The 124,489-nt window shown below is 45.9% G+C and overlaps 2 protein-coding genes and 1 pseudogene across 3 annotated transcripts; 2 read left to right on the top strand and 1 right to left on the bottom strand.

Moving 5' to 3' along the window:
- Positions 1–21,890: 21,890 nt before the first annotated feature.
- LOC143961523 (alpha-2,8-sialyltransferase 8E-like) lies at positions 21,891–66,744 on the top strand. Of its 2 annotated transcripts, XM_077470817.1 has the most exons (7): positions 21,892–22,101; positions 32,016–32,096; positions 36,749–36,835; positions 49,711–49,852; positions 51,201–51,310; positions 51,421–51,507; positions 64,778–66,744. In XM_077470817.1, the coding sequence occupies exons 1-7, from the start codon at positions 21,974–21,976 to the stop codon at positions 65,235–65,237; spliced, it is 1,095 nt and encodes a 364-aa protein (XP_077326943.1). In that variant the 5' UTR covers positions 21,892–21,973; the 3' UTR covers positions 65,238–66,744. The 2 variants fall into 2 exon arrangements, with proteins under 2 accessions (XP_077326944.1, XP_077326943.1); XM_077470818.1 differs by lacking the exon at positions 36,749–36,835 and having other exon boundaries at positions 21,891–22,101.
- A 6,782-nt stretch (positions 66,745–73,526) lies between these two features.
- Positions 73,527–84,322, top strand: LOC143961522 (olfactory receptor 10A2-like; annotated as a pseudogene).
- A 6,398-nt stretch (positions 84,323–90,720) lies between these two features.
- On the bottom strand, positions 90,721–93,453 carry LOC143964091 (uncharacterized). The gene is made up of 2 exons (XM_077473799.1): positions 91,645–93,453; positions 90,721–91,365 (listed from the first exon to the last, which is right to left on the bottom strand). Exons 1-2 carry the CDS (start codon positions 92,104–92,106, stop codon positions 90,841–90,843), a joined length of 987 nt encoding a protein of 328 aa, XP_077329925.1. The 5' UTR covers positions 92,107–93,453; the 3' UTR covers positions 90,721–90,840.
- Between the last annotated feature and the right edge of the window lie 31,036 nt (positions 93,454–124,489).

Genomic DNA, 124,489 nt, shown 5'->3' with positions numbered 1-124,489 from the left:
CCGTCCCCTTGCCATGTGATCAGCTGTCAGCCAATAACAGCTGATCACATGATGTAAACAAAAGCTCGGTAATCGTTTTTTTTCTCCTCACGCTGACAGCGCGAGGAGAAAAAAAAGCCGATCACCAGCTTATCTGCAAGGGACATTGTTCCTGAAGAGGAAGAAGCAGTTATGCCTCATCTGTGCCCACCAGTTCCCCCTGCCAATGTCACCTGCTATTGACACCTGCCAGTGCCCACAGTGCCCACCAGTGCCACCTATCAATGCCCACAAGTGCAACCTATCAATGCCCACCAGTGGTGTCAATCAGTGCCACCTAGCAGTGCTGCCTATCAGTGTAACTGAGCAGTGCCCATTATTGCCACCCATCATTGTCCATCACTGCCACCCATCAGTGGCCATCACTGCCACCTATTGGTGCCCATCAGTACCTCCTCATCAGCGTACATCAATTAAGGAGAAAAATTCCCCGTTTGCAAAATTTTATAACAAAATATAAAATAAAAAAATCTAAAACTTTTATTTTACCAAATCTGTCCTTTTAATTTTTTTTAACAAAAAAAAAATTGCAGAGGTGATCAGATACCACCAAAAGAAAGCTCTATTTGTGGGGAAAAAAATTACAACAATTTCATTTGGGTACAGTGTAGCATGACCACACAATTCAAAGTGCATCAGCGCTGAAAGCTGAAAATTGGTCTGGACAGGAGGGGGGTTTAAGTGCCCAGTAAGCAAGTGGTTAAAGGGCGTAAAAAAAAAAGAAAAAAAAGGAAAAGATGTTTAAATATGTATGGGCAATGTGCATCAGCACAAAAATGTATTTTTCTTTTGATAGAGCATTTTACATGGTGATTTACAGGCAGGAGATTGTGGGAATAGGGGGCAGAGCATTGTCACCCCCATAACACAAAGTAGTGGTTGGGTGTACATAGTGGCTGCTGGTGTTCCCCCCGATCAAACCCCCCCGTTGTTCAGCCAATCAGCGAACATCCCACCCCCCATCGCTCGCCCATTCGCCCAATCAGCTCACACTTACCCCATTCAGGTAGCGGCTTCCCCCTGTGTCTCCTCCTCAGTGGCTAACCCCCCCCCCCCCTGCTTTCGCTTCTCCTCTCCTACCTCCCCCACTTCCTGAATGGCTGGGCTGAGAAGCAGGAAGACAATAGCAGATAATAATGGGGGAAGGGGCTGGTAAATATGTCATTTAACAGCCCCTTCATTTTCAGAATGAACACAGTGAGTGATCGGTACTGATCACTCCTGTGTCCATTCATAACTGAAACCTAGTAAACTGTGTTTGTGAAGGAGCAGGAAGCTGCTCAGCACAGAGCACTTCTCATACTTTCACTGTCCAGTACAGCTAAGGCTGCAGAGAATGGGAGTCAGAAATCTTTGCCCTCAGTCCCTTTCTATGTCTCAAAAGTAAGATTTCAGGGCTCCTAAAAATTAAAAAAAATTAAAAAAATTAAATAAAAAGCTGATACCGTCCACTGCTCTTCTAACATTGGGCAAGTTTTAATACATTTTAAAATGTTTGTTTACATGAATTTATAACAGTGTGTGTCTGTATGTAAACGTTGGGGTGCACACCCGAATGTAAAAGGCTGCACAATCCTATGGGTATGACCACCATAGCTCCCAACTTTCTGAGATGGGAATGAGGGACACCTATTTGCAAAAGTGTGTAGGCATAGGACACACACCCTGCTACACCCCCTTAAAAGAGAATTGTACAAAAAAAGGATTGGTTAAACACACGCTTTTTTTTTTTTTTAAGGAAAAGGATATCCCCTATGATGGGGTTTTTGGGCAGCAATATGTCTATAATATAGTAGAAAACATATATATATATGCGAGTAGAATTTAAACTACTAAAACACAAAAAATAGGGCAAATTTGTTATTTCATAATATTTATTGAATAAAAAAGAGGATTTAAATGACTAACATGATAGTCAAGAGTTGAACTCCACTTGGCAATAAAAACATATATTGGATGCACATATATATACAACATTGATTATGTCACATAAACACTGTACACCTGAATATACAATGAAGAAATGACCCAGACGCATTTCGACCCTCACAGGGGTCTTCTTCAGAGGATTTGTCTATTATGGAAAAAAAAGGACAACTATGAATAGATATATGAAAAATGAAATTGTTCATCATAATATACTAAGAGCAATTTGCTGTAAGCAATATATACATCTATCATCACAATGTTGTATAATTACCAATTAGTGTGCATCACACGCCATAAAAATATGGTCCACAGTGGGGATCCTCATTCAGAAACACATGTAGCCCAAGACATTCCTCTCCTGCCCTGCACAGATGTACCAAAGATCACACACTAGGCCTTTGTCACTGTAGCCCACCCGAAGGGGGGGGGAGGGAGAAAGGGAGTCCAGCAGTGTGGCTTACGAGAGATCACATGTATAAATCCACCTCCAGTGTAACTCACGGAGGGGGATACAGGTATCGATAGGCAGACGCTAGATGGGATGCACCTGCAACAGGACAGGACATAAAACAATAAAATCTCCCTGGCGTTCCGGAAGTGCCATTACCGGAAGTGACTGAATGACTGCAGTTCCGTCGCACAGGCGTGAAGTCAGCACGTCACGCGCACCCGTGAAAATCGCGTCTGCACGCTATTGTGCCGCGTCCGTAGCTGTTCCGGAATGCCGCCGGCCGGGCAACGTATCCCAGGAAAGCGGGCGGTACCTACCCGTCTAGACCCCGGGAGCCTAGGGGAGGGGCCCGCGCGCGCTCTGACCCATCCCCTCGTCCGGCCGGGAAGCCACACCGCTGCAATCCACCCTATAAAACCAGCGACAACAGAGGTCAAGGCTCCATCTAGAGGCAGGGAAAGAGAAGACATGTATGGTCGCCACATGTGTCGAATTACATATAAGTTATATAAGAAAATTCACCCAACAGTGTCAATATTGATTAATATAGACATATATATATACAAACTGCAACAATTATGCATATATTAAAAAAGTGGCAAAAAAGTTAGCGAATAAGGTTTTACAAAGACAAATAATTGGCGATAATTCAATTGACAATAAGTCTATTAGAGATCGTATATCTAGTATCGAAAAACAGGAAGTGAAATCTTAATCCAAGTAGATCAATCTGAATTAGGAGTTTAAAATTAAAGGGGATCACGGTGAGACAATCTAAATAAAAATGAATAAATAAACTTTTACTGTGTCCTTCCTGAGATAAATCCCTTGAGAAAAGGGGCAAATGAGATAGCTTTGTTCAAACCAGGATATGTAGTAGCGTTTAATTAAAAAATCCATCTTTGTTCGTGTTGGAGAAGGATCTTATTCCAATCTCCTCCACGGTTGGAAATATGTACACGATCCAATATGGCAAAAAATACCTTGGGCATCCTATAATTGTGTATAGTGACTACATGTCGTCCTAGAGGGAGATAGTCATTCCCAATCTCCATACTGTAGATGTGTTTCGCTATTCTTGTATGAAATTCTAATTTCGTTTTCCCCGCGTAGAACGCGCCGCATTCGCACTCCATGAAGTATACGACCCCCCTCGTTTGACAGTTAGCAAAATGTGCAGGGCGAAATGTTCTACCGTTGGGTAAGCGAAAAAACTTTTCTCGTCTGATGTATCTACAGGAGGAACAGTGACCACACGGGAAGGATCCAAAAACTGAGCAATGTCTAGCTCGTTTAGTCTCATCCTGATATTCGCTTTGAACTAATTTGTCATGTAGAGAGGTAGCTCGTCCATAGGTGATTGAAGGATGTGCTGAGATAAAATTTCCAATTTTCTGGTCATCCTTTAGGATTGACCAGTGTTTCTGAATAATGTTGCGGATATTAGCATGTTGTTTGGAGACTCGAAGGATGATCCTGGTTGTTTGAGAGCCAGAACCTACCTTTGCCTCCTTTGAAAGCAACAGATTGTGGCGGGATTGTATTACCATCTTATTGTATGCTTTCCGCAAACAGGATCGGCTATATCCACGCGCTAAGAGTCTCTTTTGTAATTTGGCCGCCTATTCACAAAAGAGGACATCATTGGAACAATTTCTGCGTAACCGCAGGTATTGTCCATAGGGAATAGAACATTTTAGGTTTGTTGGATGAAAGTTGTCCGCATGTAAGACAGTGTTACCTGCAGTATTTTTTCGATGAAAGGTAGTAAAGATTTGATTGGCAGAGGAACGTCCAATTAGTACGTCCAAAAATGTAATTTGGAAAAAGTCATAAATCATGGTGAATTTTAAATTATGGTCATTCACATTGATATGTGACAGAAATTTTAATAGTTGGTCCTCCGTCCCCTCCCACACGACGAGGACGTCGTCGATGTAACGCCGCCATAAAGAAATATGGCATGTAAACTCGAGGAGGCCCTCGTCGTGTAGGAGAGACTTCTCCCACTCCCCCAGATACAGATTGGCGTAGGCCGGGGCACAGCATGTGCCCATGGCCACGCCCTGTATCTGGAGGTAGTGGGAGTTATTGAATGTAAAACAGTTATGGTGTAAGATAAACTCCAGACCCTGGGCGATAAAATCGCTCAATGCCTGGCCGTATTGGTTACTCTGTTGGAGTATATTTCGTATGGTTACAATTCCCTTAGTGTGTGGTATCGAACTGTAGAGAGCCTCTACGTCAATTGCCACCAATGTAATTTGACACATGTGGCGACCATACATGTCTTCTCTTTCTCTGCCTCTAGATGGCGCCTTGACCTCTGTTGTCGCTGGTTTTATAGGGTGGATTGCAGCGGTGTTGCTTCCCGGCCGGACGAGGGGATGGGTCAGAGTGCGCGTGGGCCCCTCCCCTAGGCTCCCGGGGTCTAGACGGGTAGGTACCGCCCACTTCCCTGGGATACGTCGCCCGGCCGGCGGCATTCCGGAACAGCTCTGGACGCAGCACGATAGCGCGCAGCCACGATTTTCACGGGTGCGCGTGACGTGCTGAAGTCATGCCTGTGCGACGGAACTGCAGTCATTCAGTCACTTCCGGTAATGGCACTTCCGGAACGCCGGGGAGACCACATGTGGTCAGCCATCTTTGGTGGCCATGCGGGTCGATTTGGCGGACGGCGGACTGGGTGGGGCTCATCCGCGATAGCGGAAACAGGACACAGCTGGGGTAGGTTTGGCCACATACTATATTTACTTGATCCTGAGGGTAGGTATTCTATCCGTCCCTATTGAGGAGACTATTACTTGCCGATGTTTTATTGCATACCTGGGTAAGTCACTCTCTAGATCTTATCAGGCACTCTGGTCTCTTCATCTTTTGAGCATTACGGTCACTATTGCCCTTATCTTTATTTACAGACTCGGGTCTCCTGTACCGTATTGAGTTATATAAGGGTGTGGGGTGAGCATATTCTGGACCTATTAGGCTGGGACCAGATAGTCTCTCCTCTTTTTGCACTGTGGTCATCCTGATCTATTCCTCAAAGAATTTTCCATCAGATGATATACACTTAGGTAAATTTATATACTTTTCTCTTCTTGTGCACGTCACATCACATCCATATTTGGATGTCCCTCTCTGTTCATCATATCACTTCTTTCACTCATGGCACCACCCTCGGTTTTTCACTTCTCTTTAGTATTATTCACTAATAACAGTGGTGGTTACACTGCTTATTGAGCACACTGTTTATTCTCCATTCATGTATTACCTATCAGCTTTAGTCTCATTAGCTACTTTTCTGGTATGCCACCTTACGTTCCCTTGCTTATTAGCAGTAAGGGACCTTCTCCAATATTTTTGGAGTTGATAACTACCTAATCAGCTTGTTTTATGTCCTGTCCTGTTGCAGGTGCGTCCCATCTAGCCTCTGCCTATCGATACCTGTATCCCCCTCTGTGAGTTACACTGGAGGTGGATTTATACATGTGATCTCTCGTAAGCCACACTGCTGGACTCCCTTTCTCCCTCCCCCCCCCCCTTTCGGGTGGGCTACAGCGACAAGGGCCAAGTGTGTGATCTTCGGTGCATCTATGCAGGGCAGGAGAGGAATGTCTTGGGCTACATGTGTTTCTGAATGAGGATCCCAACTGTGGACCATATTTTTATGGCGTGTGATGCACACTAATTGGTAATTATACAACATTGTGATGATAGATGTATATATTGCTTACAGCAAATTGCTCTTAGTATATTATGACGAACAATTTCATTTTTCATATATCTATTCATAGTTGTCCTTTTTTTCCATAATAGACAAATCCTCTGAAGAAGACCCCTGTGAGGGTCGAAACGCGTCTGGGTCATTTCTTCATTGTATATTCAGGTGTACAGTGTTTATGTGACATAATCAATGTTGTCTATATATGTGCATCCAATATATGTTTTTATTGCCAAGTGGAGTTCAACTCTTGACTATCATGTTAGTCATTTAAATCCTCTTTTTTATTCAATAAATATTATGAAATAACAAATTTGCCCTATTTTTTGTGTTTTAGTAGTTTAAATTCTACTCGCATATATATATATATATATATATATATATATATATATATATATATATATATATATATATATATATATATATATATATATATATATATATATATATATGTTTTCTACTATATTATAGACATATTACTGCCCAAAAAACCCCATCATAGGGGATATCCTTTTCCTTTTTTGCAACTAGGGGTGAACAGCACTCTCCAAACCTTTGGTGCTGTGTTAGGCCTCATGCACACGAGACGCAGTTAAACGCGCGTTCAGATGCAGTTGGACAGTTTTTTCAACTGCACCTGAACTCATTCAATGTTATCCTATGTGTCCATGCACACAGTCTCGTTTTTTTGCGTTTATATGCAGTTGCGTTTAATCTCGTTTTTCCAGAAGCAAAAAAATGCGTTCAGAGACAAAAATTTCTGCGTTTCAGACGCAAAACGGGTCTAAACGCGGCTAAACGCGGCTGAACGCGGCAACCGCGTTTAGCCGCGTTTGCGTTTATATGCGTTTTTAAAGGAACCCAATTTTTGGTACCTGAAAATTCTGAAATATGATTTAAACTCATAGAAAACAATAAAAAATGTTAGGAAAAAGTTGTAATTACTTTATATAATTCATAGAGTGTATTTACTTTGTGACACAATCCCATAATATCTCTAGTGTTTCCATTAGCTTGTACAATGAGGAATTCCTTCACTTCTTTGCCCCAAATACTCATCCAATTTCTAATCTAATCAGTGGCTCCACCTAGTCTGGCCAAGCCATAGCATTGTCATAGAAAAACTTAATGTCTAGTCAGCCCCCCTCCCCCACCATGTTTCCATGTAGAACACACATCCTTCATGAAACTGAAACTTTTTTCCACAAGCCACCCCCCTTCCCCCAAGCTAGGCTTGTCCACACCTTGGATTGCCATCTTTGAAGACACATCTCCTACACCTTGGATTGCCAGCTTTGAAGAAACATCTCCTAAAAAATGACTTCTGATGTGAGCCAAAACAACTTAATTGAAGTAATTCAAAACTATGTACAATTATGGGACAAATCCCATGAATTGTACCCTGACCGGATTGCTAAACAAAGGACATGGGAAAATGTGGCCAAAGACTTGACCCCAAACTGGGAAGACCTCTCCAGATCCCAGCAAGAAACTCGAGGTAAGTTCAATCTATATTTGGTCAAAATTTTGGGGTATGTTAATTTGTATTTTCAGTTTTTAAGTTGATTTTTAATCATTGCACAGTGGCATCATTTCAAAAAAGATGGAGATCTTTGGCCGACAGAGTAAAGAGAGATCTAAAAAAAAGAAAAAGAATCAAACCGCAGTGGAGCCCAATCCACCTACAAAACCCACCCCTTGACTGTCCAATTGTCTTTTTTGAGGGACAGTTTAATTTCAAGAGCGTAAGTAAACTTAAATTTATTTATCAATTTATATTATTTTGTAACATTAATTTTTTTTTTAAAAGTAAAATTTTTAAAATTTTAACTTGAGATCTAAATTCTTAATTTTTTTATTTTAATATATGTTATTTATATTTTTAATTTTTCTATTATAATTTTTTCAGTATATTTTTTGTACAATTTTCTCTATTTTTTGTGTTTAAAATAGATTCTAATACATTTATAATTTTTTTATTTTTTGAAGATTAATTTTAGACTGGATAATATAATATCCGTTAATATATTAAATGTAATTGTTAGATAATTGTGTTTAGTATGCATGTATGTATGTATTTATGTATGCATCTCAACCCACTGTCCCTCTCCATCACCCCCTCCTCTTCTCATATTCTATCTCACTCTGCCTCTCTCACTCCCTCCTCCATCTTTATTTCATTCAGTGCCTCTCCACCCCCCTCTCTCCCTCTGCTATTCTACTCCCTCTCCCCCCCTCTCACTCCCTCCTCCCTTAGTTGAGTCACTGCCTTTCCACCTCTCTCTCTCCCTCTGATCTTCTCACTCACTCACTCTAGTCCCCTCACCCTCCCCCTTCTTTCTTCATACACCTCTCCTCCTGGTCCTCCTTTCTCTCCATCTCCCATCCATTAACCTTTAAGTTATGTTAGGGGTTAGTGCTTAAGGGTGACAGTAAGGCAAGGGCATTGGTTATAGCTAAGGTCAAGGTTAAAGGGTTAGGGATTCTGATTCGGTCCGGTGGTTATGGAGTATGGGTAGTGCTGAGGGTTATCAAATAGGGATTAGTGTTAGCAGGTAGGATTTTAGTTACCAAATAGGGGTTACTGTTACCAAATCGGGGTTAGGGTTAGCAATTGTGGTTTAGGGTTAGGGTTATCAATTTCGGTTTAGGGTTAGCAATTAGGGTTAGGGTTAGTGTCAGCAATTAGGGTTTATGGTTACCAAATCGGGGTTAGGGTTATCAATTGGGGTTTAGGGTTAGGGTTAGCAATTGTGGTTTAGGGTTAGGGTTATCAATTTCGGTTTAGGGTTAGCAATTAGGGTTAGGGTTAGTGTCAGCAATTAGGGTTTATGGTTACCAAATCGGGGTTAGGGTTAGCAATTGGGGTTTAGGGTTGGGGTTATCAATTTCGGTTTAGGGTTAGCAATTAGGGTTAGGGTTAGTGTCAGCAATTAGGGTTTATGGTTACCAAATCGGGGTTAGGGTTAGCAATTGGGGTTTAGGGTTAGGGTTATCAATTTCGGTTTAGGGTTAGCAATTAGGGTTAGGGTTAGTGTCAGCAATTAGGGTTTATGGTTACCAAATCGGGGTTAGGGTTAGCAATTGGGGTTTAGGGTTAGGGTTATCAATTTCGGTTTAGGGTTAGCAATTAGGGTTAGGGTTAGTGTCAGCAATTAGGGTTTATGGTTACCAAATCGGGGTTAGGGTTAGCAATTGGGGTTTAGGGTTAGGGTTAGCAATTGTGGTTTAGGGTTAGGGTTATCAATTTCGGTTTAGGGTTAGCAATTAGGGTTAGGGTTAGTGTCAGCAATTAGGGTTTATGGTTACCAAATCGGGGTTAGGGTTAGCAATTGGGGTTTAGGGTTGGGGTTATCAATTTCGGTTTAGGGTTAGCAATTAGGGTTAGGGTTAGTGTCAGCAATTAGGGTTTATGGTTACCAAATCGGGGTTAGGGTTAGCAATTGGGGTTTAGGGTTAGGGTTATCAATTTCGGTTTAGGGTTAGCAATTAGGGTTAGGGTTAGTGTCAGCAATTAGGGTTTATGGTTACCAAATCGGGGTTAGGGTTAGCAATTGGGGTTTAGGGTTAGGGTTATCAATTTCGGTTTAGGGTTAGCAATTAGGGTTAGGGTTAGTGTCAGCAATTAGGGTTTATGGTTACCAAATCGGGGTTAGGGTTAGCAATTGGGGTTTAGGGTTAGGGTTAGCAATTGTGGTTTAGGATTAGGGTTCTCAATTTCGGTTTAGGGTTAGCAATTAGGGTTAGGGTTAGTGTCAGCAATTAGGGTTTATGGTTACCAAATTGGGGTTAGGGTTAGCAATTGGGGTTTAGGGTTAGGGTTAGCAATTGTGGTTTAGGATTAGGGTTCTCAATTTCGGTTTAGGGTTAGCAATTAGGGTTAGGGTTAGTGTCAGCAATTAGGGTTTATGGTTACCAAATCGGGGTTAGGGTTAGCAATTGGGGTTTAGGGTTGGGGTTATCAATTTCGGTTTAGGGTTAGCAATTAGGGTTAGGGTTAGTGTCAGCAATTAGGGTTTATGGTTACCAAATCGGGGTTAGGGTTAGCAATTGGGGTTTAGGGTTAGGGTTAGCAATTGTGGTTTAGGATTAGGGTTCTCAATTTCGGTTTAGGGTTAGCAATTAGGGTTAGGGTTAGTGTCAGCAATTAGGGTTTATGGTTACCAAATCGGGGTTAGGGTTAGCAATTGGGGTTACGGGTTAGGGTTAGCAATTGTGGTTTAGGATTAGGGTTCTCAATTTCGGTTTAGGGTTAGCAATTAGGGTTGGGGTTAGTGTCAGCAATTAGGGTTTATGGTTACCAAATCGGGGTTAGGGTTAGCAATTGGGGTTTAGGGTTGGGGTTATCAATTTCGGTTTAGGGTTAGCAATTAGGGTTAGGGTTAGTGTCAGCAATTAGGGTTTATGGTTACCAAATCGGGGTTAGGGTTAGCAATTGGGGTTTAGGGTTAGGGTTAGCAATTGTGGTTTAGGATTAGGGTTCTCAATTTCGGTTTAGGGTTAGCAATTAGGGTTAGGGTTAGTGTCAGCAATTAGGGTTTATGGTTACCAAATCGGGGGTTAGGGTTAGCAATTGGGGTTTAGGGTTGGGGTTATCAATTTCGGTTTAGGGTTAGCAATTAGGGTTAGGGTTAGTGTCAGCAATTAGGGTTTATGGTTACCAAATCGGGGTTAGGGTTAGCAATTGGGGTTTAGGGTTAGGGTTATCAATTTCGGTTTAGGGTTAGCAATTAGGGTTAGGGTTAGTGTCAGCAATTAGGGTTTATGGTTACCAAATCGGGGTTAGGGTTAGCAATTGGGGTTTAGGGTTAGGGTTATCAATTTCGGTTTAGGGTTAGCAATTAGGGTTAGGGTTAGTGTCAGCAATTAGGGTTTATGGTTACAGACTTGGGGTTAGGGTTAGCAATTAGGGATAGTTTTTGGTTTAATTTCGGGCTTAGGGTTTAGGGTTTGTATTGAGTAGTTGGGTTAGTGTTATGTCTACGTTTTTTTTTTTAAGTTGGTGGGTGGGGGTTTGGTGTTAGGGGATAGGCTTAGGGTTGTGAAAAATAAAATAATAACATTTTAAAATGTGCACATGTCTAACTGTACTTAAACCTTATTATTTAAAGGACAACATCCAACATTTCCGAGGATGAAGGCAGTGTCCATCAGGATATAGTAAATGAAATGGAGGATGTGCCAAGTGCATCACAAGCGAGTTTGTCTTTGGCTACAGTTCCAATCTCACGCGACCGTGAAACACCGGTTGCTTCTATACAGGTATAACACAACCTATGGTCTCTGATTTTTTATAGAAAAAGAATGTATCATCATTACTTTTGGTCATATAAGTGCAAGATGTATATGTCAATAACTGTATGTATTTTATTTTATTCAAGGGTGATCGCAGTCGATCTCCTGCAAGAAGCAGGCCAAGGGGGCGTCGGTCGCGTGAGATAGACCAGGAACCGACCAGGGTGGAAACCAACATTATTAATTTAGTAGAAGAGCTACGCCAGGAACGACATCGGAGCGATGTCTTCCTGGACCTAAATAATGGGCGCAGTATTTTTTGCCGTAGCCTATATGTAATTCTTGAACAATTGTCTGAAGACCGCGAGCGTCAATGCCGTGAAAACATTTATTGTTATATCGTGGCATGTCTAAATGCAGAAAGACAGTCGCGGCCCCCACCGCCACTGAACATTGTCCAAGGGGGGATGCAGAATACTCCTTTCATGGATATTCCAATCCAACGAGGTTCATCATATAGCCAGGGAGTTACAGGTAACGTCCTACACACACAGAGACCGCCAACACAATATGCTATGTCGTCAACAATCGGCACACCATTTATGCCACAGACAATGTCCCAGCTCCCACCCCTTCAGCCACGGATGGGTAATCCTTCCCCCATTGAGGAAAGTTCACAGGATAACTACGGGACATATCATAACTTATAATTTAATTATTACAATTTGTTTTTTTTCCTTTATTGATCATATTCTTAGTTAGCACTTTTCACACCCTTTTGCACTAAATTTTTTTGATATTTGCACTGTTTGAAAAAATGTTTGATTTTGAATAAATATTATACTGTTTGCACTTTTTGATTATAATGTATTTTATATTTTCTTTCAATTTTAGATTTTAAATTTTCTTTTAATAAAGAAATAATATTTGAAAATTATGAATTGGTGTCCATAAATATTAGATGTGTGGATAAGTTGAAATGTAATGAAATCTTTTATTTATATACATTTATATATATTTTTGGTGGCTCTATATTTAGAGAAGTGTTACATTATCACATCCTTTTTTTAATCTAAGACATTATAATCCCATAAGGTTTTACGAGATTACAGTATTCATGCCCATTCTCCATAATTGAAAGTGTTTATCGATGGTTATAATACAGTAACCTAGAAATTATATTAAAAAATAATTACCAAGTGAAACAAAGTAACATGCTTAAATTAAAAAATGTAAATATAATTAAAAATTGGGACAAAGAAAAAATCCTTTATTGAAACTGAATGAACCACAGTAGCATTTTTCAAAAATGTCAATAACTTTGAGCTAGCAATCAGACTAAATATGGGTATCCTGCCAGGGCACGCTACCAACAGGTGAAACAAAGTATTCTGCAAAATTGTTTCGAATGGTCATTGCTCTGGCTGTTGGGCGTAGGTCCATGTATTGAATGTTCTGATTGGTGTTGGGAGGGGCAGGATCTGTGGATATTCTATCATTTTCAATTACAAAGTTATGGAGAACACAGCATGCAAGTACTACTTGGATAGCGTTTTCAACATCTAACTGCATTGTACTTAGTAGTACCCGCCATTTTCCTGCACTTATCCCAAATGCACATTCCACAACGCGTCTTGCACGACTTAGTCTGTAATTGAAGATTTTTTCTTGATAACTATGTCCTTGTCCACTGTATGGTCTCATTATATTTTCTGAAAGCCCGAATGCCTCATCAGCCACAATGACAGCAGGTAGTATGGGCTCTGTAGTGTTGGGAAGAGGCCTCCAACCCGGAATTCCAAAGCAACCTTCATGTATGCGACGGCCCATGGACGATTCTCTAAAAATACGAGAATCCCCTTGACTGCCGTATGCTCCAACATCAACACATATAAATTTAGATTTGGCGTCAGCTAGTGCAAGCAACACAATTGAAAAATATTTCTTATAATTAAAGTACATAGAGCCCGACTTTGGTGGCTTTTTGACGCGTACATGTTTGCCGTCCAGTGCTCCAATACAATTTGGGAAGTTAGTTTTTTCCCAAAATTCATTAATTATGTTCTGCCACATACACTGTGTTGGAACTGGCATTACCTCTCTGTGTAGCACCTCCCAAAGTATAGTGCTGGTTTCTCGTACGACTTTGGAAATAGTGGAAACGCCCATTAAAAAATAATGATGTAGAGATGCATATGATTGACCGGTTGCCAGAAACCTAAATTTTAAAAAATAATAATTTATTAGATATAATGTCTTCATTAATAACAAGGATAAATATATATTTTTTCAATATAATAAAATGAATACTGTATATACGTGAATCAATGTTTTAAAGCACATTGTTTTGGAGCTGAATATGGCACCATAGGATTATACTGCAGTCATGCACTTTTCTGCATCAGAGAATCAATTTTTGCGACCCGAATTGGGGGCCCATATCTTGGGGCCACTTATTGCCAGGAACCCCAAATTCGGTATGCTGACACTGTGGACCTAGGACAACAACATATCCAAATTTGAGGATCCTCTCACTAAGTGGCCCCGAGATAGGGGGCCCTAAAGTAGGGTCTCAAAAATGTCATGCACTTTTCTGCATCAGAGAATGACATTTTGCGACCCGACTTTGGGGGCCCATATCTTGGGGCCACTTATTACCAGGAACCCCAAATTCGGTATGCTGACACTGTGGACCTAGGACAACAACATATCCAAATTTGAGGATCCTCTCACTAAGTGGCCCCGAGATAGGGGGCCCTAAAGTAGGGTCTCAAAAATGTCATGCACTTTTCTGCATCAGAGAATGACATTTTGCGACCCGACTTTGGGGGCCCATATCTTGGGGCCACTTATTACCAGGAACCCCAAATTCGGTATGCTGACACTGTGGACCTAGGACAACAACATATCCAAATTTGAGGATCCTCTCACTAAGTGGCCCCGAGATAGGGGGCCCTAAAGTAGGGTCTCAAAAATGTCATGCACTTTTCTGCATCAGAGAATGACATTTTGCGACCCGACTTTGGGGGCCCATATCTTGGGGCCACTTATTACCAGGAACCCCAAATTCGGTATGCTGACACTGTGGACCTAGGACAACAACATATCCGAATTTGAGGATCCTCTCACTAAGTGGCCCCGAGATAGGGGGCCCTAAAGTAGGGTCTCAAAAATGTCATGCACTTTTCTGCATCAGAGAATGACATTTTGCGACCCGACTTTGGGGGCCCATATCTTGGGGCCACTTATTGCCAGGAACCCCAAATTCGGTATGCTGACACTGTGGACCTAGGACAACAACATATCCAAATTTGAGGATCCTCTCACTAAGTGGCCCCGAGATAGGGGGCCCTAAAGTAGGGTCGCAAAAATGTCATGCACTTTTCTGCATCAGAGAATGACATTTTGCGACCCGACTTTGGGGGCCCATATCTTGGGGCCACTTATTGCCAGGAACCCCAAATTCGGTATGCTGACACTGTGGATCTAGGACAGCAACATATCCAAAGTCGGGTCGCAAAATGTCCTGCACTTTTCTGCATCAAAGATACATGGCCTCAAAGTCAACTGTGACCATCAGCGGCAATATAATTTGGTCATTAGGGTTAGGGTTAGGGTTATTGTTTATGATTTTTTGGTTGGATTAGGGTTGTTTAGGGTTAGGGTTTGTGTAAGGGATATGGTTAGCTGTTAGGGGTGGGGTTAGTGTTAGGGGTTAGGGTTAGTGTTAGGGGTTAGGTTAGGGTTAGTGTTAGTGTTATTGTTTAGGGTTAGGATGAATGGTTATTGTTAGGATTATGGATATTTTAATAAGGCATTAAAAAATATAATAATACCATATACTGCAGCAATAAATTTAAATATATTAATCAGTACATATTTGACGATGAAAATATATTAAAAAATTGGTCAAATAAATAGAAAAAAATTATAAAAAATCTAATTAACATACATTTGATTTTTAAAAAATCAATTTGAAAATAGAAAAAAAGAATAAAAACAGATTAAGATTAAAAAATAAATAATTAACTATTTTAAAATTGTTTTATATTAATATATTGTATGAAAACATGTTAAAAATTGGGAGAATTAAATTTTATAGATTTTAAATAATTGGATAATTTACTATAAATAGACATAATTTTTTTTTTAAAAGGACAGAGAAAGTTTTTAAAGTGTGCATCTATAGATAAATATATTTTTAAAATATATACACATACCTGATCGTTACCAACAGACGTTCCTCTGGTGACACACTGTTTCTCATATTGGTGTCCACGAATGTCAGACCAGGTCGTACTTTTTCTAAAAGCAGATCAAATGTGACAATGGTCATCCGGCTAAAATTAAAAAACTTGTCGGGGTAGGTACGCAGCTGAACATACATGTTTGTGAAATATCCAAGGGACATTCGCTGTCCCATCAACGGATGGGTCCAATATCGACGAGCTCTGACTCTGGACCTCTCACGAAATTTGCGACGACGTTGCTGTCTCATCAAGAGCAACATCAGGAGCATTTCCTGACATATATTCAATATGGGATCCATTTCAAAATATATACTACAGAAAGAGAGGCAAATGCAAGTGTACAACTGCTCTCTATGCTGCTGCTGCTCACTCTGATCAAAATAGCAGAAATAGTTAAAAAAACATGCTTTGAGAGCTTGGGGAGGGTCTACATGATGTTATCTTTATAAACGCGTTTAAACGCAAACGCGTCTAAACGCGTCTAAACGCGTCTAAACGCGGCATGCAAACGCGGCTAAACGCGCGTTTCTAAACGCGCGTTTCTGCAGAGGTTTCATCTGCGTCTCGTGTGCATGAGGCCTAAGACATTTCTTGTAGTTAATGACCAGGTTTGCACACATCTCATTAGGGATTTTGGTCTACTCTTCTTTACAGATCTTCTTTAAATCCTTAAGGTTTCTTGGCTGTCACTTGGCAACTCGAAGTTTTAGCTCCCTCCATACATTTTTCTATAGGATTAAGGTCTAGACCACTCCATGACCTTAATGTGCTTCTTCTTGAGCCACTCATTTGTTGTCTTGGTGGTATGTTTTGGGTCATTTTCATACTCAAAGACCCATCCAAGACCCATCTTCAGTGTTCTGGCTGAAGGAAGATTTTGGCTCATCCAAAATATTACAATGCATGGTCTCATCCATTGGCCCCAAAATGCAGCAAAGTCGGTTTGTACCTTTAGCAGAGAAACAGCCCCAAAGCATCATGTGTCCACCTCTGTTCTTAACTGTAGGGATGGTGTTCTTAGGGTCAAAGTCAGCATTTTTCTTCCTCCAAACATGGCAAGTTCCTCTCCTCAAGAAGGCACATGTACAGTCATGCAAATGAACATCTAAATGATTCAGAGAAGGGTTGGGAGAAAGTGCTGTGGTCAGATGAGACCACAATTGAGCTCTTTGGCATTAGCTTGACGTGTTTGGAGGAAGAAAAATGCTGACTATGACCCTAAGAACACCACCCCTACAGTCAAGTACGGAGGTGGAAACATGATGCTTTGGGGCTTTTTCTCTGCTAAAGGTACAGGCCGACTTTGCTGCATTGAGGGGCCAATGGATGGGGCCATGTACTGTAAAATCTAGGATGAGAACCTTCTTCCCTCAGCCAGAACACTGAAGATCGTGGATGGATCTTCCAGCATGACAATGACCCAAAACATACCACCGAGGCAACAAAGGAGTAGCTCAAAAAGGAGCACATTAAGGTCATGGAGTGGCCTAGTCAGTCTCCAGACCCTAATCCTATAGAAAATTTATGGAGGGAGCTGAAACTTCGAGGTACCAAGAGACAACCAAGAAACCTTAAGCTGACTCAAGCCCCCACATGTAGCACTGACCTCCGAAGGAGCTGCTGGTTTTATTGGGCTTACCGTTACCTCCGTGTTTTCTTCTCCGTCTAGGGATTCCCATGGTAGATGGCCCAAGGAATGTGGAAACTGACACTGAATCTCCTTTTGGGTTATTTATTTGTAACAGAAACAGAGTCTTTCAATAAAGGGTAGAGGGCTGGGAGTAAGTTCAGGTACTTAGGTTGCAAAAAATAAAGGAAGTCCTTATAGTAAATCTAGACAATAAAGACCGTCTCACAACTGGATTTTACAACCCCTGGATAGACCTCCTCTCACTAGGCCTAGAAGTTGGTAGGGTCTTTGACAAAGTCTCTGCCACAGACTTGTGATGTACACTTGAGCGTTACTGAGGGACGTAGATAAATTTAAAGAGCTATCATATGGTACCAGGTTCTCTCAGCCGATCCAGCAATACCATATGAGTGTGGATCCAGGTTGTGTCCTTCAACTAAGCCTCCAGGCTCCTTCAGAGAAGCCAGCCTTGCGCACAGCCTTCTCCTGAAGAGTCCTCCCCTAGGGTTCTTCAGTTGCTGGGCCTCTCCCTTCAGATGAGATTGCACCAGACCACCCTTGGATCAATAGACCCCAAAATCCACTCAGGCCTGTCCCTGCAGTTGCACTGTCTCGGGCCAGCCGGTCCCGAGACTCGGAATGCATGGTTCAGCACCCCACGCAAGGAGGGCCATGGGGCTGGGTCAGGAGGACCACCAGAACCGAACAGACAGAAAATCAAAGATGGAACCCTGAACCACGTGGCATTGGTACCTTAATTACCACTCCCAGAATGCACAGCAGGAGAACACTCCCACTGGGCTGATTCCGAGAGAACAGTGGCATTCAATACACCCAGCTAAACTGCTTTTCTACTCTTGTCGGCAGTATATACATCAAATACATCACATACATCCCATACATACATCACATACATCCCATACATCACATACATCCCATATATACATCACATACATCCCATACATCACATACATTGCATACATCAGATACATCCCATATATACATCACACACATCCCATACATCACATACATCACATACAAGCACTTGAGCTGGATGTGAGAGGTGGATCAGCAGGATGAGTGTGCCAGGACAGGTAGATGTGTCTCATTTCTGCTTCCTTTCACCACTCTGCATATCATGCATATTATAGATGAGAAGAGGGTACAATGGCGGAGCAGATGAGTAGGAGGGTACAGCGATAGGGAAAATGAGCAGGAAGGTTTCAGAGGTGGGACAAAAACAGGAGGGTACAGTGGTGGGACAAATGTACAGGGAGATAAAGTGGTGGAAGAGATGAGAAGGGGATTCAGCAGCAGAACATAAGAGCAGGGGGGTATAGTAAGGGGGCAGATGAGCAGGGGGTTCAGTGTTGGGTCAGATGAGAAGGGGGTTACAGTGGTGGGACAGATGAGCAGGGGGTTACCGTGGTGGGACAGATGAGCAGGGGGTTCAGTGTTGGGCCAGATGAAAAGGGGGTTTAGTGGTGGGACAGAAAATCAGGGGGGTAGAGCCGTGGAGCAGATATGAAAGGAGGTGTATTAGTGGGACAGATGAGCAGGAGGTTACAGAGGTGGGGCAGGAGAGTAGGGAGAATAGAGATGAGACAGATGTGCAGGAGGTAAATTGGTGGGGCAGATGAGCAAATGGGTTCAGTGTAAGGCCGCGTACACACGGGCGGACTGTTCGCCCAACTTTGTCCGCTGAACAGTGTTTGGGCGGACAGTCCGCTCGTGTGTGGGCTTTCAGCGGACAGTTTCAGCGGACAGTTTGACGGACAAGGTTTTTCGGAATTTCCGAAAAACTGTCCGCTGAAACCTTGTTTCAGCGAACAGTCCGCTCGTGTGTAGGCTTGTTCGTCAAACAAAGTTGCGCGCATGCTCAGAAAGGATTTTCACGCCGAAAGCTATAATGCAGTGTATAGGACGTCGTATTTTTCGTCCCGTCGTACGTGCCGTTCACGTCATTGCGCACGGTTTCAGCAAACTGTTCGTCCGTCGTGTGTGGCCATGTCCGTCCATGCTAAGTTTGAGCGGACTGTTTGCCGAAACTGTTTGACGGACAAAGTTGGGCGAACAGTCCCCGCGTGTGTACGCGGCCTTAGGACAGATGAGAAGGTGATTCAATAGTGAGACAGAAGAGTTTGGGGATACAGTGGTGGAGCAGATGTGCAGGGAGGTACCGTGGTGGGGCAGATGTGCAGATAAATTGGGGCTCATCTGATGTGTGAGGGTGCAGGATGTTAATTTCTCACTATTATTCTAGTAGTTTAAACCATTTACCTTATAAAAAATCCTTTTTCGCGATTGAGCGTGTGAAGTTGAAATTTTTTTGTAATAAAATCGTCCGTCTCAATTTCTTTGAAAACATTTTTCGGCACACTGTGCTCAAAAGGTTGCCTACCCCTACCCTAGACCCTTTGGCCTTCAGATAAATGAAACAGAGTAGATCTAGAAGTAACAATGTTACCTTGTGTCTCTCTGTTTCACGTCTGAACATTGATGACTTTTTTTTTACAGCTGCAGCTGCTGGATCTGTTGTAAGTACACAGCAATTCCCAGCTTCATTTTCAGAACCAGTGAGTGTTTGGCATTGGTATTTTAATTTTGTTTTTTAGCAATGGCTTTTTCATCAGAGCCCCCCTCCATGAAGACTGACCTTATATGGTGACAACAGGTGAATATGCTTGGGTAATGTGCACCAGTAAAGAAGCTTATAGCTTTCTTTTTCCTGGGTGACATCATTGACCAAATATTGACATGACCATATATGGTCAATGATGTAACTGGGATGCCATTTGTGAATGTCGGTATTAGACGGCTTTCACACTGCCGTGCCCATCGGCGGTAAAACGTCTGCATTTTTAGCAGTGTTTTACCGTCGGATTTGCAGCGCATTTCGGCCGCTAGAGGGGCGCTTTTACCCCCACTAGCGGCAGAGAAAGGGTCAAAACTGCCCGCAATATGCCGCAATAGCGGCGTTTTGCCGGGGGTATTGCAGTGCTGCCCCATTGATTTCAATGGGGAGCAGCGGCGGACGAGCAGTAAACACACCGCTCCTTCACCGCTCCAAAGAAGCTGCTGGCAGGACTTTTCCTGGCGTCCTGCCAGCGCACCGCTCCGGTGTGAAAGCCCTCGGGGGCATGTTATTTCATTAAGTTGTATTTTTTTTCACTTGTAGCATTAATGAAATCAATGCTTCCCACCAGATTTTTTTAAAAACATTTTGTGCTTTGAAAAGTCTCCCAAGGCAGAGCACAGCCACCCCCCCCTTAACCTCTCCTCCCCCCTTACCCAAATGCCTTTTGTTTGACAATACCCTGCCTATTGGGGTCTCCAATCTTTCTAAACAAGGGGTCAGACTTTAGGAGGGCTGAACTGTGGCCAGTGACAATAGAAAAATCTTACCATACCACCAATGGTGTCAGTGGCAGGAATCATGTGCCATTGTTGGTGTCAGTGGGAGGAAAAGTGCACCATTGCTGGTGTCAGTGGGAAGAAAAGTGCGCCATTGTTGGGGTCAGTGGGAGGAAGAGTGCCCCATTGTTGGTCTCAGTGGGAGGAAAAGTGCCCTATTGTTGGTCTCAGTGGGAGGAAAAGTGCCCCATTGTTGGTCTCAGTGGGAGGAAAAGTGCCCTATTGTTGGTCTCAGTGAGAGGAAAAATGCCCCATTGTTGGTCTCAGTGGGAGGAGAAGTGCCCCATTGTTGGTCTCAGTGGGAGTAAAAGTGCCCCATCGTTGGTGTCAGTGGGAGAAAAAGTGCCCCATTGTAGGTGTCAGTGGGAGGAAGAGTGCCCCATTGTTGGTGTCAGAGGGAGAAAAAGTGCCCCATTTTAGGTGTCATTCGGTCAGATTTGATCACCTCTGGGGTTTTTTATTTTCTACTAAACAAATAAAAAAAAGACCGACAATGGATAGGCACTGATAGGTGGCACAGATGGGCATGAATAGGCACTGATAGGTGGCACTTATGTACACTAATGGGTGGTATTGATGGGCATAACTAATTGGCAGGCATCCATTGTGGGCACTGATTGGCATCCATTGTGGTCACTGATTGCTATCCCTGGTGGCCATGGGTGGCATACCTGGTGGCGACTAGTGATGTTCATCCCTGGTGGAGTCCCTGGTGGTCCAGTGTGCATAGACCCCCCCCCCTTCAGAGGAGCAGCCGACCGGCTTTCCTCTACTCGCATCTAACAGACGCGAGTGAGGAAAAGCCGATCACTGGCTCTTCTTGTTTACACTGTGATTGGACACGGCTGATCACTTGGTAAAGAGTCTCCGTCAGAGAGTCTTTACCTAGATCGGTGTTGGGGTGTGACAGACTGACACCCCGCAATAACGATTATCGTGAGGCGTGCCCCCCGGGGGGCGCGCAGCTGCTTGTTAACCTGAAAGATGTCATATGATGTCCGGTCAGGATATCACAACCACTTTGCTATATGGCGGGTGGCAAGTGATTCAATAAACTAAACCCCGCCTCTTCCCATTTCTCCTCCAATCATTAATCCCCCACCTTTGCTCTATTTTGTTAACCCCTTGCTGTTCCCTTATCACCTCGTCATGCCGGGCCGTTTGCTAGTCCTTTTCGTTCCCTCGCTCCAGGCCTCTCTTTATCTATAGTAATAAAGACACACCTTTCCAGTGATGCTTCAACGTTCACTTCAACCTGCACACTCGCCAGTCTGCTCTGTTCTAATGTCTCATATCTTGAAATGAGGAAGCATTGGGTGGGCACCCTGATCTTGGCTACTGTGCTGGCATGTTACCTATTCTACAAGACTCTGCTGAGCCAGCCAGGACCTGGAAGTCTGCAGAACCTTTCAGGACCTGGACACTACCGGTAAGCTTCTGTAGTTATATTATCCTAGAGAAGCGTGTTGGGTTCCACAATGTGTACATGTGCATGGGGGGTAGAGAGAGGGCAGAGGAGCATAAGTCAGGGCCATGTCAAATGGGCAAACCCTGGGGAAAGGCCTTCACTTATAATGGGAATGTTCCCTCGCTGGCCCCCCGAACACTGTGCAGTTCCATTCGATAGCAAAGCAACATCTTCCAGGTTCAGCCAGTTGGGCATAGCTCCCAACTGTCCCTGATATGGAACAATGTCCCTCTGTCCCTCATTCCTCCTTATTTGTCCCTCATTTTGGTCTGATCCATATAGTTGTATATAAAATGCACTTTTTGTCTATCAAAAAAGTGTTTTCCAGCGCTAAACCTTTCATCTGATTTATAAACTGCTGCACTTGTAAACTCTAAAAGCCAGTTTAACCACTTAAGGACCGTCTCATGCCAATATACGTAGGCAGAATGGCACGGATGGGCACAATAACGTACCTGTACGTTGCCTTTGTAGCCGTGGGTCGCACACGCGCCGCCGGCAACGCACTCGCGACCCGGTCCTGAGCTCCGTGACCATGGCCGCGGGACCCGATCGCTGCCGGTGTCCCGCGATTGGGTCACAGAGCTGAAGAACGAGGAGCGGTAAGTGTAAACAAACTTCTCCCCGTGCTTTCTAGTGTGGCTGTCACTGATCATCTGTTCCCTGTCATAGGGATAGACGATCAGTGACATCAGACGTCAAGCCACGCCCCCCTACAGTTAAAAAAACACACACTTAACCCCTACACTGCCCCCTAGTGGTTAACCCCTTCACTGCCAGTGACATTTTTACAGTAATCAGTGCATTTTTAATCGCACTGATCGCTGTATAAATGCCAATGGTCCCAAAAATGTGTCAAAATTGTCCAATGTGTCCGCCATAATGTCGCAGTCACAATAAAAATCGCTGATCGCCGCCATTACTAGTAAAAAAAAAATATTAATAAAAATGCCATAAAACTATCCCCTATTTTGTAGATGCTATAACTTTTGCGTAAACCAATCACTTTTTGCGATTTTTTTAACCAAACTTATGTAGAAGAATACGTATCAGCCTAAACTGAGGAAAAAAATGTTTTTTTTAGATATTTTTGGGGGATATTTATTATAGCAAAAAGTAAAAAATATTGAGTTTTTTTTAAAAAATTGTCGCTCTATTTTTGTTTATAGCGCAAAAAATAAAAACCGCAGGGGCGATCAAATACCACCAAAAGAAAGCTCTATTTGTGTTAAAAAAGTATGCCAATTATGTTTGGGAGCCACGTCGCATGACTGCGCAATTGTCAGTTAAAGCGACGCAGTGCCAAATCGCAAAAATGGGCCTGGTACTTTAGCTTGAAAATGGTTCGGGGCTTAAGTGGTTAAAAGAATAGTAGTGATAAAAAAAAAGCACTTGTGGGTTTAACCAATCTTGTTTTTTTTGTGTGCAATTCTCCTTTAAGGGGGTGTGGCAAGAGGTGTGTCCTATGCCTGCATACTTTTGCTGATAGGTGTCCCTCATTCCCATCTCGAAAAGTTGGGAGGTATGCAGTTAGGCGGCAAATTTTGCATGGAGAGGTAAGTGGTCTCTTAGGGATCCTGTCACTGTTGAGTCTTTGCAAGTGACAGGATGACTTATGTGACATGGGCAATGCTGGGAAAAGGTAATCTGGCACCCATGGCAAAGAGGCCAAACTACACCCCCCACCCGTGGGAAGCAAAGGTGATGATGCCAGTCTGTGGAGGACTGCTTTGGAATCTGTATCAGTGGGATGCAAAAGGGGTGAGGGATCTGTGAGGCTGGGGTATAGGGTTTTGTGGGGTGCAATTAACTAAGGGGCCCTGTGTGACTCTTCAGTTTGTCCTCCAGACTTAGACCAGACTTAGGTAAGACTGCTTAGTTATCACCAAAGATGATTAGAAATGGGGCCCCCAGCTCTACCACAGCTGGGACCTCCTCAAAGAACACCAGCAAATTTCAGTAAAATTGCCCCCAGAGGGGCAGCATCCCTTGAGGCTCTGGAACTTCTCCAGCAGGACAAGAACAAGGGCTGACCCCAGACTCTTTATGTTCTCCCCATCCACCTACTGGGCATGCCTCCCCAGAGATTGTCTAAAACACACTAAATATTGAAGATGCCCATTTGCCTCTCTCAGCCCTCTATGTTCTTGAAGCCACCAGAATGTGGGGGGTGGGGCAATCAAAATGGCAGCCTGTACAAGCTAGAACCACCCAAAGGAATCAAATGCTGCTCCCGATTACAGAGGAGTGAAAAGAAGAACAACATTTATGTATAATCCTAGCAACTGACCCAGAAGGGAGCTACACTATATTACCAAAAGTATTGGGACACCTGCCTTTACACGCACATGAACTTTAATGACATCCCAGTCTTAGTCCGTAGGGTTCAATATTGAGTTGGCCCGCCCTTTGCAGCTGTAACAGCTTCAACTCTTCTGGGAAGGCTTTCCACAAAGTTTAGGAGTCTATGCAGTGGTGGACCAATCACTGTTGCAAAAGTCGCACTTGCGTCTGGGCCCTGCCGTTCCACCACTGTGGGGGGGGGTGTTGCCAGCCTCCCATTATCTTCATGACAGTTCGAAAAAACAGACGGATTTTTCCCATCCGTAGGACTAAACATTTAGGGGGCCGAGGCTGCAGTTGAGCGGAGTGTCACTCCCCCCTCCCAGCAATGGACAGGAGAGGAATGAGGCCTACAGCTGCCCAGTCTCCCTGTGCCCCCTGTGCCCACACTCCTATCCCAGCGTACGCCTGGGAGCCAGAGAGAGAGAGAGAGAGAGAGGAGAGATGTGCGCAGGAGATATGAAGAACAACAGTCACAGCTACACATTCCAAGCTGTGTGAATTTTGCTCATTTAGCACATTCCAAGCTGTGTGAATTTTGCTCATTTAGCACATTCCAAGCTGTGAGCGAGAGAAACACGGGTCCAGCAAAGATATCCCAACAGGTGCAAGTTCAGCTCCATTGCAGAAACACACGCTGACAAAACATAGAAACTCACTCGTGTCGCTGCTATTGGCACATACACTTTCTTTGAGCCCGGGTCATTTCTAGGTCTTCCCACTCCTGCAAAGTCAGACACTGTGGGGCTGATTTACTAAAACGGGAGAATGCAAAAACATGGTACATGGTAGCTAATCAGCGATATGGGTACTCCGTTTCTTTGACAATTGTGCGGTCGTGCGACATTGCACCCAAACAAAATTGACGTCCTTTTTTTCCCCACAAATAGAGCTTTCTTTTGGTGGTATTTGATCGCCTCTGCTGTTTTTATTTTTTGCGCTATAAACAACAAAAGAGCGTCAGTTTTAAAGAAAACACAATATTTTGTACTTATTGCTATGATAAATATCCCCAATTTTATTTTATTTTTTAAAAAGAACATTTTTTTCTCAGTTTAGGCCGATACGCATTCTTCGACATATTTTTGGTAAAAAAACTCTCAATAAGCGTATATTGATTGGTTTGCGCAAAAGTTATAGCGTCTACAAAATCGGGGATAAATTTATAGCATTTTTATTGTAGCAGCCATAACCATTTGTAGGGCGGGCTTGACTTATTGGGCTTACCGGTTACCTCCGCTTGGCTGGTTCTTCCACGTCTAGGGGTTCCCAGGGTTGATACCCAACAACTTGGACGCTGACACCAATAAACTCCTTTTGAAAGGTTTTATTTTGCAGGGGTAACATCCAACAACACAGTCTCGTTTAGGAACAGAGGGCAAGGGTGAAGAACTCAGGCACCTTGAACTGCAGACATAACAAAGTCTCTAGTACCACCCAGAGAGTAGCCACTCGCAGCTGGGCACTTCAAGGCTGAAGAGATCTCTAGCCAGAGATTATGGCAGTCAGCACTTCGATTCAGAACTTGTAAAATCTCTGACCTTGAACAAGTTGTAACTGAAAGTGAACAGGAACCTTTTTCCTCAATACTTTCTCTGTCTCCTTGAGAGTACTGGAAAAAGCGTGGATTTGTCAATCTCCTTCCCAACTCAGTGACCAGGCACTTCTCAGGATGCTACTTGTTGGCCCTCCTCCGAAGAGTCCTCCCCCGGTCACTTCCATGAGCTGCGGTGCCCATCCAAGCCTAGAGCACACCCAGACGCCTTGAATCCTCCCTCAGTTTCTGCGCCTCGGATCAGCCGGTTTTGAAACTCGGGAACAGACGGATCCCTACCCCAGACCAGGGCTGGACTGGAACAGAAATTTGGCCATGGACTTCATCCAGACCGGCCCACTTACATTTTGAGTGTCCCATCAGCACCCCCTTACATCAGAGTGTCCCATCAGCACCCCCTTACATCAGAGTGTCCCATCATCAGCCCTCTTACATCAGAGTGTCCCATCACCAGCCCCCTTACATCAGAGTGTCCCATCACCAGCCCCCTTACATCAGAGTGTCCCATGAGCAGCCCCCTTACATCAGAGTGTCCCATGAGCAGCCCCCTTACATCAGAGTGTCCCATCAGCAGCCCCCTTACATCAGAGTGTCCCATCACCAGCCCCCTTACATCAGAGTGTCCCATCAGCAGCCCCCTTATATCAGAGTGTCCCATCAGCAGCCCCCTTACATCAGAATGTCCCATCAGCACTCCCTTACATCAGAGTGTCCCATCAGCACTCCGTTACATCAGAGTGTCCCATCAGCACCCCCTTACATCAGAGTGTCCCATCAGCACCCCCTTACATCAGAGTGTCCCATCGGCACCCCCTTACAACAGAGTGGCCCATCAGCACCCCCATACAGAGTGTCCCTTCAGCACCCCCTTACATCAGAGTGTACCATCAGCACCCCCTTACATCAGAGTGTCCCATCAGCACCCCCTTACATCAGAGTGTCCCATCAGCACCCCCTTACAACAGAGTGGCCCATCAGCACCCCCATACAGAGTGTCCCTTCAGCACCCCCTTACATCAGAGTGTCCCATCAGCACCCCCTTACATCAGAGTGTCCCATCAGCACCCCTTACAACAGAGTGGCCCATCAGCACCCCCATACAGAGTGTCCCTTCAGCACCCCCTTACATCAGAGTGTACCATCAGCACCCCCTTACATCAGAGTGTACCATCAGCACCCCCTTACATCAGAGTGTCCCATCAGCAGCCCCCTTACATCAGAGTGGCCCACTGAGCCATCGGCCCACCGGGAAACTCCCGGTAGTCTCGATGGCCAGTACATGCCTGCCCTAGACCAGGCGGGTCTATTGGGGGTAACCAACAGAAACATGTTGCGGGGTGTCGAACACCCCGTGACCGGGACCCCTCGTGGGGCTACCCCAGTCCAGGAAACAAGACCAGACCACACGAGCCTCATGAACTCCTCCTGAACACGTGACTTCAACATCTTAAGTACCCTTCCCAGACTCCTCAGCGGGGCCTGGCGCACCCACTGATTGGCTCTGGGGAAGCTGATACCCAAAACGTCCAACCAGGCCTGGTTCTGGCTTGTCATGTGCTCCTCACCGTACACATGACCAGGCAAAACGCTAAGCCCTTGTACACGCGGTCGGAGATTCCGACAACCAAATTAGATTAATTCCGGAATAGGTCCGGAAGTGATGTTGCATACACACGGTCGGATTAAGTTGTCGGAAAATCTGATTGTACATAACGTTATGACGTTATTTCGTTACGACGGGACTACGTTCAGGCTAGTAGCCAATAGCTTTGGTCTAGGAATTTGATCTGAGCATGCGTGGCACTTTGTCCGTCGGAGTAGGCTACACATGATCGGAGTATGTCCAATCAGAGCATTTTGTTGGAAAATTTTACCGGCAAGTTGGAAAAGTTGGTCCGTCGGATATTCCGACTGAAACAGTCCGATGTAGACCACACACAGTCGGAATATCCGACAAAACAGTCCGATAGGACACATTCTGTCGGGAAACTCCGACCCTGTGTACAAGTGCTAATACAGCTCAGCCAGACTGATGTCAAAGTTAACCTACATAATTAACCCTCAGAACCCCATTACTGTTCTGAGGCAAAAAACTAAATTTACACATGAATGACACTTTGTCCAAAATGTCATCCGCTACATTATTATAATTTTATTTTTTTACTAGTAATGGCGGTGATCTGCGATTTTCATCGTGACTGCGACATTATGGCGGACACATCGGACAATTTTGACACATTTTTGGGACCATACAGCTATCAGTGCTATAAAAATGCATCGATTACTGTAAAAGTGTCACTGGCAGGGAAGGGGTTAACACTAGGGGGCAGTGAAGGGGTTAAATGTGTTCCCTGGGAGGTGATTCTAACTGAAGGGGGAGGGGACTGACCGGAGGAAGTGACAGATCCTAGTTCCTAGCTATTAGGAACACACAATCTGTCTCTCCTCTCAGAGCAGAACAGGGATTTGCGTGTTTACTTACACACCATGTTCTGTTGCTCGTGCTCGTGATCGCTTGTGGCTGGCGGTCATCGCGACCATCGGCCACGAGCATCGCCCGCCCGCTGCACAGCAGGGTGCGCACGCCTCCGATCCCAATCCCGCGAGCCCACGTACAGCTACTGCCGCAGTATAACGATGGCGGCTGGTCGGCAAGCGGTTAAATATACTATGGCTATTCCTCACCAGCCAACAGTATTCCCCATGCCCATCCCAGACCATACCTCTCTCCAGCCCTCTTGACCCTCATCTATTTCCCTAATGCCAGCACCAATCCTCCTCCTTTATTATCCCTATACAGACCAGGATCCCCTAGTTTCACTCCAGTTCTGCTCTACCCATCCATCCCTCATCTCCTACCCATTTACCCCTTTTTACCCAGGGGCTAAGGAAGAACCCCAAGCCGGAGCATCTTACTATTGCTGTTGCTTGTGTGGGAGGGATGTGCACTGCGCCAATCCCTGCTGAGCCTCCTCTCTGAGCCTCCTCTCTTATTCATCCCATTTCATTGATGCAGTATACATCCCACCCACACAAGCAGCAGCAATAGTAAGATGCTCCAACTTGGGGTTCTTCCTTAGCCCCTGGAAAGCACCGGAAAAGAGCCAGAAACTCTTGAGGAGATGACAGAGGGGGAGATGTCATTCCAGTTGTAGATTTAGAACAGTGACAGCCTGCCAGAATAGGTAGAATCTGTGAGAGCAGCTTCCCTGCAAAGCTCTGCTTGAAGACATCATATCTGTATTATAAATTACTGTCCCTTACTGTGCCCTGCTGCCCCTGTACTGTGTCCACTTACCTACCCCCTGTACTGTGCCCTCCTGTTCCCCCCTGTACTGCACTATTCTAACCACTGTACTGTGCCCTCCTGCCCCTCCCCATACTGTAACTTCCTGCCCCTCCCCCCGTACTGTGCCCTCCTGCTCCCCCCTGTACTGTACTATTCTAAGCACTGTACTGTGCCCTCCTGTCCCCAATACTGTACCTTCCTGCCCACCCCACCCTGTACTGTGCCCTCCTGCTCCCCCTGTACTGTACTATTGTAACCACTGTACTGTGCCCTCCTGCCACCCATACTGTACTTTCTTGCCCCCCCCCCGTACTGTGCCCTCCTGCTCCCCCCTGTACTGTACTATTCTAACCACTGTATTGTGCCCTCCTGCCACCCATACTGTACTTTCTTGCCCCCCGTACTGTGCCCTCCTGCTCCCCCCTGTACTGTACTATTCTAAGCACTGTACTGTGCCCTCCTGCCCCCCCCCCCCCCCGTAGTGTGCCTTCTTGCCCCCCATACTATGCCCTCCTGCTCCCCCCCTGTACTGTATTATTCTAAGCACTGTACTGCACCCTCCTGCCCTCCATACTGTACCTTCCTGCCCACCCCACCCTGTACTGTGCCCTCCTGCTCCCCCCTGTACTGTACTATTCTGACCACTGTATTGTGCCCTCCTCCTCCCATACTGTACCTTCCTGCCCCCGTAGTATGCCATCCGGCCCCCCATACTGTACCTTCCTGCCCGCCATACTGTGCCCTCCTGCTCCCCCCTGTACTGTACTAGTCTAAGCACTGTACTGCGCCCTTCTGCCCCCCATACTGTACCTTCCTGCCCACCCCACCCTGCACTGTGCCCTCCTGCTCCCCCCTGTACTGTACTATTCTAAGCACTGTACTGCGCCCTCCTGCCCCCATACTGTACCTTCCTGCCCACCCCACCCTGTACTGTGCCCTCCTGCTCCCCCCTGTACTGTACTATTCTGACCACTGTATTGTGCCCTCCTCCTCCCATACTGTACCTTCCTGCCCCCCCCCCCGTAGTAGGCCATCTGGCCCCCCATACTGTACCTCCCTGCCCGCCATACTGTTCCCTCCTGCTCCCCCCTGTACTGTACTGTACTATTCTAAGCACTGTACTGCACCCTCCTGCCCCCCATACTGTACCTTCCTGCCCACCCCACAATGTACTGTGCCCTTCTGTTCCCCCTGTACTGTACTATTCTGAGTACTGTATTGTGTCCTCCTCCCCCATACTGTACCTTCCTGCCCCCCCCATAGTATGCCATCCGGCCCCCCATACTGTACCTTCCTGCCCGCCATACTGTGCCCTCCTGCTCCCCCCTGTACTGTACTATTCTAAGCACTGTACTGTGCTCTCCTGCCCCCCATACTGTATCTTTCTGCCCACCCCACCCTGTACTGTGCCCTCCTGCGTCCCCCTGAACTATACTATTCTGACCACTGTATTGTGCCCTGCTCCCCCATACTGTACCTTCCTGCCCCCCCATAGTATGCCATACCTTCCTGCCCGCCATACTGTGCCCTCCTGCTCTCCCTTGTACTGTACTATTCTAAGGAAGGAAGAAAGGAGGAAGGAAGGAAGGTAAAAAGGAGGAAAGAAGGGGGAGGAAGGAAGGGAAAGAAAGGAAGGAAAAGAAAGAAAGGAAGGAAAAGAAAGAAAGGAAGGAAAGAAAGGAAAGAAAGGAAGGAAAAGGAAGGAAGGAAGGAAGGAAGGAAGGAAGGAAGGAAGGAAGGAAGGAAGGAAGGAAAGAAGGAAAGAAAGAAAGAAAGAAAGAAAGAAAGAAAGAAAGAAAGAAAGAAAGAAAGAAAGAAAGAAAGAAAGAAAGAAAGAAAGAAAGAAAGAAAGAAAGAAAGGAAGGAAGGAAGAGAAAGGAAGGAAGGAAGGAAGGAAAAGAAAGGAAAGAAGGAGGGAATGAGGGAAGAGAAAGGAAGGAAAATAAAGGAAGGAAGAAAGGAAAAAAGGTTGGTGAAAGGAATAAAAAGGAAGGGAGGTAGAGAAAGAAAGGTAAAGATAAGGATAAAGGGACAGAAAGGAAGGGAGGAAAGAAGAAAGGGAGGAAGAAAAGAAGTAAGGAAGGAGGGAAGGAAGGGACGAACAAGGGAAGGGAAGGAAAGAAAATGAAGGCAAAGGAAGGAAGTGAAAGGAAGGAAGGAAGGAGGGAAAGAAAGAAGGAAGGAAGGAAGGGAAAAGAAGGGGTAGAGGAAGCATACAAAGGTAAAGGGAAGGAAGGAAGCGGATGAAAGGAAGATAAAGAGGGAGAAAGGAAGGAAGGGAAACTAAGGAAGCGATAGTAAGGAAGGGAGGAAAAAAGGGAGGAAAAAGAGAAAGGGAAGAAAGTGGAATCAAGAAAGTAAGAAAGCAGTGTTAATCTTGATGTCAACTTTCGATTTAGTTTTAGTCAGTCTTTTTACTAAAATGCCATTTCACTAGTTTTAGTCATATTTTAGTCAACTAAAATCTCCAGAACCAGTGTTAATTTCATCACTGGAAATATTTTAGTTAATGAAATTAGCACTTGAAGGAAGGAAGGACTAGAAAGGAGGTAAAGGAAGAGAGGAAGGAAGGAAAGAAGAAAAAGGGAGGAAGGAATGGAGGAAGATAGGTAGGTAAAGATAAAGAAGAAGGAAGAGAAAGGAAGGAAGGAAAAACATAGTATTCTAATATCCAGTTGGTTTTCGCAGGTCAAGGAAAAAAGAAGCCACACGATCATCCGCTGAATGTTCACATCTACAAACCCTTATATTGCGTTCTACAATGAAAACGTGAGTTTTATGAATCTTCTGCTTGCCTTATTTTTCAGTATAAAGGGGTGAGAACGTTATGCAGTCTATTTTTAAAACACCTCCAGAATTCACGCAGCCCTCCCAAACTATCTCCGGATTATGTGTAATATATTTTTTCCTATACTCATCAGCCCCATCCAGTGGCCATAATGCTGAATTTTCTCAATTGAGGTGTTTCAGGAAAATACAGCATTATGACCACTAGATGGAACTTAAGATCATAGGAAATAAACATATTAGACACATTATGTGGATTATTCAGGACAACTGTGCAAATGTTGTGACATTCACACAGAGATTTTTTTTTTTTTATAGACTTCCAAGTTTTGCTAAAGAATATTTTTTATCAATATATGTTTATTATCATTATATATTATAAATTGTATCAATTCCACCTTTTACAAATACAATTATACTTAGTGCCATCTAGTGGCCAAATGCTGCATTTTTCATTTTAAATTAATGAAAAACATTTGACCAGTGTAGGAAATACCCTAATAACATTTGTGTTTTTTTTTTGCCCCAGTTGCAGAGAATGAACATGCATGTGTTTTTACTGGGAGAATGGCACTCACCGGCCACTTTATTAGGTACACCTGTTCAATTGCTTGGTAACACAAATTGCTAATCAGCCAATCGCATGGCAGCAATTCAGTGCATTCAGGCATCTAGAGATGGTGAAGACTACTTGCTAAAGTTGAAACCAAGCATCAGAATGGGGAAGAAAGAGGATTTAATTGTCTTTGAACGTGACATGGTTGTTGGTGCCAGACGGGCTGGTCTGAGTATTTCAAAAACTGCTGATCTACTGGGATTTTTTTCCGCACAACCGTCTCTCAGGTTTACAGAGACTGGTCCGAAAAAGACAAAATATCCAGTGAGCGGCATTTGTGTGGAGGAAAATGCCTCGTTGATGTCAGAGGTCAATGGGCAGACAATGGTTTTAGATGATAGAAAGGCAACAGTAACTCAAATAACCACTCGTTACAACCAAGGCAATACACATTGAACCTTGAAGCACATGAGCTGCAGCAGCAGAAGACCACACTGGGTCACACTCCTGTCAGCTAAGAACAGGAAACTCAGGCTATAAATCACACAGGCTCACCAAAATTGGACAATAGAAGATTGGAAAAACGTTGCCTGGTCTGATGAGTCTCGATTTCAGCTGCAACATTCAGATGGTCGGGTCAGAATTTGGTGTAAACATGAAAGCATGGATCCATCCTGCCTCGTATTAATGGTTCAGGCTGGTGGTGGTGGTGTAATGGTGTGGGGGATATTTTCTTGGCACTCTTTGGTCCCCTTAGTACCCATTGAGCATTGAGCAATGCCGCGGCCTACCTGAGTATTGTTGGTGACCATGAAAATCCCAGGATAATGTAACATGTCACAAAGCTCCAATCATCTCACCACTGGACAATGAGGTCACTGTCCTCCAATGGCCTCCACACTCACCAGATCTCATCCAATGTCCTCCACACTCACCAGATCTCAATCCAATAGAGCACCTTTGGGGTGTGATGGAACAGAAGATTGGCACCATGGATGTGCAGCCAACAAATTTGAAGCAACTGCATGACGCTATCATGTCACTACAGATCAAAATCTTTGAGGAATGTTTCCAACACCTTGTTGAATCTACACCACAAAGAATTAATGCAGTTCTGAAGGCAAAAGGGGGTCCAACCCCGTACTATCAAGGTGTACTTAACAGAGTGGCCGAACAGTGTATACCCCTATGCGTCTCCCTGCAAAAGTCTAGGTGTAAAATTCTCACTTGGTCTCTGAGACAAATGTATGTACTTCAATTCTTGAAAACTCTGGAAAGTCTAAAGGAGAACTTTACTCTTTTATATCCCCCCATAACCTTTTCGACACGTTTATGTATGAAAAACCACACTCACACCTCCTGCGATCCATCTGTGTTCTCCACCACTGCACAGGAGGAATTTTGAGTTGGCTAACCATTTGCAGGACCCTTGGCAGTGTTTACCAACCTCCCGCAGCATTTTTTACTGACAAAACATGGAAAATCTACTGGCAGACAGTGGCGGTTGGTGCTCCATTTTGGTGAAACTACCCAACAACCCCCGCGTTTGTTCAGTCAGTCCATCCATCAGTCAAACCCCCCGTTCAGTAAACCATATGCCCCACCCCCTCGTTGCTTGCCTATCCCTCCACCAGCCCCGGACTTACCCCATCTAGGTTGTGGGTCCTTCGGCCTCCCCTACATCTCCTCCCCCTCTAACGGCTTCCTCATCAACAGCCAATACTGTAATTTTTCCTCTTGGCCAATCAGGTCTTAAGTCCAGCTTACTCATAAAAAGGGGGGATATTTCTCCTCTCCTCTAAGTATGGTCAAAGATTTAGCCCAACTCAGAAGAAGAAAGAGAAAAGAAAAACAGCTACTATGGCTATGATGGAGACATATAGAGTAAGTCCAGCTTCCTGATTGGCCGAGAGGTGAAACAGAAAGACATTAGCCAATATTAATTTGTTATTGTCACAAAACTGGGTGGCCCATCCTTTTTTGAAGCTAACTAGAGCCTCAGGCTCTAATCACATGCTTCAAAAAAAAAAAAATAATTGGAATCCATGCATCTGGCACCCTGCATTTAGATTAGGGGCATATTTACCAGAATAAGGGGAACAAATAAGAAAAGTTCAGTATTAGCAGTGGCTGCTGCTCTATTAAGGGACCCCTTAATCTCCATGCAGGGTGCGGGATACATGGATTTCAATTGGGTTTTCTTTTTCATAAAAGCACATGATTAGAGCTTGAGACTCTAATTGGCTTCAAAAAGGTTGGGCTCTGGGCGCATAGCACTGCGCCCGAGCCAACCCACTTGTGTCACATTACCAAATTAAAATTCGCTATTGTCTTCCTGATTCTCCTCCCGGTCAATCAGGAAGCGGGTCTTAACGAAGGAGAAGCAACTGTCCGGTCTCCAGAACGTCCTTCTCTCCTCTGCAGACTGGTTGGGCTCGGTGTCCCCCAGTGGCGGTGCATCTATAAAGAGCGCAAGAGTGCCGCCCCCTCTCTCTCACCATAGATAGATTCATGTATTGCATGAATCTATCTATTCAGGTGTCCGGCCCCTTTTCGGGTGCCAGGCACCTGAATTACAGCGGCGGGGTTGTTTTTCGGAAGCACCTGATTAGAGCCATAGGCTCTAATATGCGCCTAAAAAGGTGAACAGTGGAAGCAGTGCTGTGCGTTCGCTGTTCACTCAGCTGTGTGTTAGCAAAGTGAAGGAATTCACTTTGCTAACACTGAACCACCTCTCAGCTATTTAGGTGCTCGGGTCTATTACCTGTCAGCTGATTGGCTGAAACCACAGGCGCTGTGATTGGATGCCCGATAGAGAGGACGGAAGAAGACATCGCGGAGCGGGCAGGACCCGCTGCGAGACAAGTAAGTGCATGACAATGCACACTGGCAGCATTTGATGGGGCACAGTAGCGGCAATTGATGGGCACACCGGTAGCATTTGATAGAACACAGTAGCGTCAATTTATGGGCACAGTGGCAGCATTTGATGGGGTACAGTAGCGGCAAATGATGGGCACACTGGCAGCAGTTGATGGGCACAATGGCTGCACTTGATGGGCACTGTGGCTGCATTTGATGGCACAGTGGCGGCAATTGATGGGCACAGTAGCTGCGTTTGATGGGCACAGTAGCTGCATTTGATGGCACAGTGGCGGCAATTGATGTTTTTTTTTCAGTTTGTTTGTGCCCCCCCCAAAAATTTTGAGCACCAGCCACCACTAGTCCCCCCCCCCATCGCCTGGCCCAAGCCGGCTTCTTCTATTTGGGCACTTCCTACCCATGCCTTTTTCTGGAGGAACCAAGCCCAGCAACGTCTCCACCCCCCCAGCAAACGGACAGACACTGAGCTGAGACTGCCGAGGAAGCAGGAGAATGATGACCCTGCCATCTACCCCAAGCTACTTTATCTTCTACCTTCTATTCCAGTATGTACTGGGGCTGGGGGGGACTGGGATCATACCCCACTACAGGCCCTATCGTGGGCGAGTGACGGGGGGGGGTTGATTTTTTTGCCACCAGCTGCCGGCGAGTATTATGCCTCGTACACACGACCAAACTTTTTGACGGACTAGGTCCGGCGGTCTTCCCGACAGTCTTTCGGCGGAGGTCCAACTGACTTTCTGGACGAAACGGACTTGGCCACACACAACTGGACTAAGTCTGTTCGAAAGTCCGTTCGTTTTGAACGTGATGATGTAAATGGGACTAAACAAATAAGTTCAATAGCCAGTAGCCAATAGCTGCCCTTGCGTCGTATTTGGTCCATCGGACCAGCACACAGACGAACGGTTTTCCCGATTTTTAGTCCATCGGACTTGAGTCTGTCAGATAGATTTGAAACATGTTTCATTTCTAGGTCCATCTGACTTTTTGGGAAAAAAAGTCAGCTGGAGCCCACACATGATCAAATTGTCCGACGGATTCCGGTCTGCCGGACCAAGTCTTTGCCGGAAAGTCCGATCGTATGTACATGGCATTAAGGTTTGCATAGCAATTAATGCAATCATTTCCTAACTCCCCTTCTCATCTGTGGACAAAAGAGAATTCAGGTTGTTGACTTTTTTTGTTTCTGCAGATTTAAAAAAGAAGAATTTTTTAGGACAGTTAAAGCACTACAAGGATGTCCATGGATCGAGAACCAAACAGAACACAAGCTGTTGCAGTAAGTATGTGGAGCACAGATACATAAATACAAGTATCAGCACTATTTAAATGGATAAAACAAATAATTGGTCATGGGGGGACCTGGAATTAAATATGCCATTGTCCGTCCACTAATGCTGCCTACACACACGATCTGAATTTTGTTTGTAAAAAGCTCTGATGGTTTTCCGCTCAAGCTTGGCTTGCATACACACGGTCACACAAAAGTTCTCTGAACTTTCGACCATCAAGAACGCGGTGATGTCCAACGCTACGACGAGCCGAGAAAATGAAGTTCAGCACTTCCAAGCATGCGTCAAATTGTTTCCGAGCATGCGTAGGAATTTTGCACGTCGGAATTGCTACAGACGATCGGAATTTCTGATCAAAACTTTTTCCGACCGAAAAATTGAGAACCTACTTTCAATCTTTTGCTGGCCGAAATTTCGCCAGCAAAAGTCCGATGGAGCATATGCACAATCACATTTTCCGACCAAAAGCTCTCATCGGACTTTTGCTGGTGCAATTTCGGATCATGTGTACGGGGCATTAGGCTCTATTTTAACCCATTAAAGATGAGCTTCAGGTCTTCAGGTGAAAACATACAGTGGATATAAAAAGTCTACACACCGCTGTTAAAATGTCAGCTTTCTGTGATATAAAAAAAAAATGAGAGAAAGATAAATCATTTCAGAACTTTTTCCACCTTTAACTACTTAAGCCCTGGACCAATTTGCAGCCAAAGGACCAGGCCCCTTTTTGCGTTTCGGCACTGCGTCACTTTAACTGACAATTGCGCGGTCGGCCGACGTGGCTCCCAAACAAAATTGGGGTTCTTTTTTTCCCACAAATAGAGCTTTCTTTTGGTGGTATTTGATCACCCCTGTGGTTTTTATTTTTTGCGCTATAAACAAAAATAGAGCAACAATTTTGAAAAAAATTCAATATTTCTTACTTTTTGCTATAATAAATATCCCCAAAAAAATATATAAAATTTTATTTTTCCTCAGTTTAGACCGATACGTATTCTTCTACATATTTTTGGTAAAAAAAATTGCAATTAGCGATTATTGTTTGGTTTGCGCAAAAGTTATAGCTTTTACAAAATAGGGGATCATTTTATATCATTTTTATTAATATTTTTTTTTTACTAGTACTGGCAGCAATCAGCAATTTTTATTGTGACTGCGATATTATGGCGGACACATCGGACATTTTTGACACATTTTTGGGACCATTGTCATTTATACAGCAATCCGTGCTATACAAATGCACTGATTCTTGTGTAAATGACACTGGCAGTGAAGGAGTTAACCACTAGGGGGCAGTGTGGTTGTTATGTATGACGTTATGTGTTTTTTTTTAATTGTAGGGGGGTGTGGCCTGGCATGTGACATCACTGATCATCCTTCCCTATAAAAGGGAACAGACGATTGGTGACAGGGAAGTAAAAGTAAAAAAAAAATAATAATATGGTTGCATAAGTGTGCACACCCATAACCACTTACGGACTGCCGCACGTCACTATACGTCCTTACTTTGAAGGGGGATATCAGCTAGCTGTCATAACCCCCGGTATCCTCTTCTTCGTCCAGCGGTCCTCTTTCTGATAAGAGTGATCTCTGTGGCGGATTTGCCACAAGATCACTTTTATTGGTAGCGGGAGAGGGCCCCCCCCCCCGCCGCACTCCGGTGCCCTCCACTGCTTACCGGAGCCGCCAGCACTGGCGGAGGCGATCGGATCGTCTCGGTGGCTGTCCATGGAGACGAGTGAGGGGAAGATGGCTGCCACCTGTCTCCATGACATTGCAGGGTGGAAGCGACGTCAAAACATCACTTCCACCCATGGTTCTTAAAGGTTCATTTAACCACTTAACAACCGCCCATTGCCGATTAACGGCTTCAGGGCGGTTGTTTAACTCTGAGAGGCCGTTAATTAACGGCCTCCCAGAATTCTGCTCTCGCGCGCCCCCTGGGGCGCGCACTCGAGAGCATCCGTGACCGCCGGGTCCACAGGACCCAGCGCATCACGAATCACGGTAAACGGCCGCTCAGTGCGGCCGTTTACCACGTGATCGCTCCGTCAAATGACGGAGTGATCACTTGTAAACAAACCGGCGTCATGTTATGACGCCGGTTCCTCCCTCCCCCTCTCTGTACCGATCGGTACAGCGGAGGGGGAAGAGATCGGTGTCAGCAGCGATGTGGGCTGCATCTGCAGTGCCCACATCGCTGCGCACCGAAATTTAACCCCTCAATTCCCTCCCAACACTCTGCAATAGCCTGCCATTACTCTGCATTACTCTGCAATACCCCCATTACTCTGCAATACCCCCATTACTCTGCATTACTCTGCAATACCCCCATTACTCTGCATTACCCTGCAGCACTCTGCATTACCCTGCAGCACTCTGCATTACCCTGCAGCACTCTGCATTACCCTGCATTGCCCTGCAACACTCTGCATTGCCCTGCAACACTCCACAATGCACTGCAACGCTCCGCAATGCCCTGCAACGCTCCGCAATGCCCTGCAACGCTCCGCAACACCTTGCAACACTCCGCAACACCTTGCAACACTCCGCAATACCCTGCAACACTCTGCAATACCCTGCAACACTCTGTAATACCCTGCAACACTCCGCAACACCTTGCAACACTCCGCAATACCCTGCAACACTCCGCAACACCTTGCAACACTCCGCAATACCCTGCAACACTCCGCAACACCTTGCAACACTCTGCAATACCCTGCAACACTCTGCAATACCCTGCAACACTCTGCAATACCTTGCAATACCCTGCAATGCTCTGCAATGCCCTGCAACACTCCGCAACGCCCTGCAGCACTCCGCAACGCCCTGCAGCACTCCGCAACGCCCTGCAACACTCCGCAACGCCCTGCAACACTCCGCAACGCCCTGCAACACTCCGCAACACCTTGCAACACTCTGCAATACCCTGCAACACTCTGCAACGCTTTGCAATACCCTGCAACACTCTGCAATACCCTGCAACACTCTGCAATACCCTGCAACACCCGCCAATACCCTGCAACACTCTGCAATGCTCTGCAACACCCGCTAATACTCTGCAACACTCTGCAATGCTCTGCAACACCCGCCAATACCCTGCAATGCAATACTCTGCAACGCCATACTCTGAGATACCCAGCCATAGTCGGTGATACCCTGCAATACCCAGCCATAGACATCCCCCCCCCCTCCCGCCGCCCTCCGGTGCTTCTATCGAATCGCTAATACGATCAAAGACAATCTTTTTTTTTTTTTTTTTTTTTCAGGCTTCCCAGCTTAGAGGTGAGATGCGGGGTCTTATTGACCCCACATCTCACTGTAAAGAGGACCTGTCATGCCATATTCCTATTACAAGGGATGTTTACATTCCTTGTAATAGGAATAAAAGTGATCAAAAAAATTATTTTTGGGGAAAAAAATGTCAAACTAAAATAAATAAAGTAAAATGAACAATAAAAAAAAATGTTTTTTTTTAAAGCGCCCCTGTCCCCATGTGCTCGCATGCAGAAGCGAACGCATACGTAAGTCCCGCCCACATATGAAAACGGTGTTCAAAACACACATGTGAGGTATCGCTGCGAACGTTAGAGCGAGAGCAATAATTCTAGCCCTAGACCTCCTCTGTAACTCAAAACATATAACCAGTAAAAAAAAAAATTTAATTGTCGCCTATGGGGATTTTTAAGTAGCGACGTTTGACGCCATTCCACGAGCGTGTGCAATTTTGAAGAGTGACATATTAGGTATCTATTTACTCAGCGTAACTTCATCTTTCACATTATGGAAAAATTGGGCTAACTTTACTTTTTTTTTAAACCCAAAACTGTTTTTTTTTCCAAAAAAAAGCATTCGAAAAATTACTGCGCAAATACCGTGCGAGATAAAAAGTTGCAAAGACCACCATTGTATTCTCCAGGGTGTTTGCTAAAAAAACATATATAATGTTTTGGAGTTCTATGTAATTTTCTAGCAAATAAATGATGATTTTTACATGTAGGAGAGAAATGTCAGAATTGTCCTGGATGCTCCAGAACACCTGATGGCGCTCCCTGCATGTTGGGCCTCTGTATGTGGCCACACTGTGTAAAAGTCTCACACATGTGGTATCACCATACTCGGGAGTAATAGCAGAATGTGTTTTGGGGTGTAATTTGTGGTATGCATATGCTGTGTGTGAGAAATAACCTGATAATATGACAATTTTGTGAAAAAAAAAAAAAAGGCCATCAGTACTTCAGGTGTGATCAATTTTCAGATATTGGCACCATAGCTTGTGGACTCTATAACTTTCACAAAGACCAAATAATATCCACCAATTTGTACTTATTTTTACCAAAGATATGTAGTAGTATAAATTTTGGCCAAAATTTATGAAGAAAAAATTACTAATCTGCTAAATTTTCTAACAGAAACAAAGAAAAATTCATTTTTTTACAGAATTTTCGGTATTTTTTCCTTTATAGCACAAAAAATAAAAAACCCAGCGGTGATTAAATACCACCAAAAGAAAGCTCTATTTGTGTGAAAAAAAGGACAAAAATTTCATATAGGTCCAGTGTTGCATGACTGAGTAATTGTCATTCAAAATGCGAGAGCACCGAAAGCTGAAAATTGGTCTGGTTATTAAGGGTGTTTAAGTGCCCAGTGGTCAAGTGGTCAAGTGGTCAAGTGGTTAAAAAAAAAATATTATAATTTTATTTTATTTTTTTATTGCATTTTAGTGTAAATATGAGATGTGGGGTCTTTTTGCCCCCAAATGCCATATTTAAGAGGCCCTGTCATGCTTTTTTTTCTATTACAAGGGATGCCGCATCTAAACAAATGGAAAGGAACAAATTAATAATAATAATAATAATAAAATGTTTTATTATTATTATTATTACCATTATTGTAATTCATTATTATTAATTTGTTATGTTCCATTCGTTTAGATATGGTATTCGTTATAATTCGTAACTTCAGATAAATATGTATTCTTTACGTTCACCAACAGCCAAATCGGAATGGAAATTCCAATACCCCAAATGTAATAGTTACTAATAGTTAAGTTATTATTAGTTATTATTTCAGATTTTCGGATTTTCAAATTTACGAATATTCGTAAAAAATTGGTTAAACCTGTTTTTGTTAGGATATCTCCAAATGAACAAATTTGTCGAAATCTGTTAAAAAAACTCATTCGGAAATTAACAATTTGCCCGTGTCTACCTGCAAGCTGCTGACCTGGACTGTCCAACTCTGGCTTGTGCCTATCCTGCATCTGCACCAGCCTATCTGTATCCTTCACTGGCTCCAGTTCCTCCGCTAGTATGTCCGGGCCTGGTATTCTTCCATTCTAGACGCACGCCAGCAGCTGTTAGCAAGAGACTTTCTAGGCATCTGTCCCACCCTGAGCTCTGGCATTCCCTGTCACCTTACCAGGGACTCCAGAACCAGGGTTGTAAGAGAGGCCTTCCTCAACGTTTCAGGCTCCACCACCAGGTACGTTGCAATACAGTATCTATGGAGCGACAGAGTTGTCACCCTAGGACAGGAAGTGTGTTAGAACTACAATACCACTCCCCTTTCATAGAGTGTTGTGAAATAGATACCTAACATGTCACGCTTTAAAATTGTGTCTGCCCGTGGAATGGCGGCAAACTACGGTGGTTAAAATTCTCCATAGGTGACACTTTGAACGCCTTTACAGGTTACCAGTTTAGAGCTGAACAGGAGATACGGTGCCAGAATTATTGCTCTCGCTCTGCCGTTCGCGTCAATAACTTTACATATGCATGCGGGAGTAACGTATGTGTTGACGTTTGCACGTAAGCACGGTGGGCGCCTTACATTTTTTTATTTTTATTTATTTAATACAAAAATATATTTTTTTTACACTTTTTTTGTACTAACTTCATTGCTATCACAAGAGATGAACAACATCCCTTATGATAGCAAGGGCCGTGACAGGTCAACTTTATGGAGAGATTTGGGGTCATATTCCTCCTCTGGCCTCCCATATAGCCGATCAAACACAGATTGGTCTGATTGGCTACTTACGTGGTCGCTGGTGGCCAGGTAAACAAAAGGGCAGAATCGGGAATGACAAACTACTCGTCGCTCCCAGTTACTGAGAGGGAAACGATGTCAGTTCCACTCTCTCTGTACAGGGCAGCTTCGCTCAAGGCCTCTGCGTTGGGACCAGAGGGCCTGGGAGAGGTGGTGGCAGTGGGAATACGGTGGCACCCCATTATGCCACCCGCAGAAGTGATCGAGTGGCTAATTAGCCATTTAGATCACTTCTGCCAGATTGGGAATTGCCGGCTGAAAAGATCGATACTGGGGTGATGCCTGTAGGTGCACCTACCATCCCAGTATGACTACTGAAAATGGAGGACATCCATGTACGCCTGTCAGAACCCATGAAATCAGACTGAAACAGACGTACAGTTAAATCACACTTGTTTAATAATAAAAGAAAAAAGAACAAACATATTGAAAACATAGCCAAAGTTCAGTAACAGGAATGGATAGTCAGCCAAGCCAGAAGTCAGAGATCAATGTAGTCGAACAGCAAGCAGGATCTGGAGCCAGAAGGGATGTCAGCAAAGCAAGTCTAGAACAGGATCGCAGGAGATAGTTGCTGTGATGTTGACCAAGGCGAAGGCAGAGATCCTCTGTACTGGGACGGCTTAAGTAGGCAGGACTGGTGAGCAGGATATCATCAACAGCTGAGTAACTATGGAGAGATAGGAGCTGGCAATTAGCTGACAGTGGAGCGGCCAGCTCAGAGAAGCCCAGCCCTGACAACACCCTGCTGGAGGGAAGGGATTAACTAGGAGGGTGCCGACGTTGAGAGAACCCCCCCTCCCAGGTTGATATACGCACATGAAGAGAAAAAAAACCAAACACTGCACTCCAAAGAGAGCCCAGGTGTCAGACAAGTGAAAGCAGCTTCAGTCTGGCTCTATCCAGGATGCATTTCACTCCGTCCACAGCTTTTTAGTCATGACTAAGCCCTGTGGACGGGGTGAAACGCGTATTAGGTTTTCTTCTCTTCAAAGGCAGAACATAATGTTATAAGCTCACAAGATTCCTGGCAGGATCAGATTTTTTATGTTATTTTTTGCTCTCATTGAACAGATAAAAACAAATATGAACTTTGCCTGGCTTGTACCATAAATTATTATCTTATTCCGGGGAATTACGGCAATAAAACCTCACTGTAATTACTCCTACACAAGTAAATAGTTGTATAGTTCATTATGCCGGGTAGAAAAAGTGAGCTTCTGCTCAAATAAAATAACATTTGATAATGAAGCTAGTAAATATAGATTGTAAAAATAAAAAAAAAATTACTGCACTACTAGATATGGTGAGCAAAGCAGCTAACACTACAATTAGACAAATTGTGAAGGTATAGGACCAAGATAAAGTGCAGCGCTAATTCAATAATAGTAGACCTGTGCAATTTGTTTAGTTCTGAATTTGTTTTTTAACGAATTTTAAAAAATTTGTCAATTCGGAAACATCCAAATTAAGGAAAACCTGTTTAACCAGTTTTTCTTAATATTCGTAAATTCAAATATATTAGAAAATTCGTAAATTAGAAAATTCGTAAATTCATAAATTAGAAAATTCTGAAATTCTGAAATTCGAAAATCTGAAATAATAACTAATATAATACCTATAATGTTCATTAAATAAAATTGTGGGGACTTTATATGAGACAATGACTTCTACAGGGTTTATATGTCTCCATCCCTGAATCATATAGAAAAAAAAAGGGAAAAGGGTAATGGGGGAATAGTGGGACTTTATATGAAGCACAACACCAGAACCAAACAAATCAATTAGTAGATACTGTTTAACCACTTAAAGCGGGAGTCCGCCGGGACTCCACGTTTTTTTTTTTTTTTAAAGTCAGCAGCTACAAATACTGCAGCTGCTGACTTTTAAAATAGTGACACTTACCTGTCCAGCGCGCCCGCGATGTCGGCACCCGAAGCCGATCTCTAGATCGACACTCGAGTGCTGCCCCCGCCATCTTGGGTATGGGAATCAGGAAATGTAGCCTTTCGGCTTAATTTCCATGTTCCCTACTGCGCATGCGCGAGCCGCGCTGTACAATAAGGACGGTCCCCGCTGCCTCTGGGATCTGTGTGTTTCCCAGCAGGCAGCGGGGCACTTGCGGAAGGGGGCGGGCACTTGCGGAAAGGGGCGTAATGTACGCCCCTTTCCGCAGAGAGCTAGCCCGGAAGTGGGTGCAGTTACCTGGATTATCCAGGTAACTGCACCCCCCTCCCCCCTGAAAGGTGCCAATTGTGGCGCCAGAGGGGGGGGGGGAATCCGATGAGCGGAAGGTCCATTTTAGGGTGGACCTCCGCTTTAAGGACCAGGCCTATTTTTCTTGTTGTTTACAAGTTAAAGTCATTACATTTTTTGCTAGAAAATTACTTAGAACCCCCAAATATTATATATATTTTTTTCTAACACCCTAGAGAATAAAATGGGTGTCGTTGCAATACTTTCTGTCACACCGTATTTGTTCAGTGGTCTTACAAGTGCACTTTTTTGAAAAAAAAATACAATTTTTTTAATTAAAAAATAAGACAACAGTAAAGTTAGCCCAATTTTTTTTTTATATTGTGAAAGATAATGTTATGCTAAGTAAATTGATACCCAACATGTCATGTTTCAAAATTGCGCCCACTCGTGGAATGGCGACAAACTTTTACCCTTAAAATTCTCCATAGGCAACGTTTAAAAAACTCTACAGGTTGCATGTTTTGAGCTACAGAGGAGGTCCAGGGCTAGAATTATTGCTTTCACTCTAATGATCATGGTGATACCTCACATGTGTGGTTTGAACACCGTTTTCATATGCGGGCGCTACTCACGTGTGCATTCACTTCTACATGCAAGCTTGGCGGGACGTTAAAATATTTTTGTTATTTTTATTATTTCTTTTACTTTTTATTTTTTATTTTTACACTGTTCTTAAAAAAAAAATGGTGTCACTTTTATATAAACATATATAACCCAAATTTTTAAGACTGACTGCTATGTCTGAGGTTCATGAAGGAAGGTTATCTATCGCATCAGCTGTACCACCACGACCTCAGCATCCTGCCCCTAGCTGCGATCCCACCAGCTCAGGGACAAACTATTGCCACCTTCTTGCCCAATGCAGCCTAATGACTGATAGCCCATTATTTCCAGAAAGGGAAGGTACCCATACCGAGATAGGTCCAACCTGTTCCACACCATATACTGTATACCTTCCACCTCTCCGACCTTCACGAACCAGAGACCCCTGCCACAAAAGCCCACCAGTGACACCTCACACGTGGGTGGCCCACCACAGCCGCAAGGCCTGCTGGAGACCCTCCTGCAGCCCCAGGAACCACATGTCTATGCCCACTGCTGACAAATGCACCCCGTCTCCCCTCAAATACAGGCCATTGCCTCCTTCCAACTCGCAGTGGCACACTATCAGCCCCCCCATTGTGGACAACAAATTTTGCCACCACCTTGTTGATCTTAATCCTGGCCTTGTTGATCTGATCAACAGATCGAGCCCCCCACCCAGCTGCCCTGCCAATGATATCTGACTAGACTATGACAGTATCTGGAAAAGCTGACCTCAAACAATGGAAATCCCACTTAATATCTCAAATGAGTTGCCTGGGTGCCCTGATACTGAGGTAATTGCCCCCAATGTGTATAAGCAGCACATCAGGAGGCCTGTCCATTCTAGCATACCGCCAAATTTCCGGTAGCACTCGAGACCACAACATGCCCGGTATCCAAATCCATTGTACCGTGGCTTCCCCCCAGGAGACACCCAGCTGCCTGCCTTCCGGCCTGACTAAAGCCCTCTTAGCCCCCCCGGTGAACATAGGAACATAGGAATGACCCTGGATCCACATCAAGCACACCGGGCCTGAAAAACAGAAACTCAAAAGGACCATAGACAAAACAGGACCCAATATACCATACACACAAATTCCACATTTTATGATCCCACTGGACCAGCACAGTCACCCACAGAAACAAATAGACAGACAACACCAGACAAGAAATATCACCCCATTAGCTAATGGACACTATCAGCAATGGGATACGCCCCCCCCCCTTTTCCTACAACCGTAAAGAAGATGAGGGCGTACATACAACCAAAATCGATGATATTCCCAATGACCAATGCGCTGAAGGATCTGGTCGCTCAAGCTCCAACGCGCTGCCTCTGTAGCTGCCCCTATCCGGAACGAATGTGAAGTATAGTTTCTCAGAGAGAACCCTCCCACCTCCAAGCATTTTTTGAACATAGACCCAAAGTGGTACTTAGACAACGCTAACCCATCCTTGTGGATCAAAAAAGGGCCAGGCCCGACAGGCCATAACCCCACCCAATCCCTAATCATTGTGATCTGGCACAGAGACAAGCCCGCCACCGCACCAAGTACCACCCTGGCCCTTTTTTCCATCTGTTCAGTTTTTGACTTACAAATGAGCAGAGTAGCAGTATCCCCCTGTTCTGATACATCTGAGACATCCAAACCCCCAACCACTGATTTGGAAAGGCTGACCAATTCCCCCACCCGTAATGCCCAAAAGCTGCCCTGAACAGCTGTACCTCAAATGGAGAAAAACAGACACTGGGCAACACCCCCACCAATACTTCCAACATACACAAAGACAGCGGTCACCAGGAATCAGGCTTACCTTGCCCTTTTCTGTAACCCGGCAAAGCCATCCGTACTATAAAAGCCCTTATAACACCTTTCACCGGACCTAATTTAAACAAAAAGGCCTGCCATCTTACTGTTTACTGAAGAAACAGACACCCCCTCCTCGCAGTTCTTACCTAGGAAATACAGAAACGCATGTAGCCTGTCCTCGTCACTGGAACAACCCCAACACTACTTACTAGCTTGTGCCTCTCCCCCCATACCCGCTCGCAAGTCTGCCAAGTAGCTTCCACTACTGACCACCAATCCAACAACATCACTGTATCAAGACGAGATCCCATAAATGACTGGAGCATGTGACTCCAAGCCGCTCCGCCTCCGGTGCAAACTTCCGGAATCTGTCCCACTGTAGATGAGATAGCACATCAGCTACATCATTCTCAACCCCCAGCATATGAACAGCAAACACAAAAATATTCAATTGCAAGCACAACAACACCAAATGACGCAGCAAACAGACCACAGGCAAGGAAGATGCCAACAGGGAATTAATGCCATGTACCACCCTCAGATTGTCGTAATAAAAATGAACCCGCCAGTTCCTGAAATCCGACCCCCAAAGCTCCACAGCTAGCACTATGGGAAACAGCTCTAACAACATCAGGTTCCGAATGAGATCGGACCCCTAAAACTCCTCCGATCGTTGAAGTAAGTCGCATAAGCCGCATAAGCCATCAACCCCACTGCGTCAATGAAAAGCTCCAGCTCTGCCGCCTGGACCGCAGGCCCCAGCCAAAAAGACCTGCCGTTGTACTGCTCCAAAAACATATCCCACACCTGCAAATCCTCCCGATGTTCCCGACTAATACGAACAAAATGATGTGGGGCCTTGACCGCTGCAGTAGCGACCGCCAAGCGTCTACAAAACACTCGCCCTATTAGCATAATGCAACACGCAAAGTTGAGTTTTCCCAACAATGACTGCAACTCCCTCAACTACACCTTGGAACATCGGGACAACCTCAGCCACAGTCCTACGAAGGTCCTCAAGCTTATCGCTTGGCAATCGGCACTCCATAAAAGTGGTATCAATGATGATTCCCAAAAACGTCAACACCGTAGTAGGTCCCTCCATCTTGTCTTGTGCCAACGGAATCCAAAGACTTGAAAAATATGTTGTAATGTGGCCAACAAAATGCGTCAGAACCGATTGGCCGGAGGGCCTATAACCAAGAAATCGTACAGATAGTGCAAAGTAGAACTAAGGCAAGTACCTAATGACCCATTCCAGAAAGGAACTGAACATCTCGAAATAAGAACAGGAAATGGTGCAGCCCATTAATAGGCACCTGTCAACAAAATACTTCCTTTCTCAACGACGACCCAACAAGTGAACACTATCCGGATGAACCAGCAACAAGTGAAAGGCCAACTTTATCAGGATATAATGTACATGGTGGCATTGTATAACGTGTAGGAATGTCACCACCAAACAATGCCCATAAAAAGATCAGTAATCCACGCTCTCTATTTGCAGTGGATTTCTGTGTGCACCACTGTAAAGTTGGGCCCCCACTCTCATTTCCTCAGGTGGGACCCAGTATCCCAGTCTGACCCTTATGCCACATTTCAGTTGTATAGAAGGTGAGAGGTAACAAAAGGACAAGGATAAAAAGAAGCTGATGATGAAAATAGTTCACCATATGTTACAGTACGTCATTTACTGAGAGGGGTGTATGAAATCATGGATCTTTATATCCTCTACCTGGAATCACCTCCTACCCCCTTTATATTATCCCTTACCCAAAAAAATGTCCATGAACCTACCTCCAATCCACCTCCTCCCTCCAACTCATAGTTATTCCTTATTTGCTTTTGCAGAGAGAGAGGGAGAGAGGGTAAAAACCGAGACAGATAAAATAAAAAAAGGAAGAGCAAGAGAAAGAGGATTAGATAGAGAGAGAAAGTGAAAGTGTGGTGGCATACTTGTTGTATGATTGCGACTCTCTCTATAGTCAAGAAAGAAGCTTGCACTCATAAACAGTTTGGCAATAGCAGCTCTTAAATCGTTGCCCTGACAAGTTCCCCTTTAAAATATACACTTACAATAAAGACAGGTGAACCAGTAGGTTTGATGATTGTACCTCCCGGGATTTAATGCTTGCTTCCACATCTTTCTTGTTCAGGTCAAATTTCCAGAAATGTTGCAATGCCTCCTACTCAATGATTGTGACACAGGAGAACACTCCGGTGGGACATACTATTCACTACGAGGCAGAAAAACGAACCAAAAATATCACTGAGAGACTTTATAATCTCTTTCCAAAGGTGAGTGTGCAAGGGAGATTTCTGAAGGCAAACTTGATTTTTACACACAGGAGCATACTGGGAGACAGGAATCCAGAAAACGCATTGGCTGTCTTTAAGCACAATACCAATAAATTCAATTGGACTCTTTTTTTTTTGGTCTGGTGCTCCTTCCATGTATGCACATTTTTTTTGTGGTAAGCTTCTGGGGTACCCACTGGAGGGTAACCTTATCTGTCGTGAGTTCTTCAAATGTTTTTGCACTCTCACTACTTTGTATAAACTTAAATCAAAGCCCCAGCACCTCTTGGATGTCTTTTGTTTTCAGGCTTTATCTTGGACGGGGTACAGAGAACGCTTTGGGATACTCCAGAATTTAGTGCAAAAACATTTGGAGGATTGCTCCTATTTTGTCTATTCTCTTCAGAGAGGCAGCCCCCCTCTTTGCAGCAACTAGATACATAAGCACTTACTATGGGGACTAACAGCAAGGCTGATCCCACTTATGCAGAGCTGACACAGTCACACAAGGGGTTAACAGCAAACAGTCACTAGGATCCCACTTCCAGGTCTTTACTCCCTGTGTCTGGATTGATCCCGTCATATTATCTAGACCAGGGTTTCTCAACCAGTCCCCATTGACACCATTGATCTTTTTAGCTATCTGTAAGGGGGTACTTCTTCCCAATGACCACAAGTGTAAGAACCATTCTTCCCACTGACCATCACACTAATGTATCATCATGAGTTGTAGATAAAGTCATTCTTAGCAGGGGTTTCCTGAGACCAGAAAGTTATTTCAAGGGTTCCTCTTTGTTGAAAAGGTTGAGAAAGGCTGGTCAAGACACTGTAGTGTTAATTTCCAGAAGGGATCCTCAATGCACCCCCTTTACTTGGTTTTAAACTGCTTTTAGGAAGATGGGCCCCCCAGCTCTAGTATATCTGGGACCTTGATGACCTCTCTGCAGGCTTCACCTGACTGGCCTTGAAGGACCAGCAGTCCTTTCAGGCTGAAATCTCCTCCTCCAGGGAAAATATCTCTGCTGCTTTCTGCCTCAAACTATTTATCTCCTCTCAGCCACCTGCTGGGCACTCCCCCACACCCCCAGGGATTTGCTGAAAGCTCAAAAATTTTCAGGCTCACTTCCAGCCAACTACATCCTAGAACTTACTAGAATACAAGGGAGGGAAATAGCTGAGACTACAGCCTTTGAGATCTAGAGCAGCCAAATTAATCAAACACTGCTCCACTGTTTACAAAGGAGCCCCCAAACAAGAACTACATTTACCTAAACCTCTTTCTGGCAACCTATTCGTGGAAGATACATTTAGTATCACTTTAAAGTTTTATTTCTCTCTCTCATTGTAGAAGTCTCCTTTCCAGAAGGCAAACCTAAACTGTGCGGTGGTTGGTAATGGTGGAATTTTAAATAATAGCTTTTGTGGCACTGAGATTGACCGGGCCGACTTTGTGTTCAGGTAAGAAAAAAAGACGTTGCAGAAATATCTTTTGAGATACGGTTACTAGTTGAGTAATCTACCTTCTATCCCAAATCAGTCCTCATCTCTTCCCATTTTTTTCTTATTAGGTTAAATTTCCCTCCTCTGAATTGGACAAATGATGTGGGGACAAAGACCGATCTTGTCACCGCAAACCCGAGCATCCTAATAGATAAGTAAGTGGCGGTGTCTTCACGATATGGAATAAAATGAAATAGAGACAACTAACCTTTAAGCATAAAACATTTTTTTTTTATATTGGTGATTAGGGATGAGCTTCGTGTTCGAGTCGAACGTACGTTCGACTCGAACATTGGCTGTTCGTCCGTTCGGCAAAATCCGAACATTTTGGTCCGTTCGCGGCGATGGCGCAGTGCATTGCTGGCTCATGATTGGCCAAACATGCACTGTGACCCCGCATGCTTGGCCAATCGCAGCGCCAGCAGCGAGGAGAGCCATGATTGGCCATAGGCAGGATGCCTGTGGCCAATCATAGCTCAGGCTGTGTAGTGCACGCCCCACACTATATAAGGCCGCCATCGCGGCGGCTTCATGTAGTGTGTTGGCGTCTGAAGCAGTGGGTGTTCTGTGTACCTATCTTTCTGTTGTGTAGTGGTTATTGTCTGCGTGCCCTGACCGCAGTATACACCGCTATATTCACCTCACCTATATAGCTAGTGATCTATCTTTAATAATAGAGCTTGCAGTCAGTAGTGTTAGGAGATAGTGCGTGCTGTCTGCGTGCTCTGTACCCAGTACATACCGCTATATCCACCTACATAGCTGTTCTCTATTTGAGCCCACTTGCCATCTGCAGGAGTTATTGGAAGTTGTGTGTGCCTCCAGCACAGCACAGTATACATCTGTATATACCCCTTTATCTCTGGTGTTCTCTGGTTATTGTCTGCGTGCCCTGACCGCAGTATACACCGCTATATTCACCTCACCTATATAGCTAGTGATCTATCTTTAATAATAGAGCTTGCAGTCAGTAGTGTTAGGAGATAGTGCGTGCTGTCTGCGTGCTCTGTACCCAGTACATACCGCTATATCCACCTACATAGCTGTTCTCTATTTGAGCCCACTTGCCATCTGCAGGAGTTATTGGAAGTTGTGTGTGCCTCCAGCACAGCACAGTATACATCTGTATATACCCCTTTATCTCTGGTGTTCTATAATAAAGGCATCTGCAGGAGTTAGTGGGTGTTGTGTGCCTCCAGCACAATATAAACTACCCAACTGCTGTTTTACCCAACTCCCTTCAGGCCATTACCATGTCTGGAAGGCCAGCAAGGAGAGGCAGACAGGCGCGAGCCGATAAAAGAGGGCAAGCAGGCTCTGTGTCTAGAGACAACAGTGCTGGTCGTGGATGCGGTGCATTGTCATCAGCACGTGGCCATGGGACATGCTTGTCCTTCTTTTCGGCAGCTGGACATGTTGAACCGCAACATGCCAACGACTTGGTAGAGTGAATGACCAAGCCCTCTTCATCCTCCTCATCCTCTCTCACCCAGTCTCAGGGTAGTAGCAAAGCAGCTGCCAACGCATCGTCTTCCCTCCTCTCGATGTCATCATCAGTGACTCCTTCCCTAGACCCACCACGTCCTCCTGAGGAGTCTCCTGAACTCTTTGAGCACAGTGTTGGGTACATGCTCCAGGAGGATGCCCAGTGTTTTGTGGGCTCTGATGATGACACTCAGCTAGATGAAGGCAGTAGCGTGAGCGCAGAGAGAGGGGATGCTCAAGAAGGACAGCAATCTGGCAGTCATGTTCCACAAGCTGCAGCATACTGCCAGGTTTGCTACAGCGATGAAGAGGGAGGGGATGATGAGGGCACTGACTCCACGTGGGTGCCTGGAAGGAGGGAGGAGGAGGAGGAGGAGGAGGAGGCACATGTCCAACGAGGCAGGATGCCCTCCGGGGGCCAGCTTAGGGGCAGCACACCGACTGAATCACACCGCAGAGCTCCGCCTGTGCAGAGCGCTGCCTCTGCGCGTTATTCTAAAAGTTCTTTGGTGTGGGCCTTTTTTGAGACGAGTGCATCAGATCGCACCGCTGCTATTTGCAACATATGTCTCAAGCGTATCTCACGTGGCCAAAACATCAGCCGCTTGGGCACCACATGCTTGACCAGACATATGTTGACCTGCCATGCAGCTCGTTGGCAAGCGTACCTCAAAGACCCACACCAAAGAACAAAGCGGACCTCTCCTTGCTCCTCATCAGCTGGCATCTCCAACCCCACTAGACCTTCAGTCCTCTCTGAAACCTGCTCTGAGAGGAATGAAGGTGTAGAATTAGGTGTGTCACAGCCAAGTGCTTCCGGGAACTCTGCTAGCTGTACACCCACGTCTGATTATAGCAGGCAAATGTCCCTGCCCCAGCTGCTGGACCGGCGGAAGAAGTTCACTCCCAGCCATCCACATGCCCAGCGGTTGAATGCTAGCTTGGCTAAATTGCTAGCACTTCAACTGCTGCCTTTTCAGTTGGTAGACTCGGCCCCCTTCCGTGAGTTTGTACAATGTGCGGTTCCTCAGTGGCAGGTCCCCAAACGCCACTTTTTCTCACGGAAGGCGATTCCGGCTCTCTACCGGCATGTGGAAGGCAATGTCCTTGCCTCGCTGGACAGGGCGGTCAGCGGTAAGGTGCATATTACCGCTGACTCATGGTCCAGCAGGCATGGACAGGGACGTTACCTGTCTTTCACGGCCCATTGGGTCACTCTTCTGGCAGCTGGGAAGGATGCAGGACAAGGTGCAGTAGTGTTGGAGGTTGTTCCGCCACCACGCCTCCAAAATGCTACTATTGGTTGTGACACACCTCTCTCCTCCACCCCCTCCTCTTCTTCTTCCTCCATGGCCTCTTCCAGTGCTCTGTCCTCAGAACCAGCGGTGCTCCGTAGGCATTCCAGGGGCTAAGCAAGTAGGCAGGCAAAACTATGCCATGCCGTGCTTGCGCTGGTTTGTTTGGGGGACAGGAGCCACACTGGGGCGGATGTTTTGTCAGCTCTGCAGGGGCAGGCCGAGAGGTGGTTGACGCCACGCCAGCTTAAGCCAGGAATGGTGGTTTGCGACAATGGCACCAACCTCCTCTCCGCCCTCCGACAGGGACAACTGACCCATGTGCCCTGTGTAGCTCACGTCCTTAACCTGGTGGTGCAGCGGTTCTTGGGCAGGTACCCCGGCTTACAGGATGTCCTGAAGCAGGCCAGGAAAGTCTGTGTGCATTTCCGCCGATCATTTAATGCCTGTGCTCGGCTGGCTGAGCTCCAAAAGGAGTTGAACCTGCCCAAGAACCGCCTTATATGTGACATGCCCACCAGATGGAACTCAACATTGGCCATGCTGCAGCGGCTGCACACGCAGCAGAGGGCCATCAATGAGTACCTGTGCGACTACGGCACCAGGACAGGGTCAGGGGAGCTTGGTTTTTTCTCACCACGCCAGTGGGGCATGATCAGGGATGCATACACTGTCCTGTCACCGTTTGAGGAGGCCACAAGGATGGTGAGCAGTGACAGTGCATGCATCAGTGACACTGTACCTCTTGTCCACCTCTTGGAGCATACACTGCGTGGAATAATGGACAGGGCACTTGAGGCAGAACAGAGGCAGGAAGAGGAGGACTTTCTTGCCTCTCAAGGCCCCCTTTATCCAGACAGTGTTCCTGCTGTGCCACCCATCACACAGGAAGAGGATGAGGAGGAGGAAGAGGAGGAGGAGGATGATTGTGTCAGTATGGAGGTGGAGGCTGGCACTCAGCATCAGCAGTCTTGTAGGGATGATTTACAGTCCCAAGAAACACGTGGACTTGTACGTGGCTGGGAGGAGGTAGCTGCGGATCATGTTGTCCTTAGTGACCCAGAGGACTCCGGACCGAATGCCTCAGCTAACCTACGCTGCATGGTCTCCCTGATCCTGCAAAGCCTGCGGAAGGATCCTCACATTCTTCGGATCAAGGAGAGGGACCATTACTGGCTGGCCACTCTCCTTGATCCACGGTACAAGGGTAAGGTTGACGACCTTATCTTGCCATCGCAGAGGGAGCAGAGGATGAGACATCTCCGGGAGGCCTTGCAGAAAGGTCTGTGCAACGCGTTCCCAGAGACTGGGAGGTTACAAACTCCTGGTCCTGGACAACGTGTTGCTGAGGCATCGGTCAGAAGGAGCGGTGGAGAAGGTGGCCGTCTGACTGATGCTTTCAGACAATTTTTTAGTCCGCAGCCCCAAGGTATGATCGGTTCCAGCACCCATCGCCAGCGTCTGATTTACATGGTGCAGGAATACCTAGGGGCAAGGTCAGACTTGGACACCTTTCCCTCCGAAAATCCTCTGGCTTACTGGGTCTTGAGGATGGATCACTGGCCAGAGCTTGCACAGTATGCAATTGAGCTACTGGCCTGTCCTGCATCCAGCGTTCTTTCGGAGCGCACCTTCAGTGCTGCTGGTGGCTTTGTTACCGATCACAGGGTGCGCCTGTCCACCGAATCAGTTGATCGACTGACCTTCATCAAGATGAATCAGTCTTGGATCACCCACAGCTACCAAGCACCTGAAGCTGATGTAACCGAATAATTTTTTTTGAAATACCACATCCCTTCAAGACTGCCTATGCTGATGTTGAGTGACTGTCCTGTTATGTTGATTGTCTATCCTCTTCCTCCTCCGCTGATATGTTGGAAGAACATTTCTGGTTCTGGTTGATGCCATCAGCCCAATTTTTCTGCCCCGGGGCGTTTAATTACAATTTTTGATGCAATGCTTTGCAGCAGGGCTAATTCCTGCATTAAAACTAGAGTTTATGGCAGAGGTTGCAGTGTGGTGGCACCAGCACCAGTGCCTAAGGCCCAATTTTTCTGCCCCTGTTTAACAGGGGCGTTTAAGTACAATTTTTGATGCAATGCTTTGGAGCAGGGCTAATTCCTGCAATAAAACTAGAGTATATGGCAGAGGTTGCAGTGTGGTGGCACCAGCACCAGTGCCTAAGGCCCAATTTTTCTGCCCCTGTTTAACAGGGGCATTTAAGTACAATTTTTGATGCAATGCTTTGCAGCAGGGCTAATTCCTGCAATAAAACTAGAGTATATGGCAGAGGTTGCAGTGTGGTGGCACCAGCACAGTGCCTAAGGCCCAATTTTTCTGCCCCTGTTTAACAGGGGCGTTTAATTACAATTTTTGATGCAATGCTTTGCAGCAGGGCTAATTCCTGCATTAAAACTAGAGTATATGGCAGAGGTTGCAGTGTGGTGGCACCAGCACCAGTGCCTAAGGCCCAATTTTTCTGCCCCTGTTTAACAGGGGCGTTTAATTCCATTTTTTGATGCAATGCTTTGCAGCAGGGCTAATTCCTGCAATAAAACTAGAGTATATGGCAGAGGTTGCAGTGTGGTAGCACCAGCACCAGTGCCTAAGGCCCAATTTTTCTGCCCCTGTTTAACAGGGGCGTTTAAGTACAATTTTTGATGCAATGCTTTGCAGCAGGGCTAATTCCTGCAATAAAACTAGAGTATATGGAAGAGGTTGCAGTGTGGTGGCACCAGCAGCAGTGCCTAAGGCCAAATTTTTCTGCCCCTGTTTAACAGGGACATGTAATTACAATTCTTGATATAATATTTCACAGGAGGGCCCCTTCCTGTGCCCACCCAGAGTAACGGTGAGGACTTATAGTGTTGTGGCACCACCACCACAACCACCAAAGGTCAATTTTTCTACCACTGTTCAACAATGGCATGTAATTACAATTCTTGATATAATCGTTCACAGCAGGGCGCTCCAGCGCCCACCAAGAGTCACTTTGAGGGCTTACAATGTTGTGGCAAAACCAACACCTTGTTCCGCCATTTCTGCAGAGCATATAGGGCAGGCCCCTACTTTCAAACATCCAATTTACAAACATCTCCTACTTGCAAACGGAAGGAGACAACAGCAAGTGAGATGAAAAAAGATGGACGACAAAACAAATTCTACAGGGGTGATAACCCTTCCCTATGTTTTCCAAAAAGCTTAAAAATAGTTTTTTTGACTGGAGCTACACTTTAAAAATGTACCAGTTGAAAATTACAAACAGATTCAACTTAACACAACATTTCCTTTTTTTAATATGGGTACTGGGTTCCCCTTAAAATGCGTACAAGACCTAAAGGGGCTGGTAATGGGCAGGGAGGGCTACCCATGCCATTTTTCTCAATGATTTTCAACCATATTGCAGGAACCAGATATAACATTAAAACCGCAAGCAGTTTTAAATGGTGTTGTTTCCGTTTAATGTCATTTTGTGCAGGGACTATTCTAAACACGGGAAACACGTGGCACTTCACAGGCATACTACAGACACCCCCCAGTCACCATATTTAAAGGAATATTTCACTTTTTTTTTTCACTTTAATCGTCATTAAAATCAGTGCTCCCGCCAAAACGGCCATTTTTAAAAACATTTTAGGCATTGACCCATGTCCCCTGGGGCAGGACTCAGGTCCCCAAACCCTTTTTAGGACAGTATCTTGCATATTAGCCGTTAAAATTAGCACTTTTCATTTCGAACGTTCGAGTCCCATAGACTTCAATGGGGTTCTAACGTTCGTTCGAATTTGGGGTCCTTTCGAATGTTCTGGTGCGAACCGAACCAGGGGGTGTTCGGCTCATCCCTATTGGTGATTTTACAAATTCCAAAATACTTTCTCAGTTTAGCATATCATAAATTGAAACATGTGTACAATATTTGTAAATCACAGCTTTTAGTTATCATTGGCCCACATTAATTTCAGCATTGCCAAAGCAATTGATAAATTATTAAAGGTTGTACATGGGGAGGTGGGAGATTTATTATTATTATTATTATTATTATTTAGGATTTAATAATAAGACTAAGTCCTAGGTCATTATTTGTGGTCAAGGATAATAAAAAGGAATTAGGGGAGTCTAGGAATGTTGTCAGGTTAAAGGATTATATAAAGGGATAGGGGGTTAGTTCATATATGGAAAATAGAACTCCCAGGGTCACAAAGGTTGCTGCCTATCAGTGCCTCCTCAGTAGGGCTCTGAGCTGAGAGCGTTTCTTTCATACAGCCCAGCGTCTGCACTGACAGTTCCCTCTCCCTCCTCCTTTGCACAGATGAGAAAGGAGAGAGCCTACTCCTATTCCTCCCGAACCTCCCCTCCTGTGTGCACCACAGGAAGTCTGACGTTAAAGAGGAAGTAAACCCTGATGAGTTTACTTCCTCTTTCATTCCCTGCAAAGGTAAAGCATAATGGACTACTATGCATCGCATAGTAGTCCATTATGTGTCACTTACCTGACACAGGAGCCAGCAAAGTCACTGCTGTCCCATGTAGTCCGGCGCATCCATCTTCTCGGTGGGTCTCGCTGCTCCGCCGCTGTCATTCGGCGAAGCCGTGATGACGTCACTCCCGCACATGCGCACGGGAGCCGCCACTCGCGGCATATCGCCGTTGATCGCGGCATGCTCAGTACACCTGCACATCGCTGTCTACGGCGCATGCGCCGTAGACAGCGGTGCCTGTCTTTCGTCAAATATCTCCTAAACCGTGTAGGTTTAGGAGATATTTCTTGGACCTACAGGTAAGCCTTAATCTAGGCTTACCTGTAGGTCAAAGTGTGTTGTAAGGGTTTACAACCACTTTAAGCATGCTGGTAGGTTAATTGGATCCTGTCTAAATTGACCCTAATGTACTGTATGCATGAATGTGAGTTAAGTCAGGGACTAATGTGTATGTGTAATATATACACTATATTACCAGAAGTATTGGGATGCCTGCCTTTATACACACATTAACTTTAATGGCATCCCAGTCTTAGTCCGTAGGGTACAATATTGAGTTGGCCCACCCATTGCAGTTATAAAAGCTTCAACTCTTCTGGGAAGGCCATCCGCAAGGTTTAGGAGTGTGTCTATGGGAATGATTAACCATTCTTCCAGAAGCACATTTGTGAGGTCAGGCACTGATGTGGACGAGAAGGCCTGGCTCGCAGTCTCCACTCTAATTCCTCCCAAAGTTGTTCCATCTGGTTGGGGTCAGGACTCCGTGTAGGCCAGTTAAGTTCCTCCACCTTAAACTCACTCGCTCATCCATGCCTTTATGGACCTTGTTTGTGCTGGGTTTGTTTGTTTGTCCAAGGGTAACAAAGATTTCTCTGGCAGCCTCTCATAAGTGTGTATATGTGGCAGGTGAAGTGTTGTTGACACTCCTTTGGCAGCGATCCGTCTCCCATAGCAACAGGAGCAGATCTGCCCCACTGAGGCCCTCAACATGTACACAGGTACGGAAGAGAAAGAGTTAAGAGTGAAGTGCAGGCATGGAGTCTGCGCTAGGTGCAGAGAGGTAGCAGTGATACACTGGACAGGTGGAGAGGGCATTCCATGGCAATGCTTATTACATCAAGAGAGTTTCCTAGAGTATGAACATTTAGCAAGGTCTTTTACCTCTTTTGGTCTAATGAGGACCTCCAAGGCAAAAGATAGCTGGCATCCTTCAATATGTGGTGGGTTGTGAGGCATAGTGGGTGCAAAGATGGTGAAAGTCATTTGGGTGCCAGACACTTCTTGGATGTAAAAGAGGTTTTTTTTCTTTTGACAGTCCTTTTTATTTATTTTGGGGGAAAGAGAGTTAGGGCCAGGACACCCTTAGATAGTTGCAAACTCAATCTGCAGACTCTGAGACTTAAATTTGAGGATAGCCGTGCAGGGAAAAGCCCCAGCAAGAAGCCACTTCTGCACTTGCAGGAATGCTGTCTTCTATGGTAACATTCCATTAACAGTTCCTAACTTAAATGTAACATTACTTTCAGCTCCACTACAACTGCTCCTTGTAGCTCTTCAATACTGAGCTCCTGATCTCTCACTAGACCCTCTGATTCACTGACTATGAATCCCTTGAGCTCCTCCAGGGTTTGCAGTGGCATCCCCTCAAGAATCGCCCACACTTCTCTGCTGGGTCTAGCTTGGCACTCCAGATACTTCTCAAGCTTCACCCCTGCTAACCAGCTTGGTCCCTGGCTTGACACACAAGGCTGCTCTGCAAGCGTCTCCTCCACTGGTTGGGTCCCTGACTTGATCACCTTTCGGTGAGAATATGGTTCCGGTACTTGCTTCAGTTACTCACTGCGGTCCCTGGTAAAGGTGGGTAGTCCCTTTGTGGCGACAGCTTGCCTTCCACCTCCGACCACTGACAGGTTCTCCAGCCGGCAGAGCCGTTACTTCTGGTTGGACTGCAAGCCGCAATCCCAACCCTGAGCTGCTCTTTCACTTCTGGATAGGCCCTCACACAGTTTAGCAGCCGGATGCCCCCTGGATAGGCCCAATCTCCAGCCTAGCAGCCTGGGGCATACAACACACGTCCACCCAGACAGCCGTCATAAATACAAAGAATTACCGCTCTAAGGTAATGACTTCTCCCAAAACAGCTGTCTCCACAGTCCCACAGGGTGCTGGCTCTGTTTGCAACAGGAACTGAAGTAGAAAAGATGTAGCTGGATAGCCGCACTCCGAATTATTCAACTTTATTTCAAAAATGTAATTAAAATCATAGCATCTAGGCTGGTAAACAGACTAACTGCACAGCCGCTGACATGTTTCACACCGAACACGGCGCTTAGTCATAGCCAAGCCATGACTAAGCACCGTGTTCGGTGTGAAACATGTCAGCGGCTGTGTAGTTAGTCTGTTTACCAGCCTAGATGCTATGATTTTAATTACATTTTTGAAATAAAGTTGAATAATTCGGAGTGCGGCTATCCAGCTACATCTTTTCTACTTCACCCAGACAGCCGTCCATGTGGCACAGAACATAGATCACCTGACCTCACCCAAATATATAGGTCCTCCCAGCAGGCCAAGGGATTCAAGAAAACCCCTGCCCATTGGCTGAGATGTGTCATATACCCATAACCTGACCTTGGGTTGCCCTTCTCATATCTAGTACCACCAAGTACCCGGCCCCCCAGCGGTAGAAGAGAAAAGTGAAACAAGGTCAAACTTATAGAGAAATCAATAGATCTCTATCAACCGACCAAGATAACTACTCTTGGCAAATAAATTTGTGAGGAACTCCCTGACTAAACTCCAGGGTGCTACAAACATACTAGAGTATGTTCATGTTTGTTATCTACTGGGTTGTGAACAAGACTCAAGTTACCAGTGGCGCCTGGTGCTCAATTTTCTTGGGGCCAACCAACCAACCACACACCCCCGGCGCTTGCTTGATCACCGCTTCTCCACAGGATCGCTTCATCGCTCGCCCATTGTCCGCCAGGCCCCCTGCCAGATTGGGTGAAATGTGCAGCGCTTATGTGAGCATATAAACCATAACGAATAATATAAGTACAAAAAAAGTGAATAATAAATAATGTGCTAAAAAATACTTCAAGCAGTCCTCTATTAGGACATATGATGTCTATAAATAGAGGAACTTGGACGTGAGATGTCCAAAAAAAGTCAGTGACAAACTTCAATCATGTGTGATGATGGTCTTCAACCACATGTGGATATGATATAGTGACAGTCTTTAACTTCAAATATGTATGATGTAACATACCCCAGATGATGACTTCTAAGTCGAAATGCATTGCAAGGATATGCTGAGACCACTGTCTTCTTTTATATAAGCGCTTGATTTTACTGCTAAACACGTGAGTGTATTTCCTTTGCTTTTCATGTATTAAAATTTCCATACGGAGTTACGCTATATGCCTTCCACTTTCTTTTAATGGTGGGGCTGACTGCCTATATCTACTGAGTCCATCTATACCTTACACCTGTTCGGAGGTCCACCTGGAGGTCATATCTGGATAGAACATCTGATCCCCTTGGTATATTATACCACAAAGCTTGATTGACTCACTAGGTGTACACCTATTTAAATTCAACCCTCTGGTAAGCAGCTTCTGGTGTCTTTGGTGGTGGATCTACTATCAACTGTTATTATATCATACATATTTGAAGTTAAAGAGTGTCACTCAGGGCCGTTTTTAAGGCAGGGCAAAAGGGGCAGCTGCCCTGGGCCCTGTCATTGTTGTGGGGCCCAAAGCAGCGGCCTCATACTTGCCAACTATCCTGGTTTAAATTCCCTTGCCCCTAGAGGTTTTAGTCATGTGCTGTGTCCCAATATCTCAGTGTGAAGTGCTGCTAATAATGCTGCCCAGCTCTGCCCTATTGTTGTTTACAGATGACTCACCTGCAGACCCTGTGTTTACATGTAAATTACCGGCATTCATATGTAAATAGCGGTGGCCAGCGGCATTCATATGTATATCATGCCCCCTGAGGTCATATCCACAGCAATCTCTAGCAACTAATCAACAAGCAGAGATCATGTTCTGTAATCTCTAGCAACTAACTGGTGAGCTATAATATGTGCTGTAACCTCTAGCAACCAGTCAGTGAGCGGTAATCATACACTGTAACCTCTGGCAACCAATAGCAATAGCTGCCTGATCTGATTCAGTAAACTAATTTTGAGTCTAGCTGCTATTTATTGTATGTCTCAGAGCAGGTGGAGAGCAAAACTGCATGGGGGGGGGGGGGGGGGGGGGCACCAAGAAAAGTTTTGCCCAGGGTCCAGTCAATATTAAAGACGGCCCTGGTGTCACTATATCTTACATGTGGTTGAGAATTATCATCACACATGATTGAAATTTGTCACTGACTTTTTTTGGACATCTCACATCCAAGTTCCTCTAATTATAGACATCATATGTCATCATAGAGGACTGTTTGGAGTATTTTTGTGACCCTTGCTTGGTGCCCAACGAAGAGGGGAACTTGAAGGATGTGAGGACCACATCTACTGTCAATCAACCATGTTGGATATAGATATTATCCAGAATCCATATCCAACATGGCTGATTGACAGTAGATGTCTTCTAATACTGATATAAGCATAATAAATCTGGATTCAGGCAATATTTATCTGTCTTTAATATGGAATAATATCAATGTCATCACAAGCAAACACAACTATTTCAGATTTAATTTCAATGCAGTTTTTGGAAATAGAAAAGTCTCAATCCTGCTGGCGTAATATTTCTTCATTGGAGGAGGTCTGGTGCTAGAATTATTGCTCTCACTCCAGCGTACGTGGCAATATGTAACATGTGTGTCACAATCAACGTTTTCACACGTAGGCTCCCCGACGCGTGCGTTTACATTTGTGCGTGTGTATATGTGGGGTGGGGGGCCTCAAAAAAATTTTTTGGGGGGGGAGATTTTATGTGCTCGGGTCTAACTTTATTTTTTTGAAAATAAAAAAGTTTTTATTTTTACTTAACTTTTTTTTCATCACATAGGGGACAAACAATCTATCTATCTATGTGATGATTTTTTGGTGACAGGTTCTCTTTATTGAGATATGCAGGGTCTAAAAGACTCCAATGTCTCCCCTGTATTTCACTGAATGTTTTGCAATGTGTAGCAGGGACACCGAGAATGTGACCCAGAAGTGACGTCGGAGACATCGCTTTCCAGGTCACTGCAAGAAGGGGAGGAGAGCGGACGCGTATCCACTCTTCTCCTTCCCCCTCCACCCGTTGGCATCCGCCATGACTGTCCCGGGCCTGCCTATGGGCAAGCGGAGCCCGGTAAGCATGGCATGAGCACGCACACATGCGGGGGGGGGGGGCGTTGGTACTGGGGGTGTGTGAGAGCAATCAGGCAGCAGCGGCGCCGTCCAAACACCCCTCACCGTTAGGTCCGTACTATGTATGGACCTTGGCAAAAGGGTCCCTTATAATATAAATAAGCATGACAGGTCCTCTTTATTACGAGACTTCAAATCTCACATTTACAATTAAAAGCGGAATTGTTTATTTATTTTTTATTAAATAATAAGTAAATTAAAAATAAATTAAATTTAAGGCCATTAGGCGGAAGTGATGTCAGATGTCGCTCCAGTCCTCCAAGGGCATAGAGCAGAGTGGGATCCATCTTTGCCTCACGTGACTTCCTGCCCATCGCTCCAGGGGATTGGATCGTTTCCCTTTTACCGACTGCTCCGGTAGCGGGGGAAACGACCGGGAAGCTACCCATAAAAGTAAATAACATTTTTTATTTTGGGTTTAATACAGCTTTAAGGTACCTTTTACACTTGTGCGACTTTTCCTGGAAATGCAAAGTTGCATGACAAGTCGCACCCCATGATTTCCCATGGGTACCTTTGAGACTTCAAGTCCCTGCACCACTCTGGTCCAACTTTGATATGACTTGAGGTCCATAGACCTCAAGATGACACAGGCATTGCCCCAAGTAGCGTCAAATTGCATAAAAGTCGCACAACTTTCAGGTTGCAAAAGTGTGAAAGGGGCCTAAAGCACAATTCACTGTACACATTTTCTTTCTACATGAAGAGTATCTAAATAAAATATATACACTTATCAAAGGAGTGAGTGAAGATTAATATTCCTTTTAATTACAATTGTTTATTTCTCCTTCATTAGGTTCAGCAGTCTCAGGGATGAGAGGAAACCATTTATCACCATGGTGAAAGAGTATGGCTCCTCTTTGATCCTCTTACCAGCTTTCTCATTTTTGATGAACACAGATGTCTCCTTTCGTGCGCTCTACACCATCAATGACTTTGATATGAGGAGCAAAGTTGTCTTCTTCAACCCGGACTACCTTCGGAAACTGGCTGCTCACTGGAGAAGTATGGGACTCAAATTTCGACGACTTTCTTCAGGCATTATGATGGTGAGCGTGGCGACTGAAATTTGTGAGAGGGTGACCCTTTATGGATTCTGGCCCTTTTCTGAGGACCTTAGTGGAGTTTGGATCCCACATCACTACTATGACAATGCCCTTCCGAAACCCGGATTTCACTCAATGTCCGATGAATTTTATTGGTACTTAAAAACTCATGTGCAAGGGTCTCTATGTCTAAACCTGGGACAATGCTAAGTTTTTTTGTAATACAGCTGAATCATTTTTTAATTAGGGATGAGATTTGGGTTTAGGTCAAACATTGTGTCAGAATCTTGATCTGGGGCTGTAGCTCTTCTCATTGGGCTTCCTGAGATACTGGACAGTGCCCTATCTGATCCCTTAGATAATCTTGCCTTCTATCTTGTTCCTCTTGAACCTTGAATTCTTTGCTCCTTCCATGAACTTCTTGATTTAAGCCATGTCTCTGCGCTTCCTGCTTGACAGATTGCTGTGCTCTCTCCAGCCAAAATCTTCATCCTTGCATACTTGCAGCTGTCTGTATCTTTGCTACTGACCTTTGGCTTGTTTGGCTTGTTTCCCAACAATGCTTTTGCTTGATCCCAACCTGCATCCACATGTTACTGACCTTTGACTTTGGTACTGACTATGCCTCCACTTGATCCCTACCTGCTTCATCTGTGACTAGACCTTCCAGCTGGGGCAATGCTGAGAACTGCAACCTGGTAGTAGCTTGCAGCAAAACCTATCTGCACCAGGAGCTCTGGTGAAGACTGTTTAGTGTTTAGAGAGAAAACAATTAGTGCGGCACTTAAAGAGGAAGTAAACCCTGATGAGTTTACTTCCTCTTTCATTACCTGTAAAGGCAAAGCATAATGGACTACTATGCATCGCATAGTAGTCCATTATGTGTCACTTACCTGACACAGGAGTCAGCGAAGTCACCGCTGTCCCCTGTAGTTCCGAGCGTCCATCTTCTTGGTAGGTCTCCGTGGGTCTCGCTGCTCCGGCGCTGTGATTCGCCGGAGCAACGATGACGTCACTCCCGCGCATGCGCACGGGAGCCGAGACTCCATCGACGATGCCCCGCTCAGTGCGCCTGCGCACCGCTGTCTATGGCGCATGCGCCGTAGATAGCGGTGCCCGTCTTCAGGCAAATATCTCCTAAACCGTATAGGTTTGGGAGATATTTCTTGGACCTACAAGTAAGCCTTAATCTAGGCTTACCTGTAGGTCAAAAGAGGGGAGGCTCTGCTGATTTTATTATCCAATCATGTTCAAATGTGCAAGCTAAAATGCTGTTTTTTATTTTCCTTACATTTCCCCCTCAGATCTATAGCGACTGCACGACAAGTGTACTTTCAGTGCTTTTTCAAGTGCACTTTGCACTTGTAGTGCAAAGTGGATTTGCCTTTAGTAAATAACCCCCATAGTGTGATATCCTTATATACAAATACTGTAATTAGAAAAGTAACCACCAAAATGATCTGAAACATGCAGATAGCGTCCAAAATTTATAATGTCCAAAATATAAAGTGCAAGTGCTGTGTGTTCCACACATGGTTCTTAGTTGATCCAATAAATAACGTGACAGTCCATCATAGGTGTTTGGATGAATATAATGCTGGTGTCTTCATGCAGTGTGCACAAAAATCCTAGTGCTACCCTCCACCAGATGTACCCTCACCCTAAGGGCTTATGAAAAGCATCTGTGATATATATATATATATATATATATATATATATATATATATATATATATATATATATATATATAGAAAGGCCAGTATGCTGGCCTGAAATTATGGGAGGAGCCCGGTGGAATATATAACCAGCCCATTCGCCTGTCCTCCTCGTCGGTTCCGGTGCGCGATACCCGATACGTCAGGTATCAAGCGCCGGCCATTCAGACCAGACGCAGTGAGCCCGTTCGTCAGTTCCCGCATTTTTCGTCCCCGTCTTGACAGCTCGTCTTCCCGTTCAGCAGCGTCCGTCGGTTTCGCCGTCGGAGTGTCGCCGTACCCGTCGAATTTGTCGTTGCACGTCGGGCTGGCTGTCGCAGGTAGGGCTTCGGCACCCCCTTTTTCAATTCATGTATTCGATGTACCGTCAACATTCCCTGTACTCACGAGCCGCTCGCTGCTTTCAAATCGAATGTTTTCTGTGGCCCTCGTACGCATGTCGCTATTTTCTACTTTCGATGCAGTCGTTATCACTTTTTTGACACGTTCGATTACGCCACGTCAGGCGATTCATTCGCAGGTACGGCATTCGAAACCGTTCGACTGCCCGAGCATTTCTATTAGTATCGGTCGAATCGTTCGACTCACAGCCAACTGCTTGTTACGACAAGGCAAGCAGTCCGCACGTTTCGCTTGCCCTGCTTCAATTCGAATATCCCTTCATTCATGCAGTTATGTTATGTATTTCATTCGATCTCATTCCAATTCATTTCACTCCCAGTCATTTCTTCCATTTCGAATCATTTCTGTCACTAGTCGCGCTCCGGCGCGAATCCTGTTGCACCTCTGGTGCACCGATTCGCTTTGGAGTGCCCCCAGGGTTTGGCCTCATTTCTGTACATGCTCCAGAGACTGAATCACTCGCAGGTTCACGCACGATCCCTGATTTTTGTCTTTGTCATGGCATATCATTTCTGTCACTTATTACGCTCCAAATCGAATCCTGTCGCATTCTCTTATGCACCAATTCGTCTTGGTGTGCCCAGCTGCTACGCCTCATTTCGGTACATGCTCCAGAGACGGATTCTTTGTAACCTACAGTCCAGTCGTTGAATCCTGTCTCTGTCATGGGATATCATTTCTGTCACTTATTACACTCCAGTTCGAATCCTGTCGCATTCTTTATGCACCGATTCGTTCTGGTGTGCCCAGCTGCTACGCCTCATTTCAGTACATGCTCCAGAGACGGATTCTTTATTGTTACCATCAGTCCAGGCGTTGAATCTTGTCTCTGTCATGGGATATCATTTCTGTCACTTATTACGCTCCAATTCGAATCCTGTCGCATTCTTTTATGCACCGATTTGTTCTGGTGTGCCCAGCTGCTACGCCTCATTTCAGTACATGCTCCAGAGTCGGATTCTTTGTTGTAACCATCAGTCCAGTCGTTGAATCTTATCTCTGTCATGGCATATCATTTCGGTCACTTATTACGCTCCGATTCGAATCCTGTCGCATTTATTTATGCACCGATTCGTTCCGGTGCGCCCAGCTGTTACGCCTCATTTCAGTACATGCTCCAAGGACAGGACTCATCTGTTTGGTTCAAGGGCTCGTCCTCCGATTCTTGTCTTTGTCATGGGTTTCATTTCATTTCACCTATCACGTTCCGGTACGAATAGTCACATCTGTGTACCAAATTCATCCCGGCGTGCCCCAGGAATGGCCTCATTTCAGTACATGCTCCAAGGACAGGATTCATCCGTTTGGTTCAAGGGCCTCGTCCTCTGATTCTTGTCTTTGTCATGGGTTTTCATTTCATTTCACCTTATCACGTTCCGGTACGAATAGTCACTTCGGTGTACCAAATTCGTCTCGGCGTGCCCCAGGAACGGCCTCATTTCAGTACATGCTCCAGAATCCGTTTCGTGCTCAGTCGCAAAGTTGTGGCATGGCGATCCGGATCTCTGTCATGGCAGCTTCTCTCATCTCACTATCACATGCGGTCTGGATGCCTACCAGGGGGGCCTTGCTCCTCGGCCTCATTTCATTATAAAGTTGCCTCAAAAGGAAAACAGCTTCGTTTAGGCGTGTTGCGTTGTTTTTCTCCACATTCAAGCGCAGACTTCCTGCAATCGTCGTAAATACACATCCAAGCGCAGACTTCTTGCAGTCGTTGCAAGCACGCATCCAGAGATAGACTAATCGCAATCATTGTACCAGCACGCATACGAGCAGAGACCTCTGGCAGTCGTCGCAAGCACGCATTCGAGCCTAGACCTCTTGCACTCGTTACAAGCACGCATTCGAGCATAGACCTCTTGCAGTCGTCGCAAGCACGCATTCGAGCCTAGACCTCTTGCACTCATTACAAGCACGCGTTCGTGCATAGAGCTCTTGCAGTCGTTGCAAGCACGCATTCGAGCATAAACCTCTTGCGGTCGTTGCAAGCACGCATTCGAGCACAAACCTCTTGCTATCGTTGCAAGCACGCTTTCGAGCATAAACCTCTTGCAATCGTTGCAAGCACGCATTCGAGCATAGACCTTTTCCAATCGTCGCAAGCACGCATTCGAGCATACACCTCTAGCGATCGTTGCAAGCACGCATTCGAGCGTAGACCTCTTGCAGTCATGACAAGCACGCATTCAAGCATAAGCCTCTTGCGATCATTGCAAGCTGATGTCCGGGCTCAACTTATGGCAATCATTGCTGGCAGGCACTTCTGCCTGCTCAATAGGTTGCTTTGGGGGAAGCCTGGATACCTTCCTAAATGTCCGTTGTATTACAGGGTACTTATACTTATAGGCATAGTTGATCCAGGGAAAATCCGATTGCCTCTCGAGGGGTCAGGAAGGAATTTTTTCCCCTACTGTAGCAAATTGGCCATGCTCTGTTGGGGTTTTTTGCCTTCCTCTGGATCAGCTGCGGGCGTAGAATTGGGGTGTCGGGTGGTGTGATACCTTATTATTTCAATTGTGGTTGGACCGGATGGACTTCTGTCTTTTCCGGCCTGGCTGCCCACGAAGCCTACTGTAAATCCTTGCAATCGCTGCAGGCACGCGTCCTAGCATAACATCTTGCAAATCATGGCAAGCACGCATCCTGGGTAACATCTTGCAACCGTCGCAAGTACGCGTCCTAGCATAACATCTTGCAATCATGGTAAGCACGCATACTGAGTAACATCTTGCAACCGTCGCAAGCACGCGTCCTAACATACATGCAAGCATAACTCCCGCACTCTTCGCAGTGCACATGCGGAACGCGAATTGCTCGCAGTCACCACGTACACATCTCCTCCGACAAACTCCCGGGCAATTGTCGCAAGCACACGTACAAACACAACCTTTACTCATGCCAAGGCTCGCGACTTAGCATAACTTCTTGCAATCGTTTGTTGCAAGCACGTTCTCAGTGGTACGCTAACTGGCTACACCTCATTTTCAGCAGCACTTAATTGGCCACTCGTCTCCTGTGGCCTTTCTTACAAGCCACTCACTGTCGCCTGTCCGGCTGTCTCTTCCTTGGGACAGTTGAGTTCAACCTCCGTCCGCACCAGGATCATGTTGTCACACGCGACTGGCTTCTTCCGTAGCACGCCCAGGCTATTTCTAGCCAGCGTTCAACATTTCTTATTCTTACATGCTCGGAGAACCATCTGTTGTTACAGCCCACACAGCAAGATCCCCACTACGATGCGTCCAGAGGCATCAGCCCATAATCTTCGGCCAATGCTCGCCCATTACAACTGCCATCTTTACGGACACATAATACCCTCGCAGATTCCCCAGTTTAGTCATCCAAGAGACACCTACAGTCCCTTCACGGTATGTCGAGCGTCCCTATGCACGTCATCCCTCAGGGGTCGCGCCTCTGTGTCACGCCGATTGGTCTTACTGTCTCTCTCACAGGATCCGGAGCAAGTCCTCAGCCGGGTCCCCGCGGCAATAGCAGTCCTTGCTATGCGGGAGGAATTCCTATCGTCTGGGAGTGACGTCTCTCTGTTCATTCCCTTCGCGTCTTCCCTTTCTCCCCAGGTGATGACTGACGCAGCGGCCTCCACGGGCTTGCCGCTGATTTTTTGGCCACCTCTGGCTCGCAGCTCCCTGGCCTCCCCAGTTACTGGCAATTCCTGGCTGCGCCAAGGCGCCTCTCTGGTGGTATGTACTTCCTACGTCAACTGGTCCAGCTCTTGTTGTTGTTTCAGTTCAACATCCATTCTTCCTTTATCCCCGGTAAGTTCAATCAGGCAGCGGACGCCCTCTCCCGCTTTAACCTTGTCGCGTTTTCATTCAGGTACCCGGAGCCGGACCAACATCAGCAGCTATCCCGGACTGGTCTCAACTGACCCTGGGTTAGCCCCTCACCTCCTAGCGGCTACCCAACTCGTTTGATCACTCCCTTTCCCGCAATACCCTCAAGGCCTATCAATCAGCCTGGAGGGCCTTTAACCAACTTCGTCACGTGTCACAGTACAGAGACGTCCCGTGTCAAGCAAGTCACAGCCTTCATTTCCTACTGTCACTCGCAGTTGGCGTCATCCTTTAATACGATCCGGCTATACATGACCGGTGTACAACATCTTACGTCCCTCCAGGACCCTACCGTACCCTTCCTATTTTACCACGCCGTTCGGGCTGTTACGCGCGGTATCCAGGAAGCGCCAGCCGATGACCGGCACCAAAACGACCGCCTATCACAGGAGACGTTTAGAAATACGTCAGACTTCCTGGCTACTTCACCTTTTCGGTCTCCACGTTGGTGTCATTTACAAGCAGCCATACACCTCGCCTTCCCCGGCTTCTTACGGCCAAGCAAGTTTACTTGTTGTAGCCTCACGGCACGCATGCTGTACCAGCACCACCTGGTCCGATACAAAGACCATTTCGCCTTACACTTAGCAGTCTCCAAGACGCAGCAGCTTGGCTCGGGTTCGGACATACACCGCTATAAGTCCAACAACCGTCGGTACCCGGTCGCCATTTTCACGCGCCTGTCGGCCCCTTTTGGCTGATCAACCAGGAGTTAGTCCTCTTCTGCCATTTCTCACTAAACCCCTGAACGCTGCCCGGTGCAACGTGTCAGGATACTCCCGGGTGTCCTTCACCTCTGTCCTACTCACATTATCAAGAAGTGGGGCAGATGGAGGTCCACCTGTTTCGCCCGCTACATACCCAATCCGCAAGCGGAGATGACCCAGGCCTTTGTCGAGCGCACCCAGTAACAAACTTGGATCAATAAAATACAACCCCTACCTGAATGATTTTGCCCCCTTATTTTGGTATACCGTACGTTAGACCAGGGCACACTTTCAGGTCCATTTCAAGTAAGCGAGTTTATGTTAACCTTGTTTGTCATCCTTAACCGTATCGGTCAGAGGGCTCCATACCATAAATAGAAAGGCCAGTATGCTGGCCTGAAATTATGGGAGGAGCCCGGTGGAATATATAACCAGCCCATTCGCCTGTCCTCCTCGTCGGTTCCGGTGCGCGATACCCACCCACCCATCCCCCTTTTCAGGGCATTTCTCAAGCATCATACTCCTCATGAGAGTACTCTTTTCTCCCCATTCATATTCATTTCATTTATCACCCACTTTCTATCTAGGGTATGCCCCCTTATTTTGGTATACCGTACGTTAGACCAGGGCACACTTTCAGGTCCATTTCAAGTAAGCGAGTTTATGTTAACCTTGTTTGTCATCCTTAACCGTATCGGTCAGAGGGCTCCATACCATAAATATATATATATATATATATATACACTTATCTTCTAGTACGGATGCCCGGTCACCATATAAAGTGCTCCGTCCTGATGGTATCTAGTGACCTCCACACACATAAGCCACATGTAAAAGCAACAGAAGCTTGCAATAGTGTAATATTGTTTTTAAAATGTATTTATTCCAAACTTCACACCACATAAATGCACTCACATTTCATAAAATAAAACAAGCCTTGGTGCACTCATATGTGCTAGAGCGATGGTATCATCTGTAACCGGATCCTGCAGCCCCGGTCAGCGGTGTTCCCTTCCTAGCCCTAATCCAGAAAATGTCCTTGTTCCTTGTATGTCAGCCTATCAAGCTCCTCCTAATGGTTTTGTGCCTTCCTCGAGAAATTGTGACTGGCTGACGTATTTCCCATGTTATTTATAGTGGCGATTGCCACCATTTTCTTGTAGCCTGCGGTCACTCATGGATAGCGGCCATTTTCTTATAGTTCATTTGTGCTCATATTAATCCTAGTGCAGTGACTGTCTTTATCCTAGCAAGATTTCCACACTCATTTGTGAACTCCTTTATAATGTATACAGCTTATGGTTTCTAGATTGCCCTCCTAATGTGTAAGCCTATTTCGCCATAGGTCCAGACAGACTTGAACTAATGACTAATATGTCATTCATTAATTGCCACCATTTTCCTTTAGCTCACAATAACACAGGAATAGCGGTCATTTTCTTGTAGTTTATATGTGCTCATATTATCCTTGGGGTGGTGACTATCTATATCCTGGTACAACTTTCACATCTATGTGTATGTTCTTAAGTGATGCATTCAGCTTATTATTCCTAGATTGCCACCCTAGTGGTGTACCTATTTTAATATAAATTCAGAAAAACTTCATCTGTAGTTGGTATCAGTCTGTGAACCTTCCAAGATAATATAATAGTATAAATAAATGGAGTAACAGATATGTTATTAAAACTGTGTATTACTATATTAATTTTAAGTACATCCAGACCCCTATTTATTTTAAATCAGGAATAAATATTAATAATATTTAAATGAAATTGTATTAAATTAGAATTTAAAGATTTATTGTAAAAATTGAAAATATTAAAAAAAGCGTGAAAATATTATTAAAAATGTATTAACATTTTTGTTAATAAAAATATAAAAATATGTAAATGAAAAAATTGGCCAAAAACTGTTAAGATCAAATTCCTTAATTAAACCTCTAGGCAATAATGATCCCAATTCATATACCCACCAGGTTTCCCTGTGACTGATGGTCCTAATTAAATGGCTACCCCTCCAATGTCTTTTGTATTTTTCTAATCCCCAGAACTCTATCCTTGATACATTTCTATTATGTTATGTTCTAAGATGCTGGTACGGGTAATGTTCCTTTTTACCCTTAGTTATTTGCTATGTTTAGTGCTTAGACCCCACGCCTTGGGTGAGCTGCATCATCCGCCAGGGTGACTTGCTCGTTTACTTACCCAGCTAGTGGATGGGAGCCTCTCTACTTCTACAGCTACTGGTTTCAGAGCTTGATCCATGACTGAGACACATGGGTTCAAGGTGAACCTTGCGTAATCAAAGATTTTGAACCTAAACTAATGCATATTTCCACTGACATAGCAACCAGCAACTGATAGTGAACATTTTGGTCTTTGAGATTTGATAAGGTAGCTTAACCGCATGCCGACCAGCCACCTCAGTTGTACTGCAGAAACATGGCTCCGCTGCGTGAATCGCCATCATAGTACGTCAGTACCATAGATGGCCACAAGGGGGTGCGCCCACGCCGCCGGAGGCACGCGCACGGGCCCTCTGCTTTCCCACGGAGCCGATGCGTGTATCCGGCGGTCGCGATCACCGCCCGGCTCCCGTGATCGCTCGGGGCACACGGAAAACCGGGATCTGTGTGTGTAAACACACAATTTCCAGTTCTCTAAAGGGGAGAACAGACAGATCGTCTGTTCAGACAGAATATGAACAGACGATTTGTTATCTCCCCTGCACAGTCCCATCTCCCCTTCAGTTAGAACACACAATGGGACACACTTAACCCCTTCACTGTCCCCTAGTGGTTAACCTCTTCACTGCCAGTGACATTTTTACAGTAATCAATGCAATTTTATAGCACTGATCGCTGTAAAAATGACAATGGTCCCAAAAAGGTGTCCAAATTGTCTGACGTGTCCGCCATAATGTCGCAGTCCCAATAAAAATAGCAGATAACCACCATTACTAGTAAAAAATTAATAATAAAAAAAAGCAATAAAACTATACCCTATTTTGTAGATGCTATAACTTTTGCGCAAACCAATTAATATACGCTTATTGCAATTTTTTTTTACCAACAATATGTAGAAGAATACATATCGGCCTAAACTGAAGGAAAAAAATATGTTTATTTTATATATTTTGAGGATATTTATTATAGCAAAAAGCACAAATATTGCGTTCTTTTCAAAATTGTCGCTGTTTTTATGTTTATAGCGCAAAAAATAAAAAACGCATAGGCGATCAAATACCACCAAAAGAAGGCTCTATTTGTGGGAAAAAAAATGACAATTTTGTTTGGGAGCCACGTCCCATGACCGCGTAATTGTCAGTTAAAAAGTGCTCTGGTTTTTGGGCAGCCAAATTGTCCGGGGCTAAAGTGGTTAAGGTATAATTTAGATAAGCCAGCAACCTCTCTATAAAAGGTTTGGTTTCCAGCAGCCAAACTGGCAAAATGCTAGCCATGATGACCCTCTTAGTTAGGTTGCTAACAGTTGAGACAAATTTAGTTTTTGGCTCCCATGTAGCAGAGAAACAGTGTTAAATTGATTTTGGCTGTTCTGGGTTGTGCTGGTGGTAGGCTCAACTACTTTCCCCTGATTTATGGAAGGTTCCATAATATAGTGAGTGGCAGAGACCCCATTTGCGTATTCACAAATCCTCATTCAATCCCTGGGAGGGTAGGTAGGAGGCGAAGGTGGGTTTAAATAGGATGGGGCCTAGAACAGCACAGAACAGTCCTTGTTCATATGGGAGAACACCTCCCTGAGGCCCTGAGGCCCTCTGTGCTGATAGCTGCAGCTTAGAAGAAAGCCATCTAGGTTTCAGCAATAGCTAGGGGACCCAAGTCCAGAGCTCCTGGTGCAGGATACAGGCTGGAGTGCGCATTGGATCACTAGAGCAGAATACAGGTTGGAGTGCATGGGGTCAGGCTGGAACAGTTCACAGGTTGAAGGGACTCTGGAGATACTGGGGATCACTAGAGGCACACAAGAGCATAACAGAGCACTTGAGGCAAATGACACTTGGAACACACTGGGGCAGGTATTGGGGATCATAGAGGAGATGCTCAGTAGCACAAGCGGTCCCGCTGCTACTGTATGGACATGTTGCTTGAATGCCAAGCAACATGCATGCTAGCTCTTTAATACAGCACCCACTGTGTGATAGGCTAAGGCACCATCAGGACCCAGAAACCGGCAGCCACCGCATACAGAGGGAAAGACCCGGTGATATTTCTCTCTAGTAAATTTGGGCCTAGCCTTGCTCATTAAAATTGTCCTGCTGCTGGCCCATTATATGCTGCTGCATAACCTGAGATCTCTTGAATCTTGTAGAAAACATCTTCTTGTTCTTTTTGTCTTTGGAGCATAGAACAGATGAGTGTTACAAAGACATTAAAACAGGGCTACAACACTACTACTACAGCCTCTAAAAATTGCCTAATCGTTCTTCAACCATGCTATCTACTGGAATAGCTCTCACCAAAAGTCCTATTTTTGAAATGTAAAATTTACACAGGGCAAAGAAACCCCCTACTCCCTCCCCATGTGACAACACCCAGGGCTGATGATTGGCTGCTCTAACACAAAGTAGGGATTTGTCCCTATTCCTCTTACCAAGAAGTACCATTCTGGGGAATTTTGGGGATCCAGGACAGGTGGAGATAACTGGATGTAACAGTGGGTGCTTTGGGATTTCCGTTATACTGAACATTATTTCTTTAGTTTATAAGAGCATATTTTAAATTCTAACAGGTTGTTTTCCCAGGATACAAATTGTGAAATATCACATACTTCTGTAGGGAATTCTCATTCCCTTGTTTTCCTCCAAGGAGACAAATTAATATTTTAGAGTAACAAACATCTTTCTATAAAAGACCTCTTACATTGGCATCAACGTTCTATGGATGGTCCAGAAAAAAGGATCTGTGTGCTGTAAGTAGAGAGCACTGTGACTTTTCCCCGACTCTTCTCCATCTATTGCACATCACTGTTTTTTTTCTGTAATCAATGAGAATCTTCCTTGCAGAACTGGTGAGTGGACCCAAAATTTACAACACCAGGAGACAAGCAGGTTGAAGAAAATAAAAAAAATTACTTGATTCCCCATCCACACCTTCATGATGGATGGGAGAATCCTCCTGGCTGAGCTATTGTATTCTAAGCCCTTGTACACACGGTCGGAGATTCCGACAACCAAATCCGTCAGAGTAATTCCGACGGATTAATTCCGGAAGAGGTCCGGAAGTGATGTTGCATGCACACGGTCGGACTAAGTTGTCGGAAAATCCGATTGTACATAACGTGATGACGATATTTCGTTACGACGGGACTACGTTCAGGCTAGTACCCAATAGCTTTGGTCTAGGAATTTGATCTGAGCATGCGTGGCACTTTGTCCGTCGGAGTAGGCTACACATGATCGGAGTATGTCCGATCGGAGCAGTTTGTCGGAAAATTTTACCCACAAGTTGGAAAAGTTGGTCCGTCGGATATTCCGACGGAAACAGTCCGATGCAGACCACACACAGTGGGAATATCCGACAAAACGGTCCGATAGGACACATTCCGTTGGAATCTCCGACCGTGTGTACAAGGGCTAACAGTAGAGAGATTTCCCCACCGCCAGATTACACAAATCAGCACTGCAGTCTATAGCGCTGATCAAGTAGCTAAACATCGACAGGTAGGTTGTGCAGATGTTGATTGGTGGATCGACTTCTGTTCAACCAGAATGCCCATGCATGGTTCACAGCTAAATTTTAGTTAAATTTTCGATCCATGTATGGCCAGCTTAAGACCTCATTTAGAATACTGTGTTTCCTTGTTCCGGGGACCTCACTTACAAAAAGACATTGATAAGATAGAACGAGTATAGAGATGGGTAGCAAAAATGTTGAAAGGTCTGAGGGATAATACATATCAGTAAAGACTTCAGAGACGTAATATGTACAGTCCGGAGGAAAGAAGCAAAAGGAGTGTCAGAACTGAAACCTTTAAATACATCAAGGGTGGGGAATATAGTTCAGGGGGGGCAGTTTTTTTCAATATGAAGTCAAGCTCAAGAACAAGGGGACATGACCTCAAACTAGCAGAGGGAAAATTAAAAATAAACCACTTGCCGAGCAGCAGCCGGCATGATGCCGCATATTGCTGTAGGTGTACTTCGGCACCTTTAAGGGCGATAGGAGGCGCGCGCCTGCTGCACAGCGGGGGACCCGATGTGCGTGGTCGGCGGCCACGATGTCCACTGGCCACCCCCGATGGTGGGCAGGAGAGCCAGAACGTGAATGTGTGTGTATAAACACATACATCCCCGTTCCGACAAGGGAGGAGAGACAGAGCTGCTGTTCCTAGTGGTTAGGAACAGCGATATGTCTCCTCTTCCAGTCAGCCCCATCCCCCACAGTTAGAAACACACATGAGGGAACACATTTAACCCCTTGATCTCCCCCCTAGTGTTAATCCCTTCCCTACCAGTGATATTTACATAGTAATCAGTAGATTTTTATAGCACTGATTGCTGTATAAATGTCAATGGTTCCAAAAAAGTGTCAAAAGTGTCCGATCTCTCTGCTGAAATGTCGCAGTCCCACTAAAAATCTCAGATCTCCACCATTACTAGTAAAAAAAATAATAATAAAAATGCCATAAATTGTACCCCTATTTTGTAGACGCTATAACTTTTATGCAAACCAATCAGTATAAGCTTATTGAGATTTTTTTTGTAACAAAAATATGTAGAATATATATCGGCCTAAACTGAGGAAGAAATGTATTTTTTAAACATTTTTTGAGGGGGGATATTTATTATAGCAAAAAATATATATTTTTTTCTCAAAAGTGGATGTGGGTGTGAACTTTATAAGACAAAGCAGAAGCCCAGTACTGGAGCATGGTTGTGGGGCCCTAGGGCAGATTGGAGCTGGATTTTGTAGAGGATATGATAATATGATAGGGAGGCTGCTGGGTCCCCCTGGAGCTAGGGGCGGGGTTGACAGCTCCGTGAGCAGAGAGCTGATGTTTTTTTTGTGACAGCTCTGTGCTCTGCCCCCCCCCCCCCCCTGCTCTCACTGAAGCGCTACACTGTGGAGAGGGCGAAGCGGCCAGCTCAGGCTCTCAGCAGCTTGCTGAAAGGATGAGATGAGTGCCGGTCCAGGCATGTGGGCGTACCACGTCTACATTGTTGGGATAATGCCTGAGCCTGGACTGGCTCTGTGATGTCAGCCAACAGTGGGGTTCAGCCTGTTGTCTGCTGATACCGGGTCACAGGAGTGCAGAACCAAGTGCATTCCTGTGATCCACAGGAAAAGTATAGCCAAAACGAGCTTTGGCTATACTTCTCCTTTTAAGTGTGATCAAAAGATAATGGCAACAGAAAGAATTTTAGAAGGCAAATAGTATATTTATCTGTACAGTTCTATAAAAAATACATTGCTGGGAATTTTGGTGAAAAGACACCAGGTTTAAAGCCCAACTAAACTTTCAGTTTAAATCGTCTCGATATGTTCCAAGTGCTTCAATAGAAACATTGTGCAAAAGTCTTATGCCATGTACACATGAGTGGATTTTCCGGCGGAAAAAAGCTTGGCTTGCATACACCCGGTCACACAAAAGTTTGCAGAACTTTCGACCATCAAGAACACAGTGACGTACAACACTACGACGAGCCGAGAAAATTAAGTTCAATGCTTCTGAGCATGCATTGAATTGTTTCCGAGCATGCGTAGAATTGTTTCCGAGCATGCATCGAACTGTTTCCAACCATGCGTAGGAATTTTGCACATTGGAATTGCTACAGACGTTCGGAATTTCCGATCAGAACTTTTTCTGACTGAAAAATTGAGAACCTGCTCTCAATCTTTTGCTGGCTCTGAAAGTCCAATGGAGCATGCACACGGTCGCATTTTCCGACCAAAAGCTCTCATCTGTCTTTTGCTGGCCGAATTTCCGATCGTGTGTACGTGGCATTATAATTTGTTTTCTATAGAAAGCAGACACAGACTGAGTAGAAAAGGCTGTCTACTGCCAGCATGCTAAGAGAAGGATCCTTACTCTCTGTATGGAAGAAGTGGTCTTTCTGCAGAGAGTCAACATGACCTCTGCTGAGCCAGAAGGGCAGCCCAAACCAGGATTTAATGAAGCTCGTGATTGTATTCAAAAGTTAACTAGTGCTTTCTCAAAGAATGTAAGTCTACACTAGGGATGAAGTTTGGGTTCACAGCTACCATGAGTTTAAGACAAATCTTGCAGGTTTGAGATAGACGGCTCCAGTAAATTTATGTTGCAGCCATCCGCTTGTGCTTAACCCTTCACTCTTTGGACATACTACCTACAGTACACCCAAGGAGCTGAAAGTTAAGGGAAATGTTTCCCTAGGTGTCTTAGGTAACAACTCTCTGATTGCATGATGCAAATTCTGGTGACCGCTGACAGTCTTGATGTGGGACTTTTCTTATGCCCCATACACACGGTCGGACACAAATTTTGTCCGAAACTTGTCTTGCATACACACGGTCACACAAAGTTGTCAGAAAATCTGATCATTCAGAATGAGGTGATGTACAACACGTATGACAGGACTACGTAGAGGCCAGTAGCCAATAGCTTTCGTCTCCAAATTTGTTCTGAGTATGCGTGGCACTTTGTGCGTCGGAATTCTCTACACACGATTGGAAATAGTCCGATCAGATTTTGTTGTCGGAAAATTTTAGATCCAGCTCTCAAATTCCAACGGAAAAAGTCCGATAGAGCTCTCACATGATCGGATTTTCCGACAACACAATCCGATCAGACTTTTTCCATTGGAATTTCCAACCGTGTGTACGGGGCATAACTATAAAATATGGTAAAAATGGCAATAATTGGTTATCCTCGCGCTACAATGGTGAAGCAAACAAAGCTGGTATGGTTGCAGCAACCACCGACAGAGGTGCAAACCCTCCCCTCAAGTGATAATAATGAAAAAAGAATGGTGTTGCGCTCCACACAAAGTAAATTAAGTCTAATAACAGTAAATAGATAATCGCATAAAAAATCTAGAAAACGCACCTATGCGATTAAAATTAATTTAAATTAAAACTATAACCTATGTGCATAAAATATTCATAGTGATAAGTGGGATATTCAAAATATATACATAATCCTAGTGTTATTCATAAACAATCAATAAAAAGATTCAAATAATCTATGCAATCAAAATAAAGTGCAAGTGAGAAAATAAGCAGCAAAAACGCAGATATTAGCAATATCAATCCAGAGAATTGTGAGATCCAAAATGCATATCAATTCATAAAAGTGCATTCAAGTGCCAACGTATAAAACAATTTGTGTAAAAGTAGCAGATAAATAGACTGGGGGGTGTGTATAAAAAAAATATCAAAAAAAAAAAAATATATATAATATATAAACCTAAAACAAAGTCCAAAGGAACTCCTTAAAGTATCTCTAATTATCGTAAAAAATAGCAATCCATATCAGTTCATACAAAGTGAAGTGAATCCACACTGTGCTGTGCAAAGGGTTAATTCTATAAATGAATCCGAGATAGTTCCACTGGTGATCTTACAATTCCTCAAAGTGGGTGCTAACACACTGAGTGCAGTGGGTACCTTACCTCACTGCTGTCAGTTAGACAGCAATATGCTCCAATATTTAAGGTGTATATCCTCAGTTAGGGTGTATATCCTCAGTTGGTATAGGTACAAAAAATGCTCCAAAGGTTTAAGGTGTATATCCTCAGTTTGTACAGGCACCCCAGGTAATTCCCTCCAGGTACTCCGCAATGGATCACAGATCAACCCGAAAAAGAGAAAAGGGGCTCCAATAGTGAAGTATTGTCACACAAATTCTTTATTATAAAAAGGACCAAGTCCTGGGTACTCACATTTAAGTATCATAGTAAAAACGTTACAGCTAAAACAACGAACGGCCTCCTCGTTCGTACCCCGGGCGTCGCTTTCGGTATCCTCCTAGGCAAATCCTACGCGTATCGTCATTGATCACGTGACTTCATCAGGGATATATAAAATATGGTACCCTCATCATTCAGGCATGCCTGGAGCGAGTGGTAGGACAGGGACAGATACCCCACTTGTTAGGGAGAGCAAATATCATGGGGAGAGGTTTTTGGTGAGTAGGGTCAGCGCAGGGACATCGCCTGATTAGTAGAGACATCCCCGTATCTGGATCACCATAGTGGGGCTCCCTTCAGCAGCATTCTAGTGCCCTTATAGTACACTACAGACTGCCAACCCCCCCAAGCCAAAGACGTCCGGTAATACGGGCCTAAGCCTGGTGATACTATACAAATACCAACTGCTACATTGGCTATTATCAATGCCAATGGAAACTGATTTTATTAATTACCGCTACCTTCATTGCAATATACAAGATACATTGCAACATCCAAACTGTGTGTGGTCTCTTGCTTGCCAACTGAGTGCCCCAACTATAAATGTTCTCCCTCCCCATATCCATCTTGAACCATACTAGGCCACATGCCTTTAACATGGGGGTCCTATTCTAGATGGGACTCCACTATCAAAGAACCTTGTTCCCATGTTGATGAAGACTAGGGCCTCTACCCCACAACCCCGGCCTGCAATATAAATCCCTCATCAATCACATTGTCCAGCGATGTAGATACTCATAAATCACACCGAATAACACCTTTCAAAAGAACAAACATAACCAAACAATGGCCATTCACCGAACGATAGCTCCCTGACTTGTTTTCTCCATCATTAGGGAAAGGGCAAGGATAGTGGAAGGGGAAACATCTTTGCCCAAATATGGCTATGACCCGCTGTGTCCTTAGCAACCACTGACATCAAGGTGTTGAAAATGAGATTCACTGATTTATAAGTATGCCATTTAAAGTTAGCATACTGCTTTGTACAGATTCACTTCGAAGAAAACATGTTACAAGAGCTGTGTAATATTCATGTTCTTTCTTCTCTACAGCTATAATTCACAGGGAGGGATCATGCATGTCTTTTTGGATGCCATCCATACCCACTCTTCTCTCTATCTCTTGTCCTTCCTTTTTTAATCTCTATTGTCTTATACAGTGTTGTACTAGTTGAAAGTGAGTATCAAACGTCAGCTTTGTCTGAACAATCTCAAAATCATCATCTACATTCAGAAAAGCTAACGTTAACTCACCCACAAACATCATTTGGTTGGCAATTTAGCCTTTAATACTGAATTTGATCAGGTTTCATTGACTGACAACAGTTGTCAATATTTATATGTTGTAACATTCCCATATTGTCTTCTCAATTATGTATATGCAGAATAATATTGTATAATTTGTTCTACAGTTTTTGAAAATTAATAAAAATATAGAAAAGAAAAGGGCTATGAAGAATAGTACAGAGGTATCAGATTTTTTCCTTCTTGGGTTTAGCACACTAGGAGATCTTCGGAATTTAATTTTTATTTTTTTGCTCCTGATCCACATCATGACTTTATTGGGAAACCTTCTCATTATATTCATAGTAGCAAGTTCCCACCACATTCACACCCCCATGTACTTGTTTTTAGTCCAGCTGTCCCTCTCAGACATGGTCCTTACTATAAATATTGGACCAAAGATGCTGCATGTCATTCTGGCCAATGGGAGCCTAATATCCTACAACTCATGCATCTGTCAGCTATACTTTTTTGGTCTACCAACAATTTTTGAGTGTTTTCTCCTCTCGTCTATGTCCTACGACAGGTATTTAGCAGTATGTAACCCTCTCCGTTATCAATCAGTTATGGATATTAGACTTCAAACCCATCTCATTCTGTGGCCTTGGTTTTTAGGGTTCACCATCCCACTGATGACGGTCATCTCGGTCAGCAGTTTAGAGTTTTGCAAGCAAAACATCATAGACCATTTCTTTTGTGACCTGCCCCCTCTACTTAGACTGTCTTGCTCAGATACGTCTGTGGTGGAACTTGAAATGCTTGTGGCATCCATGCCTATCCTTCCGGTGCCGTGTCTTCTAATTCTAGTGACGTATAGCTTATATTGCTGTCACCGTTTTGAAGATCTCTTCAGCCACCGGAAGACGGAAGGCCTTCTCCACCTGCAGCTCCCATCTCATTGTGGTTTGCACATATTATGGGACATTGCTAACGCTCTACTTAGTTCCATCTGGGAAGCATTTAACTAACATAAATAAGACTCTATCATTGCTGTACACTGTTGGTACTCCGATGTGTAACCCACTAATTTACACTTTGAGGAATCAAGAAATTATGGTCAGCTTGGTCAAATTCATTTCTAAAATTAGGTCAAGAGAAGTTATGTAAATCTTTATTGCTTTGTTCATTCATAACGAAAACTGGTTTGTACTATTTATAAAGATGGGTTATACAATACATTTTGGTGTTGTTCAAGTATGTTGAGCACAAACAACAACTGTACTAATAGCTGCCTCTCTGTTTGTACTAAGTGTACCTCATTATAATATATAACATATCTCAGCCTTCTAACAAATACACTCATGGGTCCTGCTGCACACATGATGTTGACTATATATACTGTGTATTTGTATCCCTTATTCATATATATTTTTACCCTTTCCTTTTTCTCTTAGGTTTTCAACCTTCCTATATATTTTTACTGTTTCTAACAATAAAATAATAAACAATATGATTTTAATTGGAGGAGGGGTGGGGACTTCTTTAACCACTTACGGACTGCCGCACGCCAATATACATCCTAAGTTTGAAGAGGAATATCGTTGTTATGGCAGAAGCTAGCTGCCATAACCCCAGTATCCTCGTCTTCGGCCAGCAGTCCACTTTCAGATAAAAGTGGTCTATGTGGCGGATTTGCCACAAGATCACTTTTATCGGCAGTGGGAGACGGGCCCCTGGCCCCCCCGCAGAGGCGAATGGATCCTTTTTTTAATGCTGGGCATGGAGACCATTGCAGGGCGGAAGAGACGTCAAAACGTCACTTCCACCCAAAGCTCTTAAAGTGGTTGTAAACCCTTACAAACCACTTTGACCTACAGGTAAGCCTAGATTAAGACTTACCTGTAGGTCCAAGAAATATCTCCTAAACCTATACGGTTTAGGAGATATTTGCCAAAAGACAGGCACCGCCGTCTACGGAGCATGAGAGCGGCGTGCAGGCGCACTGAGCGCGCCACTGTTAACGCCGATATGCCACGAGTGGCAGCTCCTGTGCGCATGCGTGGGAGTGACATCATTGTGGCTCCGTCGAATGACAGCGCCGGAGCAATGAGACTCACCAAGAAGATGGAGGCTCCATACACAAGGGGACAGCGGTGACATCGCTGGCTCCTGTGTCAGGTAAGTGACACATAATGGGCTACTATGCGATGCATAGTAGTCCATTATGCTTTACCTTTGCAGGGAATCAAAGAGGAAGTAAACCCATCAGGGTTTACTTCCTCTTTAAAGGGACATTTTTTATTTTATTTTTTTTAAATTACAACATTTTTTATTTTTCTTGCATTTTAATGTAAATATGAGATGTGAGGTCTTTTTGCCTCCAGATCTCGTATTTAAGAGGTCCTGTCATGCTTTTTTTCTATTACAAGGGATGTTTACATTCCTTGTAATAGGAATAAAAGTGACACTTTTTTTTTTTTTTTTAAAGAACAGTGTAAAAATAAAAAATAAAAGGTAAAATAAATAAGAAAAAAAATAAAATTTAACGCGCCCCGTCTCTCCGCGCTCACGTACAGAAGCGAACGCATACTTGAGTAGCGCCTGTATATGAAAACGTTTGTGTTCAAACCACACATGTGAGGCGCAATTGGTAGAGCGAGAGAAATAATTCTAGCCCTAGACCTTCTCTGTCACTCAAAACATGCAACCTGTAGAATTTTTTAAACGTCGCCTATGGAGATTTTTAAGGGTAAACGTTTGTCGCCATTCCACGAGCGGGCGCAATTGTGAAGCACGACATGTTGGGTATCAATTTACTCGGCGGAAAATGATCTTTCACAACATAAAAAAAATGGGCTAACTTTACTCTTGTCTTATTTTTTAATTCAAAAAAGTGTATTTTTCCCCTAAAAAAGTGCGCTTGTAAGACCGCTGCACAAATACAGTGTGACAGAAAGTATTGCAATGAGCACCATTTTATTCTCTAGGGTGTCAGAAAGAAAATGTATAATGTTTGGGGGTTCTAAGTAATTTTCTAGTAAAAAAAATGTTTTTAACTTGTAGACAACAAATCTCAAAAAGAGGCCCAGTCCTTAAAGCGGAGGTCCACCCTAAAATGGACCTTCCGCTCATCGGAATCCTCCCCCCCTCCGGCGCCACAATTGGCACCTTTCAGGGGGGTGGAACCACCTTCTGCAGAAAGAATACTCTAAGGTAAGGGGGGTGGGTTACTAATATGAGGAGGAAACCCTTTAGATCAGTGCCCCTTACATTATCATATTCACTCCCCCCTTACATCAGTGACCCCCGACTGGCCTGGCGGTGCTTTCACTGACCTCCTCTCAGGTGCACTGTGCAGGGCTCAGTCAGTCGGCTCCAGCTTGGAGGTTTTAACCTATAGTCTCCTATCCACAGTCCACACAAGTCTGACTTCCCCCATGACCCCCATCCCGGCGGTGCTCCCACTTTTGACTCCTTTCCAGACTCCCTCAGAGACTGCAGACATGCTACAGGAGATGGACAGAGACTGCAGACTTGATGCAAGAGCTCAATGCAGCCTCACCAGTGCCCATCAAATTCAGCCTCACTGTGCCCACCAAATGCAGCCTCACTGTGCCCACCAAATGCAGCCTCACTGTGCCCACCAAATGCAGCCTCACTGTGCCCTTCAAATTTGGGCGGCACAGTGGTGTAGTGGGTAGCACGCTCACCTAGCAGTAAGAAGGGTCAGTGGTTCAAATCCCAACCATGACTATACCTGCCTGGAGTTTGCATGTTCTCCCTGTGCCTGCGTGGGTTTCCGCCAGGTACTCCGGTTTCCTCCCACAAACCAAAGACATGGAGGTAGATTAACTGGCTTCTGTCCAAAATTGGCCCTAGTGTATGAATGGGGACCTTGGATTGTGGGCTCCTTGAGGGTAGGGACCAATGTGAGTGTGTAATATACAGGGATAGGGACAATTGTAGACACTCAGGTTGAACTGGATGGACTGGTGTCTTTATTCAACCTTACTAACTATGAAACTATGAAATGCAGCCTCACTGTGTCCATCAAATGCAGCCTCACTGTGTCTATCAAATGCAGCTTTACTGTGCCGTGAATGCAGTCTCACTGTGCACATCATTGCAGCCCCTCCTGTGCCCCATGTCCCAGTCTGCAGTCCCTGTCTGTGGGAAGGTGTGTTGTTGATGCTCGGTACAGTACCTTGCATGCAAGCAGGATATCCATGATGGCCAGCAGCAGGCAGGGTCTGTTCTCGTTTTGGATGGGGACGGTGCTCCTTCCAGAGGATCTGTCTGCTGTGAGATGGAGTGGTCCCTGGCCACCTGCACCTTCAGCCGTCCTCATTTTCTGGCCCCAGTCAGCCTGCCCTCTAGTCCTGGGGAAGTGGAGAGCACTGAGTGGGAGTTGGAGAGAAGGGGGAGCAAAGAGTACTGGTGGGGTTGGAGAACACATGGGTGGGGGCAAAGAGTGAGGGGGAGTGGAGATCACAGGGGTGGGGAGCGGAGAGCGCTTGGGGGGAACTTGAGAGCACTGGGGGGGCCAACAAGAACAGGGGTAGAGAGCACGGTAGGCTGAGAGCACTGGGGGGCTAAGAGTGTGGGGTGGTGAAGAGCACTGGGGGGGGCACAAAGAGCAGGGGTGAGTGGAGAGCAATGGGGGGGAGCTTGAGAGCACCAGTGGGGGCCAGAAAGAACAGGGGTGGAAAGCACGGGGGACTGGAGAGCACTATGGGGGCTGGAGAGCACATGGGTGGGCGCAAAATGCAGGGGGAGAGGAGAGTACAGGGGTGGGGAGTGGAGGGTGCTAAGGGGGAGCCAAAAAGAACAGGGGTGGAGAGCACGGAGGGTAGAGAGCACTGGGGGGGGGGGCTGGAGAGCACCAGGGGGACAGATAGAACAGGGGTGGGGAGTAAGGAGGGCTGGAGAGCACTGGGGTGGGGGCTAGAGAGTGATGGGGAGAGCTGAAGAGCACTGGGGGGGAAAGAACAGGGGGGAGCATTGGGGGGAGGGGAGAGCACTGAGGGGAGAGCACTGGAGGGGAAAGAACAGGGGGAGAGAGGAGAGCACTGGGGGAGAGCACTGGGGGGAGTGAAGGGCACGGGGGGGGGAGCACTGGGGAGAGAGGAGAGCACTGGGGGAGAGCACTGGGGGGAGTGAAGGGCACGGGGGGGGGGAGAGCACTGGGGGGAACAGGGGCGGAGAGCACTGGGGGGGAAAGCACTGGGATGGTGGCTAGAGAAGGATGGGGAGAGCTGGAGAGCAGCAAGAACAGGGGAGGAGAAAACTGGGGGGGGGGGGCAGGAGAGTGTGGTGGTGGTGGAGGAGAGCACTGGGGGGGGGCAGGAGAGTGTGGTGGTGATGGAGACCACTGGGGGGGGCAGGAGAGTGTGGCGGTGGAGAAGAGCACTGGGGGGAGGCAGGAGAGTGTGGTGGTGGAGGAGAGCACTGGAGGGGGGCAGGAGAGTGCGGTGGTGGAGGAGAGCACTGGGGGGGTCAGGAGAGTGCGGTGGTGGAGGAGAGCACTGGGGGGGCAGGAGAGTGCGGTGGTGGAGGAGAGCACTGGGGGGGCAGGAGAGTGCGGTGGTGGAAGAGAAGAGCACTGGGGGGGCAGGAGAGTGCAACGGTGGCGGAGAGCACTGGGGGGGCAGGAGAGTGCGGTGGTGGAAGAGAAGAGCACTGGGGGGGGGGGCAGGAGAGTGCGGTGGTGGAAGAGAGCGGGGGGGGCAGGAGAGTGTGGTGGTGGAGGAAAGCACGGGGGGCAGGAGAGTGCGGTGGTGGAGGAGAAGAGCACTGGGGGGGGGCAGGAGAGTGCGGTGGTGGAGGAGAGCACTGGGGGGGCAGGAGAGTGCAGTGGTGAAAGAGAGCAGGGGGGGGGTCAGGAGAGTGTGGTGGTGGAGGAGAGCACGGGGGTCAGGAGAGTGCGGGGGTGGAAGAGAAGAGCACTGGGGGGGGGGGGGCAAGAGAGTGCGGTGGTGGAAGAGAAGAGCACTGGGGGGGGGGGCAGGAGAGTGCGGTGGTGGAAGAGAGCGGGGGGGGCAGGAGAGTGTGGTGGTGGAGGAAAGCACGGGGGGCAGGAGAGTGCGGTGGTGGAGGAGAAGAGCACTGGGGGGGGGGCAGGAGAGTGTGGTGGTGGAGGAGAGCACTGGGGGGGGGGGGGCAGGAGAGTGCAGTCGTGGAAGAGAGCAGGGGGGGGGGTCAGGAGAGTGTGGTGGTGGAGGAGAGCACGGGGGGGCAGGAGAGTGCGGTGGTGGAGGAGAGCACTGGGGGGGGGGCAGGAGAGTGCAGTGGTGGAAGAGAGCAGGGGGGGGGTCAGGAGAGTGTGGTGGTGGAGGAGAAGAGCACTGGGGGGGGGGCAGGAGAGTGCGGTGGTGGAGGAGAGCACTGGGGGGGGGGGGGGGGGGGCAGGAGAGTGCAGTGGTGGAAGAGAGCAGGGGGGGGGTCAGGAGAGTGTGGTGGTGGAGGAGAGCACGGGGGGGCAGGAGAGTGCGGTGGTGGAGGAGAGCACTGCAGCCCCCCCCCCTCGAACCTCCTATCCAGGCACTGTAGCACAGGATGGGCATCTACTCCTGTGTATCACAGCGCTGGATGGCTGTGTTCGGCGGCCGCTCTATAACACAGTTCCGCCCCCCCCAGACCGGCTCATGTGATAGGCGGAGCGTTGATTATCTCTACTATCACAATGGCCGGTCTGGGGGGGGGGCGGGACTGTGTAATGCCCCGTACACACGAGCGGACTTTTCGACATCCAAACTCCGACGGACTGAGTCCGGTGGACTATCCGCTCGTGTGTGGGCTGCAACGGACTTTAGCTTCGCAAAAGTCTGACGGACTTTAGAAATGAAGCATGCTTCAAATTTTCCCGACGGAACTCCGCCGGACCCAGGTCCGATGTAGAAGTCCGCTCGTCTGTATGCTGTTCCGACAGTCCTAAAACGACGCATGCTCTGAAGCAAGTACGAGACGGAAGTGCTCGGTCTTGTAAAACTCCAGTTCGTATTGGAAGTAGCACATTCGTCATGCTGCAAATTCTGTGCTCGTTTAAATGTATAGCGCATCTTCTTTATAATGCTAGAAGAACGAAGCCTTTTGATTTATAATGCTAGAAGAACGAAGTTGCTTTGCTGCTCATATTCACTCACAGAGTTCTCACCAAACACATTTCTGTTTTATTTCTCCTCATCTCATGAATGATCTTGTTTTTATTTTAAAGCCCCATCTGAATTATTTTTTTTTTTTTTTTATTTTTACTAATTTTTTTTACTCCATATTTTTGGTACAATTCTTTACCATGTTTTTCTTGTGATCTCCATATTTAATTATTCTGTCAATTAAAACCCCCCCAAAAAAAAAAAGTTGTTAACTTGACCGAATAATTAAATATGGAGATCACAAGAATAAAAATGTTCATGATTTCACCCAAAAATATTGATCAAAAAATTACTCAAAAAAAAAATAAAAAAAAATGAAAAAATGTTGGTGACTAATTTTTGGCCTACATATTTTTGGTACAATTCTTGACCATTTATTTTTTATTGTGATCTCCATATTTAATTGTTCCGTCAAGTTAAAACCAAAAACTTTATTTTTTTTTTTTTTTTTTTCATTACCACAATAACCTTTTTATTTTTATTCTGGTGACAAGTTACCACAATAACATTTTTATTTTGTTTATAACCTCAAGGAGGTTAGTGTCCCTTGTTAATTTCACATTGTCTTTTATAGAAAGGTATTTGACCAAAAAACACATAGGCAATTATATTTTCAAACAAAAATATCCATTTATTCTGGTTCTACAAACAAAAAAATGAAGGCAACACTGGAGAAAATTGTGACATTTCTGTAGCCTTTTGGCCCCAGGGCAAACGTGAAACTCTGTGGACAAGAAAATTCAAATTTTACAAAATCAAATATGGTCCCAGAATCCCAGACATCAAGAGCAGCATCAGATGGTATATATGTCCCCAGGCTGTGGTTGGTCGGACCAGAGTGAAGCCAGGTCATCACCTTCTTCTCTTCGCTCCACCCTTCACTGCACCCTTCCCTGCAGACTTCCCTGTAGCCTTCCTGGGAGGCTGTGTCTCCGGTGGTGGACTCGTGGCAGGAGGAGGAGGAGGAGGAGGAACAGGAGGAACTTGCTCCACAATAGTACTGTTGGCCGATAAATCTCCACTGAGCCCCTTCTGTAAGGACAGGAAAATCAGCCTTTCGCAGTGGAGACGTTGGCCCATCTCTAGTTGCTGGAGCCGGCTGGCAATGTAGCAGCCGTAGGCCTCTTCTGCGTCAGGGGGGCTGTTTAAAACATTAGTCGCCTCTCTAATGAGTCGCAGGGATTCCTCCTGTGCCTGTGTATTTTTTTTGGCCCTTTTGGATGGAAGACGGAGGGGAGGCACTTGAGAAGTCGTCATCCTTCTACTAGGCCCGGCCACCTCCTGCCTGACAGAGGGCATGGACTCCTCCTGGCTGAGAGTGGGCATAGCCTCCTCCTGCCTGCCACTTTCCTCACCTTCCTCCTGGCTGAGCTCCTCCTGTGTATAAAAAAGGGACATTGTTTTAGTTTTTTGTTCATCAATCCTAAACATTTTTCAGCTCCTGACTTCAAAATTCTGTTAATACATATAAAAGAGTATCATTATGACACCACTATTTCTTGTTTCTGCTGGTGACAAACATTTGTGGCCACTACTGTAAATTGATATGTCCAAATTTTAACTATTTTTTAACATCAATAATAGCGTACAAATTCGAATAACATCTAGTTAACATCATTAATATTCTGAATCTCACTATTTTTGATAAAAAAATACCTGGCTCCAGCTGGGTGCATCCGCTTCCTCCAGGATGGAAGGCTCATCAGCCTCTGCTGAGGTGGAGGGAATGCTGCAGGGAAGGGTGGAGGGAAGGGTGGAGGGAAGAGTAGAAAGCGACTCCCTGGGTTTATATCGGTCGTCCAGGAACCGTAGCTTTTCAAAGTACCACAGCCTGGGAACATACACATCACCTGGTGCTGCTCCTGATGTTTTGGATTGTTGTATTTTCCTCTTTTCCTTTCGGAACATATTTTGCAATATTTGAATTTTCTTATCCACAAAGTCCACGTCTGCCTCTGGGATCCAAGGCTGCACAAATGTCACAAATCTCTCCAGTGTTGCCCTCCTTACTTGTTTATTAAAATAATCCTTGTTCTTGGTATGCCACAGATTAGACATTTCTTTATACTTGTCTATAAAGAGACTTAAAAATTCTGGATCCCTGAATTTTTTATTCATTTTTCTGCAAGACAATACACAAGCCAAAAAACATAATGTTAGCTCAGACTCTCCTAATCTTAGCCCAAGATAGACTCCAGGATCTGCCACTTATTTGGGGAAATGGTTTAAACTTACCTTCGTTTTTCTTGCTCCCAACTTCTGTTCCTATTTTCGCAAACGAACATACGACATGTGATTTTTGTCGTTATATACAGTGCGTCCGCGTAGAACTACGCCTGCGTTGCCCGCCCCTGACGTTCTTTTAGTCAAGTTCATGGTTTCCCGCCCCTTTCTGCGCACTTAACGTCCGTACGACATGTGCATTTTGTCGTAAGACCCAGTGCGTCCGCGTAGAACTACGCCTGCGTTGCCCGCCCCTGACGTTCTTTTAGTCAAGTTCATGGTTTCCCGCCCTTTCTGCGCACTTATTAACGTACGTACGACGTGTGATTTTGGCGTAAGACCCAGTGCGTCCGCGTAGAACTACGCCTGCGTTGCCCGCCCCTGACGTTCTTTTAGTCAAGTTCATGGTTTCCCGCCCTTTCTGCGCACTTATTAACGTACGTACGACGTGTGATTTTGGCGTAAGACCCAGTGCGTCCGCGTAGAACTACGCCTGCGTTGCCCGCCCCTGACGTTCTTTTAGTCAAGTTCATGGTTTCCCGCCCTTTCTGCGCACTTATTAACGTACGTACGACGTGTGATTTTGGCGTAAGACCCAGTGCGTCCGCGTAGAACTACGCCTGCGTTGCCCGCCCATGACGTTCTTTTACAAGAATATTTCCCGCCCCCTTTTCTCAACGGTGCGCAGTAGGAGAAACATGGCGGAAACACAACAGGTGCTTCATATGAACGACTCCAGTAGTCAGGAATCCCCGGAGCCACAAACGTCCCGATCCGGAAAGAGGAGATTTAAGGCCTCAAATATGGCATTTCAAGAAATGGTGGAGATGGTGGGAATCTTGCGAAGTAGGGATTATGATGGCAAGCATGGACCATACACCCATCCGAACTTGCGCAAGGCCAGAATCATGGCCAAAGTAGTAAAGACCCTGCATAAACGTTTTGGGGTACGACGGTCAAAAGACCAATTGAGGAAACGGTGGTCCGACCTGAAATTGAGGGAGCCGGATCAATACAGAAGGATCAAGAAAGTTCTGAAAAAAAGTAAGTACTTGTCGTGTGTTCCTATTTTATGATTATTGCATACAGATCCATATGCTTTACCTTTGTACAATGTAAAAAATTGCTGCTTTCATGTTGGTTACAGTAAAGAATCGTATCGTTTGAACAAACCCTCGTAAATTGTTCGTGGCAAACCTCGTTTATGATACAGGGTTTGAACAGCATTTTTTGGGTGTGTAATTTTTAGGACACAACAAATGATTAGGACATTGTGGTTTAGATGTGTTTCAAAATACAATGACTAGAAAAGAACATTCAGTGTAATTGAAGGAGAGGACACTTGGCAGCTGGGTAAAAACACATCTGCACTCATGAGCAAAGGTGTGGGACACCAGAGAACATTTATTAGGGTAAACCACACGCCACACGGGGTTCCCTGGTATACTTGGGGGGGGTTGGGCATGTGTGAACCTTGGCACAAAAACCTACTTATTAGCTTTTTTGGCAAAGTGAATTGATTTCTCATGTCTTCACATTTTGCATCTCTTCATAAACCGACAATTGTACAACACTTCTAATCAAGGTTTCATCTTCCTAGTTCTGGCCTTAAATATCTGTGTGCTAAAGTATACCTTTTTGTTTGTTAATTTCTCATAGGGGAGAAAAGCCTCACAAAGCAGGATCCCAGGGACCGCCACCCTTGCCAGCAGGAATGTGAGGTTAGCCCCATCCCCCCCGTGGATGTGCATGTGGAGGAAGGAGAGGTGGAAGAAGGAGAGGAGATGGGCACCCCACCAGGTGAGTGTCTGACACCACAGCTTCAGGTAATCGATGTATACCTGCATATTTCCAAACACATGTTTTTACATCTATTTTAGGTGATGTTGTGGTTGTGGAAAGCGACACATTTCCAAGCACCAGTGCCCCCCCCCGAGGATGTCGAGGAAGGAGAGGTTGAGGAAGGAGAGGTGGAGGAAGTAGGGGAGCTGGGCACCCCACCAGGTGAGTGTCTGACACCCCAGCTTGTTGAAATCCATGTATGACTGCCTAATTTTTGACCCAATTTTTCACATCTATTGTAGGTGATGTTCTGTTTGTGGAAAGGGCCCCATTTTCCAGTGACAGCGCACAAAGGCTGATTGGCCAGATAATGGGCTGGAATGGGGAACTAGATGACATGCGAACTAGCCTGGATCTCATGAAGACTCAGATTGACAATATGCAGCTGGAAATGAAGAACATGATCGATATTTTGGGGAGAATATAATCCGTTTCTCCAGAATATCGATCATGTTCTTCATTTCCCTTGTTTTAAAGCAAAGATTGTTTTACTTCACCAATTTTTACGATTGTGGCTGATTGTTGTTTTATACATTTTTCATATTTTTACTAAAAAAATAAAAACCACCAAAAAAATAAAAAAAATATTTAAAAAATTGAAAAAAAAGGAAACCAAAAAATGTTTGGCAAATAAAGTTAAATAAACCCCCCAAAAATTTTACATCACTAAATATTCAATGGCACATGTGAATGTGGCCAAATTAAAATTTTGAAGAATCAAGAATGTGTGGCGTATTCTTTCAATGCTTAATACCAGTTTGGGAAAAGGGATTTTGTGTATACAGTGACAATGGGCCTTATTGAATTTAATGAAAATACACTTGGCACTACAAGTACACTAGGATAACATAGGAGACAGCACAAACCAAAAGCAAGCAAGAAAACACATTTCAGATTTGAGGTTATTTTATTATTTTCCTCTTTTTTAAAATTAAATATTGGGGGGCATTGCAATGGCCCCCCTACCATTAAAATAAGTGACATATCTCTCACGCACTTCCCGTGCACTTTGGGGGGCCAAGCCAGTACGGCCAGTATCCAGGCCTGTCATAGATTCTGGCCCAACTCCAGCCTCCGGCATTATTCCTGAGAAATATGTCGTTGAATTTTTGTGCAAAAAGTTGTGCAAAATGCAGCACGTAAGGATGACATGGTTCAGTTTGTATTCCGCTAGGTTGATATCCGTCAGAAATACACGGAACCGGCTGGCCATTATGCCAAAAGCATTTTCCACCACTCTTCTTGCTCTGGCCAGCCGGTAGTTGTAAACCCTCCTCTCCGGGGTGAGGGCTCTTTGGGGGAATGGCCGCATTATGTGGTTGTGCAGAGCAAAAGCCTCATCCGCAATGAATACAAAGGGTAGTTCCTCCACATTCTCCGAATCAGGTGGCAAGCCCAGGCCACCTGTCTGTAGACGGCGGTAGAACTCCGTCTCGGCGAAGACTCCTCCATCCGACATGCGGCCATTCTTCCCCACGTCCACATAGAGAAATTCATACTGTGCCGACACCACCGCCATTAACACAATACTGTGAAACCCCTTGTAATTAAAAAAGTATGACCCCGAATGGGGTGGTGGCACAATGTGGACGTGCTTCCCATCTATGGCACCACCGCAGTTAGGAAAGTCCCACCGGGTGGCAAAATGGGATGCCACAGTCTGCCATTCCTGTGGCGATGAAGGAAACTGGGGAGGCAAAAAGCAGAAAACAAACAAAATAAGTACTTTGGCACATTAAACATTGTACATTACAACACAAACTTTAGTTCACGCTTCTGCCTAGTCACATGACACCGATCGTCTGCTCCCTGTCATTGGGAGCAGTGATCAGGGTCATGTCACTGCTAGCCCATCCCCCAGACAGTTAAGAAAAACACTCACCCAGAACACACTTTAAACCATTCCTTGGCCCCCTTGTGCTTAATAAAACACCTTCACTGCATGTGACATTTTGACAGTAATCAAGACAATTTTTGACAGCATTGATCACTGTATTAATGACAATGGTCACAAAAATGTATGGAAATTGGCCAATGTGTCCGCCATAATGTGGCAGTCACCAGAAAAAAAAAAAAAAAACAAAAAAAAAAAAAACGTTATCAACGCCATTACTATTTTCAAAAATGGCAACATTTTAAAAATGCCAGCAAAATAGACCATATTTACTAAACGATAGAACTTGAAAAAAAAAAAAAAAAGAAAAACTTAAATTGAGTTTCATTTTAACACATTTTTGTGTACTAAAAGACTACGTATCAGCATCAAATGAGGTCCCCAAAAATCATGGTGAGATATTTTTGTGACTATCTTTCTTTAGAGCGAAAAGAGAGAAAAAAAAGCATATTTAGAAAAATGCATTTTGTGTTTGTTGGTGGTTAATCACCAAAACTAAAAAAGCAGAGGTGATCAAAGACAACCAAATACAAAATCGCTTTGTGCTAATAAAATGAAGATAATTTACTAGGAGGAGCCATGTTACAAGGACGCACAATTGTCAATTCAAACAACGCACTGCCAAATCACCCAAAAAAGTGATGAAGGTCAGGAAGGGGGGAAAATCATTCCAGGGTTGAAGTGTGTTAAAAATACAATATATAATTCAACATTAATTTAAGGACACACAGACTCGTTGGAATTATATTAAGTGTGTGTGGGGGGGATCCAGTTAAAGGACACACAGACCATTTGGGATACTATTAAATTAAGGGGGGGGGGGGGGGTTCAGTTAAGGGGACACAGACCATTTGGAATAAGCTTTAAAATGTTTGGTTTTAGGATAAAGCAATAGAATGGAGCTGACAAAAGACATTTTAAGTGACTAGACTAGGTGGATATGGGCCTACCATAGCATGTTGGTGAGGTTTAATGAAGGCAAATATGCATGAAAAAGAAAAAAGGAGCATTAAAAGATTGCAGCATGCATGAGGACAAAGGGGACATTCACAGCATATTGCAATCATGGTAATTAGAGATTGAGGAAAGAAATACAAGGCATTAGCAAACATTAAAGACAATAAAATGTGATGTTAACTGCGAAATCTTACCTTAATATAGTCCTCCTGCAGGACCTGTATAATGGCAGAACAGGTCTCTGGGATAATGATCCCCAGAGCCTGGGGGGAGATGCCTGTCGAGAACTTCAAGTCCTGAAGGCTTCTCCCTGTCGCCAAGTAGCGCAACGTGGCGACGAGCCTCTGCTCCGGAGTGATGGCTTGCCGCATGCAGGTATCCTGCCTGCTGATATAAGGGGTCAGCAAAGCCAGCAGACGGTGAAAAACGGGGTCCGTCATCCTGAGATAATTCCTGAAATCATCAGGATTATTCTCCCGGATCTCACGAAGCAAAGGCATGTGCGAGAACTGGTCACGCTGGAGCAACCAATTCTTCGTCCATGAACTCCTCAACACCCCGTCCAAGGACTGCTCTTGGGTTGCAGAATGAACTACAACACCAAGCGCAAGCAAAGCACGAACTCGACGACGAGTACGTACACGCAACATGGCTTCAAAACGGTCGGATTGTCAGAGCGAACTTAACAGACGTCACTGAAGAACAGCAAGGCCTGTGAAGAGCGACCTGAAAGTCAGCGAGCGCAGTTAGATCGCACTGCAAAATACAGACACGAACTGACTACACGCACTAAAAAACAGATACAAACCTCACAAGCACAAACTGAAAAGCAGTGAAAAACGTTCTGAAAAATACGAGTCTGAAAACCGCGAATCGTCTCTCACCAAACTTCTACTAACACGAGATAAACACGAAATTAGCAGAAGGAGCCCAAAGGGTGGCGCACTTGCTATTGAACTTCCGTTTTATAGTCTCGTCGGACCTGGTGTACGTCACAGCGGACCAGACGGGCGGACTTTAGTGTGATCGTGTGTAGGCAAGTCCGTTGCGTCGGAACTCTGTCGGAACTCCGGCGGAACTCCGGCGGAACTCCGTTGGGAACTCCTTCGGAATTAAGTCCTCTCGTGTGTACGGGGCATAACAGAGCGGCCGCCGAACACAGCCATCCAGCGCTGTGATACACAGGAGCGGAGAGCGGACTCAAAAAAAAAAAGTGGTGCAGCATGGCGGCGGCGGCGGCGGCAGTGGCAGCACCTTGGGGATTCCAGGGGGGGGGCACTTGACCCCCCTTGCCCCCTGCTGCGGACGCCCATGCATACAACAGCATTTATCAGTATACTCTTTACAACAGCAATAAAACATTTATCAACACAACCACACATACATACTCCTACGGTAGCACATGCCCACATGTCTGTTTAACAACTTCAGTACCGGCCACTTTCACCCCCTTTCCTGCCCTGGCCAATTTTCAGCTTTCAGTGCTGTCACATTTTAAATGACAATTACGCGGTCACATAACACTGTACCCAAATTAAGATGGCCACTAATAGGCTGCACTGATGTACACTGATGAGGCAGGACTGATGATGTGGCACTGATAAGGAGGCACTGATATGCAGCACTGATGGGCACTTCTAGGTGCCACTGATGGGCACTGCTTGGTGGCACCGATAGGCACTGATAGGTGGCACTGATGGACACTGATAGGCAGTACTTATGGATACTAATAGGTGACATTGATGGGCACTAATAGGCATCACTTATGGGCAGTGATTGTTGGCACTGATGGACACTGATAGGCAGCACTTATGGGCACTGATTGGTGGCACTGATGAGCAGGCACTGATGTGCACCGAAAGGCACCACTGACTGGCATGACTGACTGGCATTTGCTGAGAAAGTAACAGAATATCAATCTACTGTATCTCATAGTACCAGGGGAGGGGGGATGGGAAAGAAGCCGAATAAAAAGGAGAAAGGGTTAGCCAGTGATTGATAGAGTACCGGGAGAGAGCTTTTTCGGACATTCCACTAATGGGAAACGACCTAAAATAAGGAAGCACCAAGTTTGGTGCCTCAGCTTGTAGAGGGGCACCTCAACTTTTAATGAGCTGCTGGGAACTTGCGTGTTTTCTCGTAAGGGTAAGCCAGGGAGACCATTGTTTATGGAATTTCGAAAAGGACAACCATGTTTACAGGCCATTAATTGTTCCAAAGCGTAAGTTTGAAACAGGTGGTTGATTCCTTCAGGAGTTTTTAGTGGTTCCTTGAGCAGTGGCGTTCTGATGGTGCTTGCATAGTTCCAGCGCCAACACCACTTGGCAGAGGCACCTGCATGACACCAACAATTTGTATGTAAGGGTAGCATTCTGACAACCAATGTAAAGAGGATTTTTTTTTCCAGTGACTCCCCAATGAACTGGGATTAGCATGGGTTCCACAAGACCTGAAAATATTTTCAAAGATTTATTTGGGGTAAAAAGATTGGGAAAGGCTGACTTAGAGGCAGTGTTCATTTTGACGTCAAATTTCAATTTCGTTTTAGTCATAGACTTGACTAAAATGCAATTTTTAGTTTTATTTTAGTCATCTGAATTGTTTTATAGTTTCATAGTTAGTAAGGTTGAATAAAGACACCAGTCCATCCAGTTGAACCTGACTGAGTGTCTACAATTGTCCCTGTACATTGCACACTCACATTGGTCCCTACCCTCAAGAGCCTACAATCCAAGGTCCCCATTCATATACTAGGGACAATTTTGAACAGAAGCCAATTAACTTACCTGCATGTCTTTGGATTGTGGGAGGAAACCGGAGTACCCGGAGGAAACCCACGCAGGCACAGGGAGAACATGCAAACTCCAGGCAGTTAGTGTCATGGTTGAGATTTAAACCAGCGACCCTTCTTACTGGTAGGTGAGAGTGCTAACCACTACACCACTGTGCTGTCATATTTTAGTCTACTAAAATCTCCAGTACATTTTAGTCAACAAAAGTATATTGGGTTTACTGTAGGTACAGGGCCGTCTTTAACATTGATTGGACCCTGGGCAAAAATTTTCTTGGCCCCCCCCCCATGCAATTTCAGTCTCCACCTGCTCTGAGACATAAAATATGTAGCAGCTAGACTTAAAATCAGTTTACTGTATTAGATCAGGCAGCAATTGTGATTGGTTTCCAGCGGTTACAGCATATCATTACTTACTGACTGGTTGCTAGAGGTCACAGCACACATTATGGCTCACTGATTAGTTGCTAGAGGATACAGAAAATGATTTCTGCTTGTTAATTGGTTGCTGGAGATTACTATACAGTAATACTGGTCACTGATTGGTTGCTAGAGGTCACAGCACATCATCTCCTCACTGCAGGGGGGCATGATATACATATGAATGCTGACTTTATTTACATATCAATGCAGCCAGCCGCAGCTATTTACATATGAATGCCGGTTATTTACATGTAAACACAGGGTCTGCAGGTGAGTCATCTGAACACAACAATAGGGCAAAGCTGAGCAGCATTAATACCAGCACTTCACACTGAGATATCAGGACACAGCACAAGACTAAAACTTCAAGGGACAAGGGAATTTAAACTGGGATAGTTGGCAAGTATGAAACAGCTGCTTTGGGCCCCACAACAATGACAGGGCCCAGGGAAGCTGCCCCTTTTGCCCTGCCTTAAAGAAGGCCCTGTGTAGGTTCATTGTAATATGCATTATTTAGGCATTTATCCATAATTGCCAAACTCATTATATGCTCCTCCTGGAGTCAACATCTAACAACATGTTATTATTTATGGCATTAAGGGTGAACATACACTACAGACACATTTTTATCTGTTGTGAAATGTAACATCTTTATAGATAAAAGCAAGTTTCATAAACAAACAAAAAATATTGCTTGCTCTCCTGTGGGAGACATATTTTTCCTCAAAGGAAGAGCCAGGAACAGGTTGACCAAGTGAAGGGAGGAGAGGACCACCTGCGGAAGATCTTTGGCCTGCCCGATTTCATGCTATTTTTATGGCTGGATAAGCTTGGTGTCAGCTTATAGACACACTGAAATGTGAGTGCAAATTGTTTTTAAAGATTTTCTTAATTAAAAATGAAACGGTTTTGCACTATGTTGGTTTAATTTACCTTTGTATGATCTTACAGACATTGAGGAATTGCTAACATGAGAGTTGATTGAGGATTGGTTATCCATTGAATGAACCGAAGGCTCAATATATGGTAAAGTCTGTTGAGCGGCCATTCTATAAGGTGGTGGTGGCACGAGCCTGTTTTTTCTTTGGTGACACTTGTCGAGCAGTTAACAGAAGAAATCACGGGAATTGATTTGAAACAGCGGAAATTGATTGTTATTACCATTGCAGTACAAGGACTATGATTTAATGTCACATAATGGTTTATAGTATGCATAATCTGTTTTGATTAAGTAAAGATGCACTGATAAAAGACAGCTGCAAAATCAGCACTCAGCTGAGCAGTCAAGTATAATAGACTTTATATATTTGAAAGAAAATATATTATACGTGTACAACCCTATATACTGTACACCTATACCAGTCCTTAAAAGGACCTTTGTGGACCTAATAGTAATAGCTAGTCATTAAACAGACTGTCCCTGCTCCATTCAGCGTCCTGTCCCTACACTAGGGATGAGCTTCGTGTTCGAGTCGAACGTACGTTCGACTCGAACATTGGCTGTTCGTCCATTCGGCGAAATCCGAACTCTTGGTCCGTTCGCGTCAAAATTCGTGTGGCGCGCGCGGGCCACAATGCACTGCGGTGGCGCAGTGCATTGCTGGCTCGTGATTGGCCAAGCATGCACTGTGACCCCGCATGCTTGGCCAATCGCAGCGCCAGCAGCGAGGAGAGCCATGATTGGCCACAGGCATCCTGCCTGTGGCCAATCATAGCTCAGGCTGTGTAGTGCACGCCCCACACTATATAAGGCCGCCTTTGAGGTGGCCTCATGTAGTGTGTTGGCATCTAAAGCAGTGGGTGTTCTGTGTACCTTCAACACAGTTACACACCAATCATTTTTGGCTAATTTCCTATCTTGCTCTTGTGTAGTGGTGTATTGTCTGTGCCCTGACCGCAGTATACACCACTATATTCACCTCACCTATATAGCTAGTGATCTATCTTTAATAATAGAGCTTGCAGTCAGTAGTGTTAGCAGATAGTGCGTGCTGTCTGCGTGCTCTGTACCCAGTACATAACGCTATAATCCACCTACATAGCTGTTCTCTATTTGGGCCCAATTGCCATCTGCAGGAGTTATTGGAAGTTGTGTGTGCTTCCAGCACAGCACAGTATACATCTGTATATACCCCTTTAACTCTGCTGTTTTCTGGTTATTGTCTGCGTGCCCTGACCGCAGTATACACCGTGATATTCACCTCACCTATATAGCTAGTGGTCCATCTTTAATAATAGAGCTTGCAGTCAGTAGTGTCAGGAGATAGTGCGTGCTGTCTGCGTGCTCTGTACCCAGTACATACCGCTATAATCCACCTACATAGCTGTTCTCTATTTGGGCCCAATTGTCATCTGCAGGAGTTATTGGAAGTTGTGTGTGCTTCCAGCACAGCACATTATACATCTGTATATACCCGTTTATCTCTGCTGTTCTATAAAAAAGGCATCTGCAGGAGTTAGTGGGTGTTGTGTGCCTCCAGCACAATATAAACTACCCAACTACTGTTTTACCCAACTCCCTTCAGGCCATTACCATGTCTGGAAGGCCAGCAAGGAGAGGCAGACAGGCGCGAGCCGATAAAAGAGGGCAAGCAGGCTCTGTGTCTAGAGACAACAGTGCTGGTCGTGGACGCGGTGCATTGTCATCAGCACGTGGCCATGGGACATGCTTGTCCTTCTTTTCTGCAGCTGGACATGTTGAACCGCAACATGCCAACGACTTGGTAGAGTGGATGACCAAGCCCTCTTCATCCTCCTCATCCTCTCTCACCCAGTCTAGGGGTAGTAGCAAAGCAGCTGCCAACACATCGTCTTCCCTCCTCTCAATGTCATCATCAGTGACTCCTTCCCTAGACCCACCACGTCCTCCTGAGGAGTCTCCTGAACTCTTTGAGCACAGTGTTGGGTACATGCTCCAGGAGGATGCCCAGTGTTTGGTGGGCTCTGATGATGACACTCAGCTAGAGGAAGGCAGTAGCGTGAGCGCAGAGAGAGGGGATGCTCAAGAAGGACAGCAATCTGGCAGTCATGTTCCACAAGCTGCAGCATACTGCCAGGTTTGCTACAGCGATGAAGAGGGAGGGGATGATGAGGGCACTGACTCCACGTGGGTGCCTGGAAGGAGGGAGGAGGAGGAGGAGGAGGAGGAGGAGGCACATGTCCAACGAGGCAGGATGCCCTCCGGGGGCCAGCTTAGGGGCAGCACACCGACTGAATCACACCGCAGAGCTCCGCCTGCGCAGAGCGCTTCCTCTGCGCGTTATTCTAAAAGTTCTTTGGTGTGGGCCTTTTTTGAGACGAGTGTGTGACGGACTGGGGTTTATATGGTCACAAAACAGACACCCCAAAGCAAAGTACATATTCATTTTTTTTTATATTTCTAAACATGTCCCTTCTATTCTATTAATAACCAGTAGATGGCAGAGAAGGTACACAAACAGAGTCTATATAAGGCCACACACCATGTGACTGGAAATTAAACTACTTCCAGCCATAAAGTCAGTGGTCATATCTCATGCTGTTTGTGTGATTCTTTGCAGGTATGTACTCTAAATCGTTCCTAATCTGTATTAACCTGTGATAGAAAGATTCCTAAACATCTTGAGCAGATGCAGAAAAAGTCTCAGCAGATTTTATGCTATAGTTTTGCTGTAATTAGAAGTTCAGAACAGCATGTGTCAGAAACAAGTGAAAAGTGCATAAGAACATGAAAATACTGCATTAGTCAGAACAAATGTCTATGATAAACACTAAACCATTCTAAATAGGTATATTTAAACCTGATTTATTGAAAATGGCATAGATTTATAGAAGCACATGTTTTCTGTTATTTAATATAGAAAAAAACCTATTGTATGTAAAGCTTATGTATTGCATCATACAGACATGCAATGTGCACCATCTAGTGGTTAAAAAAGAGTACTACCATGATAATATTTGTATTAAAGCAATACATTGCTAGTATGATTATTGCACCCTTAACCACTTGCCGACCGCCGCACGCCGATGTACGTCGGCAGAATGGCACGGGCAGGCATAAGCACATACATGTACGTCCTTTGCCTCCCGCGGGTCGGGGGCCCGATCGGGCCCCCGCCCGGTGCCTGCGGCGGTCGGTTTTCGTTCGGGAGCGATCCCGGACGAGGGGACGGCCATTCATTCATGGCCACCCCCTCGCGATCGCTCCCGACGAATGGAAATCCCCGGTGACATCACTTCCTCTCCTGTAATGTAAACACAGGAGAGGAAGTGATGTATTCTCTCCTCCGTGTCGGTATTTTTCGTTCCGACACGGAGGAGAGCGGATCAGTGAGTTGCACCAACACATCCCACACACAGTAGAACATGCCAGGCACACTCACACCCCCCCTTTACCCCCCGATCACCCCCCCAATTACCCCTGCCCCCCAGTCACAGTGACACCAATGTCATTTTTTTTTTTTTTTTTTGCATTGGTGTCATTTGTGACTGTAATAACTGTTAGGGCAGTTAGGGTTAGCCCCCTTTAGTTCTAATGTACCCCCCTAACCCCCCCAATAAAGGTTTAACCCCGTGATCACCCCCCGTCGCCAGTGTCACTAAGGCTGGGTTCACATTGCAGCGGTTTATGAGAACGAATGTGATTCGCACCGCACTGCAGTGCAAATCACATCCGATCTCTGTGCGATTCGAGTTCAGCCATTCGCCGCACCCGCCGCACCCGCCACACCCGCCGCACCCGCCGCAAATTCGCACGGGACCCTTTTTTTGGCCCGCAGCAGAATCGGATCGCATGGGTGTTCACACCATGCGATCCGAGTTTGCAGATCGCACTGCGATATGCGAACTGATCTGGGGGTGTCAGTAACATTTCACTGACACTCCCAGCAGTTCGCATAGGGCAGTGTGAACTGCCGCCGGGAGGCATGCGATGCGGGAACCCGCCGCGGATTCGCGGCGTTTCCGCATCGCTCCAGTGTGAACCCAGCCTAATAAGCGATCATTTTTCTGATCGCCGTATTAGTGTCACAGGTGACGCTAGTTAGGCAGGTAGGTATTTAGGTTCGCCGCAGCTTTTTATAGCGCTAGGGACCCCCATATACTACCGCATAAAGCCCCCTGATTGCCCCCTAGTTAACCCTTTCACCAGTGATCACCATATAACTGTTACAGGTGACGCTGGTTGGTTAGTTATTTTTTTATAGTTTCAGGGCACCCGCCATTTATTACCTAATAAAGGTTTAACCCCCTGATCACCCGGCAGGTGTCATTTGTGACTAATAACTGTTAGGGCAGTTAGGGTTAGCCCCCTTTAGTTCTAAGGTACCCCCCTAACCCCCCCAATAAAGGTTTAACCCCGTGATCACCCCCCGTCGCCAGTGTCACTAAGGCTGGGTTCACATTGCAGCGGTTTATGAGAACGGATGTGATTCGCACCGCACTGCAGTGCAAATCACATCCGATCTCTGTGCGATTCGAGTTCAGCTATACAGATAGTATGGCTGAATTCGTGTCGCACCCGCCGCACCCGCCGCAAACTCGCACGGGACCCTTTTTTTGGTCCGCAGCAGAATCGGATCGCATGGGTGTTCACACCATGCGATCCAAGTTTGCAGATCGCACTGCGATATGCGAACTGATCTGGGGGTGTCATTAACATTTCACTGACACTCCCAGCAGTTCGCATAGGGCAGTGTGAACTGCCGCCGGGAGGCATGCGATGCGGGAACCCGCCGCGCATTCGTGGCGTTCCCGCATCGCTCCAGTGTGAACCCAGCCTAATAAGCGATCGTTTTTCTGATCGCTGTATTAGTGTCACAGGTGACGCTAGTTAGGCAGGTAGGTATTTAGGTTCGCCGCAGCTTTTTATAGCGCCAGGGACCCCCATATACTACCGCATAAAGCCCCCTGATTGCCCCCTAGTTAACCCTTTCACCAGTGATCACCATATAACTGTTACAGGTGACGCTGGTTGGTTAGTTATTTTTTTATAGTTTCAGGGCACCCGCCATTTATTACCTAGTCTCACTAGTGTACCCCTAAATTTAGGGGTGTCTACTTTCTAAAATGGGGTCATTTGGGGGGGGGGGGGTTTGTGCCATCTTGGCATTTTATGGCCTTCAAAACTGTAACGCCCTTAGAAAGCCTGAAGGCGGTGCTTGGTTTTTGGGGCCCCGTACGCGGCTAGGCTCCCAAAAAGTCCCACATATGTGGTATCCCCGTACTCAGGAGAAGCAGCAGAATTTATTTTGGGGTGTCATTTCACATATGCCCATGGCATGCGTGAGCAATATATCATTTAGTGACAACTTTGTGAAAAAAAAAAAAGTTTGTAATTTTCCCGCAACTTGTGGCAAAATATAAAATATTCCATGGACTCAACATGCCTCTCAGCAAATAGCTTGGGGTGTCTACTTTCTAAAATGGGGTCATTTGTGGGGGTTTTGTGCCATCTTGGCATTTTATGGCCTTCAAAACTGTAATAGGTAGTGAGAAGTGAACTCAAAAAATTACGCCCTTAGAAAGCCTGAAGGCGGTGCTTGGTTTTCGGGGCCCCGTACGCGGCTAGGCTCCCAAAAAGTCCCACATATGTGGTATCCCCGTACTCAGGAGAAGCAGCAGAATTTATTTTGGGGTGTCATTTCACATATGCCCATGGCATGCATGAGCAATATATCATTTAGTGACAACTTTGTGAAAAAAAAAAAAAAAAAGTTTGTAATTTTCCCGCAACTTGTGGCAAAATATAAAATATTCCATGGACTCAACATGCCTCTCAGCAAATAGCTTGGGGTGTCTACTTTCTAAAATGGGGTCATTTGTGGGGGTTTTGTGCCATCTTGGCATTTTATGGCCTTCAAAACTGTAATAGGTAGTGAGGCGTGAAATCAAAAATTTACGCCCTTAGAAAGCCTGAAGGCGGTGCTTGGTTTTCGGGGCCCTGTACGCGGCTAGGCTCCCAAAAAGTCCCACATATGTGGTATCCCCGTACTCAGGAGAAGCAGCAGAATTTATTTTGGGGTGTCATTTCACATACGCCCATAGCATGTGTGAGCAATATATCATTTAGTGACAACTTTGTGTAAAAAAAAAAAAATAATTTTTTTTTTGTCATTATTCAATCGCTTGAGGCAAAAAAATAAAATATTCAATGGGCTCAACATGCCTCTTATCAATTTCCTTAGGGGGTCTACTTTCCAAAATGGGGTCATTTGGGGGGGTTTTGTACTGCCCTGTCATTTTAGCACCTCAAGAAATGAGATAGGCAGTCGTAAACTAAAAGCTGCGTAAATTCCAGAAAACGTACCTTAGTTTGTAGATGTGACAACTTTTGCGCAAACCAATAAATATACAATTATTGACTTTTTTTTTACCAAAGACATGTGGCTGAATACATTTTGGCCTAAATGTATGACTAAAATTGAGTTTATTGGATTTTTCTAATAACAAAAAGTAGAAAATATCATTTTTTTTCAAAATTTGCGGTCTTTTTACGTTTATATCGCAAAAAATAAAAATCGCAGAGGCAATCAAATACCATCAAAAGAAAGCTCTATTTGTGGGAAGAAAAGGACGCAAATTTTGTTTGGGTACAACATTGCATGACCGCGCAATTACCAGTTAAAGCAGCGCAGTGCCAAAGTGTAAAAAGACCTCTGGTCATTTACCAGCAAAATGGTCCGGTCTGAAAGTGGTTAAAGTGTACCAGAGAGATAAAGATAATTATCTATAACACTGAATAACAGGGATATATATGTTATTAAAAAATAGTAATGTTCATTGTTGTAACTACGTTTTAAAATACTTTAGTTAAAATCGGTATTATATATATTGTTAATGGTTATAAACATGTGAATATAAAAATGTAAAAGATGTATTGTTATGTAAAAATTAAACTACTTCCAGCCATAAAGTCAGTGGTCATATCTCATGCTGTTTGTGTGATTCTTTGCAGTCCACGCCAAGCTGATCACCTTATCTCATCGCGTCTACAATCATCGGCTCTCTTAATTCACATTTTGAGGCCGGTAACATTTTGGGGGCTCGTGTGCCGGGATTCGTTGTGTTACCAGTGAGAAGGAAGCGCGAGACAAGCGTGAGCCTGCTACAGAGCTACAACGAGAGTCGTGAGAGTCGTCTGCCTCGTGAGTGCAAGTCTTCAGATTGCAACAGAGATGGCGTCTCCTCATCGTGCGCTGATGTGGGATATCCGGAAACAAATTCATCTGCTTAATGAAGAACAGCTGCATAGCCTTGCTATTACGCTGGGAGATGAAAGAGAAGTGGACGTTCCATCAGTGACTGGTACCAACGAAATGGAACTTGTTGAATTTATTGAAGACTACTTGAGAAGTGATCAGCTGGAAAAGTTGGAAGATCAAGGTATGTCTTACCTACTCATCATCCAAGACAAGATCAATGAACTAAAACTTAACAAGGAAAGTACACCAACTGTGGACATTGCAACCGCTGCAAAAAAAATAAGTAGTGGGACTGCAAGGACTGAACAGGTATCGGAGGTGGTGAGATTAACTGATGTTGTTGCTTTATTGCCACGTAGAGAATTTAAAATGCATGGTGGTGTAATTTCAGATCATGGTTCGGACATGAGTTACAGTAGCGTGCGCAGACAAATTGACGAGGGTCTAACAGAAAAATTCCCTGAATCTGAAATTATACACACAGTGTTGAGAATAATCAAACCTGGTAATTTTAAAGATATGTTGACTGACAAAGATGATCTTACTGTTGCTGAATTGAAAAGAGAAGCACGGATTAAGAATGAAATGATATAAGGAGTGCTGGACATGACAGTGTGGATGAGGGACACAGAGGGTTAAGCTTTATGGGTGGAGTTCAGGAAAAGGTTTGCAGGAAACAAGTTCAGTGTAGGGGAGGGGTCACATAAAAGGGAGAGGTGTGGCTTTAAGGAATCATTCGGAGCCCAGTGTGACACAGAGGAGGCAGTTTTTTCGCTGCTCCTCTGCTATGGCGGACCTCGAGGGACTCTTCGCGCGGCTGCGACGGGCGGCGGAGGTGCACGGTGCGGACTGGCTGCGGGAACGTGTGGGTGACCTGGCGGACGGCGATGTGGACGGCGGCGGGACAGGTGAGGTTCCACTGCGCGCGCGGAGGTCTCGGCCTCCGGCGCGTTTTTCTCCTGGGCCTACTCCTCGGCCGCCTCGTGACTCCCGGAGCCCGGGGGTGGACCGATCGGTCCCCCCGGCAAAACGGCAGGTTATCGGCTCCCCCCGGTCCGGGCGGTCGTTGCGCCGCCGACCGGAGGGGGGCGGGGCTTCGCGGCCGCATGGAAATGGCGCCGGGACCGCACGGGGCCCGGTGGAGGTGGGGGGGAGTGTGGAGGGCTCTGGGTCGGCAGGCCAAGGGGGGGGTGCACGTGGCGGGGGATCTGCGGCATGCTGGGTCTGGGGCCAGCATCCGCTCGGTGGGGGGGAGGGGGGCGCTCCGGGGGGGTCGCATGCTGGAGGGGGGGGAGGGAGGGTCGCAGAAGGCTGCCAAGGTGCCTGGCAGGGCTGGTTTTAGACGCCGGCATGCCGGGGGCGGCGGGGGGAGGAGGACATTGCCTGCAGTCCCGGATCGCAGGGACCGGATGGACCGCGCGGAGCACAGGGGGATGGCCGCGTCCCCGGTGCGCGCTGGAGAGGTCGGTTCGGAGAGCGAGCTGTCCCAGGAGGAGGAGGGGTCCTTTTCTGCACCCGGACCGGTACCGGTCGCCGAGGCCCCTGGGGGCCCGGGTAAGTTGCGGGAGTCTACATTGCTGGCGGATGCCTTGCGGGATCTGATGGGGGTGGCGCAGGGGGGTGCGGTACCCACGGGATCCCGGGACGTATTGGGGGGGGTTGTGGCAGGTTCAGCGCAGGGGGCGGGGCCTGTGGCCCCGGGGGGGCCGTCAGGTCAGTTGCAGGAGCTGTTGGGGGGGCTGCAGGCCCTGGTTGGTAAGTTTGCTGGGGGCTCCGGGTCGCCTCAGGTGGCCCCCTGGATGGGTACTGGGGGGGGCCGGGGGGGCGGAGGTCATTCCTGCGCGGGATGCACCGCCTGCTGCGGTGTCGGGGAGCATGGATGCGGGGGCTGTGGGCTCGGGGGTCCCCCCGGTGCCCGCGGACCCGGGGGCGCGGTCTGACCTGGTTAGGATCGCGGATGCTGCCCGGTGCGAAGTCTATGTTTGTTTCGAAGGCCCATTGGGGGCGCATTTAAAGCAGGAGGTGCGGGACAAGATCGGCAAGGGTGAGTATGTGGAGATTTTCTCTTTGCTCCCCCTCGAGAAATTTAATTTGGACAGGGTTAAGCCGGACAGTTCCAAGAAGGACGACGAGGAGAAACGTAGGTATCGGCTGATCCCGTGCACATTTGCAAATTGGCTTCAGGCGTTCGCTATCTTGGCTAGCGTGATAGGGGAAAAGAACCCCGAGCATTGCTCGGCGTTATTTTGTTACCTGGACGCGATTGGGGAGGCTCACCGAGTGTATGGAGGGCTGGCTTGGCTGCGCTATGATGAGCAGTTTCGTCAGCGTAAGGCAGTGCGGGCTGACCTGCGGTGGGATCACAAGGACATAAGCCTCTGGATGAGGCTTATGTCTGCTCCGCGGGCGCCCACTCCGTTTCTTCAGGGGGGGGCCGGGAGTGCGTCTTCCTCGGGACTGCCGGCCGGAAAGAAGTGGGGGGTGTGCTGGCCCTTTAATGAAGGGGCTTGTAAATTCGGAGGCGCGTGCCGCTTCAAGCATGAGTGCTCCGGGTGCGGCGGCACCCACCCCCTGTTCCGCTGTTTCAAAAAAGGTCAGCGTGCCGGTGCCGCCGGTCACAAAAGGGATGACGCCGGTGAACCTGGGAAGGATGCTTCCTTTCCTAAATAGGTATCCGGATGGTGCGGCGGCGCGGGGGTTAATTCTGGGTTTTCGGGACGGTTTTAGGATTCCCTGTTCTTTGGGAGGGGTGCCGCCGTTGGCCAGGAATTTGCGATCGGCTTTAGATCACCCGGGGGTTGTGGATGACAAATTGGGTAAAGAGGTGGCGCTGGGCCGGATGGGTGGTCCTTTCGAAGAGCAGCCGTGGGGGGACCTGGTGGTCTCCCCGTTGGGTGTAGTTCCTAAGAAGGAGCCGGGGAAGTTTCGCTTGATTCATCACCTGTCTTTTCCGAAAGGGGGGTCGGTCAATGATTTCATTGACCCGGAGGCGTGTACGGTTTCCTACACGTCTTTTGACGCGGCGGTACGGTGGGTCAGGCGGTATGGTCGTGGGGCTCTCATGGCCAAGGCGGATGTGGAATCGGCGTTTCGCCTTCTGCCGGTCCACCCGGACAGCTTCCGGCTGTTGGGATGCCATTGGCGGGGCAAGTTTTATGTGGACTTGTGCCTGCCCATGGGTTGTTCTATTTCATGCGCCTATTTTGAAGCTTTTAGTTCATTTTTGGAATGGGTGGTGAGAGATGTTTCGGGCCTGGAGTCGGTCATCCACTATTTGGATGATTTTCTGTGCGTGGGCCCGCCTGCCTCCAATGTGTGTGCGATTCTTCTGTCCACGTTGCAGCACATTGCGGGCGGGTTCGGGGTGCCGTTGGCGGGGGATAAGACGGAAGGCCCGGTGACGGAATTGAGTTTTTTGGGAATCGTGATTGATTCTATGGCAATGGAGTGTCGCTTGCCAGAGAATAAATTACGGGATCTGCAGGCGGAGTTGGCAGGCATGCAGGGCCGGCCGAAGGTTCAGCTTCGGGCCCTACAGTCCCTGTTGGGCAAGCTGAATTTCGCTTGCCGGATCATCCCTATGGGCCGTGTGTTCTGCCGACGGTTGTCGGGGGCCACTGCCGGGGTAACCGCCCCTACCCACTTCGTGCGTTTGCGAAGGGAACACCGGGAGGACCTGCGGGCTTGGCATGAATTTTTGGAGTCGTATAATGGGCGGGCTATGTGGATGTCGGGGCCAGTGAGCAACTTCGATGTGGAGTTGGTTACTGACGCGGCTGGCTCAACGGGTTATGGGGCATTTTTCCGGGGTCGGTGGAGTGCGGAACCTTGGCCACGCTCATGGGAGGTTGCGGGGTTGTTGGGCAATTTGGTTTTGCTAGAATTGTTCCCGATAGTGGTGGCATTGGAGCTGTGGGGGGCGGAGTTTCGTAATTTGAAGTTGCGCATCAATTGCGATAACATGGGGGTGGTCCAGGTCCTCAATCGGATGACTGCTTCCTCCCCCCCGGTAATCCGGCTGCTGCGACACCTGGTCTTTCGCTGTTTGCGGCTCAATGTTTACGTTTATGCTGTGCACATACCTGGGGTGGAGAATTCTTTGGCTGACTCGCTCTCTCGTTTTCAGTGGGACAAGTTCCGGCAGCTGGCGCCGGGAGCGGAGGAGTCGGGGGCGCCATGCCCCGGGTGGATGTGGGAACTTCCCTTGGAATCGCCGCAGGTTGGTTAAAAAGGTCGTTGAGTGAGGCTACATGGTCCGCTTATTCTAGAGTGTGGGCGGAATGGTGGGCGTTCCTGCGGGAGGTTGGAGTGGCTGGTCGGGGCTCCGACCGGCGCTGGGTGGTATTGTACTGGGTTGCCCGGAACATTGAGACGGGCCTGTCTCCCGCGTCTATTGAGCGGAAGCTGGCGGGGTTGGCCTTTTTGTTCAAACTGTGGGGGGAGCCGGACGGGACGAAGGATTTTTGGGTGAGGCAAACGTTGAAGGGGTACAGGAGGGATTGGAAGGGTAGGGATGCGCGCCGGCCGGTGTCATTTGACAATTTGGTGGCAATTTGTTCTCGGCTGGTGGACGTTTGCTCGTCTGCTTACGAGACCGTTCTGTTTACGGCAGCGTTTTCGTTGGCGTTTTATGGGGCTTTTAGGATTGGGGAGTTGGTGTGTCGCTCAAAACGGGTGGCTGGGGGTCTGTTGGATCAGGATGTGCAGGTGGTTGCGGATCGGGGTGAGTATACGGTTGCGTAGGTCTAAGACTGATCAACGGGGCAAGGGAGTGGCGATTACGCTGCTCGCCCTGCCGGGCTCGGTAGTGTGCCCGGTGGCGGCGGTACGGGCTTTCCGGGCGGTGCGGCCTGTGGGGGCGGGCCCCTTTTTGGTGCACGAGGAGGGCTCTTTTCTATCCCGTTTTCAGTTTGTGTCGGTCTTTCGGCAATGCCTGAGGGCGGTGGGTTTGGATGAGCGGGACTACGCGTCCCACTCTTTTCGGATTGGGGCGGCCACGGAAGCGGCTCGATGTGGGCTGGAGGAGGCGGTGGTTCGCCGGATTGGTAGATGGGAGTCCCGGAGGTTCCGGTCCTATGTCCGGCCGCAGTTGCTACTGGGGTAAGGAGGGTGCGGCTGGGGGTTGTTTGCTGTGGGATTTATGGGGGGGAGGACTGTGCTTGTAACATTCCTTTGGTTGTTGTGTTATTTCTCTTGTTTTCATTCCAGATGGAGGTTCTCAACGCCTCGTTTGGATCCTGGGGCATTCGTACGTCTGCTGGGGGGCCAGGAGAGGTGATTCTCTACCAGCAGGCAGGCAATTAGGTATCCCCAGGGAGGTAGCTAGGGTGATGTGGTTGGGTTTCCCGGGCATGAGGTGGGAGCGTGTCATGAGGGAGGTGGAGCGTTTCGCTTTGAGGGATAGGCCCCCGGATGTGCTGGTTGTTCATGCGGGGGGCAATGACCTGGGAGTTCGGAAAGTGAAGGACATTTTGGCGGATATCAAGGCTGATGTGTTGCGCATGCGAGTCCTTTTCCCGGGCACCATTTTGGTGTGGTCGGACATTGTGGCCAGAACGGTGTGGCGGGGGGCCAGGTCTTTAGCCAGCCTTGAGAAAACCAGGATTAGGGTTAATAAGGTTGTTGGGCGGTTTGTAGTGCAGAACGGGGGCATTGTGGTGAGACACAGGGAATTGGAGGTGAATGTAGGGCTTTATCTTAGGCGGGATGGCGTTCATCTATCGGATGTGGGGATTGACCTCTGGTCTTTTGGCTTACAGGAGGGCATACAGAAAGCTCTTCGGGTGTGGGGCGGCCCTCAAGGTTGAGGGGGTCACCCTTTCGGGCTGTGGCGGTGTGTTTTCTGGTGGTTTCTGACGGTAGACAGGTACTCAGAAGGGATCTGAGGGTGTGGGGGGCTCATCTAACGATCGGCCCCTCTGGGTATTCCTGAACGTTGGAGGGAATACGGTTATGTTCACTGGCGGAAGTTGTCTCCGACCGGTCACAGGTGGAGGCCTTTGGGAAGTTGGTCAGGTGTACCGCAGTGATTGGGTATTGGCTTAAGTGTGGTCACCGTCAGAGATCACCAGAATGGGCAGTTAATGTTAATTAAAATGTGGTTTAATGTTAATAAAGTTATTTATATTTATATATTTATATATATTTATATATTTATATATTTTCATATTTACAAGTTATTGGAGTAATTTTGAGTTATGTTTAATAAAGGCTGTTGTGGCCAGTTTACTCCAACCTATGGTGTGGTCACGTTTCTAATAGGTAAGGAATAGTATAAGGGGAACATTCAGACTACACTAGTCAAGGTTTTTGAAGTCACATATGAGAGAACGAAGTGGTAATGAGTTATTTCAGGACCTTAGCAATGCTGCCCAGCAAGAAAGAGAAACAGCACAACAATTTGTTTACAGGCTAGTGGGGTTAAAACAAAAAGTTCTGTCTACATCACAACATGATAGGCGAGAGCTTAGCTATGACAAAAAACTGGTGCAAGGCATATTCCTTCATACACTGTATCAGGGACTAAATGAGAAAAATTCTAATGTTAGACGAGATATCAAGCCTTATGTGTCTGATTTGACAGTAACGGATGACTTTATCATAGAGCAAGTCACCAGATCAGTTGATGAGGAAACAGAAAGGCAGAGATGCTTAAACAGTGCACCTAAACATAAACCTTTTACTGTTCATTCATCCCAGACACCAGGGAATAGTGAAAAAGACACCTTGCAAAAGAGAGTTGAGGGAGATGCTAGAGCAAATCACACTGCATTAATGGAACTAACAACACAGGTCTCTGCTTTCACAAAGAACCTGGAAAAGATGATGAAGCTAACTCCTATTGTTGGAAACCAAATGACTAAGCCACTAACCAATGTTCAAGTTCCAGATACAACTCACTGCAAGCCCAGGTGTGATGATTGCATTAAACGAGAGAGTCAGAACTGCTACCAATGTTTCTACTGTGGTTGGACAGGACACAGAGCGGTTGATTGCTTGAAGAAAAGAAGGCAGTCGGGAAACGACAGACAGTCACAGGGAAAGGGACAACCAGTGACCACCTCAAATGATCTGTCCCATGCTAAGGTAAACAGGGTATTCACCCACCGGTCAACTAGAATACTCCCAAAAGAGAATGGATTCTCCAAACAACACGTAGCACAATTAATTGGAGGAAAATGCCTACTGTCATGTCGGATGAATGGTGTACCAGTTGACATGTTGATGGATACAGGAGCTCAGGTCAGCATTGTCGGGAAGGCATGGTTAGAAAAGTTTCTACCCAGCGTCTCCATTAGGCACATACAAGATTTACTTTGTGATGACAACTTATCCATTACAGCTGCAAATGGTTCTATCATTCCATTCATCGGGTGGATTGAAGTCTGCCTGGAATTCGAAAGTAGTGGACATGGAAACTTAGCCATTTATGTGCCAATGCTGGTGAGTGACTGCTGTAATGACAATCCAATTCTTGGGTTTAATGTTATCGAAGAATTGATCAGAGAAAACCGTGACCGACCAAACAGCACCCAAAACCTGACTATCTTGCTGAGTGAAGCTATGAAAGTAAGACAGAGTGTAGCGAATAACATTGTCAATGCTGTCAGTCAAGCAACTGACCCAGGAGAAATATTCGATAGTTGTATGGTCAAAGTGGGGAAGAAGGGACTCCAGATTAAAGGAGGCGAGCTCTGTGAAGTCAAATGCAGAATTAGAGCGTGGCCGAAAGGAGGAATCATGTCATTTGAACCACTTCCTGAATATCCAGTTGAGGAAGGACTTGAACTATTTCCTTCAGTGGTAGATGTGCCAGATGGGTTCTCTAAACTGGTGAAGATACCTATACTGAACCGTGCTCAACATGACATCTACCTTCCACCCAGAACAGTATTGGGTACCATTTCTCCAGCAGCTGAGATTTTACCATTGTCTCCAAACAAAGACGATGGAAAGGGAATTGACCAGAAGAAAAGGGTGTTTCATGTAAACCAGTCGAATCAAGTGGACAGTGGAAATCAGCTACCCACTAACAAATCTGTTAAGTGGCACCCACCTGTCAATTTGGAAGATCTCTCAGAAGAAGAACAGGAGATAGCGAGACAAATGTTATATGATGAATCAGATGTCTTTGCTCGAGATGAGGGAGACATAGGATGCATCCCTAACCTGAAACTGAGGATAAATCTGAAAGATGAAACTCCTGTCCAGAAACGCTACAATTCGATACCGAAACCCCTATACAAAGAAGTGAAAGAATATATCCAAAACCTTCTTGACCGAGGTTGGGTAACAAAATCTTCTTCCGCGTACTCATCACCAGTTGTTTGTGTTCGAAAGAAGGACAGTAGCCTACGACTATGTGTTGACTTTAGGGAGTTAAACCGAAAGACTATCCCAGATAGACATCCACTACCCAGAATACAAGATCTGCTGGATAGCTTAGGAGGATTTACGTGGTTCTCAATCCTGGACCAGGGTAGTGCGTATCATCAAGGCTTTGTGCATGAAGACTCCAGACATCTGACGGCTTTCAGCACCCCCTGGGGACTCCTGGAGTGGAACCGTATTCCATTTGGATTAACGAATGCCCCAGCAGCTTTTCAGAGATGCATGGAGAATGTGTTAGAGGGCATCAGAGACAAATGTTGTTCTCCATACTTGGATGACGTACTTTGTTACTCCAAAACTTTTCAGGAGCATGTCAATGATATTAGGCAAGTGCTTAGTCGAATGCGTGAGCATGGTATCAAACTTAGACCGAAGAAGTGTGAACTCTTTAAACGACAGATTCGATACCTTGGACGAATGGTGTCAGAAGAAGGTATAAAAATTGACCCAAAAGATCTTGAAGCGGTATTACATTTGAAAAGGAAAGAACCCAAAACAGTGGGAGGAGTCAGATCTTTGTTAGGATTCCTGAGCTACTACAGGTCCTTCATTCAAGATTTCTCTCGACTTGCTAAACCACTGTATGAACTTTTGCAGTCCACGCCAAGCTGATCACCTTATCTCATCGCATCTACAATCATCGGCTCTCTTAATTCACATTTTGAGGCCGGTAACAAGTGCATCAGATCGCACCGCTGCTATTTGCAACATATGTCTCAAGCGTATCTCACGTGGCAAAAACATCAGCCGCTTGGGCACCACATGCTTGACCAGACATATGTTGACCTGCCATGCAGCTCGTTGGCAAGCGTACCTCAAAGACCCACACCAAAGAACAAAGCGGACCTCTCCTTGCTCCTCATCAGCTGGCATCTCCAACCCCACTAGACCTTCAGTCCTCTCTGAAACCTGCTCTGAGAGGAATGAAGGTGTAGAATTAGGTGTGTCACAGCCAAGTGCTTCCGGGAACTCTGCTAGTGGTACATCCACATCCGATTATAGCAGGCAAATGTCCCTGCCCCAGCTGCTGGACCGGCGGAAGAAGTTTACTCCCAGCCATCCACATGCCCAGCGGTTGAATGCTAGCTTGGCTAAATTGCTAGCACTTCAACTGCTGCCTTTTCAGTTGGTAAACTCGGCCCCCTTCCGTGAGTTTGTACAATGTGCGGTTCCTCAGTGGCAGGTTCCCAAACGCCACTTTTTCTCACAGAAGGCGATTCCGGCTCTCTACCGGCATGTGGAAGGCAATGTCCTTGCCTCGCTGGACAGGGCGGTCAGCGGTAAGGTGCATATTACCGCTGACTCATGGTCCAGCAGGCATGGACAGGGACGTTACCTGTCTTTCACGGCCCATTGGGTCACTCTTCTGGCTGCTGGGAAGGATGAAGGACAAGGTGCAGTAGTGTTGGAGGTTGTTCCGCCACCACGCCTCCAAAATGCTACTATTGGTTGTGACACGCCTCTCTCCTCCTCCCCCTCCTCTTCTTCTTCCTCCATGGCCTCTTCCAGTGCTCTGTCCTCAGAACCAGCGGTGCTCCGTAGGCGTTCCAGGGGCTACGCAAGTACGCAGGCAAAACGATGCCATGCCGTGCTTGCGCTGGTTTGTTTGGGGGACAGGAGCCACACTGGGGCGGATGTTTTGTCAGCTCTGCAGGGGCAGGCCGAGAGGTGGTTGACGCCACGCCAGCTTAAGCCAGGAATGGTGGTTTGCGACAATGGCACCAACCTCCTCTCCGCCCTCCGACAGGGACAACTGACCCATGTGCCCTGTGTAGCTCACGTCCTTAACCTGGTGGTGCAGCGGTTCTTGGGCAGGTACCCCGGCTTACAGGATGTCCTGAAGCAGGCCAGGAAAGTCTGTGTGCATTTCCGCCGATCATTTAATGCCTGTGCTCGGCTGGCTGAGCTCCAAAAGGAGTTGAACCTGCCCAAGAACCGCCTTATATGTGACATGCCCACCAGATGGAACTCAACATTGGCCATGCTGCAGCGGCTGCACACGCAGCAGAGGGCCATCAATGAGTACCTGTGCGACTACGGCACCAGGACAGGGTCAGGGGAGCTTGGTTTTTTCTCACCATGCCAGTGGGGCATGATCAGGCATGCATGCACTGTCCTGTCACCGTTTGAGGAGGCCACAAGGATGGTGAGCAGTGACAGTGCATGCATCAGTGACACTGTACCTCTTGTCCACCTCTTGGAGCATACGCTGCGTGGAATAATGGACAGGGCACTTGAGGCAGAACAGAGGCAGGAAGAGGAGGACTTCCTTGCCTCTCAAGGCCCCCTTTATCCAGACAGTGTTCCTGCTGTGCCACCCATCACACAGGAAGAGGGTGAGGAGGAGGAAGAGGAGGAGGAGGATGATTGTGTCAGCATGGAGGTGGAGGCTGGCACTCAGCATCAGCATCAGCAGCAGCAGTCTTATAGGGATGATTTACAGTCCCAAGAAACACGTGGACTTGTACGTGGCTGGGAGGAGGTAGCTGCGGATCATGTTGTCCTTAGTGACCCAGAGGACTCCGGACCGAATGCCTCAGCTAACCTACGCTGCATGGCCTCCCTGATCCTGCAAAGCCTGCGGAAGGATCCTCGTATTCTTCGGATCAAGGAGAGGGACCATTACTGGCTGGCCACTCTCCTTGATCCACGGTACAAGGGTAAGGTTGCCGACCTTATCTTGCCATCGCAGAGGGAGCAGAGGATGAGACATCTCCGGGAGGCCTTGCAGAAAGCTCTGTGCAACGCGTTCCCAGAGACTGGGAGGTCACAAACTCCTGGTCCTGGACAACGTGTTGCTGAGGCATCAGTCAGAAGGAGCGGTGGAGAAGGTGGCCGTCTGACTGATGCTTTCAGACAATTTTTTAGTCCGCAGCCCCAAGGTATGATTGGTTCCAGCACCCATCGCCAGCGTCTAATTTACATGGTGCAGGAATACCTAGGGGCAAGGTCAGACTTGGACACCTTTCCCACTGAAAATCCTCTGGCTTACTGGGTCTTGAGGATGGGTCACTGGCCAGAGCTTGCACAGTATGCAATTGAGCTACTGGCCTGTCCTGCATCCAGCGTTCTTTCGGAAAGCACCTTCAGTGCTGCTGGTGGCTTTGTTACCGATCACAGGGTGCGCCTGTCCACCGAATCAGTTGATCGACTGACCTTCATCAAGATGAATCAGTCTTGGATCACCCACAGCTACCAAGCACCTGAAGCTGATGTAACCGAATAATTTTTTTTGAAATACCACATCCCTTCAAGACTGCCTATGCTGATGCTGAGTGACTGTCCTGTTATGTTGATTGTCTATCCTCTTCCTCCTCCGCTGATATGTTGGAAGAACATTTTTGGTTCTGGGTGATGCCAGCAGCCCAATTTTTCTGTCCCTGTTTAACAGGGGCGTTTAATTACAATTTTTGATGCAATGCTTTGCAGCAGGGCTAATTCCTGCAATAAAACTAGAGTATATGGCAGAGGTTGGAGTGTGGTGGCACCAGCACCAGTGCGTAAGGCCCAATTTTTCTGCCCCTGTTTAACAGGGGCGTTTAAGTACAATTTTTGATGCAATGCTTTGCAGCAGGGCTAATTCCTGCAATAAAACTAGAGTATATGGCAGAGGTTGGAGTGTGGTGGCACCAGCACCAGTGCCTAAGGCCCAATTTTTCTGCCCCTGTTTAACAGGGGCGTTTAAGTACAATTTTTGATGCAATGCTTTGCAGCAGGGCTAATTCCTGCAATAAAACTAGAGTATATGGCAGAGGTTGCAGTGTGATGGCACCAGTGCCTAAGGCCCAATTTTTCTGCCCCTGTTTAACAGGGACATGTAATTACAATTCTTGATATAATATTTCACAGGAGGGCCCCTTCCTGTGCCCACCCAGAGTAACGGTGAGGACTTATAGTGTTGTGGCACCAGCACCACAACCACCAAAGGTCAATTTTTCTACCACTGTTCAACAATGGCATGTAATTACAATTCTTGATATAATCGTTCACAGCAGGGCGCTCCAGCGCCCACCAAGATTCACTTTGAGGGCTTACAATGTTGTGGCAAAACCAACACCTTGTTCCGCCATTTCTGCAGAGCATATAGGGCAGGCCCCTACTTTCAAACATCCAATTTACAAACATCTCCTACTTGCAAACGGAAGGAGACAACAGCAAGTGAGATGAAAAAAGATGGACGACAAAACAAATTATACAGGGGTGATAACCCTTCCCTATGTTTTCCAAAAAGCTTAAAAATAGTTTTTTTGACTGGAGCTACACTTTAAAAATGTACCAGTTGAAAATACAAACAGATTCAACTTAACACAACAAACCTACACAGTCCCTGTCTTGTTTGCACCGCCTGTATACTGCTGTTCTGAGTATATAGGGCCTGGGGGCCACACGCATTTCCTTTTTTTAATATGGGTACAGGGTTCCCCTTAATATGCGTACAAGACCCAAATAGGCTGGTAATGGGCAGGGAGGGCTACCCATGCCATTTTTCTCAATGATTTTCAACCATATTGCAGGAACCAGATATAACATTAAAACCGCAAGCAGTTTTAAATGGTGTTATTTCCGTTCAATGTCATTTTGTGCAGGGACTGTTCTAAACACGGGAAACACGTGGCACTTCACAGGCATACTACAGACACCCCCCAGGCACCATATTTAAAGGAATATTTCACTTTTTTTTTTCACTTTAATCGTCATTAAAATCAGTGCTCCCGCCAAAACGGCCGTTTTTAAAAACATTTTAGGCATTGGCCCATGTCCCCTGAGGCAGGAGGCAGGTCCCCAAACCCTTTTTAGGACAGTATCTTGCATATTAGCCGTTAAAATTAGCACTTTCCATTTCGAACGTTCGAGTCCCATAGACTTCAATGGGGTTCTAACGTTCGTAACGAACGTGGGGTCCATTCGAAAGTTCTGGTGCGAACCGAACCGGGGGGTGTTCGGCTCATCCCTACCCTACACTGACAAAAGACAGAATGAAAAATGGCAGCCAGATCAGGTCTATTTATAAGGTAGGGGGAATGTCCAATTGTCCATGTGCTGTAATGTCTCAATTGGCTGTCCTGTACCCCATGATGGATGTGTCATCATGGGTCAAAGTTCTTTCACAATGTAAACTCATATGTCTGCCACGCGAACAGCGCCAGAAGTGCAGGCCAAAGTTTTCACACTCAGCTCGGAGACACACAGTTGGAGATGCCCGCAGACTGTGTAATCCAGGCACAGGCACTGACTACAGTGAGGTTGCGATCATGGGCACAGTGAGAATGTATTATGGGCATGGTGAGGCTGCCATTATAGGCACGGCGAGGCTGTGAATATGGGCACAGTTAGAAAGCATTATGGGCTTGATGAGATAGCATTATGGGCATGGTGAGGCTGCAATTCTAGGCATGGAAAGGCTGCGATTATGGACACGGCGAGACAGCATTATGAGCATGGGCAGGCTGCAATTATGAGCATGGTGAGGCTGCACTTATGGGCATGATGAGGCTGCGATTATGGGTACGGTGAGGCTGTGATTATGGGTATGGTGAAGCTGTGATTATGGGCACGGTGAGGCTGTCATTATAGGCATGGCGAGGCTGCGATTATGGGCACAGTGAGACAGTATTATGGGCACGGTGAGACAGCATTATGGGCACGGTGAGGCTGCAATTATGGGCACGGTGAGGCTAGTGAGACTGCATTATGGGCACAATGAGGCTGCTATTATGGGCACTGTGAGGCTGCGACTATAGGCACGGTAAGTCTGAGATTATGGGTACGGTGAGACTGCATTATGGGCATGGTAAGGGTACAATTTTGGGCACGGTAAGGCTGTGATTATGGGCATGCTGAGGCTGCGATTATGGGCACGGTAAGGCTGAGTTTATGACATGTGATCTAGCCATGCTCTGCTATGTCCGGCCATTGCCATAACAACGGTGCTAAATCAGGTAAAAGTAGTTGGATCTGTATGTGCGTTATAATTAATCAAACTTAGTCAATTAATCAATTAAAAAAAAAAAAAGATTAATCGAACATGGAAATTTAAATCTGTAACAGCCCTAATATATATATATATATATATATATATATATATATATATATATATATATATATATATATATATATATATATATATATATATATATATATATATATATATATATGTATACACACACCCTAGGACACCCTAATGCAATAGGCTGCGCACGCCTATGCGGCTATCAGATGTGACGACATCTAGTGCAATATCTGGGTGCCAAGTAAAATGGTGGAAATATCTGGAGTAAATCTAAATATTGCACCCAAAGTTAGGCTATACCTTTTATTAGACTATGCATCTTTATTGGTTTTAATGGGTTACTTTATGCTGCTTTAATGCAAAAATGAATAACTGTATAGTTAACTGTAAAAAAAAAGTTTTAGGAGATGTTTTCGAAAATAAGAATTGTTATTTTCTTCTGAAAACTAATTTTAATACATTTAATTGGCTCAAAGTGATATTCAAAGCTCTGGTGGCTCAGCTCCCTGTAGGATTCGACTTTCATGTCATAACAATGAATAAAACCTATAAATTCTTATCCTAAATCAGCAGCTGTTTATTCTATAATGGGCTGTGAGGTGTGAAATGTGCTCTGTGCCTTTGCTGAATTTTTCAAAAGATTTCTAGCAAATAATTAAACACTTCTAGAAGGTTCCACTGCTGCAGGTAAGTGACCACAGAGCAGGGGGGAGAAACAAAATATTTAAAACTACTTTATGTATTGGTTATTTATATGATACATTTTATATAATATTTTTATATTCATATGATTTATGATTTTCAGGTCTTCAACTTATTCATCTTCTTTAATAAAAGATATAGTTGGAAAGAAAACAGGTTGTGCCTGAATTCTTGTTATGCAAGGATCCATTGAGTCTATTGCTTAAAAATGCTCAATTGTAAAGCAAAGTAAAGCTGTTTTTTAAACAGATTATTTAAAACCACTGCAACTTAATAGTAATAAAAGAAAAATAGTTAAAAACAGAGACCCTGGCGAGTAAAAGGATGGTGGTTCCAAATTTTTATTTTTTTTAGAAAATTTTTTATATTAGATATTTGCAGTACATCGCATATAACAATATAACAAACATTGAGAAACAATCTGAAATACACATTTCAACATAACCATTGAATCTCGTGTCTCTGGTCCTCCCAAGGTACCTCGTTACTTCAAGACAAATCCTTTGTGCATTGTCTCCAAATTTAAGTTCCCCTAAGTTGACTCAACAGTATGGTATAGTATACTCTATCCGACACCCTCCGCACCCCAACTGGGATCTCACTGTGCCGGAAGGGCCGCACAGAGTGATACTATCTCTAAGCTTACTATGATAGTATAGTTACATTACTATTGCCCAGACTTTACTCATAAGGGGATTAATGACCTTCACTTTTTATACCAGTCTGTCCAACATTTCCAGTGTACATCAAATTTATGACAAGAGGATCTCCTAATAGCTAATAGTCTCTCTTACTGATAATTTTAGATTTTCCTGTACCAATACTTCTGAGGGGTTTGGGGATAGAGTACTTTTCCAGTGTCTAGCTATTACCAATTTTGCAGTGATCAAAACATGAGTTACTACTATACGGAATTTTGTTGGATAATTATCAATTCCAAGATGGAGCACCGCTAATGCTGGGTTCGGGGTATTTAGTATTCCCGTGATTTCTGCTAGGATACTAAATAATCTCCTCCAATAACTAGATACATTTTTGCATTGCCAAAATATATGCAGTATAGTGCCTGAGATGCCGCAGTCTCTCCA

Source organism: Lithobates pipiens, unplaced genomic scaffold (assembly GCF_037356315.1).
Source record: "Lithobates pipiens isolate NorthernLeopardFrog02 unplaced genomic scaffold, aLitPip1_a1.2 Scaffold_8, whole genome shotgun sequence".
Lineage (NCBI taxonomy): Eukaryota > Metazoa > Chordata > Amphibia > Anura > Ranidae > Lithobates > Lithobates pipiens.
The sequence above is the reverse complement of the archived record's forward strand: the minus strand, read 5'-3'. Positions and strand labels throughout refer to the sequence as shown.

What these genes read in the sequence shown, in the direction of transcription:
- LOC143961523 (XM_077470817.1), top strand. Translation starts at nt 21,974, where the DNA reads ATGAGGAAGCATTGGGTGGGCACCCTGATCTTGGCTACTGTGCTGGCA. An exon ending in TCAGGACCTGGACACTACCG is followed by an intron (nt 22,102 to 32,015) that starts GTAAGCTTCTGT and finishes TGGTTTTCGCAG; the next exon opens with GTCAAGGAAAAAAGAAGCCA. An exon ending in TTGCGTTCTACAATGAAAAC is followed by an intron (nt 32,097 to 36,748) that starts GTGAGTTTTATG and finishes TTGTTTCTGCAG; the next exon opens with ATTTAAAAAAGAAGAATTTT.
- LOC143964091 (XM_077473799.1), bottom strand. Translation starts at nt 92,106, where the DNA reads ATGAATAAAAAATTCAGGGATCCAGAATTTTTAAGTCTCTTTATAGAC. An exon ending in ATGCACCCAGCTGGAGCCAG is followed by an intron (nt 91,366 to 91,644) that starts GTATTTTTTTAT and finishes TTTTATACACAG; the next exon opens with GAGGAGCTCAGCCAGGAGGA.